Raw genomic sequence first — 144179 nt, 5'->3', positions numbered from 1 at the left:
TTTTGGATCATCGCTTCGTACATGTGGCGAGAGACCTCATCGTCTTCAATCACGCCGACCTTTTTCATGGCCTTCGTTCCAAGCTCCAATGTTCCTGCTAAAACATTCAGCTGACTCAATCTAGTGTACATTCTGTCCGTTGCAGCAGATCCTTCACACCCTAAAATTAATCAAACAACATGAACTCAAATCAACCCCCCTAATGAAAATAAATCAAACATAATAACAAAAACTTTTAACCAACCCAATAATGAAAATAAATCAAACAACGAATTTAAAAATGTATCAATCACCTTCCGATTAACTACAATCAAAGCATGCTCAGGTCCAACAGTTGCAGAGTGCACAATGTGCACCTTCAAACGCCTTCCAATAGTTGACTCCAAGTTCCTCAAAAATTTGTAGGCTCCCTGAGCACCTCTCATCTTCAAAAACAGAGAAGAAAATCAAAAATAAAGACGAGTTGTGCAGACAGAGTCTGTGTAGGGTGTAATATCTATAGAAAAGTAACTATAGTTAAAATGTGTAACATGTACAGGGAAAGTAACTATAGTTAATTTTTTTTAACTATAGTTACCTAACACATGGAGGGCAAAAAATAGTTTCTGAAGAAGATAAGGACCTCAAAAATTATATTTCAAAATTTAATTTAATTGGGTTAATCTCTTGAGACATGATTTGGGAGACGAAATTTGTATTTCAGTCTTGGTTGAAATATGAATGTGTGAGTTTATTTTAACTTTAAAAAAAATAATAATAAATAAATAAATAAATAAAGAGTCATTGGACTTGTATTTTTGACATTTATTTTTCACCTTACTTTTGTCACACTATCAAATCCAAACTTGTCAAAACATTTTACCTCTAATCATTAATCCTGCATACATATACTTTCACCATTAGTCTAATTAATTAGCTGAAAGCACGGCTTGTACAAATGCACAAGAAATCTTAGCTTCATATTTTGGCAATTAAAATGGTGACTTCTTGAATCAGCCTCTCTGATGATATTACTCTGTTGTTCTAATGGGTGAGAGTGGTGGACAAGAAGTGTAAAAAAAATGGTAATTTTATTTTTATTTTTTGGATTGGAAGAAAAGGATTGAAAGTCTCAATAGGGTTTAACAAGTGATTTTGTAAATAATTATAAGATTAAAATTAGTATTATATATTTGAATAGTAGCTTTTCAATTTTGGATGGATAAAAAACTTTCCAAACATATAGGCTTAAGAGCCCAGGAGAAATGTTTCATCCCCTTTCAAGAGCGCCCTACTTAAACATCAAATTGATCATTTGAGATTGAATAATGAAATAATAATCCTATTCGGTAATTACTCCCAACATCATTACTCTTTAAAATAAATATTTTTTTTATAACTAATTATTTTATAATTAGACAAATCTACTTTGGGCTGACATACTCTATCTCTCTCTGCGCTTTATCTCTTTAATGTAAGAGAAAAAAACATTGAAGATCATGCAATATTAGAGATGAGTATTTACAAGAGATGAAGGTAAGATAATTAATTAGTGATATTATATAAATTTTAATTATTAGCTCATATCAACCATAACCTTGTCTTAGATCGCACAAAACCAATGAAATAATGGGGCTTATGAAACTAGTTGAGGCCTGGTTTAAGTCTCTGTAAAACAGGTGCTAAACCATAAAGTATATGGACCTCTCATGGTCTCGGTGGGTTGAGTATGTGCGGATAGAATACTTAACAACAAATCGATATTGATAATATACATTCAAATTCATAATTTCTCGGTGACATGATCAAATAAAATCTCCTAAAAAAATTCGTTACAATTGTATGAAGATTTAATCAAACAAGACACACGCTGACTATATAAACTATTCAATATATTATTACATTAGAAGAAATTGTTTAGAAATAATAACCATAAGAAAAATCAAGACCAATCCAATTCATAAATCTAAGCGCGCACACACACATATGTATAATGTGTATTAGTGGAGAGAAATTATGTAGGCAAGGATCACATATTCGAGCTGATTATTATTAGAACCATCGTCAATCAAAAAATATATATATCAATAGCTTCATTTTCCTCTGTTAGAAAGAAGAACAAAGAGGAGAGAGTGTGTGTGTAAAATAGAGGGTAGAATTGTCTAATCATGAAAAAGCGTTTTGTGGAATAAATTTCAATTAGTCACTTGTTAAGCATTTTAAGTTTTAAATTTGGTCACTATTTTTTTTTTTTTTTAACTTGATGGAAGTCACTTTTAGAGCAATTATTTTATTTTTATTTTAAAGTTTTATCACTCGAATTTAATTTTTTAAAAAGAAAATCAGCAATTAGTAAAAATAATCGGACCAATGCGTGAAAAATCTCTCCCCCTCTCTCTCTCACACGTGTGCACACACATTGTGAGTAGTGATGAGCCGGACATGTGATATTTACAGACTTTGAATTATATTGCAGAGTAAATTCTAGCATGTTACAGCCATGCATGTTGGTAGGCAGACAAATTAAATCTCAGCCTCGCATAAGCTGCAGCTTCTGGGGCACTAGCTTCAAATCTTAGAAAAAACTAGTTTAAAGAAAAAATTAATTACCAAATTAATGTTTAATTTATTTATTTAATATATTTTATTTATTAATGTAATTCATGTTTAATTCGTACGTGCCACACGATACTTGTCATTTTTTGGGGCACTTAAAAATTTTTGATGGGTCCTACAACAATATTTGAACAAGTAGAATGGGGCGGGTATTCTGAGTTCATAATGGGCCCATTTGTGTTGATCTCAAACAAGGTCGATAATGGTCCTTCAGCGTACACTGGTTGTGGCAGTCGCACAACAAACACATTTGCGAGGTGGTGATAAATCTGTGACCATTTATATATTTGTGGGTGGGGAGAAATCTCAGACTAGTTCGTTATGGAGACGAAAAGTATGAAAGAGACAAAAAAAAAAAAGAAAAAAAAAAAAAAGTATGACAGGTGTCAAGCAACAGTTAATTAAGTTAAGAAACTCTCTCACACACAGTGACGCAGAATATATACACACACACATACATATACATATAAATTTTATTTAATTATATTAATGGAAATTTAAATATACCACACAGATAAACAATTTAGATAGTAGATATGTTACATTACATATATGCACGTAAATTGAGGAGTCCAATGAGATGAAAGTCTAAAAAATGTATGCCTTTAAACTAATTAGAAAATGCAGCTTTAGAACATTTCACAGTTTATTTATTTATTTATTTTCTCTTGCAAATAACTAAACAGTTTGCAAAGGGTGAGCATAATACTAAAAAGTGGTGGTATCTCATCATCATTGCCTTGATGTGTTGCATCCTTGATAAGTATTGTCCAAATTTAAATATGTATATTAAATTTTGTAGTGGCATTACAGTATATTTAACAATTGCCAATGTGTATTATAGAAGTGATATTAATAAAATTGGCCAATTTTGTGTGCTATAAATGTTTATCAATTTTTTTAATTATTATTTTTCATTAGAAATGTTTATCAACATATTTATTTTTTCCTTGTTTATCCACATATTAACCACATATTAAAAGTGGTATCTTATAATCTTACATGATTAGAATGATTTAAGGAGATATTTATTGCTGATTCAACAAAGGAGAAAAGGTTGACTTATTGACTTGTACAACAGATTTGATTCCCTAGTAAACAGGATACTCATCAGTCCACAGCAAAACATTGTATATTAAGGTGGTGTTTGGGGGAGCTTCCAAACATCAAATGGGCTTTGATAATAAGTCCTTTGTTAAAGTAATTTTATTAGAAGGAATTCAAGACAATAAAGTTGTTTGGTGAGTACATTTCTGAAATACCTCTTAACTATTATTATTATTATTATTTATTATTTATATTTATATTTATATTTTTTTTCCTGAGGTCTTTAAATTATCACCACTGTTTGCAAGTTTCAACCTAAAAGACCAAGACAGAAAAAAAGTTAAATAAATAGAAAAACTACATAACCACATAAGAAAACCTCCAACAATTACAGTGAAACATGATAGAAATGTGTAGACCCATTTCAATCTGGAACCCTTCAGTTAGTTAATTGATTATTGATTTATTATAAACACTACTGCAAATAGATCCATTTTCTTTCTAGAAATTCGCCACCTAATGAAGTTTCAGATTAGGAGCCCCCTCATACACGTTGTCTCTCTCTAACTGTTTCACTCTATATATGCATACACAGATATATACTTATAGTTTGTGTATAGCTGTTAAGATAATTGATCAAATCGAACTTCAATAATGTTAGTATTCACACTTTTTTTTTTTAATTGTGGGAATAAGAGCCTCATGATCAGCCCAGATATCAAAAAAATTGCAATGGTTTTCTAGATTTCTCCGGGGTCAAGGTAACTTGAATAGAGATAAAGGAATGATCAGAGATCCCATTAAGGTGGAAGGCCGCAGAAAAAAAGGAGTATAAGGACCAAAATTACTGTAATTTAACCTGCCTATATTTCCTATGGCGGAGAAACCCATCACTGGAGGTGGTCTTGTAACCACCCAAAAGACATCAAAATAATAATATTAAAATAAAATTAAAAAAAATTCAGCATGACCTCCGCAGAAAATGCCCTCTACAACTTGTTAAAATATCTATAAAAAAAAAATACAATGGCCTCATTGGGCCTTAAAAATAACATGTCCTATCCCAACGCACAATACAAGTATTATATCACATTCCCAAAATAATTACATACATATTAAAAATTCCCTTCCTCCATCTCATCCAAATAAGGAACAGTTCTGTTACAACATGTTACAGACCATAAATGTTAGGGCTGCAACTCGAGCTGGGCCAGCCTGAATTTACCTGAGCCCAGCCCGAAATTTTCAGGGCTTGGGCAATGTTTTTTTGTTCTAGGTCTAGGCTTGGGCTAGATAGTCTGAGCCCGAATTTAAATCAAGTTGGGCTCGAGTTGATATTATGTAAAGCCTGAATCCCAGCCCGAGCCCGAAAAAGGTATATTTATTTTAAAACTATATTATTTCACAAGTATATAATAACTTAGTTGGTAGTGTGTTTGAAATTTTTCTTAGTGTGAAGCGAAATATAAAAGAATGATGTGGATAAATGGAAGGACGAGAGAAAAAGAGAAAAAGAATATCAATGATATATGAGTCCAATAGGAATGTTGTTCGAGTGCTTGTAGCTGCACAAATTTCTTATTTTTTACATTCTGAATACAGAGGCATGGGCTCATGGGCGGGCTGGGCTTGGGTGGCTAGGATTGGGCTCTAGACGGGCTTGGGCTGGGCTTGGGCAAAAGATTTTGTATATGGGTTGAGCCCGAATTAAGTCTCTAACCCGCTCAACCCGCCCGAGTTGCAGCCCTAATAAATGTAGCTAAAGTTTTAAAGTCCATAACTTACAATATTATACTAATTAAACTAAAGTTTCTCAAAATAATTAAGATTACATTTACAAAATACTAGAGTCAAATACAAAATATAACAAAATAAAATGAGTCTCCAAGCTCGTCTAAACCTATGGTAGATCATCGTCCTCCACCCCTCTTTCGTGTCCTGAAAAATGTTTAAAAATAATGGGGTAAACATAAGCTCAGTAAGAAGTGTCTAAGACACACTTCTTATATCTCCGTGAATTTCACACAAAGAATTGGCACAAAAGGAACGGGGTCATACCATGAAGAAAACATAATAACAACCACAGCAACAAGAATCTAGTAAATGTCAACAAATTACAAAATTTTCCACAATGTTATGTAAATGTCGCTCCCCGTTTCCGAAACAATTCTATTTCAACAACCAAACCGTTAATGTAATCCGACCCAAGGCACCTCCAAGGCGTCACGAAAGGAAGGTTGGTTAAATATCCATGACCACAAGGCACCTCCAAAGTGTCGCATCCGGCCTAGTTAACTCAATTACATTCCCTTCTAGACTACACTAACATCACGAACCATTAAGCACCTCCTAGGCGTCCAGTTTCCGCAATACTTTTAGAAAATATTTTCCCTAAAATAATTTTTGTTTGTTTTAACAAATATTTTTTTTCCCTTTCTCTTTCCCAATGAATGCATGAATGTTTGTGTTTCAATTTATCAATTCAACTATAATGTTCCCACATACTTTTTCAAACAAATTAATAAATTACTAAAAATACACAACTCATATTCTCGTCCCACATTTTGATAGCAATTTAAATATACAATTTACAAATTTACTTCCATAATTATAACATAAATTATCATATCAATTGAAATCATGAAAACAAACCAACACTAAGCATGCTTCTTTACAAGTTAAAAAAAAAAAAAAAATCATCATACTAATAAGTCCAATTAACACATAACACACATTTATCACCATCAATATAAATAACCCTAACAAATATAATCACAAAAAATTAAAATTAAGCATGCTTAAAGTCAGATTAAAGGAAAAAATTCACAAGAAATCTAAGAAATAGTGGATTAGAGCACCCCTACTTCAAATGAGAGAAAAAGCCCCAAAATAAGTCTCAAATTCGAAATCCCTAGAGAGCACTAAAGCTGAAATTGTTGGTACTCACACGTAGATCTCGCCGTGCTCTTCGATTTGCCGCAAACGGCACCCCAAAATTCTAAGAATGGAAGGAGCAATCAAAGCTTGAAATTGTAAAAGAAAAAAAGAAAAGAAAAGGGAAGCTTCTAGACAGAGATACGCAGAGAGAGAGACAATTCATCTGGTTAATGGTCATTAGGCCTTACGTGGTGTTTAAAATGTTAGTGGGGCCCACTACTTTTTTTTTTTGTTTTTTTAAAAAACTAAATAACTTTAACACACACGTATATATGGTTGTTTTCGCCGTCCTACACCATCAAGCTTAACAGGGTATGCATTAAGGCGAGGGCCAAGTTTTACATTTATAAAAGCTACTATTACCTTCACTAAAAATATAGTTAGGGCGAGTAGGGATCGTCCCAAGGGATTGGAGTCGAATTTGGTTGTGGAATCGCTATTGGGGTTAGTAAGTCGAGTGATCAAACAAATGGTTGGTTGGTTGATTAAACTAGAGAGCAATTTAAACTAAATAATTGAATGCAATAAAGAGTAAGTAAGAGAGAGGGAGATCTTGGGGTTTAGAGGTCACCACCAAACAATGTTTTTTTACACCCTTAACAAGTAACTAATGAGGGAAATGTGTGTTGCAATATTGATGTGTATGTGTATTTGGTTGATTCAATTAGCAAGGGTGACCAATTAAGCATACATTGTCTAATCAACATGTGAAAAGCACAATATATCTAACAATTAAGTATATATTGTCTAAATAGCATGTGAAAAGCACAACATATCTAGCAAGTCATTAATCCTTTCATTAAGCTCACAAGCCAAATACACCACAAGGTTAGAGACATATGCTACTTGCATTCAAAAGTATGGAATATCAAACAACAAGCATAGATTGTCCTCCCATCTAACAACTGTGCTACCACTACACTACAATTAAACTAATGACATGAAATTAAACTAATTAAGCTAAGGGAGAGGCACAATCCATCAAGAAATGAGCATGAACCATTTAGAAAATTATAAGAACATTCCTTTAAGTACTATGTTTTGACAATCTCTAAATCTATAGCATTAATACACATAGACATGCATCAATAACACAAGAAATAGAGACAAACACATGAACATCTATTCTAGCATACATAGACATATGGATAGAATGAAATGATCAATTGGAAGCATTAAACCACATAAATCATTGAATAAACAAGATCTATATATATATAAGTGCCAAAACATGTATTACAACATTAATCCCTCAATAATACACAAAATCAAGATGTAGAAAGCATGCTTGGGACTAACTTTAGCCCTAAGAGGATGTCTAGCCACTCATGGTAGTGCTTCTCTAACCCTCAAGGGCTAACTCCATGGTAGAGATTTGTTCCTTGGTTGATAAAGAGTCTCCAATGGTGTCTCTAGCCTCCTCCTCCTCTAAGCTTGCTCTCCAAGAGTTCTTACGAGGTATGAAATGATATGATATGTTGTGAGGTCCTCTTGTAAAAAGCAATCCTTATCCTTATATAGGTAGATCAAATGACACACACAGTGAGTTGGGGTCGTGCACACAATATTCCCCAATGATTGGATAAAGGACAACTTTTTGTGACCTGGAGATTTAACTTTTTTGCACTGGAGGAAGTTCGATCAATCGAACTTTGGACTTGGATCGATCGAACATGGCTGAGATCTATCGAACTTAGGCTGGATCGATCTTCAATGGCGGCGCTTTTTGGATAAAGACAAATCTGTGATTTTTGAAGATATTTTTGGGAAAAGGACAAAAGTGGTTGGTAGGGTGATACAACTAGATAAGATCAATCATTTGAATAAGGACAAGGCAGTTCGATCGATCAAAGAATGATGTTGGATCGATCGAACTTTTGAGATCTCTGAAAATGTCATCATGGCTCTAATCCATCTTGAAGTGCTGAGATCGATCATGTTGGATCGATCGAACTTTAATCTGAGATCAATCGAAGATGTTGATTTTCGTATTTTTCTTCCTTTTGCTTCCACTTGGCTCATTTCTTTGATTCATTCCAGGATTGTTTCATTTCTGCTCTTATTTGGCTGAGTTAGCTTATTTTCGAGATAAGTGCTTGAAAATGGAAATAATGCGAAATCAGTCTAAAACGATAAAGTAAGATAGATAAAGGCACTAGAATGCCTAAACTTAAGGGGTTTAAATACGCACTTTCAACGCTCATCAATATGTCCGTAAAATATTACATTCTCCCTAACTTTAAAAGATTTCGTCTCCGAAATCAAGTTATACTTGAAGGAGAAAACAACTTTGGATACTTGGAGCGAACCCCCTTTTCAAGCTCCCAAGTAACCTCCTCAACTCCGTGATGCCTCCAAAGAACCTTTGCCAACGGTATCGTCTTTTTTCTCAACACTTTCTGCTGTGCGTCAATAATCTGAACTGGTCCCTCCTCGTAAGAAACATCATCATCAATATCCACATCAACCCAACTCAACATGTGAGACGGATCCGGCTCGTACTTCTGTAGCATTGATACATGGAAAACATTATGGACCCTATCCATCTGCGGTAACAATGCTAGTCTATAGGCAACCTCTCCTACACGGTCCAAGATCTCAAAAGGTCCAATGAATCATGGCAACAACTTGCCACTCTTCCAGAACTTTATCAACCTCTTCCGTGGAGAAACCCAAAGAAAAACGTGGTCTCCCACCTCAAAGGATAGCGGTCGTCTCTGTCTATCTGTATAGCTCTTCTGTCGGCTCTGAGCTGTAAGCAATCTCTGCCTGATCAGCTTAATCTTCTCGATAGTCTCAAGTACAATATCGGGTCCTAAGGCAACTGTCTCGCCCACCTCAGTCCAACAGACAGGAGACCTACAAGGTTTACCATACAACGCCTTAAATGAGGCCATCTGAATACTCGCCTGATAACTGTTGTTATAGGAAAACTCAATAAGTGGAAGGTGAGCCTCCCAATTACCACCCAAGTCAAGTACATAGGCCCGAAGCATATCCTCTAAGATCTGGATGGTACGCTCCGACTGGCCGTCCGTCTGTGGATGGAATGCCGTATTAAGGTGCAACGCTGAGCCAAACGCTGCTTGAAGTCCTTCCCAGAACTTCGAGGTGAACTTGGCATCTCTATATGAAATAATAGCTGCTGGAACTCCGTGCAATCTTACAATTTCTTTTACATAAAGCACACTAAGCGTCTCTGCATCATCTGTTGCCTTAACAGGCAAGAAGTGAGCTGTCTTGGTCAATCTATCAATAATGACCCATACGGCTTCATTTTCCTTCCGTGACCTAAGAACACCTATCACAAAATCCAATGCAATCTCTTCTCATTTCCACTGCGCTACCGGCAATGGCTGCAATAAACCAGCTGGTCTCTGGTGCTCGGCCTTCACCTGCTGACAGGTAAGGCACCTAGCCGCAAACTGTGCAACGTCCTTCATCATTCCATTCCACCAATACTGACGTCTCAGATTGTGATACATTTTGGTACCACCTGGATGAACTGCAAAGCGGGAAGTGTGAAACTCCCGTAAGATGTCTTCACGACAAACTGTGGGAACAACCAACAAACCCCTGAACCGTTGTAATACCCATAATTTTAAAAAGTATAGTCCTAGAATTTATTTAATTGTTGAATTGCGTTTTAATTTATTAATTGTGCATTATTTAAATTACTTGTGTTATGTGGTGGTTTTATTTGATTATTTTATTTAATTGTGAGTTTTTATTTAGTTATCTTATTTAATTGTGAATTTCATTTTGTGTGTGTAATTAAATGGTTTTGTAATTGTTATTTGGTTAATTATTATTTTTATTTATTTCATGGTTATATTATTTGAATTACGTTAATTATGTTTTTATTAAATTAGGTTTTAAGAAGTCACGTAAGTACCCGACGTAATTAAACATGGGCCAAGTTTTCAGTTTAGGATTTGATTGAAACTAGGGTTTTGGAGTAAGCCTATAAAACTATGTATTACGTTCGTTTTAGGGTTTTAGAACCCTATTTACGATATACAGAGAGCAGTATAGAGGAGTCTGGGAGAAAACAGAGAGGAAAAACCAAGGGATCACTGGAAAAGCTTAGGAGAAGACGTTGAGATTTTTGAACCGAATCTCACAGGCAAGTTCTATAACTAACTCTATCTCTTTGACCTGTGTTCTTTGTATCCCTAATACAGTCTCAGGATGAAATAAAGATTAAATTAATTTGTTTTGCACGTAAATTGCTTCATAACAGTATGTTTTCCTGTATGTGTGTTTTTTTCGTTTTTTAAACTGTTTGTGTTTAAATTCTTGTTTCAAATTGAATTTAATTAATGAATAATGAATTTAAATTACTCTGGAGCATCTTGGGATTTAGTTTTAAACAAGAAAGGAAGTTGGTTTGAAAGATTAAACAAATTTGAACAGTATGTGTTCTTGTATGGGTTTTAATCCACTTAGAAACTGTTTTGCGTAATTCTTGTTCCATATGGTTTTGATTAAGAAGTAATGGATTTAATCAACTTTAGAACACCCGAGGACCTAGTTTTAATCAATAATAAACTTGGTTTGGAGGATCAACATAGTCGGACACCGCCGGAGCTGGAAAAGATATCGCACAGGGAGCAGGCTCATTAAAGGGTAGAACAGGCTCTACCTTGAGTAGAGCCAGCTCTTGTGGCTAAAAAGGCACCTCCACTTTGTGTGGAGGTGGCTCTACTAAAAGGTGGAGGCGGCTCCACCTTGTGTGGAGTCTGCTCTTCCAATTTTTTTGATTTTTCGCTTTTTTCAGTGCTAGTTTTGGCTACGAGACTCAAAATTGGGTATTTTCATAAGCAATTGGGAGCTACACAGGGATGTTTTAGTAGGATCTAAGTCTTATTAAAAGTTCTGAGGGTGTGATATTACATAATAAATCACAAAGAAATCAGTAAATTAAACCGTTATCGTTTAAAGTAAACTTATGGACTGTTTTTTTTAACGTAGAGGATTTAAAGTGCATAACCTTACGGGTTGCTAATTATCTGGGAATGAAGATATTGTTTGATCATGTTTCTGTAATTCAAATGTAAGCATATTAGATTACAGAATGATTATATATTTATAATGGACAAATTGACGTATACATATGTTAAAATGTATTTTCAATTCTTGGATAATTAAGTAGTGAAATTTTTAACGTTCCAGATGGAAATAGGAGCTGTTCTAGGGGTACTCAAGAATGTATAAAACCTTGTTAAATTTTCAGAGGGCTTGGTAATTCATAATCTACCATAAGAAACTATGGTAGGAACGGTCGGGAGCACATAAGGAAATTTGTGTGACGATTTTAATACAGACTATTCAAGTTGCTTATTTTTTTAAATTTAGCAATTGAATTAGGAATTTCATGTTTAAATCATGTAACAGTGGTATGAGAGTTTGCATGTCAACTAACGTAAATTCAGTTAATGCTTAATTAGAAGCTAATAAGTGTTTACAAAAAATTGTTTTGTAACAACTTAGGGGATGTTTTGGAGTAGTTACAAGTAAATATTTAATTCTAATAATATTATTATTATGCTTATTGTAGGCTACAGAATGGTTATGTCTATTATCTGCGTTTTAAATTTGTTAGAGAATTAAATATTGGATGGAATGAACAAGCATGCTAATTATATATTCTGGTTATGCTTATATTGGATGTGTTGATATTTAATGTCAATGATATTATTAACAATTGGATGGATGGTGTTATACTTGTTATGGATTGGTTGATATTGAAATGTCTACTGTCTTTTATATTATCAACACTGGATAGATGGATCGTATGCACCGGTATGGGACGGTGTCATACTAGGAGGATTAGCTCAAAAACGCTAAGTCCTACCTACTTTGGATTAAGGGATGGACTAACTACAAAAGTTAAGTCCTACCTGTATTTTGTGTCAGATCATTAAACAGTTGAGTGACACTTTGGTTTGGAATGAAATTTAAATATATTTTTATGGTGCCACGATATGAGCCTGAGTCTCAGAGTCGTTGGCTATGGAGCGTATATGCATTGGGATGTATAGCTGGCTATGATGGTTGGATGTGTACCCTACTAGGTCTAGGTAGTCATGCCCACCTCAGGTGCGTTTTGCATGGTGCCTACTAGTCAGGTTGAGATGGGCCTGTAGTCCAGTGAGAGTCCTGTAGTGTGATTATATATATATATGTATCTACGGACTATTTAGTTATTGTTGGATTGGTTAGTATGTACATGCGTATCGGGTCTCTGCTTGGGTAGTAGTAGTATAGAACTTGCTAGTGGGCCTGACCCACTTATCATTTTTCAGGTATCGGACGTTTCCAGTCTTAAGGCTTGTTCGAGCTGAGCAGAGACGATCTTCCATTCTACCGACGACGTAGGACTTCTTTCCAGATATTAGATTTGGATTTTTATTCTCAGTTATTTACTTTTGTTTTGGTTTGGGATTTTTATTAGGGGTCCACTAGAGATGGATTCCCGAGTTGTAAACTTATGGAGGTTTTGATTTACCAGATTTAAGTTTTTATATTAAAGGATTTATGTTTTAGATTTGTTTCAGCTTTTAAATTTTATTTCTTAAATTCAATTTCGTATTCTATGTTCGCTATAACATATTAATTGTCTGATATTTCTCGGGTTCGGGCCTGGACCTGATCAACCCGTGTCTCAGATCCGAGTGGTATCACAATCATAGACCTCCATCTGCATGTAAGGTCCAATCCTTCACTGTCTCACCACTGGAAATCAAGGTGTAAATGGCATCCAAATCTGAATCTTATGTCTGTGACTCAATCACCCGTCTGACAAGAGTGGGTTGAGCCACGAGACTAAATAAGAATGTGTAATACCCCTAATTTTAAAAAGGATATTCCTGGTATTTAATGGTATTTAATTTATTATTTAAGTGCATTTTATTTGATTATGTGTCATTATTATTTTTTATTAGGTGCTTAATTGTTTTCTTTTGTGGTGATTTAATTTATTTAAATGATATTTATTTTTAGTTATTTGATTGGAATTACTTGTTAGTGTTTTAATTATTCAATTGGCATTAATGATTTAAGTGTAATTGGTTTAGTTATTTGATTGGAATTACTTGTTAGTGTTTTAATTATTTAATTGGCATTAATGGTTTAAGTGTAATTGGTTTAATTATTCTATGTGTGTCTTATTTTATGTGTGTCTTATTTGGTTTAATTGGGTTTACTAATTATTATTTTGTTCAATTAGATTATTTGTTAAGTATTTAATGGTGAATAGGATAATTAGGCAAATACATCTAACTAGGGTTTTAATTACAGTATAAATTAGGGTTTTATATTATAGCCGTCGTAGGTTTCTACGTTAATTGGATGGGCCGGTTAGGATTGTGAGTTCGACTTAAATGAACCTAGGGTTTAGAAAAACTCTATAAGCATAAGGTAGACGCCTGTGTAGGGTTTTTTTAAACAAAGAACACGTTTTGTGGAAGTGGAGAAGGAAAAACGCAGTTTTTCACATTCTGCCAAGGTTTGATCAAAGCTCCGATCCCGCTTCGTCCGTGGTCCGATCGAGCTGAATTTTGGAGGAGAGGTTCACGACTCAGTGATGCACAATCTGAACGGTGGTGATCAGAGTTTGACCTCGGGAACAGTGATTCGTACTCGTGAACAGTAACTGGGTCGCACAGGTTTTTTCCATTCTACCCAGATTTCATCAAACATCCGACCCTGCTTCGTCCGTGGTCCGATCGAGTTGGAATTTGGAGGATAGGTTCATGACTCAGTGTCGCACAATCTGAACGGTGGAGATCAGATTTTGAGTTCAGGAATAGTGTTTCGTACCCATGAACAGTAACCGGGTTTTGGAACTCGCCGGGATTTTTTTAAGAAGACGACGTTGAAACTTTGAACAAAAGTTTCTGAGGCAAGATTCTATCCTTACTCTTTCCCTTAGGCTTCATACTCTTTGCACTCTTAAATGATTCCAGGATTAATGAAGATTAAACCAAACTAAAAGATATCTGTTTTGCTATGAAACTGGTAGTTACAGTAGTGTTGTATGCTTGTTCAACCTAGACTAAGCATGTTTGTGGATGCATTGTGGTTCTGTAGTTCACGTTTTTCCTTACCACTGCTAGTATAAATTATTGGAAGGATGGGTCTAGATGATAGCTATCTTAACTTCTGTAATAGCAACTGTTGGAACTTAAATACTAGGAGGATTTGAGTTTAACACTAGATCGGTTTTGTGGAACACTATAATTTGAGCATGTCTACATACATACTGTGAATATTGTTTTGATGCTTACATTATCACAGTTAGTATCAACTGTGGAGGTTAGGATTTTGTGATACATACCCTACATATCTGTATGTCATTTGTAAGGTGTTAAATGGAAGTTTTAATTAATTCTGTCTTTATATCAGACTATAGGGAACAACTTAAATTGGGCATGTATATGTTGTTGTTGTGATCCTGTTTATCAATGCTTATTTTATCACTGCTAACATTGAATGTTGGATGTTGAAATTTAGTTGATATATACTTGATTTATTGGTATTATTAACTACTGGAGGATTGGAAAGTAGGCACCGGTATGGGACGGTGGCATACTAAGGATGGGTTTGGTTTTTAAAACAATACCATTACCCACCTACTTGGAATAAGGATGGGATTAACTAAAAGTTAAGTCCCATGGATTTGTATTGTCATGGTAACTACTTATTGAGCGGCAATACCAGGGATTTTGGATGGATTTTATATATGTACTGTTATGGTGCCTCGGTATGAGCTTGAGCCTCAGGACCGATGGCTAGGGAGCGTATATGCATCGGGATGTATAGCTAGCTACGATGGTTGGAGGTGTACCCTATTTAGGTATAGGTACATATGCCCACTTCGTGTGCGTTTTAGCATGTTACCTCTATTTAGGTTGAGACCGGCCTGTAGTCTAGTGAGAGTCTTTTAGTGTGACTATATATATATTTACGGACTATTAGCTATTGTTGAATTGTTTAGGATGTACATGCGTATCGGGCCTCTGTTTGGATTGTAGTAGTATAGAACTTGCGCGTGGGCCTGACCCACTTCTATTTTTCAGGTACACGACAGTTCCAAGCTTAGACGTGTTCGTGCTGAGCAGAGGTCTCTATTCACTCTTCCGACGATGTAGGGCTCTCTCTAAAGTTTTATTTCTGGACGTTTATTACAGTTGTTCTATCTTCCGTTTGGATGTTTAATAGGGGTCCACTAGAGATGGATTCCCAAGTTGTAAACTGATGGAGTTTTGGAGTTTGGGTTTGATGGATTTTAATAATTATAATATTTTACGGATTCTATTTTTAGTTCCTTCCAGCTTTAATTTCAATTCTTAATTTATTTTGTATTCCGTGTTCATTATAAAATATTAATTGTTTGATATTCCCTCGGGTTTGGGTCTGGGCCTGATCAACCCGTGTCTCGGATCCGAGGGGTATCACAGAATGCTGCCTCACTGCCATCATTATCATTATCAAAGCAATACAATCCCATTTCAGTCAAATCTTCAAGCATCTTCCACTTCCGAATGGCTAAACTAGCCAAAGTCCCACGAGATTTCTGGCTTAAAGCATCAACTACAACATTTGCCTTGCCAAGTTGATACTGCAAATCAAAGTTGTAGTCTTCTAAGAATTCAACTTATCGCCTCTGTCTGTTGTTCAAGTCTTTTTGGGAGAAAAGATATTTGAGACTCTTGTGATCTGAGACATCTCAAATCTCTCACCATACAAATAATGTCTCCAACACTTCAAGGCAAACACAACTGCCGCTAGCTCTAAGTCATAAGTAGGGTAGTTAAGCTCGTGAGTTTTCAATGTCGAGACCCATAAGCCACTACTCTACCATTCTGCATTAGTACATAACCTAAACCATCACGTGAGACGTCACAATAGATCACATAACCTAAGCCACGCTCAGGTATCACCAACACTGGAGCCGTAGTCAACCTTGTTTTCAACTCTTGAAATGATGACTCACATGCCTCATTCCATGCAAACTTGATCCCTTTCCGGGTCAATCTGGTCATAGGAGCTGCCAAACGGGAAAAATCATTCACAAATCTCCGATAATAACCTGCTGGGCCAAGGAAACTCCGGATCTCAAAAACATTCTTGGGTCGCTCCCAATTCAGAATTGCTTCTATTTTTTAAGGATCAACTGAAACCCCACCTTCCGAGACAACATGTCCTAAAAATTTCACCTCTTGTAGCCAAAACTCACACTAATTATATTTGTTGTACAAATGGTGCTCCCGCAGAATCTATAACACTATACTCAAATGGACCTCGTACTCCTCCCAAGTCCATGAATACACAAGAATGTCATCCACGAAAACTACCACAAACTGATCCAAGTAATCGTGGAAGACACGGTTCATTAGATCCATGAATGCAGCTGTTGCATTAGTCAAGCCAAAGGGTATAACAAGAAACTCATAATGTCCATACCATTGACATGATATGGTGCATGTGATACCCCCTAATTTCGGAACACGGGTTGATCAAGTCCGCGCACAAAATCAAGGGATATCAAAACAATTTAAGTATTTAACAAGCACAGAATACAAAGATGAATAGTAAAGAATAAATAAACCGCTGAAGAAAACTAATAAATAAATATTACTTAATGATTCTCCAACAATTACAATTCGGAAATCCCATAACTCAAGGACCCCTTAAAACATTATCCAATAATCCAATACTATTTAAAAGTACACAAGATGAATAGACGAATGACAGTCTCCCAGCTGCGGATCCTCAACCTCGAGACTGGAACCTCTAATAACCTGAAAAATAAATCGTGGGTTAAACCCTACGAGCAAGTTCACTCTACCAGGTCTCTGAAAACCAATAAGCAGATCATCTCTGATCAAAACCAAACCTAATAAAGTTTTAACTTTAATAAAGCACGATATACATGTCTATATATAATTATATATACTATACTAATCACATCCATTAATAGGTTTATTAAATTTCCATACCTATTAAATAATTATTAAAATAATATTCATACCTAGACCAATCTACCATTTCATTTTATAAAAACTCCTTTGACCTTAATCCCATCCTAGTCAGTTGTTTAATCATTTAAACAACAAATTATAATAAAAGAAATACTCTATTTAATCCCAACCCGATAATGATTTTAATTGTTTAAATCACATATCCAAAATCCAAGTTTTGACAAATCATCCACGTCTTCCCCAATATTATTTTATTAATGTAAAATAATACACTAACCAGTAAGTACTAAATTATTCTCATTTAAGAATATCTAACCCTAATCCAATCCATACATACAATAACCATAGATGATATTTTAATCATCTAACACATAACAACGTAATTATGCTTTGGCAAATCAACCATGCCATTGTAAATATTTTTATTTATATATTGGCAATTCAACCATGCCTCCATAAGTATATTTATTTATACATTGGCAATTCAACCATGCCTCCGTGTATGTATATTTATACATTGGCAATTCAACCATGCCTCCACAGGTATATTTATTCATACATTTAATTAGCAATTCATCCATACTTTCCATATATGTATTTTATTCATACAAATATTTAGGTAATATATTTAATCATTTGACAATTCATCCATGCCCACACTTTAACCATAAATTAACTTTAAAATTAACAATACGCTAAATCATACATAGCCATCACATGCATATTATACGCATATCATTAATTTAACAACCAGCCTATTAAGATATGCCAAATAAGAATGATAATATTAATCATCTTAAATGATTTATATATATATACACCTACACATATGTTATTTAATGTATATATGTGTTTAACACCTTCTTTAATAATCCTTGATTATTTAAAATCAATATACATACATACATACATATATATATATATATATATATATATATATTCATCCTTCCATACAACTCATAGACAAATTAAACTATATATACACATATATTTACTCATAGACAAATTAAACTATATATACACATATATAAATAATTATATATATATATATATATATATATATATATATATACACTTCCTTCCATAACAAATTATTAATTTATTATATTTACCCAAATTAGTGCAACTAAATATGTCAGAAATAGTTTCCTTTAAATACTCCATACCGGTTTAAATAGTTTTCCGACACCGTCTCACTAAAACGTAAATATCTCTTATTAGGATAAGAATCTGATAATGAAATTGGTACCATTGGAAAGAGGACGAAAAACCTTGAATTTGAGCTCAAGAATGACCCAATTTCGATTTCAGATGACTAAGTTATGACCGTTTTAATTTTATGTCACAAACAGACAAAATAATTGGCTAAGCTCAAACACTACTGTGAGCACGCCCACACTTAATTAGCTCACTTGAGCTCACACAAACGCACCCACACCAGATTAGCTCACTTGAGCTCACATGTATGCACCCACACCAGATCAATCTTCTGTTGACCAAACTTAATCCATGGTCCAGATTCACATGTGCACTCTTTTGTGTACACCGCAATGCACCGAGTCATTCCACTTATATCTAAACTATTCCAATGGCCCAGATTAGTGGTGTAACCTCTTACCATGCACCGTCCTACACCAGATTACTACCCTATTGTTGCGCCCACCTTACAAACGCCGCCTCCAGTGTTGTATATATATATATATATATATATATATATATACATATATATATATATATATTATAAATTATCTATATAATTTTGCCAAATTAAGATAGAAAATAATTCTTGAATAATTCCAAAAAAATATAAAACACATTCTAAAATTAATCTAAAAATTCCAGAAAATTCTCATAAATGCTAGAAACACTAATTAACCCTCTTGGGTCTAGATCCAGCCTATCGATTGATGTAAACAAAATATACAACACATATATAAAACAATAAAAATCTAAAATTTCAAAAATAAAATATAATAATTCATATTTTTAAGATTCCGTTCTAACCATCATTTAATCAATAAATTTAATCTTAAATTTTGATACTCAAGGTGAAATCCTTATGAGTTCTAAGAGGAAAGTTAGAGAAAACTCGCCTGAAGGTTTCGAAACGAAACCGACGCTTTAAGCTTTAATTATCTCTTCCAATTCCGACGTCCTCCTTTTCAGATCCGACTTCCTCCTTGTCAGCCCTTCTTCTTCCTCTCTCTCTGTCTGTTTTATTTTTCTAACGTGTAAAACCTTTAACCCTAAAGCCTTATGTGTATTTTTATACACCTTAAATTCCAAATCCTATTCCAACTAGTATTATGAATTAAAATAATAATCTTTAAATAATTTATATCTATAAACATATATATATATATAAATATATATTCCTTCCATAATTAACTCATTAGTTAATTAAATCATATATACTTATAAATATCAATAAATATATATCTATATATATATCTTTCCATAACAATTATTAATTAATTATATTTATATATAATTATATATATATATATATATATATATATAATTGATACAAAAGTGATCATTTAAATAATTAAATAACCACGGACCTTCATTAATTAACCTAATAAGGTTTCATACAAGCCCAAGACCACATCTTTTGGTCCAACTTTCCTTAAGCCCAATCCAATTAATTTAAATAAATAAGATAATTAATTAAATACAGAAATTAAAATAACTAATTACATGAAGCACATAAACAAACAAGAATTTACAACTAAGTCATATAATACCAATAAAATCAACACACCAATAATTCAATCAATAATCAACCACACAAACAATCAATCATCATACATAATCACGAAATATAACTTAATTAAAATAAGATAATTAATCTAGCACTCAATAAAATAAAATAAATCATTGAAAAATAAAATAAAATAATTAATCCTAATTAATAAATCTTTTAAAATTATCGGGGTATTACATTCTTCCCCCCTAACAAACGGAATTCCGTCCTCGGAATTCACAAATCCATGAAATAAAAACTTTGATTATTTAATTTCAAATTTCATTATTCCTTTTATCCGTGTGGAAATTAACCCATCCACACATATTCATTATTAGCAGACACATCACGTAATTAGCTAATTCCATATTTATATAATTGATAAATATAAGTACACACTAGAGACTCTCACTGGACTAAAGCAGTTTCAACCGGATAGTGGGTATCTCATGTAAAACGCACACAAAGGTGGTTATGAGTCATCCTTCTACCAGAGCCCACACATCCTTAAACCCAGCTACCCATCTCAATCGGCAATATACGCCTCCATCCTAACCACTGATCCTGAGACTCAAGCTTATATCATGGCCCATATATGTGTGTGTGTATGTATATATATATATATATATATATATATATATATAATCCATTATATCCACATAAAAGTAAACTATCCAACCATATTATTTTAATGGCATACCATCCAACTATTCCGTTGACCTGACACGAATAAGTAGGACTTAACGCTATGGTTAATACGTTCCCTTATAAATATATAGGTAGGACTTAACTTCTTTGGTTAATCCGTCCCTGAAATGCCACCGTCCCATACCGGTGTATTAAACCATACAATTCATAAATAAATAGGTAGGACTTAACTATTCCGTTAATCCGTCCCTAAAATACCTCCATATTATTTTATTGGTGCATAAATTCATAAAACCCATACTTCAAAATTAGGGGAAGACTCAACGATTTACCAATACCTTCTAAATCGGTGTCTTACCATTTTCCTGATAAGACTCAATGATTTACCATTAGGACACACTAACAGACCGAATATAGAATACAATGAATCCTAAACTTAAGCTCTAAGTAAAAGAGTACACAACGCGGAAGTCACACAACGAAAGACACCCTAGGGACACTTGAACCTGGAGTGCTCTGATACCAACTGTGATACCCCCTAATTTCGGAACACGGGTTGATCAAGTCCGCGCACAAAATCAAGGGATATCAAAACAATTTAAGTATTTAACAAGCACAGAATACAAAGATGAATAGTAAAGAATAAATAAACCGCTGAAGAAAACTAATAAATAAATATTACTTAATGATTCTCCAACAATTACAATTCGGAAATCCCATAACTCAAGGACCCCTTAAAACATTATCCAATAATCCAATACTATTTAAAAGTACACAAGATGAATAGACGAATGACAGTCTCCCAGCTGCGGATCCTCAACCTCGAGACTGGAACCTCTAATAACCTGAAAAATAAATCGTGGGTTAAACCCTACGAACAAGTTCACTCTACCAGGCCTCTGAAAACCAATAAGCAGATCATCTCTGATCAAAACCAAACCTAATAAAGTTTTAACTTTAATAAAGCACAATATACATGCCTATATATAATTATATATACTATACTAATCACATCCATTAATAGGTTTATTAAATTTTCATACCTATTAAATAATTATTAAAATAATATTCATACCTAGACCAATCTACCATTTCATTTTATAAAAACTCCTTTGACCTTAATCCCATCCTAATCAGTTGTTTAATCATTTAAACAACAAATTATAATAAAAGAAATACTCTATTTAATCCCAACCCGATAATGATTTTAATTGTTTAAATCACATATCCAAAATCCAAGTTTTGACAAATCATCCACGTCTTCCCCAATATTATTTTATTAATGTAAAATAATACACTAACCAGTAAGTACTAAATTATTCTCATTTAAGAATATCTAACCCTAATCCAATCCATACATACAATAACCATAGATGATATTTTAATCATCTAACACATAACAACGTAATTATGCTTTGGCAAATCAACCATGCCATTGTAAATATTTTTATTTATATATTGGCAATTCAACCATGCCTCCATAAGTATATTTATTTATACATTGGCAATTCAACCATGCCTCCGTGTATGTATATTTATACATTGGCAATTCAACCATGCCTCCACAGGTATATTTATTCATACATTTAATTAGCAATTCATCCATACTTTCCATATATGTATTTTATTCATACAAATATTTAGGTAATATATTTAATCATTTGACAATTCATCCATGCCCACACTTTAACCATGAATTAACTTTAAAATTAACAATACGCTAAATCATACATAGCCATCACATGCATATTATACGCATATCATTAATTTAACAACCAGCCTATTAAGATATGCCAAATAAGAATGATAATATTAATCATCTTAAATGATTTATATATATATACACCTACACATATGTTATTTAATGTATATATGTGTTTAACACCTTCTTTAATAATCCTTGATTATTTAAAATCAATATACATACATACATACATATATATATATATATATATATTCATCATTCCATACAACTCATAGACAAATTAAACTATATATACACATATATAAATAATTATATATATATATATATATATATATATATATATATATATATACACTTCCTTCCATAACAAATTATTAATTTATTATATTTACCCAAATTAGTGCAACTAAATATGTCAGAAATAGTTTCCTTTAAATACTCCATACCGGTTTAAATAGTTTTCCGACACCGTCTCACTAAAACGTAAATATCTCTTATTAGGATAAGAATCTGATAATGAAATTGGTACCATTGGAAAGAGGACGAAAAACCTTGAATTTGAGCTCAAGAATGACCCAATTTCGATTTCAGATGACTAAGTTATGACCGTTTTAATTTTATGTCACAAACAGACAAAATAATTGGCTAAGCTCAAACACTACTGTGAGCACGCCCACACTTAATTAGCTCACTTGAGCTCACACAAACGCACCCACACCAGATTAGCTCACTTGAGCTCACATGTATGCACCCACACCAGATCAATCTTCTGTTGACCAAACTTAATCCATGGTCCAGATTCACATGTGCACTCTTTTGTGTACACCGCAATGCACCGAGTCATTCCACTTATATCTAAACTATTCCAATGGCCCAGATTAGTGGTGTAACCTCTTACCATGCACCGTCCTACACCAGATTACTACCCTATTGTTGCGCCCACCTTACAAACGCCGCCTCCAGTGTTGTATATATATATATATACATATATATATATATATATATATATTATAAATTATCTATATAATTTTGCCAAATTAAGATAGAAAATAATTCTTGAATAATTCCAAAAAAATATAAAACACATTCTAAAATTAATCTAAAAATTCCAGAAAATTCTCATAAATGCTAGAAACACTAATTAACCCTCTTGGGTCTAGATCCAGCCTATCGATTGATGTAAACAAAATATACAACACATATATAAAACAATAAAAATCTAAAATTCCAAAAATAAAATATAATAATTCATATTTTTAAGATTCCGTTCTAACCATCATTTAATCAATAAATTTAATCTTAAATTTTGATACTCAAGGTGAAATCCTTATGAGTTCTAAGAGGAAAGTTAGAGAAAACTCGCCTGAAGGTTTCGAAACGAAACCGACGCTTTAAGCTTTAATTATCTCTTCCAATTCCGACGTCCTCCTTTTCAGATCCGACCTCCTCCTTGTCAGCCCTTCTTCTTCCTCTCTCTCTGTCTGTTTTATTTTTCTAACGTGTAAAACCTTTAACCCTAAAGCCTTATTTGTATTTTTATACACCTTAAATTCCAAATCCTATTCCAACTAGTATTATGAATTAAAATAATAATCTTTAAATAATTTATATCTATAAACATATATATATATATAAATATATATTCCTTCCATAATTAACTCATTAGTTAATTAAATCATATATACTTATAAATATCAATAAATATATATCTATATATATATCTTTCCATAACAATTATTAATTAATTATATTTATATATAATTATATATATATATATATATATATATATATATATATATATAATTGATACAAAAGTGATCATTTAAATAATTAAATAACCACGGACCTTCATTAATTAACCTAATAAGGTTTCATACAAGCCCAAGACCACATCTTTTGGTCCAACTTTCCTTAAGCCCAATCCAATTAATTTAAATAAATAAGATAATTAATTAAATACAGAAATTAAAATAACTAATTACATGAAGCACATAAACAAACAAGAATTTACAACTAAGTCATATAATACCAATAAAATCAACACACCAATAATTCAATCAATAATCAACCACACAAACAATCAATCATCATACATAATCACGAAATATAACTTAATTAAAATAAGATAATTAATCTAGCACTCAATAAAATAAAATAAATCATTGAAAAATAAAATAAAATAATTAATCCTAATTAATAAATCTTTTAAAATTATCGGGGTATTACAGTGCATCTCGTATAAAAGTGGTGGTTTTGTTTGCTGGTTAAGATGGTGCAACTGTTTGGGCTTAGTGGTTCAAGGACATGTTTCATCATCACTGACCACAACCTATTACGAGTACTACTACTTTATAAGGTTTAAAAAATTAAATTGAACAAGATATCTTGTAGTGTGACAAGGGGTGAAATTGCTTCCTAAAATTGATATAAGCATTTTGGTACGCTCTCATGTACTAAAAAGTGGTCACCTGCATCCTAAAAAAAGTGATTTGTATATAATTTGGGTGGTTTTGATGGCATGTTTCATTTTAGATCACCTACTTATTACTTTTAATTTATAAAAATGTAGTGGCATTACAGTTTTATTCTGCAATTATGAAGGAGAGGTATTGTGTATTGTATTAGTTAGTAATACATTAACATTAGAAAAATTGGCCGAATGTGTGTACTAGAAAGAGGTAGGAGGAGACAGGTTTGCTTATCGAAAGAAATGGCCACATATTTGGCCCAAACAAAAATTGAAGCCCAGGTGTTTGAATCAGGAGACCATTGGAGATGAGGGCTGTCCACGAAGGGCTTTCTCATTTACTTTACTTTGAGAGGAGAGAGAAATCTAAAGAGAGTGATTAAACTATTTGAGTCAGCTGGTGGCCAAGAAGCACATATAGGGATTGGGACATGATACTAAACGGACACGTTGATGTATCAAATTCTAAAATTGTATGGCTGTTATTAGAATGTGGGTATTCTACTCAAAAGGTTAACCTATTAAGTAAAGTGATCATTGTCTTATATAATTCTCAATTTCTTCATTCACTAATCAATAATGTAAGATTCATTCAAATACTTAATAGTCCCCCTCTTGATTAAGGCTCTCCCCAGTGGATAGAACATCATCGGACCCTTGAATGAGTCTCTCTCCGGTGGAAAGAACGTTACCTGCCCTTTCATCTTACTGTCAACTAAGGGATCTTAAGTTCACATATGGCCTTTTGGGACCTCTAATACCAGATGTTGGAATGTAGTTATCCAACCAAGAAAATTAACTTATTAGGTGGAGTAACCCTTGTCCCATATAAGTCCCACGACATAGACACAACTATTTTAAATAAAATATAATTTTTTATTTATATAGAGACAATCATAGAACTTTAATTAATTTATAAATTTTCTACTAAAGTTACATAAATAAGATGTGTTAGTCAAGTGTCCGAAATATTGGACAAGGCCTTGAAGTATAAGATAGGTGTCTAGGAGTATCTATGGATTGTCCGTGTCAGTGTTTGACACGGGCATGACACCTCTTACATGTTCGAGATGTGTTGCCTAAATGTTTTAAACAATAAAATTTATTTTTAAATAATGGACATGGTCATGAAATATCAAACAAATGTCTAGGATTGTCAGGGGTTTGACACGACTACGACACCTCATAAAAGTGTTCATGCTTCTTAGGTTGGGGGCAACAGGAATCTGCAATTAATGCGCAATTGATGAAGAAAATATGTGATAGGGATTAATTTATTCACCTTAGGATAAACAGAGGTAGCAGGAAAACCAAAAAAAAAAAAAAAAAAGGTTCAAGAACATGTTTAGATTGAAATTTCGGGCCAAGAAGTTCTCCACTGAATGAAATTAATTAATCAAAAGCAACCAAAAAGTAACAATGAACACGTCAAACAATTGAAAAAATATGTGAAGAGGGATTAACTTATTCACCTTAGGATAAACATTGGCCAAAAAAGGAAAAAGAAAAAGAAAAAGGGAAGGATATAATTAAGTTGAAGAACATGTTCAGATTGATATTAATCAACCAGTTTTGTATTGTTGCCATTGACTATAAAAGTTTTGGGTTGTAGGAGATGATGGGGGGCCCATCACTGAACTTCATTCCCTCCATTGATGAACAATAAAGGTTGTTTCGATCCATTTTGTACGACAGATAATTGATAAAATGCATTCTGAATATTGGGATTACCAATGAGGTTTATTAATTGGTTGTGCTTACTACAAGCAATCTATGCTGATGTATTATATATATTTTTATTAAATGATATATGATAAATTGTGATAATAGAATGCTTTGTGCATTTGATTAATGTTTGTATTCAATATGTGCAATACAAGATTGAATTTGTTAACTTGTGCTTGAGTGTGGCAGTGTCCACTGATGCAGGAAAATAATATTGGAGGGTGTGGCAGTGCCCATCATTTTGGGGAAACTTAAATGTGCCTTTTGAAGGATGTTGAGAGAGTAATCATTTTGACATTGACATTGCCTTTTGCAGCCCTCAGAAATCATTTAGCAATTTGTGGGGTGATCAAATCCTTGTGAGAGGTGATCACTTTGTATTCTTCCTCTATTTCTATGCAGATTTATTGGACTTGAGTAATAAATGCAGTCATTCATGTTTGATTATTGCCATCACTGCATTAATCTAAATTGGTGATGGTGGTGGTCAGATTTTCTATACAGGGTGTTTGATCCAAAAATAGAATTAAGAAAACGTAGATAAGTACTCAAACCTCCATGCATCATCTAATTACTGATTACATCCTTTCTTTTTTGAACACATCAAACCAAGTTGGTTTCATAAACTCCCAATTAGACATAGGACAATACTTGCCTACTCACCAGTGAGTAGGCAATTTCTACTTACTAGGTAGGTGGCACAATAAATTTATGACAAAGTGTCCTAAAATTTATAAAATATAAATATAACAAAAATAGACTTAAAACTGGGTTGACCCATTTTTAATTGGATTAACATTATCCTTTGTAATTTACACTAAATTCACATCGCTCCGTTCTTTCTCAAAGAAGAATAGAAAGAAAAAAAATTCTTACCCTTCTCTTGTCCAACTTAGGATTGTTGCAGTGAGAATGATGACTACTTTGGAAGTGGAGTTGAATGGGTATTTTAATAATATGATTTTTATTTGTTTATATATATATATATATATATATATATATATATGTATATGTATAGCTATGGTAAAACCCAAATTTTAATCTTTCGATTCCGAAGAACAAAAACAATATATTGGTTTTGGAAGATCTTGTTTTTAGAAGGTATTGTTTTAGGAAGCTTGAATCCTAATTTCTCTCTACTTTAAAAGCCAATTTTGTACCCATGTATGTACAAGTGTGTGTATAGAACGTTCTGGTTCTATTTTTGTTATATTTTATATTTTATAAAATTTGAAACACTTGTCATAATTTTATATTACCACCTATTGAGTAAGTAGAGACTTCCTACTTATCGGTGAGTAGGCAAGTATTGTCCTTACATAGAGACCCTAAACACGTCAAACCAAATTTGTTTCATAACTCCCAAAAACACATCGACTACCCTAACCACATGAATAATTTTTTTTCTTTCATATTTTTGTTATCAAATGGGTAAAAACAAAACTAGAAGGCAAAAACAAGTTTGACAACATTGGTTACATTCTGTATGGTACCACATTTGCTTCGGTAAAAAGATTCAAAATTTGGAAGCAAGAATAAAGTGTTCAATTGAATTGAGCACCCTGAACACTGGTCTTAGAGCATCAATTTTTTTTTTTTTTTTCCCACTTAGAGCAACATTATAGGAAGGCCAAAAGCTCATTTCAAATTTCTTGATCAAATGGAGCTGTGGTTTTGTACGATAGTTTGTACGGAGTAATAACCAATTGATATGATGCAATGGATTTTTGATAACTGTGTTCATGTTCAGTTTATTATATTTAATATTTTTTTCTGTATTGACCAGTTTTTTTTGCAACTTATGTTTGTGTGTGAGAAATTTAATCAAAGAAGAGAAGTGAAAAAAAAAGGAGAGTGAAATGAATGGTTTCTGGTCTTATATCAATTAGCTTCAACAAATTCTCAACCTTTTGCATTAGTTTCAGCTTCTATGGGCATTACATTTCTGGACTGATGTCTACTAGTCATGCAGTAGCTAGCCCTATAATTGATGTACAGAGGTATTACTAAGAAGGGTACCTTTTGAGCCGCAGGACATTGCATTTCTCTTCAATTAACATTATGCTTGGAGATATTAGATCCAAAAGAAAGAGAAAATTTAACAAAGTTCATGTTTAATTCGTACCAACCACAAATCCTTATCAAATTTATTTAATTTGGGACATTTGTTAAATTTTCTATAGGACTATACCTCATGGGTGGTCCAACGATAGCTTAACAAATTTAAAGTACAATGGGTTGTTGAGATTTTACCTATTGTACAGCTGTAGGATTGAATTATTTTCTCCTTAATTTATGGCTAATTGGTAGGTAATTAGTTTCCCGATTATTGTATATTTAGTTACCTATTTTAGCTAAATATTACTCTATAAATTGGATGTAACACCATCGTGAATAATATAGAATTGAGTTGTAATTCTCATATTCTTTCTCTGAATTTAAAGATGGTATCAGAGCCATCCTTGAACCATATTTTTTGAATCCCTTTGAATTTATGTTTTAAATTCATTGAACCATATACAAACCCATACATACACATTCATACAACAAACCCATACAACATAACCATATCCATACAACATACACATACACATCAATTCACAAACCCATACAGGTATACATACAGCCGCTGCCATCACAAGTCTCAGCCGTCGCCGGACCAATCTCCATAACCAAACAGCTACACCTCGACGGATCTGTATCGCCGTCGCCAGAACCGCTGCACCTTGACGTCGCATCATCGGATCTTCACCGGATTTTCGCATCGCTGCACCTCGATGTTGCATCACCGGATCTTCGCATCGCATCTCCGGATCTCGTTGCACCACTACCTGCCAGCGACTCTCTAAACGACGACGACGCTGTCGCAACGAACCGCTGCACCTCGCCTGCCGGATCTGCTCTTACGGCCATCCTAGAACTACTAGTCGTCCCCATCGCGCTGTCCACCGGCTGTTAATCAATCAATCGTGTCCCCATTGAGGCCAAACCAGCCGCTGCACCAGTTTGTCCCTACCGAATCTATTGTCGGGGGTGGGTTCTTTTCAGCTCAGATCCGCCACGGCCGTCGTTTTCTCCGGCGACGCAAGCCATAATCGTCTCTGCCACTGCCGTGTATCTCGCTGCCTTGTTTATATTTGTCTCTCTTAATAGAGAACAGCTTGATATATTTTATTAAAATATATATAAATATATATATTCAAAAAAAAAATGAGTGAAAAACATATTGAATTCTCTGGGATGAAATCAGTTCCTATTTTTGTTCAATCTGAAGGTGTTTTTAATGCAGGGATTAATCTTAGTGAATCTAATTATGATGTTTGGTCCCAACTGATGGAGATGCATATTGTTGAAAGGGAGCAATTCTCCTATATTCGTGGCAAGACTAAGCCACCTACTGAATCAGAAGATGATTATGACAAGTGGTATGCAGAAAATCAGAAAGTGAAGCGGTGGTTATTAATGTCCATGACTCTAGAAATTATGAAGTATTATTTACGCTTATCCGCTGCCCGCGAAATCTGGAGTGCTCTATCAAAGGCTTTTTATGGTGGGAATGATGAGTTGCAAGTTTTTTGCCTTGAACCAAAAGGCCTTTACCGCCAAACAAAAGGGAAAATCTCTATCTGAATATTATGGAGAGCTAACTGAAGTTTTCTGAGAAATGGACCATCGAGATAAAGTGGTCATGAAAGATCCAGATGACATTGAAGCATATCGGAAGTCTATCGAGCGATTAAGGGTTCATATCTTTCTTACCGGATTAGATGGTGATTTTGAACAAGTTCGTGGAGAAATTCTACACAACGATCTAGTTCCAGACTTGGAAGGCTGTTACTTTTTGGTTCGACGAGAAGCGGTACGTCGTGCAACTCTGAAAGGGGAATCCGAAAACTCTGAAGCTTCAGTCATGATGATTCGAAACAGGTCTAAGCAAAACTGGCAGGACTGTTCTAAATCTAATCAATCTAAAGCCACCAACGGTGTAGACAAGTCTACTTATAAATGCACCCATTGTAATCAAATTGGTCATACCAAAAGTCGTTGTTTCGAACTTGTGGGATATCCAGAATGGTGGGATCATAGTCGTTGGAAGAAGAATTCAACGAAGACCTCCACTGTAGCAATTGTTAAGATAGATGATGATGATGCTGATAAGGCCTTGGATTGGTAGTAACTGGAGATCATGGTGGTAAGGTTTTAAATATTTCTACACCTGTTGTTAATAGTGCATGGATAATTGATTCTAATGCTACAGATCATATGACATTTGATTCTAGACAAGTCTCCCCGCTTAATTCCTCCTCACAACAATTTGTTTCTATTGCTAATGGTACTTCAACCCCAGTTATTGGGGAAGGATCTTTGACACTCACTGATAATCTAAATTTAGATTCTGTTTTAGTTGTTCCATCTTTATCTTATAATCTTTTGTCAGTTTCTCAAATAATCACAGCTTTATCTTGTGTTGTAATTTTTTGGCCTGATTTTTGTGTGTTTAAGGACATCCAAACAAAGCAGACGATTGGTTATGGTATTCGGCGAGGGAAGCTGTATTACTTGGACTTGCTGTCAAAAAGTTCCGACAAGTTACGACAAGCATTGACAGTAAATGTTTCTGAGGGGAAGAAAAAAAATATAAAATATGGCTGTGGCATCGACGTCTGGGGCATGCTTCCTTTGGTTATCTGAAAAAAATATTTCTTAGTTAATTTGAAAATTTTGATGGTTCTAGCTTTCGCTGTGATGTTTGTGAACTAGCAAAGAGCCACCGTGCTTCGTTTCCATTATGTTTAAATAAAAGTCCACTTCCTTTTATAGTTATACATTCTGATGTTTGGGGTCCGTCCAAAATTACTACTTTAGGTGGATCACGTTGGTTTGTTACTTTTATTGATGACTGTACAAGGATGACTTGGTTGTGCTTGATGAAATCCAAAATTGAAGTGAACTTATTGTTTCAAAAGTTTCATAAAATGGTTGCAACTCACTACAATGCACATGTTCAAGTTCTCCGTAGTGACAATGGTGGCGTATATTAGAGTTTTGACCTTCAACAATATTTGGAAGCATATGGAACTTTTCATTAAACCACTTATTCCAATACACCCCAGCAGAACGGGGTTGCAGAGCGAAAAAATCGCCACTTGTTAGAAGTTGTTCGTGCTTCCTTGATACATGCTCATATGCCGTTATCATATTGGGGAGAAGCACTTGTCTCTGCAGCATATCTAATCAATCGAGTACTTTCTAGCTCTATTGACTTCCAGACACCTTTGCAGGCTCTCACTGACACAATTGTTGCTTCAATCATCCCAAATCTACCTCATCATGTCTTTGGTTGTGTAGCATTTGTACACCTCCGTAAACATCAACGCAACAAGCTAACTCTTTGAGCATTGCGATGTGTTTTTCTCGGATATGCTACTCATCAAAAGGGGTATCGCTTTTATCACCCTCTAACTCGACGAATGTTTATCTTCATGGATGTTGTCTTCCATGAAGACTCGATGTATTTTTTCTCTGCGTCTGAACTTCAGGGGGAGTACCAGAAAGAAATTCAGACACAAGATTATGATTATCACATTTTTAAGGACGACGATTCTAGTGGTGATCACGCACAAGTTGGACAAGCCAATCAGGAATTGGGTGAATTGGATTCAAGTGGTATAAGTTTGGATCAAAGTGGTGATGAACGTCCAGAAATGGAAAGTATGGCGCCAACTCCACCATTGTCCGAGTTTGAGTCCCTCACAACTGATATATCAAACCAATCGCCTGATGAGGATGTTCCTGATTCAGTGCCTGAGCCACTCACAAAACAATTATCACAGCGTCACACTAGAGGTATTCCTAAACCCACATATGAACCCGAACTTTCTAGTAAAGTTAAGTATCCCATGAGTCATTATGTGTTGAACCATCGTTTGTCAAAATCAAATTTATCATTTGTAAATCAATTATCTACTGTATCTATTCCTAACAGTGTGCAGGAAGCTTTAGTTGACCCTAGGTGGAAAACAGCTATGAACGAAGAGATGAAATCCTTACAAAAAAATAAAACTTGGGAACTCATTGATCCTTCACCAGGAAAGAAACCAGTAGGATGTCGTTGGATTTACACTATGAAGTATAAAGCCAATGGCACAGTTGAACACTTTAAAGCAAGATTGGTGGCAAAAGGTTACACCCAAACCTATGGAATTGATTATACAGAGACATTCACACTTGTAGCCAAAATCAACACAGTTCGTGTCTTATTGTCTTTAGCTACAAACTTGGATTGACCATTACAACAATTCGATGTGAATAATGCCTTTCTGCATGGTGAATTATCTGAATAAGTCTACATGGATCTCCCACCAGGATGCATGATAACTAAAAAGTATAGTCGAAAAGTCTGCAGGTTAAAGAAATCATTATATGGGTTGAAACAATCTTCGAGAGTATGGTTTGGAAGATTCACAAAGTCGATGATAGTCTTTGGCTACTGTTAAAGCAATTCAGACCACACATTATTCTTGAATAAATAACAGGGTAAGATCACTGCACTTATTGTATATGTAGATGACATGGTGGTTACAGGGAATGATCCTGAAGAAATGAAGGCTCTCAAGAAGTACTTGTCCAGAGAATTCGAAATGAAAGATCTAGGTCATTTGAGATATTTTCTTGGGATCGAAGAATCTCAGTCTAATAAAGGAATCTTTCCATCTCAAAGAAAATATGCCTTAGATCTATTATAAGAGACTTGTATGACAGCATGTCAACCAGCTGAGACACTAATGGAAGAAAGATTGAAGTTATGTGTTGAGTCCATTCAAGTACCTGCTAATAAAGGAATAGACCAAAGACTTGTAGGGAGATTGATGTACTTAGCACACACAAGACCGAATCTGGCTTATGCATTGAGCATTGTTAGCCAGTTTATGCATGATCCTGGAAAGCAACATATGATTGATGTACTTAGCACACACAAGACCGGATCTGGCTTATGCATTGAGCATTGTTAGCCAGTTTATGCATGATCCTGGAGAGCAACATATGATTGCAGTTATGCGCATTTTGAGGTATCTGAAATCTGCTCCTGGAAAAGGAATTTTGTTCACTAAAAATGTTGGTTATCAAAACATAGATGTATATACTGATGCTGACTGGGCTGGAGCTATAGATGATAAGCGATCTAATTCTGGTTACTTCACTTTTGTAAGAGGTAATCTTGTTACATGGAGAAGTAAAAAATAAAATGTTGTTACTCGCTCAAGTGCAGAAGTTGAATTCAGAGGTATGGCGCTTGGACTTTGTGAAACTTTGTGGTTAAGACTTTTCTTGCGGGATTTGGGTTATCTACCTGGGCAACCGATTCGACTATATTGTGATAATAAAGCAGCATGTGATATTGCCCATAATCCAGTTTAACATGATCGTACGAAGCATGTCGAAATAGGCAGATTCTTCATTAAGGAGAAGTTGGATGGAAAAAATGTGGAGTTGCCTCAGATTCGATTTGAGGATCAACTAGCCGACATTCTCACCAAAGCATTCTCAAATCAAGTGTTTTCAAAAATTTTAGACAAGTTGGGCATGTGTGACATCTATGCACTAACTTGAGGGGGAGTGTTAAGATTTTACCTATTGTACAGTTGTAGGATTAAATTATTTTCTCTTTGATTTAGGGCTAATTGGTAGGTAATTAGTTTCCCGATTATTGTATATTTAGTTACCTATTTTAGCTAAATATTACTCTATAGATTGGATGTAACACCATCGTGAATAATATAGAATTGAGTTGTAATTCTCATATTCTTTCTCTGAATTTAAAGATGGGTACCATTTCCTGAGTTCATAATAGGCCCATTTGCATAGTTGCATTTCTAGAAAAAAAATTTAAGGCCCACGTTTAGTAACACTTTGATTTTTTATTTTTTATTGTCATTTTCAAATTTTAAGAAATGACAGAAAAAAGTCATTTCGTATGTTTTTTGACAACTAAAAAAAACCAAAACTTGTTGCCATTTTCTTTAAAAATTCCATAACTTTATAATGAAGCTTTGTTTTCCTATTTTGATTTTAAGTTATAAAAAATAAAAGTTTAAGTTTTATTACCTCTATCTTAAACGACAAGGCCATAAATATGACTAAGCTCTCGATACCACTTCTCTCCCAAATATATAACTTTCTCCATCCAAACAACAAAATTTCAACTCAACTTGCCTTTAAAAAAAAACATAAGGGAGGTGATGAAAGGGTACTCAGTTTATTGTTGTCTTAGATGGGTTTTTGGGCGTCTGTCAAGTTTTAAAGGTATTAAGCAGACCAAAAACATCAAATCTGGTTAATAATACTAAGAGGGAGAGACACAATCAAATATATATATATATATATATATATATATATATATATATATAGTATGATAGTAGAATGCAAAATTATCTCAAATATCTATATAAAAACATATATTTATCTTTACAGTGTACATTGGAATGATTTGCATACTTTTATACTTCCTCTGTCTAAAAAAAAAAAAATGTCATACTTTTCTTTTTAGTCCGTCCCAAAATAATTGTCACTTTCCTTTTTCAAATCATATATTTTACATCTTTTCATATATGTCATCGGAGTTTAAATTTTAAACTTGAATATTTAAAACTTAAAAGGGCAAATTAGCAACTTTTCAGGGAGACAAGGCATGTTCCACATGTCTCCATAAAAATTTTTACTCCCCAAAAACGACATCTAAATTGGGACAGAGGGAGTAATATATTTCTAGAATTTTGTTCTTGAATTCGGGAGAATGATGAGTGCTAAATTTGTTAGCATATCGTTGTAAATAGTATGACTTGTGCAAATAGGATATGTTGTCTTAAAAATAACCTAGATGGGTGGTGAATATGTTTATTTGCTCCTTTACTCAATTTTTACTTATTTTAATTTTACCAAAATAAAACTAAAATCAAAGCAAAAATAAAGTGCAAGTAAAGTAAATAAAGTTTGAGAGATGACACCAGGATTTTTAATGGGAAAACCCCAATTGGTTGAAGAGACCAATCGTTATGGAAAAACCTCGTAAACTATGCAGTCCAGAGCAAAATGTGATACCCCGGATTTTCGGATGCGGGTTAGCCAGGCCCACGCCCGATTACCCGAGGATATCAAACCAATTAATAATAAACGAACACAAAATACAATTAAGGAAATAGGAATAAATAAAAATTTGCTGAAAAGAAACTAGAATGATAATCCAAATACTGAAACCTCATAATAAAATTATATTAATAAAGAATTATTCTGATATATCCAAATTCTCCATTTCTAATACAACTCGGGAATCCATCTGGTGGACCCCTAAAAACTCCAGTACTGAAATCATCAACTGAAGAACTCCACTGCTAAATCATGAAGAAGCTCATATGTCGTCGGAAGAATGAAAAGCCGTCTCTGCTCAGCATGAACAAGATCTAAGACCTGGAACCGTCCGTTACCTGAAAAATAATAGTGGGTTAGGCCCACGAACAAGTTCTATCCTAACTATAATCCAAACAGAGACCCGATACGCAGATACATCCTAGATGTCTCAACCATATCTATATAGTCCGTAATAGATAAATATATATCCACACTACAGGACTCTCACTAAACTATGCTGAGGGTCTCAACCTGAATAAAAGGCAACATGCAATACGCACCTGAGTGGGCATGACTACCTAAGCCTAACAGGGTATACCTCAACCAACATAGCTAGTTATGCATCCTACTGCATATACACACCCTAACCGTCGACTATGAGACTCAAGCTCAGATTGTGGTATCATAATTTATATATATAAATTCCCATCCAAACCAATGTAGTGCCGCTCAACTGTTCGTTGCCATGACACAACATAAAATTAGGATTAAATGTTTTAATTAAATCCCTATTCCAATTATATATATAAGTTCCCTCCAAGTACAATGTTATGCCCATTAACAGTTCATTGCTCAAGACACAATATGTAATTAGGATTTAAACATTTTAGTTAAAACCCTATCCTTCCTAATACAGAAATATAAACAATCATCCAGTATATCGTTCAACTGTTTTAGTTGACAGGACATGAAACCATGCAGGATTTAACTGTTTTAGTTAATCCGTTCCATATGTATGAATGGGTAGGAATTAGCGTTGTGACCTAACTCGTCCTTTCGTATGCCACCGTCCCATACCAGTGCATACATGCAAATGCTCCGTAAATGATGCAACATTTTATACAGTACATCAAACAACTCCACATAATTCAAATAGTTGATAAAACAGAATTTGAAATAGGTCACCATCTCTAATCCAAAATACCATCCCTGTAATTGCTAGAACCTTATTTTCTATTTCAGCAATTAATGTCCAAAACCATGTAATTACAAAAAGTGCATAACAATTTAATAATTTAAATTCCATTAAATCCATACCCAAATAATTTCAGAACAGAGTTTCATATTTCAACAATACAATAATCCAGACTAAAATCCATGTAAATGCAGATAAGGTTCCAAAATTTCAGCAAGTACAATCCTACCCTTAATCCATAAAATTTGCCGACAGGGTTTATTATTTCCGCAATTAAATTCTAGAGTGTGTATAGGCCAATTCTAATCATTAATTGACTCTATCATCCATCCAAAATAAGATTTATAATCATCTTATATTACACAAAAATGCTAATCATAAATTAAGCACTCAGTTTCCTTTCATCCGCTAACAGTACGAAAAATGGTTTAATTATTCTACTGTTCGTTCCATGGACTTAGAGGTATAACTTATTTAATTAGAGGTTTCAATCATACCCTAAAAAAATATTAAACCCTCCCCAGTAAGTCCCATAATGATCAGAATTATATAAGGCATCCAAACAGTGCACAAAGAAAGTAAAAACGCAGAAAACATCAACTAAAGAAGAGCCTGCTCTTTGAAAATTGAGAGTAGGCTCTAAAAAAACCTAGAGCCAGCTCTAAACCACCTTGGAGCTGGCTCTTTATAGGTGGGAGCCGGCTCTTGGTTTTCCCAGAGCCGACTCTCTTCCCTCTGTGAGCCTCGTTTCTCTTCAGTTTCGTCTCTGACCTCTGCTTCAACTCCAGCCTCTTCCTACCCCTCTGTTCTTTCTTACAACTGGTCTTAGCAGTCTAAAATATATCCAGTAGCATCCCAATGGTTTGGTTCAATAGTTGGATTTTATTACAGTGACTTAAAACCTCTACCAATTCATTATGCGTTAACATCAAACTTGACCTTTGATCTGCAGACATAACTACAGATGATACTAGAACACATACAAATAATCAAAACTGATCTTAACCGTCCTATATATATTCCATGACATCCTAATCCCTTGTTTATAACAATACAAATTAAATCATTCATTAAAATAGAACCAATCTGTAAGCTTAAAACAACCCAAACACAAGTCAATCAAATTTTTTTTTAAACAACCATATACATACTGATAATCAACTTGACATATATTTCGCATGCCAGATTAGATTAATATTCAATTAAAATCCTAGAGACATCTAGGTATGCACATAACGCAGGACAATAGAACTTGCCTTTACAGTTTTGGATTCAAAACTCTGTTGCTGTTGTTCTAAGTTTTTATGGCGATCCAATTCACTGTTAAATCTCCTATTGCTCCATCTTCCCTTCTCATACGTCCGTCCTTCAAGCCACGGCCAAACCCTCACCAAAGTGGCTCTATTTGTTTCTCAAAATCTCTCTCTGTTTTCTCTCTATAATTCTGAACGTAAATAGGGTCTGTGTTTGCTAAAACCCTAAAGTGACATACTGCTCTATATATATATAGACCTAACTGAAACCCTACTCCCTGTGGGATTAAAACAGAGCCTTAATCTAAATCCTAGTCGGCCCATAAACAAAGCATACGTTAAAAATCTATGTTGGCTACACTTAAGTGACGTCTAAAAACTCACTAAACTTAATTACAATAATTTAACCCAATAATGAAATTAACGCAACAAAATATTTTAAACTCAAAAATTACAAATAGGTCCAATTATTCAAGTAAGAAAAATTCAATTAATGCAAATGTCCCAATTAACAATTTAAGTTAAATAAACACAATTAAAGAAAATAATTCATTTAAAAAAAACAATTAATTAAAATATCACTACTCAAATAAATAATTTGACACATAAGCATATACCCACAAAAATCAATTTATAAATGCACATAGAACCGAATTTTAATTCCAATTTTATCCTTTTGAAAATTAGGGGTATTACACAAAACGACCCACTATGTTTAAAACAAAGTACACTGAACTTTGACTCAAGCTCACACCCGGCCGTTGACAATCCCTGGCTTTGCAACTCACCCGTCCAACAGCTCTCGACCTCGGGCTTACTCTTGATCTCTATAGAAGGATTTGATGGGTAGTGTGGAGCCTGATAGATACTATACACCAAGGCCCAACTTATTTAGAGGGTATTTTGGTTATTTCCGCACTTGTTCTGTTGCCCTAGTGCGAGGGTATTTATTTATTCTAAACTCTCTGTATCTGTAGCCTTTTTTTATCATCATAGTGAAATCCCTGCAACCCTTGGACATAGCCCTGGATTTTGGGTGAACCAAGTAAAATCTGTGTGTGTTCTTGTTGTGTATGTGTTTGATCTATTTCTTGTGTTTTCTGTTTAATTTCGCAACAACTGGTATTAGAGCCATTAAGTTCGAGTGGGAGCGATGGGTACAGAAGAAGGAAAGATCAAGATCGACAAGTTCAATGGTGCAGATTTTAGGTTCTAGAAGATGCAGATTGAGGATTATCTGTATCAGAAGAAGTTGTATCAGCCTCTTTCTGGAGAAAAACAAGAAGAGATGAAGGATGATTGGGCTCTTCTTGATCGGCAGGCACTAGGGGTCATTCGATTGATACTGTCGCGCAACGTTGCCTTCAACATAGCAAATGAGATGACAACAACAGGTTTGATGACTGCCCTATCAAATATGTTTGAGAAACCCACTACGTCTAACAAAATATATTTGATACGGCGATTATTCAACCTAAGAATGTTAGAAGGTGCTTCAGTGACTGACCATCTAAACAAGTTTAACATTGTTACGACTTAGTTAAGCTCTATAAAGATTAAGTTTGATGATGAGATTAAACTGCTTCTTTTATCCTCTTTACTAGAAAGCTGGAACGGTACTGTTACAGCAGTGAGTAGTTCTTCAGGAAAAAGAAAATTGAAGTTTGATGATGTTCGGGACTTGATCCTCAGCGAAGATATTCACAGAAGGGAAACAGGGGAATCATTTGGATCTATTTTCAATACCGAAGGCAGAGGAAGAATTTCTGAAAGATCAGACTCAGATTGTAGTAAATCCAAATCCGAACACAGAAGCAAGTCGAAAATTATAACCTATTGGAACTGTGGAAAGAAGGGGCATTTAAGGTTTAAGTGTCGAGCACCAAAAAAGAAGAGCGAAGGAAAACAGGAATCTGTATACGCCATCAGAGAAGAGATTGTTAATGCTCTGATTTTGAGTGTAGATAGTCCGGTTGAGTCTTGCGTTCTAGACTCGGGTGCATCATTTCACTCTGCCTCGTATCATGAAATCATGGAAAACTATGTTAGTGGTGATTTCGGAAAGGTTTATCTAACTAATGATGAGCCTTAAAATATTGTGGGTAAAGGTGATGTTCAGATCAGACAACCTAATGGGGCAGTATGGAAGATTCAGAATGTGAGGCATGTTCCTAGCTTGAAGAGAAATTTGATCTCTATGGGACAACTTAATGACGATGGGCACGCAATTAATTTTGTGGGTGGCTTGTGGAAAATCACCAAGGGATTCTTGGTCGTGGCACGTGGAAGCAAGACAGGTACTCTATACATGACAACAAACACTAAGAATGCCATTGTTGTTGTTGATGCTGGTATAGATTCAAACCTATGGCATTGTAGACTAGGTCATATGAGTGAGAAGAGGTTGAAGGTACTTCTGTCGAAAGGAAAACTATCGAGTATTAAATCAGTTGAGTTTGTGTGAGGACTGTATATTCGGGAAACAGAAGAGGGTCAGTTTTTCAAAGGTTGGAAGGACACCTAAAACATAGAAATTAGAGTTGGTTCATACAGACGTGTGGGGGCCTTCTCCAGTTTCATCTCTTAGTGGCTCATTGTATTATGTTACATTTATTGATGATTCTACGAGAAAGGTATAGATTTATTTTTTTAAAAAAAAATATGAAGTATATGATACTTTCAAGAAGCGGAAGGCCGTGGTGGAGACTGAGACAGGCTTGAAGGTGAAATGTTTGAGGTCTGATAATGGTGGTGAGTATGAAGACAGAGGCTTCAAAGAATTCTGTGCTGTTAATGGGATCAGAATGGAAAAGACTGTTCCTAAAACCCCGCAATAGAATGGGGTTGCAGAACGCATGAACAGAACCTTGAATGAGCCTGCTCGAAGTATGAGAATACATGCTGGATTGCCTAAGATGTTTTGGGCTGATGCAGTTAACACTACAGCATACTTGATCAATCAGGGACCTTCTGTTCCTTTGGATGGAGGCTTACCAGTGGAGGCTTGGAGCAAAAAAAAAGAGGTAAATCTTTCACATCTGAAAGTGTTTGGTTGTGTTTCATATGTACATATAAGTTCTGCTTGATCCAAAGTCCAAAAAAATGTACTTTTATTGGGTATGACACTGATGAGTTTGGTTATCGGTTTTGGAATGATCAAAATCGGAAGATAATTGGAAGCAGGGATGTCGTGTTCAATGAGAAAGTAATGTATAAGGATAGGTTAGTGTGATACCCCTCGGATCCGAGACATGGGTTGATCAGGCCCAGGCCCAAACCCGAAGGAATATCAAACAATTAAAGTATTTTAATACGAACACAGATGACAAAAAGAAACAATAAAAATAGAATAAAGCTGAAAGAAATAATAATAATAAAACCCTCCATGTATAACTGAAAATTGAAACTCCAATCCTCCAAAACTTCAAGGTTACAACTTGGGAATCCACTGGTGGACCCTTAACCAAAAGTTCAACTGAAACTAAAAACTGAAAATAGATAATGCTAGAAACATCGAGAGAAGTCCTACGTAATCAGATGAATGTGAGACTGTCCTCGACAAGCACGATCAAGCTCTAAGGTTGGAACCGTCCTGTACCTGAAAAGAATAATGAAGGAGTGGGTCAGACCCACGAGCAAGTTCTAATCTAACTGCAATCCATACAGTGACCCGATACGCAGATATACCGTAGACACCTCACAATATCTATCTAGTCCATACGTATAAATATATCCACACTAAGGGATATTCACTAGTCTATAATAAGGGTCTCAACCTGAATAGAAGGCAACATGCGAATACGCACCCAAAGGTGGGCATGAGTACCTAGACCTAACAGGGTACACCTCAACCTATTATAACCAGCTACGCATCCATTGCATATACGCACCCTAACCAACGAGTCTGAGACTCAAGCTCAACTCGTGGTACCATAAACATATATATAAAGTCCGTCCAAATCCAGGGTATGTAATTCAGCTATTTATTAAACTGACATACAATAAACCAACTAGTTAGTCACTCAACTTATTCAGTTGATATAACTTAACTACCATCCGTTAATCCAGGAAGTCATCCAACTTGGTTATAGCTGATCTGACTTAGTCACAATTAGGATTCGATATCTTTCAATCCATTCCATTAATCCATTAGGTTAGGTTTATGCGTTTTGAGCTAAACCGTCCCTAGTATGTCACCGTCCCATACCGGTACATACAATCCTCCATATCCATGTAAATTACAACATATATAACAGTTCAATAATTTATAGACCAAAAACCACCATCCAATAATTGCAGAAGGAATCTTAACAATCTAGTAATTAAAATCCAGTAGTAATCCATGTAATTGCATCGAAGAATAAACTATTCTAACAATTAACATCCAACACATGCATAGTTCAAATTTAATAAAACAATGACCCTAATAAAAATAAGTTTTATTAGGATACTGGATCTCCTTAAATTGATAAAATTTAATCAAGCAACTAATCCTTCCTCCATCCGTTAACAGCGTAGAAAATTTATCAATTTTATACTGTTTTTCCCATAAATCAAATTAAATCAATTCAAGGTTTTAATTACACCCTAAATTAACTATTAAATCCCTCTATGAAGTTCCGTTAAATTTCTGAAATTTAATCAAGCCATTCAGTTCCTTTCTTTTGTTAATAGCATGCACGGTTGTATATTTTTACACTGCTTCCTCCTTTAATACAGAGACTTAAACCATACAACAAGAGGTTTAATATTATTTAAAACTAACCCTTTAAGCCCTCTGTGAAGTCCCTACAACCCATCAGAACCATCAAAATACTCAAATAGTGTCAAAAGTATCAAACAGTGCCGTGAAAACAAATTTCAGAACTTACAAGAGGTTGGAGCCTGCTCTAAAATGAAAGAGCAAGCTCTTTCTCACTTGAAGCCTGCTCCACATTCCCTTGGAGCCGGCTCTTGTTGAAGGAGAGCCGGCTCTTGCTTTCCAGAGCCGGCTCTCTCCTTCTTGAGAGCCTCCCGTTTAGTCTCTGCTCTGTTTCAGCTCATTTTCTCCATCTCCGATCCAGTCTTAACCCACTATTGGTCTCTAAAACTAATTTTAGAAGTTTAATTAACACCCAGTAGCTTCCTATTAATTTAATTACAGTAACTAGAATCAATTACAAGGACTACATTTGAATTAAAATGGCTACTGAACTACATATACTTTAAAACCAAACTGAAACGGATTTACCACAACAGTTCCCTTCCAACTCATTTGTTCTTCCTCTAAATTTGAATTTAAAGGACTTAAATTACATCTGATATCCATTCAGATCTTGGTTCATCGCAGTAAGGTTCAAAACCAAAAGTAAAACAGTGGAACGTTTCATGCCAAAACAGAGACAAGGAAAACATACATGCTATAATTGTTTTGTAAATAAAATCTCACAGATAAAACGATCAAGTAAAACATATATAAAACATGCATGGTTCAGTTTAAGGCCAATTAATCTCCTAGAGACTGTCTAGGTGTACCGAACACAAGCCAAAGGGAAGGAGGAAGATAAGAACTTGCCTTTGAGTTTCAGACTTGAAACTCTAAATTTCCAGTTTCTGTATTGCCCGTTCAATTCCCCACTGCTGTTCCACAAACCCGCGTTCCTTCTACCTTGCTCCCACCTATCCTTCCTTTCCTATCTCTCTCTATTCTCCCTCTGTATCCCACGGTCTCTATTTTTTTTTTTATTACAAAAATTACGTTTAATTATTCTAAAACCCTAAACCACCGTGACACACATACTTATAGGTTTAATGATTAAACCCTAATCCATGTATAACTCGGCCCATAAAAACCTAGGTTATACTCACTGTCGGCTCATAAAGCTATCTAGGTTATAAGATACTCGGTTTAATACAGTAACTGATACTAATTTAGTCTATAATTTAATCTAATTAAAATATTTAAATAAACCAATTACACATTAGAAAGACCAAACCAATCCAAATACAGAAAACAAGAAATAATTAACAAAAAATAAAATTCATAATTAAACAATAAATGCTAGTTAAACTGTTAATTAAACAATAAATGCCAGTTAAACAATTAAAACACTTAAACAATAAATGCCAATTAAATACATGTCACATAGGTAAACAATTAAATAAAATAATTAAACCAAATAATCACGCAAAAATACAATAAAAATAATAAATAAATGCCGAAACTATCCTTTTAAAATTAGGGGTATTACAGTTAGCATCAGATTCTACTAATGCAGGTGCTTAGGCTGAAAATGATGAGTTTATTGAGTTGGAGGAAATCTCCGAGGAAGATGTGCAGGGGGGAGTTCAGAACAATCCAGAAAATATAGTTCCACAGGTGGAACAAGGCACACTTATTACTGCATTAAAACGATCCTCTAGAGTCTCCAAACCTACGTAGCGTTTTTCGCCTTCTTTACACTATTTGTTATTGTCTGATGGTGGGGAACCAGAGAGTTATGATAAAGCAGTACAGGTTGGTGATTCAACCAAGTGGGAGTCAGCTATGCAAGATGAAATGGACTCATTCATGTCAAATCAGATATAGGAGCTAACTGAACTACCAAAGGGAAAGAAGGCTTTACATAATAAGTGAGTTTACAGAATCAAGGAAGAACATGATGGCAACAAGCGTTACAAAGCCAGATTGGTTGTGAAGGGATTTCAGCAAAAGCATGGTGTTGACTACACTGAGATTTTCTCCCCTGTTGTGAAGTTGACTATAATCAGATTAGTGCTTAGAATTGTGGCTGCAGAAAATTTGCATTTAGAGTAGTTATATGTGAAGACTGCCTTTCTCCATAGTGAATTGGAGGAAGATATCTATATGAGACAACCACAGGGATTCACAGTGCCAGAAAAATAGGGTTTGGTATACAAGCTGAAAAAGAGCTTATATGGTTTGAAGCAGGCCCCCAGACAGTGGTACAAGAAGGTTGATGGATTCATGTGCAGTAATAGTTTCATGAGATACTATGCAGATCATTGTTGTTATGTTAAGAGGTTTGACAACAGCTACATTATCTTACTATTGTATGTTGATGATATGTTAGTTGCTGGGTCAAGTCTCGAGGAGATTAAAAATCTGAAGAAACAATTGTCTGTGCATTTTGCGATGAAAGATTTGGGTGAAGCAAAACAGATTCTTGGCATGAGGATTTACAGAGACAGAGTGGGTGGTACTCTGAAGCTGTCACAAACAGAGTATGTTAAAAAGGTTCTCAGCAGATTCAACATGCAAGATGCAAAACCAGTGAACACCCCATTAGCTAGTCACTTCAGACTAACTAAGGAATAGTCGCCCAAGAAAGAGGAGGAACAAGCATACATGGAAAGAGTTCCATATGCCTCAGCTATTGACAGCATAATGTATACCATGGTTTGACTAGACCGGACATAACACATGCAGTGGGAGTTATGAGCAGGTACATGAGTAATCCAGGCAAACATAATTGGGAGGCGGTAAAATGGATCTTTAGATACTTGAAAAGTACCACAGAAACATTATTGTGTTTTACTCGGAAAGGGGTTGCATTGTATGGTTATGTTGATTCAGACTTGGCTGGTGATATGGATAATAGGAAGAGTACTACGGGGTATGTGTATACTTTAGGTGGTACACCAATGAGTTGGGTCTCTCAGTTGCAGAAGATTGTAGCTTTATCGACTACGGAAGCTGAATATGTTGCAATTACAGAAGCTAGCAAGGAGATGATTTGGTTGCAGGGTTTTTTGGAAGAATTGGGTAAGAAGCAAGAGAATAGTATTTTGTACAGTGATAGTCGGAGTGCTATTCATCTTGCTAAAAATCCAGCATTCCATTCTAGAACAAATCATATACATTTGAGGTACCATTTCATACGCTTACACTTAGAAGAAGATAAAGTTTTATCACTTGAGAAGATTCATGTGAGTAAAAATCCAGCAGATATGTTAACCAAGGCAGTGACAATTGAGAAAATAAAGCTTTGTTTAGCTTCAGTTGGTGTTCAAGCTTGAGGACAAAGGAGTGAGTTGCTATAGTGTTTTGCTATGTATGAAGGCATGTGGGAGTTGATAGTTTGATGTTTATCAGTCTTCAAGTGGGAGATTGATGGGCAGTGTGGAGCCTAATAGATACTGTACACCAACGCCCAACTTATTTGAAGGGTATTTTGGTTATTTCTGCACTTGTTCTGTTGCCCTAGTGCGAGGGTATTTATTCATTCTAAAATCTCTGTATCTGTAGCTATTTTTTATCATCATAGTGAAATCCCTGCAACCCACCCTTGGACGTAGCCTTAGATTTTGGGTGAACCAAGTAAAATTTGTGTATGTTCTTGTTGTGTGTGTGTTTGATCTATTTATTGTGTTTTTCTGTTTAATTTCACAACAGGATTGTCAGTAGTTTAAACAACACACCACAAATGCTTTGACCCTATCAAAGTATGATTACGACACCCCTTTTATTCAAATCTGAATTTGGTGAAGAATTAATGAATTTTGCTTTTCGAAATCTCTGAATCTTCAATTATGTTCCAATTCAAATGAGATAGAGAACAACACTATTGAATCACTCTTGTGTTTATGTGTGTGCTTTCAAAAATAAAATCATATTGATTTTCTGAATAAAATCTCTCTCAAACAATTCTTTCAATTAGGAAAATATAAATTTTCAAGCCCTACAAATTTAAGAGGGAAAACATATATTTATAGACTTTTGAAAACCTAATTGTACTTGGAAAACAAGTAAATTTTGTGTATAATTAATATGGTAAAAGTCTATGCACGATAGAAAGCCAAAATAAATCAGAAAATAAGTTACCAAAACTGTCTGCAAATCTGAACCAATTTAGCCACATTAAACTGGTTCAAGTTGGCCAATTGCAAATTCTTTCCTAAGTGTCCTCACACACTTTCTTACCTTTCTAAAGCGTTGTTCTCATCATCCCCGAGTGTATCGAAGCATAAACACTTAAACTCCTTCAATTCCACTTTCGATCTTGAATCTTGAAAATTTGAATTGAAAATTTACAACTCGATCGTACTTGTTTTGACAACGAAATTTACCAACTACAAATTTATGTCTCACAAATTGGCATTGAATTCTATATATTTTGGTTTTAAGATGAGCTACTATTATATTTGACACAAATAAAATTTCATGAATTAGTTAAAATAGTAGTATATTTTAGCCAGCTAAATATCACTACTCATTGTAAATTTTGACTAAAACCAAAACCAAAGTAAGGTTAGTTTACTACTTGTGACTTAAAATATTTGGTCGAGACTCAAGTTGCCAACATTGTAAAATTAGTTGTCTGAATTCATAAAAATTGGAACTGGATTGCAACCTGTGATACCTCTCGGATCCGAGGCACGGGTTGATCAAGCCCAGGCCCAAACCCGAGGGATATCAAACAATTAATATGTTAAAACGAACACGTAATACAAAGTAAATTTAAGAAATAATATAATGAGCTGAAATAAACTAAAATATAAAATCCTTTAACATTAAATACTTAAAATCCCAGATAATAATAATCCAACTCCAGAACCTCCAAGGGTACAACTCGGGAATCCATTCAGTGGACCCCTAATACGAAAACCAAACTGAACTGAAAAACTAAAAGAAAACCATATGAATAGAGCTCCTACGTCATCGGAAGAATGAGTGGTCGCCTCTGCTCAACACGAACAAGCTCAAGCCTGTAATTGACGTACACCTGAAAAATAGGAGTGGGTCAGGCCCACGAATAAGTTCTATCCTACTACAATCCAAGCAGAGACTCGATACGCCTATACACTCTAACCAACTCAACAATAACTGTATAATCCGTGTCTATATATATATATATATCCACACTATGGACTCTCACTGGACTATGATACGGGTCTCAACTTGAGTAGAAGGTAACATGCAAAACGCACCTAAGTGGGCATGACTACCTAAGCCTAACAGGGTACACCTCAACCAGCATAGCCAGCTACGCGTCCTATTGTATATACGTTCCCTAACCGTCGACTCTGAAACTCAAACTCATATAACGGTACCATAATAATATATTTAAAATCCGTTCATATTTATCCATAAGAAATCCAGTAAGTCGTTTAGCTTATTCAACCGCACAGACTTATACATAAGGAGGATTCTATTTTTATAATCCATTCCCTTATTCCAAAGTAGGTAGGACTTAGCAATTTGAGCTAATCCAAACCTAGTATGTCACTGTCCCATACCTGTATATGCAATCCAATCCATCCAACAGTTGATAGAATACATAATCAATGCACATAACAACTGAACCAAAATAAGCATAAATAGAAATATAGACTAACATGCTTACTCCAGTAACTGATAAATAAAAAATATAAGATATATCAATTAATTCCATGATGAACATAAAGTAAATAGATAAACTATCATATTCATCCCATATCTCCATTACAAATTATCTTACTCTGAGCATGCAGATAATTTATTCTCCTCGTCCATAAATCCATGCCAAGTATAAAAATAACCATATTAATTATCATGCTTGTCACTATTAATAATATCATATTAATCAATTTTCCATTCACAGAGAATAAATAAATCAAGGTTCAATAATTTAACATTCCTCTGCACTGAAACAAAACAATTCCTGGCGAGACTTACCAGTGTTCAAGCTATAAACACCTACTAGTTTATTAAGCATTAATCCACTCTCTCAAGTGTTAACTAGACTTAGAACATCTCAAAACACCCAAGTATAGCTTCCTCCAGAATCTGAAAATCCCAAAATCCGAGTTCCGTAGCCCATACAGTCGCAGAAAAACGAAAAACTGAAGAGACTTTGAAGGAGCCGGCTCCAACCAAGTTGGAGCCGCCTCCAAACAAGATGAAGCCGGCTCCAACCCACTTGGAGCCGCCTCCAAGCCCATTTAGAGCCGGCTCCATGATTCCATGGAGCCGCCTCTTCCCCCTCTCCTCCTCTCTGCTTGATTTCTTCCCCTGTGTCTACCCCGGCAACGTCCAGTTCATCCGTCCTAAATTGCTAAGGCTACTACTGGTTAAAGGTATGTCCCAGTGTGATCCAAAGACAAGTTTAATGCCTTAGTTATTCACCGACAACAATCAAAACAAGAGTTATGTAACAGGAAGTTAGAACGAGCAATTTACCATTCAAGAGCACACCATGTTCTAAGTGAATAAATCATGTGAACCAGAGTAATATTAAAGCTTCCCAGAGTGTTATAAACTAATTCAATTCTTTATACATCAGTTTACATGAATTATACATCCAGTTACATAAATTATTTTATGAGTTTCTTAAACGAAGGATTATAAAACAAGCAGTAACTCATGGCTACGTTCAGTTTAAAAATAACAGAGATATGCAAACCAGTTTACTTTTAATCCTTATACATTCCTGGAGTTGCATTAGACATGCAAAAAACATAAGTCAACGGAATAGAGTTAGGATTATAACTTGCCTTTGAGACTTTTGTTCAAAATCTCTACATCGTCTTCAAAAGTTCCGGTGATTCCTACTGAAATCTCTCCTCTGTTCTTTCTCTACCTCCACAGACGTGAATAGGGTTCTAAAACCCTAGGCCTAACTTTATTATGTTTATTTATAGAGTTATACAAAACCTAAATTAATTCAAGCCCTAACAGAATCCTAATCGGCCCAGAGAAAACTTAATTAAAACCTGCGTCGGCTACATACGTGACTTCTAAAAACAAAAACCCTAATTATATTTTCATAACTAATAATTAATTAAAATATTTAATAATCAATTCAATTAAAGGAAAACAATAAATTATACTAAAGAAAACATAATGCAACAAAACAAACAATTTAATTTAATGAAACAACTAAACAAGTCATGTAACTTAAACACACAATTAAACAAGTAACAAGCAATTCAAATAAACAATTAAATAATTTAAAATTCAATTAAAACAAATCAAACAATTTACAATTAATTCACAATTAAATCAAAACAAATTCACCATTAAATAAATAAAAACGCAACTTAAACAATCAAATAAATTCCAGCTCCATCCTTTTAAATTAGGGGTATTACACAACCATATCCTTTATTATTGGGTTCTTAGACTTTACAGTAACGAGTACTGTCTTTCAAGAGAAAAACACTCATAATGTTGAAATTTTGAGCAAATATCACCTTAAGAATTTTTATTTTTATTTTTTTGGTATATAAATGCTTTAAGTTTGAAAAAATGATCAAAGAATGGCTTTAGGTGGTTACAAATTTAGTCATGTGACATTTTTAATATATAAAATTTCAAAAATATCCTTTTCTCTTCTAATGACACCCTTACATATATGAAGAAGGGACAAAAAAAAAAAAAAGAAAAAAAAAAAGAGGGATAATTTAATCATTTCACATATAATTATTTTTTACCTTTTTTTTTAATTCAGCTATAGAGAGGCAATTTAGTCTTTTTAGCATTCAGACTATTATTTACTCAAAATCTGAATGTTATGAATTTTTTAAAAGGTACATTATATACATACCATATAGGTGTGTTTCACTAGCTGCCCATTTATATTTGCCAAACATTACCAAACAATCTAATAATTTAGGGGGAAAGAAGAAAATAAAAAATTTAGGATTAATTTCATTTACACCCCTGACGTTTAACGATATTCCACTTACACTCTTTTTAGGCTTTAATATTCCACCTACACCCCTAACCTTTTCATTTAGGTAGCAAGTTACCCCTGCTGTTAAGCAACAAAAGGTTAATGCTGATGTTAGCTGAAAAATATGAGGACAAAGTCAATTTTACCCTTCTAATATATGAAATGACATTTTTAACCTCATTAACCAAGGCAGAATTACAAAACTATCCTAAACTTATTAACTCAAAAGTACAGCAATGCCATTCTCTATTCACTTTTTCTACTAACCGCCGTCATCACCATCAATGCCACCAATAACCGCCACCATTTTGCGTCACCATCACCACCACCACCATTACCATTGTGCCCACACACTCTTTGTATAACAAAAACTAATCTTCTCAAGCTCATCACAAATAGAAATAAGGACTTTAAAGCATTGAAATCCTCTAGTTTTTCTTCCATTAGGATGATAAGTGAGGGGACCCAGAAATCGATTTATTTGTTTTCCCCTCTGAAACCTTGCATATTTGATATATTTTCTAGCAAACAGTCGAGAACATGGGTATCAAGTGATGAACCCATCTTCTCTGGTGACGCCATCTTCAACACTGACGGCGAGAGCTGGAACTTCCCCGATGTTTTCCTATGGTGCATCTGTGCTATTACAAACTGATTGAATCTTTAAATTCTTACTGTTGGAGTCATTTTGGAAGGCATTTCATCATTAGAGTCCTTGATATCATTGAAAGATTGCCGACTGTCGATGGTGCACCATAATCTGCTTCATTCGCCGAGATTAGCATTGGCAGCGCTTGAAAATTTTCTTGAGCAAATCCCTGAGAAAACTTCTTGTTTTTATCTGGTCGGGGAAAAAAACATGAAAGAGAGGTGAGAAAAAGTTGTCGGAGAAGATGGCGAGAGTTGGAAGTTTTAAAGATAAGTCTCGAGTCCCGGTCGTTTTCCACTTTCCCGATGGTGTATCCATGTTATTTTTTGACGCGATTTTGTGGTCTGATGCCATGAATAAGCATCAGAACATATTCCGAATCAACTGACCGTTAACATATTTACCTCACACGATCGCTCGGTAGCGGCGAGGGTTACATGACGGCAACGGATGCGCAATTCACGATGGCAACACTGTGTTTAAGTGACGAAAACGGTAGCGTGATTCAGGGGACCGATCTTGGATAAGAAGTGCAGGGGTTTTGCTTCTACCGGTATTGATGAGCTTCTCGGTGCGATTCCGGTATCGGGATCGATCTTGCGCGCGCTACCACCCAACAGCCGAAGAGGCCCATGTCTATAACCAACCGGTTCCTATGAGTCTCACATTGAAAGAGGGTGAATGAATAAATAGAGAGAGAAATGAGGGTATTTTAGTCTTTTCATTTAATTTACAAATCTCTTTATAAATATCACTATATAATTCGTGGGCAATATCGTAAAAGCACACATTTCCAATAGTAGAGTGGACGGCCATCAATAAGAGGGGTGTAAGTGAAATATTGAAACCTAAAAAGATTGTAAGTGAGATATGATCAAAGATAAGGGGGCGAAGGTGAAATTAACCAAAAATCTACTAATAATTTCACATACCCCGCCGTATTCAAGAGAAATATTTGGCAAGTAAAAGGCCTTCCGAAAAATCTGGACAATTACCACAGGCACGTGGCGCAACATCATCTCCCTCCTCCCACAATTGTAAATCATGCCTTCAATCTCACCTGTGTGTGTTTCTGGCTGTTACAATCTGTAAATCATGTCTCGCCGAGGTAATTTGAGCCCTTTTTGTCTTAAATCATGCTTCGATCGACTATAATGTTTCCTTGCTGTTCTCTAGGGTTTGCTCTCCGTAATTCTGTTATTTATTTATTATTTTTTTGGGTTATTTTTCAACCTTTATTTTTTCGTTAGAATAGTTGTTGCAAAATTTGTAGTTTATAAGGTAATTGAGCAAAAGAAGATGCCAAGCTACTTACTCTTTTTATTTTCCCTCAAAATATGGACTTCAGATTGCTGTATGAGGAGGAATTGTTTTATTTATTTATTTATTATTATTATTTTGATTTGAAACTCTGATTTGGTATTCTTCTTTAATTTATTTAGTTTGATTAACGTCCTCCTTAATTTGTGTAGTTGCATTTTTAGGGTTTGATTTTCAGCTGTCCGGGTATTGTCTGTACGAGTTATAATTATGCGTTGATAGCATTTTAGCATGTATTCTTACAATGTTGTCTTTCTTAAATATGTGTTACATGATTGAACTGATGGTAGATCTGTTTAGGTGGACTGGTCCATAATCAAACTGTGATTTTTCATTAGTTTGTCTTCTTTGTCTCTCTCTCCACACACACACATATTAATAATCCTTGGTAATTCCCCTGTCCGTATTAAACTTGTGTGCCGCCATGTTTTGAACTAAGGATTGTGATTGCCCCAGGTCTCTGATGTTTCTTTTGATAGTGGGTGCCGTGTGTGATTCGATCTGAGACTCTGGCAACTTCACCTTGTGTTTTTAACCACTCCTTCTTTGCCAGCTTATACCCATTGTCAGCTAACAGTTGTCTCATCTAATCCTTTTGTGACCGCTCTCACCATCCGCCTTGTGTCGATCAGCTTAGACAAATTCTCAATAAACCACTGCGAGGCAGAATTGAATGTTGCCTCCCCAAGGACTCCCCACCATACAACAAAACACAAAGAGCACAAGTTTGATTGAACCTAAAATGGCCTTGTTGAGTTCCTTTCTACTTTTTTTCTCCTCAAGTTGCCTTATAGTTATAGGCGCCTCTTGAGCTGTGAACGCCCGGCAAGGTTTCCGAAGCTTAAGGTATATTGAATGCATTGATCCTTTGTGTTTTATCAAGTGCCCATATTTTCATTCCGGGGGTCTTGCTTATTGGCCTTTTGATTTGAAAGCTCTCTGGTCCAACGATGGAAGCACAACCAAGCTTGGTTCGTAAGGCTTGAAAGACATCTTTAGACAGAGCTTTGGTGAATACATTAGCATTCTGTGAGTGGGAAGGCACTCATTCTGTGACCAAAGAACCAAGCAAGCTTTCTCCCGAACAAAGTGATAATCAATCTCAATTTCTTCCCAAAACTGTTCCTGTCTTGAGTGTCGGTTAGGTATTATAGGGTAGGACGTTGAGCACATAAATAAGCCCGGGGTTGCAGATGGTGAGACAGAAAAGGAAAAGTCGTACGCGGGGGGATGTGACTGAGTCCTCTCCTGCTGCTTTGCCAGGCTCTCTAATAGGAAAGGAAAAGTAGTATGCGAGGGATGTGACTGAAGCCTCTCCTGCTATTTTGCCACCAGACTCTCTAACTGCAATTTCCCTGAAAACTCTAGAAATGTGAAGAGTAGCGGTCAGTAAGACCTGCTTATACTACTGCAACGAAAGAAACTACATAAACCCCTCCCTTACAAGTTCTCTAAGGCATTGAATGGCAAGCTAACACGACTTGTAATTAAAGAAAGTGGAAAGAAATCCCAACAGCGGCTTTACGAGCCTAAAATGGATGGTGGATGACGGGTTTTTCCATGAACCGGATTGGATCTGACCTCAGAAGGAAGGCTTGTTTTTTTGGGGGTTGGGGGGGGGGGGGGGGGGGGGTGTGGTGGGGGCGCGGTGTGGGGGTTAAGAGGAGAAGAAAATAGATGCTTTTCTTGCTATGTCTATCTCTGTAGATAACCCCTAATATTTTGAGTAAGGTTTGGTGAACTATGGTTCAATATCTGTCTTATTCATGTTACCACGTGTGCTTTATGAATGAATCTGACCACTTGGGTGGAAGGGGCGGTTGTGTGGGTGGGGTTGGCTCCTGGTGTGGTGTTATTTATGCACGCTAGGGTTTTGAAAATAGGTATTAGTTACTTTTTGTCTCGATCGTAAGAATGTAGGATATACTCATATTAGATCCCGTCCCGGCCAAAATGACATGAATTTAAAAAATAATGCCAAAAGACTAATCAGTCTGCTACTGTTCAAAAATAACAATGTGCTTTTGGATCATTTAAAAAAAACAAAAAATGTAAATATGTTATTTGACAATCATTGAGTATGAAGTCCTGAGATATTAAAATTCTGTTACTTGTTCAATCTCGTGAATTTTGAATACTTGTGAAGAGAGCTGCCTTATTTGTTTTTCTAAATCATTGCTTCTAAGATCTATGTTGACTATTTGAGGCACATGTTACATATATTTCCAGAAGAAAGGTACATATATATTAATTGTTAGATACACACGTGTTTCATTATGATATTGGCAAGCTGAGCTAAAATGTCGAAGTGTCTTATTCTGTTAACTTGTTACTATTATTATTATAGTTGATCTTGTCCTTTATTTGATTATGTTAACATTGCTACTTACGCCGTTACGTGGCATCCTGTATTATTTTGTTTCGGAAATTTACCCCCCATTTATATTATTCGTTCTCCTTTTGTCTTTCTTCAATATTAATTATATTTTTTGTTGTTCTTTACATGCAAAAAAGCTGCTACTGATATTTGATCAATTGCTTTTAGAGAGTCCTACCTCCTTGACTCCCTAGTTGTGCAATGTTTTTGGTCATTGTTTATATAGATAGAGACCCATACCTTTTTCCCCTAGCGATGAATGAACTGACAAGAGACATTCAAAAGAGATTCCATTGTGTATGTTATTTGTAAATCGCTGTGGCCAAAGGAGTTAGTGCCATATTGGAGGCTTGGAGGGGAACCTTAGAATTAAAAGAGTTGAAGACAAGTAGAAATTAAACTAGATATATGGAGTGGAACGTAAATAAAAATAGAAATACAAATGAGGATGTTGTGAAGATAGAGAATTACGAGGTACAAAAAACTAAACATTTTTGTTACTTAGGCTCAATTATCCATAATGAAGGGGAAATTAGACATGAATTTTAATCATAGAACCAAGGCAGGATGGGTTAAATGGAGTAGTGCATTTAGTGTATTGTATGATCGGCGTATTCTGTTAAGATTGAAAAGGAAGTTCTATAAAGCAACTATTAGACAACCACACTTCATAACACGGAATGTCGGGCAGTTAAGAAACAACATATGCATTGAGTGAGTGTGGTAGAAATGTGAATGTTGAGATGGATGTGTACTGATACTAGAATTGATCACATTCTTGAAATGGTTGGAGTAGCACCAAATTGGTGATAAAACGAAAGAAAATTGGTTAAGATAGTTTTGGCATTTGCACAAAAGACCTTTATGTTTGTCACTTAGGAAGAGTGACATAGTACACAATACACATTGAGTGGCATTTGCATGGTAGAAATGTGAATGTTGAAATTAAAGTGGATAGAGTTAGTAAGGAATGATATGATAACATGTGGATTGATTGCTCTTACCTTTAGCAGGGCAAAAAATGTGTTTTAACTGAGGCCATGGTCTTAGGTGAAACAGAATGGAAAAAATATGATTGATGTAGCGGACCCCCAGTAATTGGGAAAAAGGCTTTGATTGTTGTTGTTGTGTATATATATACATAGAGAGATATGTATAGATTGGTAGATATCTGATAGCATGATAAATTTGATCTTTATAATATTGGTAATATCTATATAATGCTGATTTTAATTTGATAGATGTGACTTTCTGTTTCTTCTGCTCATTTGTCATTAATAATGTAGTTGAAATTTTGTTATATATGGCTTTGACTTTGCAGGAAGAACTTTTAAGTCTCGATCTTTCTGCTTTTCCACCTTATTTGGTAAGAAATTGTTGCCGTTCTTTATTTGATTTCAAAACCTTTATTTCATGTATTTAAGGCCGCATATTTCACACAATACTTGTGACAGTGCAAAGTTTGCTTTACTTAAGTGGTGATTATATGCTGCTATCTCAGCTAAAAGATGTCAAATTCCATTTGTCTTATATCTACCACACATGCACGATTATAGTCACTAATGTTTTGGGTACTGAAATAGAAGTTTTACTTTTGTTCGGTGTTTAAAATCATATGAGAAAGAGAGAGAGAGAGCAACCATATCTGTATATTCAACACCTTAAACCTAATAAGCCTATGTAGGCTTATATAAAGGGTACAAGTCTTACTTAATAACACAAGGGCCCTATCAAATATATGTAATTACATAATGACCCAACACATGTATATATATATATATATATATATATATAACATTCTAACACTCCCCCTCAAGCTGGAGAATATATATCAAATAATCCTAACTTGGAACATATAGTTCTTAAGCGGTTATGACCCAATGCTTTGGTAAACATATCAGCTAATTAATCTTCAGACTTCATGAATGGAGTAGAGATGCTCCCACGTAATATTTTTTCTCGAATGAAGTGACAATCAACTTCCATATGTTTGGTCCTCTCATGAAACACAGGATTTGATGCAATGTAAACTACTGCTTGATTATCACCAAACAATGGAGTAAGAGCTTTAACCGTCAACTCAAGTTCTTTTAGAAAATTTTGTATCAATGTCAACTCACTACTGTTATGGGCCATTGGCCTATACTCAGCTTCAGCACTAGATCGAGCTACCACCGTTTGCTTTTTACTTCGCCATATACTAAGATTTCCTCCTACAAATGTGCAGTAGCCTGTAGTAGATCTCCTATCTGAAGGAGAACCAGCCCAGTCAGCATCTGTAAAACCTTCCACCCTGAGATGGCTATTTCATTTATATAGTAACCCAAAACCTGGAGCTTGCTTGAGATATCGGATAATCCGAAGAATAGTAATCCAATGTGGCATTCTAGGGGATCCCATGAACTGACTTACAACACTAACTGCATATGAAATATCAGCTCGAGTGATAGTGAGATAAATTAATTTCCCAACAAGGCGACGAAATCTGCTCGGGTCATTAAATAAATCACCCTCATCAGACACAAGTTTTGTATTTGAATCCATAGGAGCATCAACCGGACGACCACCCAACATACCTGTTTCTTTTAATAAGTCCAACATATATTTTCGTTGGGATAAACTTATACCCTTCTTGGATCTAGCAACTTCAATACCCAAGAAATACCTAAGTTTACCCAAGTCTTTAGTGTGGAATCGATATTGTAGAAACAACTTCAACTTAGCAACGCCTTCAGAATCATCTCCTGTTATCACAATATTATCTACATACACCACAAGAAATATTAAGCCAGCCTTAGTGCGCTGGTGAAACACCGAATGGTCGGTCTGACTTCTGTTAAGACCAAATTTTAATGCCACCTAAGAGAATTTTCCAAACCAAGCCCGTGGAGATTGTTTCAATCCATATAAAGCCTTTTTAAGGCGACAAATAGTGTAAAGATACTCCCCCTGAGCAACAAACCCAGGTGGTTGCTCCATATAAACCTCTTCTGCTAAGTCACCATGCAAAAAGGCATTTTTAACATCTAACTGAAACAGAGGCCAATTTCTATTAGTAGCAAGAGAAATCAAAACACGAATAAAAGAAATCTTAGCAACGGGGGCAAACGTCTCATCATAGTCAATACCATAAGTCTGGGTATAACCTTTGGCAACAAGACGTGCTTTTAAACGCTCAACGGACCCATTGAGAAGATACTTCACAGTATATACCCAGCGACAACCAACAGGTTTGGCACCTAGAGGTAATGGAACAAGATTCCATGTGCCATTCTCATGCAAAGCATCCATTTCATTTTGCATTGCTTTCCTCCAGCCCGAATCAGACAAAGCATCCTGCACAGTATGCAGCAAAAGAAGCATCAGTTTCCTTGAGTTTATCTTTAGTCAGATGAGTACCAGGACCTCTGCCTTTGAGAAAAATTGCAACAAATTTAGCCCACAGTATGTAATTCTTCCCATTGAGTTTAACTGAAGTCATGGGAGAATGAAGATTGGACGTGGGAGAAAGTAAATCGGAACTGGACGCCATGGTGAATGCAACAAAAACAGAGAACAAAAAAAAAATAATTGCAGAATCTGTATTCTGGATGAACCTGTCGAACAGGCCGGATCTGGCCGAATGGATCGGAACTGATCGAACGGGCCGGATCTGGTCGAACGGGCCGGATCTGGTCGAACGGGCCGGATTTGGGCTATCCTAGGTTTAGTAAACTAGGGTTGGAATAGCATAACTGTGTAGCCAAACACGGGTCTTCTTCTACACACCTTTACAAACGCCGGTGAGCAACGCAGCGGAGGCGACAGCAACTTAATCATAAGCAACGGCCGAATCAATAAGCAGCGACCGCTGCAACTTCTGGCCAAAAAAGACGAACCTCACCTCTGCAAGTCGAGACTGCAGATGTCAGCGAGCTCGCTGACAACCAAAGAGGAGCTGTCGGCAACGACGAACAAGGCAGAGACGACGACGAACAAGGTAGAGACGACGACGAACAAGCTTCAGATCTGATGACGACGACTGAGGCTGTAGATCTGACGACGACGGTGAACGATCTTTAGATCTAACGATGAACAAGAAACAGAGACCACCAACACCACAATCGCGATGCCGATCTTATACAAGAACAACCCAATTATAGACTCTCACACCCATGATCGTGTTGCTCTGATACCATGTTTAAAATCATATGAGAGAGAGAGAGAGAGAGCAACCATATCTGTATATTCAACACCTTAAACCTAATAAGCCTATGTAGGCTTATATAAAGGGTACAAGTCTTACTTAATAACACAAGGGCCCTATCAACTATATGTAATTACATAATGACCCAACACATGTATATATGTATATATATATATATATATATATATATATATATATATATATATGACATTCTAACATTCGGAAAATATCAATGTATTTTTTTTTTTGGCGGTTAACACATGGATTTCTAAAATCCCTGTTATTAATGCAATATATTGATTCCTGTAGAGCTATATAAATATGGAGAGTGCCTGATTGTTATAAAGATATTTTTGTATTGAAAAGCAAGCACACTTTTTTTTAAAGACTTGGGAGTTTGTAAAATAATTTGAGAACGTGAATCACATACTGTAACTGTAAGATGGAATGCATGAACACGAATCACATACTGTAACTGTAAGATGGAATTTTCATTATACACAAAATACAGATCATATATTGTAAAATATATTTTTTATTATTTATAGGTATAAAATTCATGTTAAAATTTGGACTTCATTTTATTTTACTATTATTATTAATATTTTGATAAAAATGGAATTTTATGCAGTATGTGTAACTTTTGAAAAGTCTTTATATTATTTAGTTTTTTTAATATATTTTGTTGATAAATGTAATGAATGCAAATAGTTCCCTCCCTCACACACCAAAAAAAAAAGTGTCTAAAACATTTTTTTTTCAATGTTATGTACAAAAGTTTTAAAAAGCAGTACATGCATAAAATAAAAATAAAAGGGGAGATGCAACTTTTGGTTCGATTATAGAAGACATAGTTATAGGATGAAAGTAACACACGACCTAGGACCTTTACGCAAAGCATGGTTAAAGAGTCATACTCAGTACATGGTGCCTGATCCAAAGACTCTGAAGAAGACGGATGAATCACAGTAGGCAGCTTGGGTCTCCGAGTGTAAACCTGTAATGGAGCAGTAGATTGGGGAGGAGCAGGGTTAGGGGATGATTTAGGAAGAGGCAATGAGACAGTTGGCAAATATAGTCTAAAAGTAGGAGTGTAACAGCAATAACCCTTCCAAGTGTGAGAATGCCCAAGAAGCACACATTTAGTTGCACGAGGATTAAGTTTGTCAAAACTAGGTCCAAGGTTATGAACATAGCATACACACCCAAACACTTGAGGAGTAAGAGTAAACAATGTTGAAGTAGGAAACCCCTAGGGGTTCGCTCAACTGGGTAATTCGATTCCTCTTGGGTGCAAATAATTCATGTTTGGGTGGAAATAAGACAGAATGGGAAAAAAAAAAATTGATGAAGGAAATAAGACAGAATGGGAGATGTCCTTTCAAGACAGAGGACAGCATACAGGATCTTTCATTAGAAACAACTAAGTCATACGAGAATGATCATCCACAAATGTTACAAAATAATGAATTCCATTACTAGAAACATGCTTTTGGACCCCATACATTTGAATGAAGTAACTGAAAAGAACTAGAGACACGGTTATTTACCCGAGATTTATAAGACACACGGTGATGCTAGCTGACAAGCTTCACATGACAGAGACAAAACACGACTAAGACTCGGGACTTGGCGCTGCAAAACAGGGTGGCCAAGACGACAATGCCACTGAGAGAGAGAAGACTGAAAGGCTTGGGGTTGATGCTCAAAATTGAAGTAATACAAGCTACCTACTTCATGCCCCAAAACAATCTTCTTCTTCGTCTTGAAAGCCTGAAAACACAACCCGAGGGATATAATGTAACATAACACTGAAGAGTTTTAGTAATCTTACTAATAGACATCAAATTAAATGGGAATTGAGGAACGTATAAAACGGAGGAGAGATACATAGTAGAACTAAGATGAGTTGTTCCTAAACCTAAACCCTTAGAAGATGATATTCATCTCATGGGATAGGAATCATATTAGACTCCACAACCTGCGGAGACCCAGTGGATGGAGCTAGTCAACCAGGAACATCATCTTTATAGAATACCTGATTCGTATAAATAGATGGTTTTGGTTTGCCATGCAGATCCCAATAATAATTAACAGGAGACCGCAGCGTTTACATTTTCGGGATTCTTTACCTCGGCCACGGCCAACGGTCACCATGTGTGGAACGATCGCCCTGGGAGACAGGTAAAGCTGCTAGGTCCACCCTGGGAGACAGTTAAATCTGAACGTTACCGGAAGCGCCACTAGATAGGATAGCTCCTTTAGAGTCAAAAATACTTCAGGAAGAGATGGAGGTGTGAGAATGCCAAAAATCTGTGCACGAGTCGGCTCATACGCCGATGACAACTCAGTGAGAACCTTCCTCAAGGCCAAAGTACTGTTACACACCTCATAATGTGTGTGATATTACCAGTTCCTGAATTTAGTTGCATTAGGCGGTTCCAAATGTCCTTGGCAATGTCCAGATACAATTAAGAGGAACTAATTTGGGGTTCAATACAGGTGAATAATAGAGACATAATCTGAGCATCCTTCTGTACCACAAACTGAAATTAGGGTCACTGTCCTTTGGTTTTTCCTTTACCAAATGACTACCAAGTCCTTCATCTTTGAGAAATATTTCCATTGATTTTGCGCACAAGGTGTAGTTTTTCCCATTAAGCTTGATTAAGGTCATTGGAGGATTAAACGAGACTGTATAAGAGAACAAGTCAGAACTAGAGGCCATGATTCTGGATAAAGTATGCAAATTCTGGTTACTAGTATAGGAGAAACCAAACGTAATAGATAAAAGAGGAACACAAAACAGCTACCGGAATATGCAAATTCTGGCTGGAATTAATCCAGTGAACTCAGTTGGGCCGGGTCCAACAAACAGGTGGCGCTGAATTCTTTCAAATCGAATCAAAACAATCTTAGTTCATTGAAAACCCTAATGTGTGATGGCTGCAACCAGATTGATGACAACAATACTTCAACAAACTGAACGATGGCCGACGAACGATGACTCAACCACAACACCATGGGCTCTACCACAATACTACACAAAGATACATTGATCGTGCGACTACCACAACAAAAAATTGACCACTATATTGGTCACGATTACATACCGATAGATGATGAGGCTTTCAACCATCGACAACTAGGCTGCAGATGATTGAGGATGAGGCTGCCGATGATTGAAGATGAGGCTTCTGTTGGCGCACGAAGAAATGGAAAATCAAACGATCTACCTAGGTTTGTGCTTTGATACCATGCAAAGTTTAGGGTTATAGAATTAGTGTTAGATCACAGATCAAGGAGAGATCATGAGAGAGAAAATTGGAGAAATGGCGTAAGAGAGAAAGAATCTATGATCCTATCTCAACCTAATCTCATATATATATATGTATATGTATAAGAATAAAGGAACAATGAAAAATACTAAAATGCCCTTGAGGGGTAAACTTATTACATATATGCTCCAATATAACTATTCTAACTGTTTTTAGTACAATTGATTCTCTATTTGGACTGTATTGGATGGTGAGTTTGCGTTAAATTGTAAAAATAAATGGAAGAGATGCTTCGTGTAATTTATTGCCTTTTTTCTTGCTTCATTAAGTTACTAGTTGGGATGCCTTCTCTCTAAATTTAACATGCATATTCTTTTGTGGTTCCGATTTGCAGGAACTGGTTCCTTGCTTCAAGCAGCTGCAGCCAGCAGGAATATTTTTTCTAGCTCCGATTCAGTGTTTGATGCTTTTGGTACTGGTACTAAGGCTATTGATGTGGAAATCGACATTCCTCGTGTATGCGATATGTATCGCAAATTCTTGCAAGCGGTGAGTGTTTCTCATCGCAAATCACACAGAATAATTGATGAATTGTATAAAACTTGCTTGAGCTTCTTCCCCATCCCCTCCCTCCCTTCTTCTTTGGCGTATTAAGCATAGTTTTGCCTTTTTTATGATACATATAATATATGTATATATATTTTGAAACCTGTTAATTGGAGTCCTATAATTCAAGAAAAAAAAAATTCTTTGTCCCGATCTTTTGAACCCTTTCCAGATTGATTATTTTCAGCTAATTCTTAGGTTATATATATAAAAAAATTCTAATAATCAGATCATACAAGTTTTGTTGTTGTACACTCTATGATGATATCATAATTGGAATTACAAGTTGAGATTTTTGTGATCCAATTTCTTTTTTCTTTTATTTTTAATGCATTTTTTTATGAGTATTCTTTTAAATGTGTTGTCACCTCATCTATGTATTTATAAGTATTGTTCTCTAGGTGTCTAGATTACTCCTGTTTCATTTCCTTTCTCTTTGATTTGGAATTCTATATTTCCATGATATGGCTTCAAACTCTAGCTCCATATTGTCTCAATTTTCAATCACTAAAGTCTTTGAATCTCTCATCAATTTGAGGCTCCTCTTTAAGTCCTACAGTAATGGATAAAGCTGTCCTATTTACCAAAGTCTTTGAATCTCATCAGAGGGGGTGATTACTCTGTTTTTTGTGGTGCTTCAGTATAGTGAACAGATTAAAGATATTTCTTGTGTCGATTCATTTGTGTTTTTTTGCTTTTATACTCTTAGGAGTTTACTTGGGTTTGTTGAGAATGCTCTGATTTTACATCTTAGGCCTGTGGAGTTCTCCTCGACATTGTATTGGTTGTTTGATGAATAAGATCTTCTCACTTACTTTATATATATGTGTGCGTGTGCGTGTGTGTGTATGAAAGAAAGAAAAAAAGGAACTCCATTAATCTGGTTCAGTGAGGCTTTAAATCAATATGATGACAATGGTGGATTATAGGGTTCTGACGTGATTTTGATCGCTAGTTGGATCGATGTTATGCTCCCAATTGTATCAGAAGAGAGAGTATGATTCCAATGAATGCAGGAGAGAGAGAGAGAAAAAAAAAAAAAAATTGGGGAAAAGGGTAACGGTTAGATATTTGGGAGAAAATTATGCAGTAATTCAATATTAAGGCACAAAGCATAATACTGTGTGTATTGGTACATATCGTTGCCTTTTTAGTTATTCCCCATGCAGCGAACCACCATATGAGTTTAATTATTTCTATGGTTTAATAAGGCATTGACATAAAATGAAACTCAACTGTTGTGACCGTTCTTAGTGTAAGTTCTCTTCTGATAATCATGCATAAATTTCTTCTTTAACTAGTTCATTGTTTTTTTTTTTTGGGTTCCCCCTAATAACTGTGTTTTCTTTTCCTAACCTATAATGCAGCAATGCATAGACAAAAAGGGGACTTACAAAGAGTGCGCGATGTACCGCAGGCGTCTTGCGAAGTACTCGTGTAAGGTTGAGGATGCTAAATGAGACTTCTGCAATAGTGTTCCCTTTGAAGGTTCATGCAAATAGTTTCTGAGAAGAATGAACTGATAAATTGCCAGAGTGTAGAAACACAGACAACCATGGGGATGGCACTTTAGAATTTAAAAGCTCAACCTTCTCCCTTTCTTTAAAAGCTCAAACTCTATGTTGTCTGATTGTTATTTTTTATGTTCTTTCTATTTAAAAAGTTAATTTTGTTTATAGATTTGAATGAAATACATATCCATAATTTTAAATAAATTGGTCCAATTATGAGTAGAAAATGGGCATCTAGTAATAAATTTTATTTGGTAGAATTGCTCAAAGCACTCGATCATCTTTTGATTAGCCTAGTAAGTTTGTTGGTTGCTTCGCAAGTGCAACATTGGAGTGAGTTTAATCCGGTGTTATTCGTGAGTATGCATTTCTAAAACAGGCCTAGTTGTGATAAGTTTTTGGCTTGCCTCCTGCAAAATGTAATCCGGTGTTATACATTTCATTAGCCATGACCCCTTTCCGTAGCCCCACCTACACCACCACCACCACCGCCACTACCTTCCCTTGCTGGTTCCCTCACATTGCCCACCGATCTCTGTCCAACCCTTCGATTGTGCCTTCTCTATGTAGGTGTGGATTGGCATCTTGCTTGGGGTTTGTAGCTTCCTGGCCATTTCAGATTGGAGTGTTACTATGTGGACTGAGAAATCAAACTCCCCAAAGGCCTTTGTTTATAGAATTTGCTTTGCTAGCTGTGACTTTTTTTTTTTTTTTTGAGGGAGAGAAATAGGCACCATTTCTCTAATAAAAGCAAGCTTCCATAGCCACAGTGAAGAAGATTTATCTACAATTGCGTTCGAAGCAGGCTGATGTCATGCAAACTTAGTGGTTGTAAGGAGGCCAGAGCCATTGCTGCTGCTTGGAGTCTCCCAAGCACAGTGCTTAATAAGTGTCTAATGATGCAGTTGTGTTTTTGTTTGTCTTTGGGCTTGTTAAATTAGGGCTTGTGGGCTGGTGGTTTGGGCTTCACTCTTTTGTATAATGATTTACTCGTAGTATATATACACACACACACACACAGTATATATAGAGAGAGAGAGAAAGAGAGAGACTATGGTGGTGCTTTGATGGTTGAAATGGCTTCAAAGGTCCGAATATGGCATTAAGGAATGTATATAAATACTAAGAAGTATATGCGGAGTACTGCAGTGATGATGATCATTAGTGGGAGACAAACACTGAGGGAGGGATTCAGTTGCGGAGTTGGAGAGAGAGAGTTGCAGAGGTGGAGAGAGAGAGGGTGCGGGGACAGGTAGTACATGTAACGCTCGTACGCTGGTTTTGCTAAAAGACAAATCCGCAGCATTACAGTTGGCGGGGAACAAATCTCCAATGGGTTATGGAAACAAAAAGCATGAAAGACAAAAATGAATTACAGGTGTCATTTATATACAGTAAAATATTAATTTATGGTTTCATGCAGTATTTTCACAATTTAGTTTTGCAAATGGTAACTCCTTCCCAAAATCTAATGTGTGTTAGCCAAAAGGGAAGAAAATAGTTGTGATATAGACTATCAAATTACTGATGCATAATAAACTTATTGTCAATGAAACATAGAAATTGAATACAATAGTATATAGTAATACTTCATAAATAATATTGATTCATAATACCCAACTTAATGGAAGAAAAGAACATTCATTTAAACATAATCTGAAAATAGAAATCAACATTAACACTAATCTTCTTTCAAACCCAACCCCCCAAAATCAGACCAAAATCAGACCGCCATTAAAACAAGTCCTTCCAATCCACTCCTCCATCCTCAACGCCATTTCCTCCATCCTCACCGCCATTTCCTCCATTTTCTGGTTTCACAGAGCTTGCGCCGTCTTCTGGATTTGCAGCACCATCCTGGCTACCATTTTCCCCTCCATTCCCCTGTTTTGGGGCACCACCAGCACCGGCGATGGGCTTCTTACCCATTGCCTCTTGGCTGAGTAACTGCTGCAGCAGAGCTTCTATGTTGTTGAGCTTCTGGTTCTGCTCATCCAGCTTCTGGTTCTGCAACTCTTGAAACTCATCGAGCTTCTTGTCCTGCAAAACTTTCATGTCGTCGATCTTTTGGTTCATCACTTCGTACAGGTGGCGAGAGACCTCATCGTCTTCAATCACGCCGACCTTTTTCATGGCCTTCGTTCCAAGCTCCAATGTTCCTGCTAAAACATTCAGCTGACTCAATCTAGTGTACATTCTGTCCGTGAAACTTTGTTGCAGCAGATCCTTCACACCCTAAAATTAATCAAACAACATGAACTCAAATCAACCCCCCTAATGAAAATAAATCAAACATAATAACAAGAACTTTTAACCAACCCAATAATGAAAATAAATCAAACAACGAATTTAAAAAATGTATTAATCACCTTCCTGTTAACTACAACCAAAGCATGCTCAGGTCCAACAGTTGCAGAGTGCACAATGTGCACCTTCAAACGCCTTCCAATAGTTGACTCCAAGTTCCTCAAAAATTTGTAGGCTCCCTGAGCACCTCTCATCTTCAAAAACAGAGAAGAAAATCAAAAATAAAGACGAGTTGTGCAGACAGAGTCTGTGTAGTGTGTAATATGTATAGAAAAGTAACTATAGTTAAAATGTGTAACATGTACAGGGAAAGTAACTATAGTTAATTTTTTTTAACCATAGTTACCTAACACATGGAGGGCAAAAAATAGTTTCTGAAGAAGATAAGGACCTAAAAAATTATATTTCAAAATTTAATTTAATTGGGTTAATCTCTTGAGACATGATTTGGGAGATGAAATTTGTATTTCAGTCTTGGTTGAAGTATGAATGTGTGAGTTTATTTTAACTTAAAAAATAAATAAATAAATAAATAAGGAGTCATTGGACTTGTATTTTTGACATTTATTTTTCACCTTACTTTTGTCACGCTATCAAATCCAAACTTGTCAAAACATTTTACCTCTAATCATTAATCCTGCATACATATACGTTCACCATTAGTCTAATTAATTAGCTGAAAGCACGGCTTGTACAAATGCACAAGAAATCTTAGCTTCATATTTTGGCAATTAAAATGGTGACTTCTTGAATCAGCCTCTCTGATGATATTACTCTGCTGTTCTAATGGGTGAGAGTGGTGGACATGAAGTGTAAAAAAAATGGTAATTTTTTTTTTTTTTATTTTTTGAGTTGGAAGAAAAGGAATGAAAGTTTCAATAGGGTTTAACAAGTGATTTTGTAAATAATTATAAGATTAAAATTAGTATTATATATTTGTATAGTAGCTTTTCAATTTTGGATGGATAAAAAACTTTCCAAACATATAGGCTTAAGAGCCCAGGAGAAATGTTTCATCCCCTTTCAAGAGCGCCCTACTTAAACATCAAATTGATCATTTGAGATTGAATAATGAATTAATAATCCTATTCGGTAATTACTCCCAACATCATTACTCTTTAAAATAAATATTTTTTTTATAACTAATTATTTTATAATTAGACAAATCTACTTTGGGCTGACATACTCTATCTCTCTCTGCGCTTTATCTCTTTAATGTAAGAGAAAAAAACATTGAAGATCATGCAATATTAGAGATGAGTATTTACAAGAGATGAAGGTAAGATAATTAATTAGTGATATTATATAAATCTTAATTATTAGCTCATATCAACCATAACCTTGTCTTAGATCGCACAAAAACAATGAAATAATGGGGCTTATGAAACTAGTTAAGGCCTGGTTTAAGTCTCTGTAAAACAGGTGCTAAACCATAAAGTATATGGACCTCTCATGGTCTTGGTGGGTTGAGTATGTGCGGATAGAATACTTAACAAAAAATCGATATTGATAATATACATTCAAATTCATAATTTCTCGGTGACATGATCAAATAAAATCTCCTAAAAAAATTCGTTACAATTGTATGAAGATTTAATCAAACAAGACACATGCTGACTATATAAACTATTCAATATATTATCACATTGGAAGAAATTGTTTAGAAATAATAACCATAAAAAAAATCAAGACTGATCCAATTCACAAATCTAAGCGCGCGCACACCCACACATATATATAATGTGTATTAGTGGAGAGAAATTATGTAGGCAAGGATCACATATTCGAGCTGATTATTATTAGAACCATCGTCAATCAAAAAATATATATATCAATAGCTTCATTTTCCTCTGTTAGATAGAAGAACAAAGAGGAGAGAGAGTGTGTGTAAAATAGAGGGTAGAATTGTCTAATCATAAAAAAGCATTTTGTGGAATAAATTTCAATTAGTCACTTGTTAAGCATTTTAAGTTTTAAATTTGGTCACTATTTTTTTTACTTGATGGGAGTCACTTTTAGAGCATTTATTTTATTTTTATTTTAAAGTTTTATCACTCAAATTTAATTTTTTCAAAAGAAAATCAGTAATTAGTAAAAATAATCTGAACAATGCGTGAAAAACCCTCTCTCTCACACGTGTGCACACACATTGTGAGTAGTGATGAGCCGGACATTTGATATTTACAGACAATTTTGAATTAAATTACAGAGTAAATTCTAGCGTGTTACAGCCGTGCATGTTGATAGGCAAAAAAAAATTAAATTTCAGCCTTGCATAAGCTTCAGCTTCTGGGGCACTAGCTTCAAATCTTAGAAAAAACTAGCTTAAACAAAAAATTTAGTAACAAATTCATGTATAATTTATTTATTTAAGATATATAAATATAAATAAATATATATATATATATATATGGGTAAAGTACAGCCACACTCTCTGAGGTTTGGTAAAAGGACACTCAGATAAAACTTACCTATTTTTTTTGGACAAAGACACCTCCTGAATATTCAAAAATGGACAAAGACGCCCCCATTTACATGAAAAATTGACCAAATTACCCTTTGACAGTTTATGAGACTTTTTTAACTTTACAATTTAATAAATTGGACCAATCTACCCTCATGAACAATCTATGCATAAAAAATAAAAAGTAACAAAAAAAAAAAAATTTGTATTGTTAATGTCCCAACTTCTTAAAAATGTAGACGTGTAAAATGATTTTTTGATCTAATACACATATTTCAAATAAATTATATTTTGTTATTACTTCTTTTCTTCTTTATTTTTTTTTCCTTTATTTTTTTTTTTTAAATTAAGATGCTTAATTCTTTCATTTAAAAAAATTAAACCAATCTATTTTCCTTAAAAATAAAAAATATGGTACCAGTATAACTTTATGCATCTTAAATTATATATCAAATATTATGTATTTCCCAACATAAAAGGGAAAAAAAAAAATAAAACAAAAGGGAAAAAAAAAAAAAAAACAAAGGCATGCTTTGTTTTTTTTTAAAAATTAAGATGCTTAATTCTTTTGTCTAAAAAAATTAAACTAATCTATTTTCCTTAAAAATAAAAAATATGGTACCAGTATAACTTTATGTATCTTAAATTATATATCAAATATTATGCATTTTCCAACATAAAAGGGGAAAAAAAAAAAAAAAAACAAAGGGGGAAAAAAAAAAAAAAAAAGGCATGCATAAAGTTAAGATGCATAAAGTTATACTGGTACCTATTTTCTTTTATGTTGGGAAATACATGATATTTGATATACAATTTAAGATGTATAAAGTTATACTGGTACCATATATTTTATTTTTAAGGAAAAGAGATTGGTTTAATTTTTTTAGATGAAAGAATTAAGCATCTTAATTTAAAAATAAATAAGAAAAAGAAAAAGAAAATAAGTAATAACAAAATATAATTTATTTAAAATATATGTATTGAATCAAAAAAATAATTTTAGACGTCTACATTTTTAAGAAGTTGAGACATTGTAAAAAAAAAAAAAAAAAAAAGTGAACAATATAAAAAAAAAATTTTATTTTATTTTTATGCATAAATTATTCATAAGGGTAAATTGGTCCAAAAATTATGTGTAAAGTTAAAAAAGTTTCATAAACGGTCAAAGGATAATTTGGTTATTTTTTCATATAAATGGATGTTTTTGTCTATTTTTAAATATTTTTGTATAAAAAAAAATAAGTAAATTTTTTTTTAAGTGTTCTTCAAGAAGAAGTGTGGTTGTCCTTGACCCTATATATTTTGAGGAAGTAATTCATGTTTAATTCGTACCTACCACGATCCTCGTCTTTTTTTGGGGGCATTTAAAAATTTTTGATGGGTCCTACAACAATAGTTGAACAAGTTTAAAGTATAATGGGGGCGGGCATCATTTCCTGAGTTCATAATGGGCCCATTTTTTACCATTTATATATTTGTGGGTGGGGAGAAATCTCTGACCAGTTCGTTATGGAGACGAAAAGTATGAAAGAGACAAAAAAATATGACAGGTGTCAAGCAAAAGTTAATTAAGTTGAGAAACTCTCTCACAGTCACGCAGAATATATATATACACACATACATATAAATTTTTTTAAACTATATTAATGGAAATTTAAATATACAAATACAACACAGATAAACAATTTAGATAGTAGATATGTTACATTGCATATATGGACGTAAAGTCCAATGAGATGAAAATCTAAAAAATGTGTATCTTTAAACTAATTAGAAAATGCAGCTTTAGAACATTTAACAGTTTATTTATTTATTTATTTATTTTCTCTTGCAAATGACTAAACAGTTTGCAAAGGGTGAGCATAATACTAAAAAGTGGTGGTATCTCATCATCATTGCCTTGATGTGTTGCATCCTCGATAAGTGTTGTCCAAATTTAAAATATATATTAAATTTTGTAGTGGCATTACATTATATTTAACAATTGCCAATGTGAACCATAGAAGCGATACTATTAAAATTGGCCAATTTTGTGTGCTATAAATGTTTATTAATTTTTTTCATTAGAAGTGTTTATCCACATATTTATTTTTTCCTTGTTTATTCACGTATTAACCACATATTAAAAGTGGTATCTTATAATCTTACATGATTAAAATGATTTAAGGAGATATTTATTGATGATTCAACAAGGAGAAAAGGTTGACTTGTTGACTTGTACAACAAATTTGATTCCCTAGTAAAAAGGATACCCATCAGTTCACGGCAAAACATCGTATATTAAGCCTATGTTTGGTACTATAGAAAAGAAAAGAAATGGTAAGATTAGTGAGCAGAGAAAAGAAAAGAAAAGAAATGATAAGATTAGTCAGAAAAGAAAAGAAATAAAAGAAGAGGACATTGTCAACCACTTAGTGGTTCATTAGTAAAGAGAAAGAAAAGAAATTATAGTAATCATATTGAAAAAAAATATATATATTATTTAAAAAAATTTATTATCATATCATTTTTCATAAATTTTGTCTTTTATAAAAGTAAGGACAAATTCGGTATTAATAAAATTTTATTAATAAAATCAACACTTCATGCCTAATTTGTATCCTTCCAAACCTCTCAGTTTCCTTTCTTTTCCTTCCTTTACCCCTCAGTTTCCTTTAAAAGCAAGGGTGCATACGATTCGGTTTGGTACGGTTTTTAATGGAATCGGAATCGAACTATTCTCAACGGTTCTTAAAAAATTGAAACCAGAACTATTTGGTCCGGTTCGGTTCGGTTCTACGGTTTTTATTATAAAAATTAAAAAAGAAAATTGTTTACTTTTTTTTTAAAAAAAATTACACTTTTGATATGTTATTTAAATTAATGCATAAACGCTTATCGAAGATCACATTCATTCCATAATTCCATTAATTAGTAGTAAGTGTAACTCACTTTAACAAACATTCTTTTAAATTGAAAAAGACAATCATCAAACCACTCTATATTTGATCCAAACAATTATAATATATATTATCTTTATATTATATAATTTAAAAATAATATATATTATATACACAATATATAACCGGTTCGGTTCAATCTAAGGGGTCTGAAACCATAATTGAACCAAAACTCAACAGTTCTAAAATTTTGGAATCGGAATCCATACCAAACCTCTGGTTCAATTCGATTTGATTCTCCGATTTTTTGTGCAATCTTACCTAAAAGTACTTGCTGGGGCTGATTCAAGAGTGTATTATACAAACTTAAATAATTATTAGACAAAAACAACCTTCATTGTTTTAAAAATATATATATGTATATAATAAATAAAAATAATAATAAAACAGTAGTTTATCAGGAGACAATTACTGGTTACTAGTATTGCGAATAAAATCAAAATGATAACATTTGGAAAAAGAGAATCAGAAGGACATGATATTCAATCATCCTATATTTGGGATCACCTAATTGGCTCAATCTATTTAGAATTTGAATAAATTTAAAGTGTATTGGGCTGTATGTTGGAATTGGCAGAATTTGATATAAATAGGTAAGAAATTTGAACCAAATTTCTTTTTTTTTTTAAATTTCACTAATTTTAATTATAAGATTTTAATTCCATGCAGCTGAATACACCCTTAGTTAATTTCTGTTCTAATTCCAAATCCATTGCTGATTCAGTGCTTCTAAATCGAACATTTTGTTCAAAATCTAGTTGATTCAATGTTCTCAAATGCAATATCTTGTTCCAATTTCAAATCCAACGCCTATTTATCACGTACTATTTATCACAAAACTAAAATATAATTCTAATGGATAAATATAAATGTAATGTTCAATGCTAAATAAAATAAAGTAAATAAATGTATTCAACAATGAAAGGGATATGAATTACACGTACTATATTATTTTTTTTTGAAAGTTTAAAGTAAACACACGCGTACCCTTTATCCACATGTCAAGATGTTAGAAAGAGATAAGAGCTAAACTACATAATTATTCCCAACGAGTTTTGCTCTTGCTCCCATTTTCACTTTGTTTGATATAAATTTTGATGCTTTGGTGCTTCCACGCTCAAATTTGCTCTGCTGACTCTCTGTAACTTGGGAAAGGAGAGGCCGGGCGTAGAAAAATTAAAAAAAGGACAGGCCTTGCTTTACAAAGAAATGCCTACATATTGAGCCCAATCCAAACGTTAGATAAAAAGGGTTAGAAGTTCTCCAGTGAATCAGCATAATTTTTGCACAAAGAGCTTAACATGTTTAAACTTCAGTTTAGATTGCCCTCTAAAACCCATCTTTAAAATACTGTGCGTTTAGCAGGAAAAAAATATTTTTAAACCAAAATTTCGTGTTTAGGAGGAAAAAAAAATTTTGAACAAAAATTTGACAAATTTGCTATCAATTACATTTATTATGTCGAGAGATAAATGCATCGTATGTACGACACAATTCACTCAGCTAACTATATAATTAATCTCTCCAAAAACAATAATAATATTCAAATTTAATCAATCAAAAGGCAGCAAAAAATAACAGTGAATTTACTTATCAAAAAAAAAAAAAAATAACAGTGAATATTTCAGAGAGGTTTTATTTAATTATATATATATATATATGAAGAAAAAATACTACTAGAAATGTTCTGGAGGACATGGATTCCTTAGTTTGAACAGATTATATGAGGCAAATTTCTATATTTGTTCTGAAAATTTTAATTAGTAAAAAACAGTATCGCCGTGCATTGAAGTTGAAACCTATGTTCTTCTTTCATCATTAATGTATATCAAATGATCAACAGGCCTATGGCCTAGCGGTACAAGGCTCTTACTTCTCAAAGGGAGGTTAGGGGTTCGAATCTCACTGGAAACAGTGTGTGTGTCCCGACTAGGGAAAAAAAAAATGTATATCAGATGACTAAACTTTAACTCATGTTTAAGCTGAACATTTTTCTGCCCCAGGCTACAAAAAGAAAGTCACCTCTGTTGGACCAGTCTTGGAGGGCTCAAGATCTTCCAAGAGCTCAGTGCCATCAACGATTATGAATGAGTAAGATATATAGAAGTCTCTTAATTATCTGTTTGGTTTACATATTTCATTTTGTACAATTATCATTAAGCTAACATTTCCAACCTTTTTTCTTTAGGTCTCCATCGGAAAATGAAAGAAAGCTGCATGTGGTTCTGAGGTAATTTCCCCTTTCTAGATTTTAACACAGCTATATATGTTCAGTTAAATTAGAAGAAATTACTTTGAATCCATTTAAAGCACCTGATTAGTATATACCATTTAAATTTCTTTGGCGGTAATAAGGAATGCTCAAGAAATAAGATTTCTCCTACTACAGCTATATATTGTAAGAGTTGAGTTAAAAAAATATGGATCAACCACTTGATTTTGTACGTATTAGTAAAATTCCATTAGGCTAGCTAGATTTGGACCATTTGATTTGAACATTTTTTCCCTTTTTTGCAGCAATTTTTTTTTTTCCTTGTTTTTGGTAGGTGCCCCAAAATCCAATGAGAATTCCAAAATACCTAGAAGAATCAATTCCAATATTACTTAAGAGGGGAATTCACATGCTTAAGAAAAGGCCTTGGGAATGTTCAAGGCTGTTGAAGCCTACCTCTTGGCAAATCCTGATGCCTACAACTAATGCTGCTAAGAGTGTATATTGAGATATATATGGTCTGATGATTAAAGTGCCTTTTCTTTTTTCTTTTTTATTGCTTTCAATATGTGTTTTCACCCTGTAAAAATTGCTTTTGGCTTTTGATTGTCTGGTTGCTTGTACGGTCGGATTTGATAAAAGAGTACTATTTCAATAAATACAAATGTTTTTTTTTTTTTTTTTCACCTGGCAATGGTTAGTAGGGTTAAGAGTTAATAGTTAGTGGGGAAGGGAAAAGAGTCAGTAGTTAGTAGTACGGATGGCTCGAACACGGGTACTCACACCAATCCGTGAGGCTCGCCCACCACCTGTGCTACAAGGCACATCCAATAAATACAAATGTTTATGGTTAATGAGCTATTTGTTTTGGAATATGGAGGCGCTGTAAATGAATCTGCAAGCTTCTAATTGAGTCTTCCTATCATTTATATCCACATCAATAAAACAAAATAAAAAAATTTGGGCCAGGGGCAGTTGAAATCTTGGCATGAGCACTTGTTTGGGCCGCAACTAAATTCAGTCCTGCCAATTCATTTTGCAGCATTAAGAAGGTCAAATCACTAGTAACTAATCAGTTGAAATCAGATTGAAAATTCTGATACCAGGAATGTTGTACACTTTTCAATCAGTTACTCTTAGGCAGTTGGTGATGAGTGGAACTCCGGGTGCTTTATAAGGAGAGTACCTAAGCCAATTCCTAGTAGTTTTTAATGTACTTTTATTATAATGTTTGATTTGCGTGGTTTAATTTCAATAACTTTACAATTTGTTTTACATTTTATTACTTTAACTATTACATTTTTGTAGGTCAAAGTTAGAATTACGGGATTGCGGTTGCCATTACCTTTTTTGTTGCTACTATATTTTTTGTATGGCTCATGAAGAAGTTGCTTATATAGAAGAGAAAGCCTTTACAGAGCAAGAAGATGCGAATAATTTTTGTTTTATTTTGATTAAGTAAAGATGTAAGGTATGGATCATGTACTTCTTTAAAATTTGTATATAGTTAATTTTTGTATAAAATCATGATTTAGAATTGGTTATATATATATATATATATATATATATATATATATATATATATATTATATTATTGGCCAATTGTAAGTTATGACGCTATTTTTTTTTATTTATTTAGGGTTTGCTTATGGGGTCCTTGCAAGGCTATAGTAAAAAAAAAAAAAAAAAAAAAAAAAAACAAAGCCCTCATAAGGGCTATATACTATTTTTTTTTTTTAAATTATATAACACTTTCTACCACTAATCTGCACTGTGATAGAATGTTATTTTTTCTATCACGGTTATGCACCGTGTCTATCACGGTTCTGAACCATGGTGGAAAGTCTTCTTTTTACCACGGTTCTGCACCGTGATAGAAAGTTTCCACTTACTACTACAGCCGTTTCCATCACTGTTCAAAATCGTGGTAGAAAGTGTTTTCCACCGTGATAAAAAACTGTTTTTCTTGTAATGTGGGTAACAAGCACGGCTAAAAATCATAGATCGTCAATTGGGTGAACCAAAAAATAATAATAAAAAAGAAGAAGATTGATATCAATTAGTTCCTTTTATCCTTTTTGAAAAAAACATGGAAACTGAGTACATTATTGCACAGTTGAAGGAGTTATTTGCATGTTTTTTTTTTTTTTTTTTACATATTTACCAATATTTCAAGGGAGTTTATTGCACTTTTTCCTAAAATTAATGAACAATTAAGTTCTCTAAAGACCAATCAATTGCTTGATCTAAAATTTATTAGAAACTTAAAACCCCAAGGGGTTGGCTTAGTGGAAAAGGCTTGGGCCATAGAGACTCATTAAATTTCAAGTCTCAAGTTCAATTCTTTTTAGGTACGAGCAATTTTTTGAGGTCACGATCGCGGACATAATCCGAGTTTTACCCGATTTGTGTGGGGAGGGGGTCGCTTTACACGGGTTCTGTGAATTAGTCGGGGCAAAGTCTTGACACCCCGATTATCGAATTTTTTTATTTATTAAAAACTTAATTTTTAGAGGAAAATTTAGCAGGAAAAAAACTCAAAAACATCTTTTTTAAACCAAAATTTGGCAAATTTGCTATCAATTTGAGAGAGAAATGCATCCTATCCCCATTATTGACGCATTACCACACAATTCACTCAGCTAACCATAAATCTCTCCCAAAAAAAAAATAACAATATTCAAATTTAATCAATCAAAAGGCAACAAAAAAATATCAGTGAATATTTCAAAGAGGTTTTTTATTATTTATTATTTATTATTTTATACATTAGATGTAGCAATATATAATAATGGGTCAAATTAACAAGCAGGACTAAAAATCATGAATTGTGAATTGTGTGAAAAAAATAATAATGAAGAAGAAGATTGATATCTATCAGTTCCTTTTATACATTTTGAAAAAACATGGAAACTGAATACATTATTATCAATGAAAAACAATATTGATCCCTAATTAACAACTGGATTGAAGAAAAGAATTGCTCCAAAAATCTTGACACGAGATGAAAATTTAATCCATTTATTAAAATTACATTTTTGCAAACAATTTGCAAAGACATGTTTCTCTTCAAAATTTGCCACTTTTCATTGTCCACCAGTATATGATCTGGCACCAAAATGCATGTAAATTAAAATTTTCACAACTTGGAAATTAAAGGGAACCAAAAAAAAATTGCATGCTACTGTTGAGTTCATGACTATTATTGACTAACAATTACAATATAATTAATCAAGAAAACCATAAATGCCTTGATGTTGAAGTCAATTTTTTAACAGTTCATTTTAATCACATGATGGTGCAACTAGGTGGGTCTGGATCACGAACCACTTCATAGATTTGAAACTGAGTAGTGTAATTTGGTGTCCATAGGGTTAGGATTGGTTCAATGCCTTGACCACCACCATTTTCAATCTTAATATCTTTTATTTCTTCGACTTTCTTCTTGACTTGTTCTACTTCCTTGACGCTTTCTAAGCTTGCTTTTCCGATCTTCTTCCTCAATGACTTTGTCAAGCTAGTTGCATCCACACCCTCTCCAATCACTACTATGTTGTTTCTCTCTTCCCCTTCCAATCCCACTGAGATAACACCTACGACATTATATAAGAAACTCAAAATTATCTTCATTTCACTCAAATCTAGATTAAATTGTGTAAAAAAATCTCTTGAGACATGGTTTGGAAGATGAAATTCGACACTGGCTTAACTTAATTTTTTACATACCGGATGCCATGGCAGCAATGGACAAAGCATTGGACCGGCATTTATCGCATGTCATTTGCACCTTAATAATTATCTTTTGCTGCACAATCAAATCAAACATGTCAAAACCATTAATCTTAATTGGAGACGTCGTACATGCTTGTACGACAAATCTTACCTTCATATTTTGGCTGGCTAGCTAGCTAGCTTCACCAGATGAATGGTGAATTCTTGGAATAGCCTCTTTGATGGATGATCTGATTCTGCTGTTATATATAATGGGTGTTGACTAGCGGACAACAAGAGTGAGAACAAGCTCGCTCTCTCTCTCTCTCTCTCTATATATATATCTATCTATGTATAACATTATATATAACACCGCTTCATTCTCAAAAAGTCCTGATTTAAAAAACTCTTACAAGTTGGTATCCTTAACTTTGATTTGCATCACATTAAAAAAATAAACTGAAGATTGAGTCACGTTTGCTTCTGACTTTTGAAGGTTGCACCACTTCATTCTCGAAAGTCCTGATTCAAAAAACTCTTACAAGTTGGTATCCTTAACTTTGACTTGCATCACATTAAACAAATAAACTGAAGATTGAGGCACGTTTGCTCCTGACTTTTGAAGGTTGCAATGTAAAATCACATGACAAACTGTACCACTGTTACGTAAATCGCCCAGTGATCTATTCCGTTGATTATATGTTAAGTTCACAAAAATCAAACCTGCTTAATTCAAAGTTGTTTTTCTTTTTTTGGTAATTAGCTTAATTGGAAATTGTTTCTTCTCCGTTGGCTAAAAATCCACTGATGAGCGAAATTTGTGAATTTTTTTTTTTTTTTTTTTACTAAATAAAAATTAACATTTATTGACTTATATATATAGGCTATATAGTTGACTGTCACCATTTAATGGTTCGCAAATTTTCCTTTAACCGCGTTCTAGTATTTTTTTGGTAGTCAATTGCTAAACAAATAAGTCAACTATAAATAACATAGTAGTAATAGTTGAGTGGAAGCCAATCTATTAAAGCACATGAGCTATTAGTAAAATAATCCGGCCATTTGCATGGACAATGCTTCCTCTCTCTTTGGTCACACATTGGGACTTTATGAGGATGATGAACTGCACATGTGACAATTACAGACTATTTTGAATTAAATTACAAAGTAAATTTTAGCATATTGCATACATGAATGTAGACAAAATGAGAATTTTTATGAAAAATTATTATATGGTCTTAGTCAATTATGACAATCCTAATACATAAATAAATGTATTAATTTTATTTTACTTTTTGTTTGTGTGTCTGAATTATGATTGGCTAACATTATATAATTTTGGATCATGTAATAATTTTTAGCTTTTCTTTTCGACTTATATCATGATGGAGATAATTAGATCGAAAAAGAAAAAAGGGAGAGAATTTACCAAATTTCAAGTTTAATTTTTACCTACTATAATCCATCTCATTTCCGGGGATTTAAAAAAACAGAAAATATCTATTACCATTTTAAAAATTAATAATTATAATTTCTATGGGCCTAACACCTCATGGATCCTTCAACAATAGTTCAACAAGTTATTGTAAAGTACAATATTCATTTCGGATATGATTTAGCCAGTTTTTCACTGGACTTAGGTGTTTACTAAGCCTTAGGCCTGGGGTTTGAATCCCTGCTGGGTGTTTTTGGTAACTAGTCTCCATTGCTCCTACATTGACTTGTCTAGACCGGGCGGAGAGGCACCTTTTCGAATTTTCGAAAATTAATCAAATTATTAAGTGATCGTCGAGTTCGTGCCTTTCCGGATACCTGAGTTAATTTAATAAAAAAAAAAAAAAAAAAAAGGGTTTAAGTACAATGGGTATCATTCCCCGAGTCCATAATTGGCCCATTTGGGTTGGTTGATCATAGATCTCAAATCATAATTCTCATCGGAAGCTCACCGGGTCACTTCGCATTCCTAGGAAATGCACTTTAGTCAACTCAAACCATGTGGGATCCACTAAAGATGGGTCAGTCAGAGACGGCTATTACTAGGTGCCACAGGGGTGCTTGGATGCGCAGTTTCAACCCTCTAACACTTGGCCGAGATCTTTGCCGCGTGAAAATCATGGCCAATATGATAGATTTATAAGTAATTTTGGCCCCTTAAAATTTTTATATTGTAAGAAAATATATATATATATATATATATATATATATTTCTTTAGTCTCAAAATAGGGACCCAGCTTTCGGAAGGAGTATTATTGTATAGTATAGTTTCAAATCTTTTTATTTGGATATATACATACATCATACATACACACACACACACATATATATATATATATAGAGAGAGAGAGAGAGAGATTGAATTTAGAGTATTTTTTTATTGCTCTTCGTGGTCCTATGTTCTTCAACATAATATAGTAATTTTTATTTAATTTTAATTTTTTTGCATATCAAAAATAATGTAAGAATAATGGATTTTGTATAAAAATTATAGGTTACTTTCTTTTTTTCCTTTTTTTGAAACAATAGTTATTATTGAGCTAAGGAGTCAATGTTCTGATAATTTATCGTTTTGAGTTTGAATAAAAATTTGTTGTCTATGCTCTATATGCATATTATTTATTTATATATGTCTGACTGATTTGTATGCTAACAAAGAAAAAGAAAAAACAAAGACTAATTTGGTGCTTGTTTGATTTATTTAATTACTACTATAATCTATCAACAATAAAAAGGACTGAAAAATAATATACAAATTTAACACACCCTTTAGGTGTCTAATCCACACTTAACCTTTGAACATTCTTTCACTTCTTCATGTATTTATACTAGAGTGCAAATAAAAAAATATGTATTTATACTTGCAACTGGAACGATCGGAAGCATACATGAAATGCTCCAGCTTGGCTTGATGTTACGCTCTACCAACTCCAAATCAAATTATATAGTAATTTGTTTGGTTTAATATTCAAACTTTTGGATAACAAAAACACAAAAATGGGTCCCAAAACATGTAAGCAATTCAGGAAAAAAAAAATTATGCACATGATATGAGATGATGACATCTTCTGGGAAATTCTCATCTCCTCACAATCCTGATTCTTTGCTTCACGGAATGATCAAATGAGTGCGTGAACCAAATTGAGTCTTAAATCTCTGCAATCAAATGAGTCTTCAAGTGCTCATGATCATATCAATGTGGAAAAGCAGACCATGTTGATATTGGGCGGAGTCAAACGCAGGGTTGTTCTTTATCTTTTCTGATTTAAATCAAATTGAGTATGGAGTCAGAGTCTCCTCCTAGGCCGATCTGTTGCTTTTGGTACTCCTCAAGAAGTAACAATGGAAAGAAGAAGAGCCAGGGAGGAAGAGATGTGGAAAACAATGGGGATTGGGGAAAGACTGATGAGATTCTATCTGATATGAGCACGTTTTCGGTGAAAGAACAAGATCGAAGGCTAAAGAAGGCGATGAAGGAAGAGGACAGAGTCAGCAGACAGGCAGAGAGGGTGGTGGAATGGGTGAAACAAGAATCAGCCAGGATGGATGTTTCTGTAGTTAATTCTGTTTTAAGAGAGGATAATGAACTCATCAAAAATAATGGGTCGTGATTTTACATTTTCTTTCAAAGTGTTTTCTTGATTTATGTAGCAACATCATGATGTTCAAATCCTCTATTTTTATTATAATCAAATTTCTCCAATTGTAATTGCAATTGAGTTGTATTCCTAGTTTTCTTTGTTCCACATATAAAAAGCTCAAGAAAAATGTGTTGTAAAAATGTATTGCTAGATCAAAAATAAAGTCAACATATTGGTGTAAACGAAACATACACCAATTTATTCCGCTATCAAAATCATATATTTCTAGATTCTAATAGTGCACTGCACTACAACAGCGTTTTATACGGAACAAACTGCACCTATGACTTTGCATTTCTATGTCACACCAATCTTAAAATGAACATCCCAGTTAAGAAAAACTAGTTTGTACGTAAGAGTAAAAGGGAGATAGTAACCACTGCCTAATTTCGTCATCATCGTGTAAATTCATGCCTAATGAAGGCCCTGCAACCAAATGTTTGTAACTATTCAAAATTAGAATTTGACCTTGTACTGTACTCTGCTACGAGCTTTGCAAAGGAAGATGACTTGTTATCCAGCAACTTTGTTGGAGAATCATACTCTTCGATAACTCCTGCGCAGAAGTAAATAAAATTTGAAAATCAAGATGATTGTACACAAACAGTCTTAAAGATAATGAGAGACTAATGAGGAGACACAAACCACTATTTAAAAGTAGGACCATGTCACTATCTAGTACAGAAGTTATTCGATGTGCAATGGTTATCACGGTGCAATCAGTGAAGTGTTGCCTCAGGGTCTGCTGAATCAGATTATCAGTTGCAGTATCAACAGATGCAGTAGCTTCATCAAGCACCAAGACCTTGCTTTTCTTGAGTAGCACACGGCCAAGACATACCAGCTGCCTTTCACCCATACTCCAATTCTCTCCATTCTCACCAACTGCAACCATCATAGGAACATTTGGGAAATAAGATTCTATGGTTATATGGGTTTAAGAAATTCACATACAACTTCCATGTATAATGGTGGATGAAAAAACCTGCTGAATCAAGTTTGCCTTCCTTCTTTCGAACTTCATCTCCAAGTTGGCACTTGTCAAGAGCCTAAGCATTCAAATCCCAACAACAGGTGTACATTACAGAGTATCATTAATCAATGCGAGAAAAAAAAATTCCTCCTGTACCAAATTAGCGTACTAATCAACATGAAACCAAACTCACCTCCCAAATTTGTTCATCTGTGTACTCTTCAAGTGGATCCAAGTTGCTTCGTATTGTCCCCTCAAACATGGTAGGATCCTGAGGAATGATGCTCAATCTAGACCGTAAATCATGCAGTCCAATTGAGGAAATGTTGATACTATCTATCAAAATTTGTCCAGCTGTTGGTTCAACAATGCGGAAGAGTGTCTGTATGAGAGTTGATTTACCACTGCCAGTTCTCCCCACTATTCCAGTCTTCATTCCTCCATGAAAAGTGCATGTCAGGCCTCGTAATACAATTGGCAGATGAGGAGCATATCGGACCTATATTCATGCCCAAAACCATTAAATATGCGGGCATAAAGTAAATGGGAACTATTTTTGCATTAAAAAAGAATACACAAATAGCATGGAAGTGGAAATTACCTGCAGATCTTGAATATCAACTGCTCCAAGTGATGGCCAGTTACGATCTGGCCTACTTGCTTCTATCACAAGAGGAGGCTCACTTGGGATAGAAGTGTATTGAAGTATCCTTTCAACTGATATAATTTTATTCTCCATATTGCACAGGTTCCATATGACCCAAGTTTGTAACACGTTCAGATTAAGCCCGTATGTCACTGCCAATCCCGCGATGCCTTCAATTCATGAAGAAAAAGAGAGAGAGTGTAATGCATTCCTTGTACACCATTTTCCATGGAGCAAGAAACAATAGTCAATGAAGTTGACAAACAAGAACCACTTACTTGGATCAATTGCTCCCTCTGGCATAGAGATCAAGAAAACCAAAGAGAAGACGAATACAATACAAGACAACATATCCACACGGAAGCGTAGCCACTCCATTGTACCAGCACTGTGAAAGTTGGGCCGAGAATTCCCATCTATCAATTTCATACTTGTGTCCTGGAATCTCAATTCCTGGTCAAAGCTCCTAATGGTAGTTGATCCCGACAATGTTTCAGCAAAATGTTGTATAACTGGAGCTTTGCATACTCCAATTAACCGTGCCAATTCTCGTGCTGAAGGGATGTAATATTGCTGCAATTCAAAAGATCAATAGAACAATTCTCATTATACATATAAGTACCAATATAGTTTTTAAATTAAAATGAATTTTTCTTTCAAGTTGGGATTTAGGTTGAGTAAGAAATTTAGGCATAGAATTGTTAAATATTTCCTTACACATATTTTTTTTTTTTAAAAAAAAACATCTTGAATTTGTTTTGTTTTGTTTTTTTTTTTTAAATTCGCGTACTAGGTGAATCGAACCAGCCCAAACCCTAAGTTTAGGAAATCAAATCGAGTTTGGGAATGAGTTTTATATCACAAGAAGGGTTTGGAATAAGGGTCCTCTATCCCAAATCAGCCATGTTGTCATCTCTGATCAGAAGCTTCCTCTCATTCTTGAGATTTTAAAACTATGCATATATATAATTCAAGAGGAAATATATGAATCTTATTAACAAGGCTTTAACATCCAAATTCAAATAAAACAAACATGACAAGGTGCAACAGTCCCGCTTCCTCGAGTAGGATTTATGGTACAATACAGGGAAGAAGCAGAAAACACTGCCATGAATTTTCCCATCAAATGCTTTGGAATAATACCAATTTTTACCAAGGAAGGTCGTAAAGCTACAGGTACTTTAGCTTAGACATTAAATTATAAGATTCTAACAACTAAAAAAAATTAAAAGCAGAGATAAGGTTAGTCTACCTGTAGCCAGACACAGACTGCAAGCACAGGAATGAAAACAATGAAGACCTGCCATGCAACCTGCGACATTACTGCAATAATTCCAAGGAGTTGTATCATTGCGAAAGCAAACTTCCCAATTTGAAATGGAATGTTCAAGTCCACTGTGCTTTGGTCCGTGGATACCTGTCAGAGAAAACAACTTGATCGAGTAAGATTATGAACTTCTGTTCTCCTTTTTGGTAACAACAAACAAACAAATACTTGCGTGATAACTGCTAAGAAACAAATAAAAAGTCACTTACTCTATTCAGGATTCGGCCACTAGGGGTGGCATCAAAGAAAGACATAGGGGCTCGTAAAATGCACAAGTGCATTTTATTGAATAGTACCACGGCTGTCTTATACCCAGCCGTAAACAGAAGCAAGGACCTCATAAGGACACAAAAAGAACTTCCAATAGCCAGAGACACATAGACAATTATGAGCGTAGATCCGCTAACTGCAGGTGCCACGTCCTTTGACACTGGGGTTGCCCAAGCCATCCAGTAATTGCTCCCAATTTGAAGTAGCTGAAAGAAAACTTGTGCCAACAACATGAAGGGCACAAGAACTCCTCCATAGGCTGTTGTGAGATATTTCCAGTAGACAGAAAAGCCAACTCTACCTTTCTCTCTTTCTTCTTCTTGAACAAGCTGTCCTTTTGGCCCCAAATTATCATCTGCTTTATCAATATGACCATTACTAGTATCCTCTTTCTTGACAACCTTCTCAGCACTCTCCATGCCTTCCTTCCTGATAGTTGAATTTTCAACTGACCTTGCCTCGATGGAATCAAGTGCCAATAAAGCTTTCTCATGTGCACCTACAAGTTCCATGAAGTCGCTTCCTGAATTGAGAATTTCACTGTATTTTCCAGATTGCGTAATGCGCCCATCTTTCATAACCTGAAGATAAAGTAATTAGATCCCATGAGTTGCAGCCATGGATACAAAGCCATGGAAGAAAGAAAACACGAATAGCTCACCAAAATGAGATCTGCAGCAGGTAAGAACTCTACTTGATGAGTAACATAAATCACTGTTTTTGACCCCAGAAATTGAAGTAAACATTCCTGTCATACAAAGATCAAAAGAACCATTGGTGACTGACTTGTATATTGTTTGAATAAAGAAATAAAAAAAGAAGAAATAAAGGCAACAAATCAGAGTAGAAGAAAATGGAATTCCAAGAGTTATAGAGTTAAGTCAAACTATGTTACTTATGACAACATGAGTGTATGAACATAAATAGTTACAAACAGAATTTGGAGAAAACTAAATGTTTACTAAGTAATGTTTTTTTTCCCATAAATAAGTTTTTACTGAATTAATGACGTCACACTTGAAAAAAAGAAATGAATTTATTATACAAAGATGTGAAAACACATTCCTCAAACTGAGAAATATTTAGGAGTGGAAATGTAGAGAAAGTTACCTTAAAAAGATGAGTCCCTGTATGAGCATCCACAGCACTAAACGGATCATCAAATAGATAAATATCAGCATCTTGGTACAAAGCCCGTGCAATCTGTATTCTCTGCTTCTGTCCGCCACTCAAATTTATTCCCCTCTCGCCTATAACCGTCTGATCACCAAAGGATAGAATTTCCAGGTCCATCTTTAAGGAACATGCATCAAGAACCTGCTCATACTTGTCTCTATCCATCTCCTTACCAAACAGTATATTATCTTCTATCTTTCCACTCTGTATCCAGGGTGACTGAGCAACATAGGCCTTTGTCCCACTGAGCTTCAGGCTCCCTGATATTTTGGGCACTTCTCCCAGAATACATGACAGTAAGCTCGACTTGCCTGACCCAACAGTACCACAAACAGCAACTCTCATGCCATGGGACACACTTAAATTTATATCCTTCAATGTTGGATTTGAGGAAGATACATCCCAAGAGAAATTCCCGTCAACTATTTCAAATGCTGTATCAGAACTACCTCTTGGAAGCTTTTCTATAACATCAGGTTGCAGGTCCTCCAGGCGAAGGAATGACGCAATTCGGTCTAGGGAAACTTTAACCTGAGCTATCATGGAGATTGCGTCAGGAAGAGCATAAATAGGCTCTTGAAGTATTCTAAATGTTGCAAGTGCAGATAATATCTTCCCTGATTCAAGTGGGATCCCCATAAGTATACAAGCACCAAAAGTGACCACGGACACAAATATAGGGAAACTCCAGAAGACAAAAGTGGTCATCGCTAAAGTGTATACATATCTTTTCAACCATCGAGCCTCAATATTCCGGAGCTCGATAATTTTAGACAAGAACTTCATCTCCCACCCTTGAAGCTTGAGAATTCTCATGTTCCTCAAGATTTCAGAGGTTGACTTCATCCTTCTATCTTTAGATGACATCAACTTAGTCTGGAACTTCTCCTGCAACCTCACTAGTGGAATATTCACCAACATCACAATTACAATAGTGACAAATGCAGCAATTGAAGCAAGTCCAAGATTTTTATACAAGATCCCCAATGCTAGAGAAATTTGCAAGAGCACCATCCATGGATCATGCATATACCAACCAAAGTCACCAATCCTCTCAGCATCAATCATCATGAAATTGATGATCTCACCACTAGTGTGGTCCTGTTTCGATTGGCAAGATAGGGTCAAACCCTTATTGTAGATCATGGCAACCAGTGTGGCCCTGGCTCTAATTCCAGCCTGCTGCAACCTAAAGAACCATTGCCTCATCACCAAGCACTCGACTAGCTTTGCAACGAAGAATGCAGAAACCAAAATGTAGCCTTCATTTTTGAACACTTGACTTCCATTAAGGTATTGAACAAAGGTGTCAATGAGGTATGGGCCGACATAGGAAGCCAGTGTGTATAGCAGTGCAAAGAAAGCTGTTAATAGAACTTCCCTCCATACCACGAAAATCAATGCCTTCGCCAGCTTAAGCGTGGTGACTCCAGTATTACTACCACTAGACTCTATCTTATTTCTAAAAATTGGAAAGGCCTCTCTGACAGTATCAAGACCGGCAAGCTGAGGCACATCTTCAAGGTCTAATGCTTTCTTGTTACCAATTGTAATCAAAGGACCAATCCAGGAGAAAGTAACAATACTTAAAAAACTAGCACTGAAATAACGGGTTACAGTTTGATCCCCTTTGGACTTGTTAGATACTGTACCATTACTCAAACTAGTGCCACCATTCAAGAGGGGTTCTTGAAGAAGGGTGTCTTCATACTTCTTACCAAAAAACCCCAAAAAACAGAAGAATAACCCCGAAAGGCCGGACACAACATCCAAAAGCAGGAATTGAGGTGGTAAAGACTCGTGATTTTTGTAATTAACATAGTCTATAACAAGGGAAATGCAAGAAATTGAAAAGTAAAAACCCCACCAAACTCTTAATAGAAATGGGAACTTGGGTTCACCTGATTTCAAGAATAGGGTGTGCAAGTAAACAGAGACTGCTAACCAAGCAAGAGTTCTGAGGGCTAAATCCAGAAGGGTTACAATCTTTTCCTCAGACCAAACGTTTTTATACCAATAAAAGCAAGTCAATAAAGACAAAACAAGATTAAAAAGACACAAACCCAAACAACAAAACAGAGTGTGTTTGTAATACAGAAACCTAGTATTATTAGTACTTCGTTTTGGGCCCTCATTTCTACTCATTCTACTACTCTTGCAGACCCAAGAAATAGATAGAACGAACAACAAAATTAGATGTAAAGAACCAGAAAACCAACGTACAAACATGGGTTTAAGGAGGAAATCAGAGACTGTGTGCATGGATGGAGAAGAGTGAGAGAAGAAAACTGACATACCCTGCTTTGATGCTTCAATAATTTCCATCTTTCTTTGAGTCGATGAGATGGGTATGTTCTGATTCTTGCAGCACGTTTTGAAGTCGGAGAGTAGTAGTGTGATACTCCTAATATCTTATCCTGGGTGCGTATAGATTGAGTCAAAGGTGGGACCTTGCTCACAGGGTTACGTGGTATGTAAGACTAGGGAAGTAGGGAGCAATAGTAGCCTTGTTTTTTCCTCTTAAAATGATGGGACTGACATGGACTTAATGCGAGTATGGTTATGTATGTCATTTAACGAACTCTCTCAATGCTGTCCAGAATATCTTCTTCAATATAATTAAATAATAGGATTAATTTCACTTAATTTGGTTAAATATTACGTTAAATCATCTTTTAAAAATAAATTAAATAATTATTACTTAAATTCAAATATTTGGTCCATTTTTTATTTAAATTCCAAAAGGTAATTTTCAAGTATGCCATATATATTTTTGCATGTAAAATGACATTGTTACTTTTCAAACTAATTGTTAACTTAAATAAATGGTTGAAATGACTTGAATACCCTTTGATCTTCATTATATAAATTTAAAATTATTCTTTATATATATATAAATTACACCAACCAAATTATAATTATAAATTTATAATTATTTTTTAAAATTATTCTTTATATATATATATATATATCTCAAAATGTACACAAAAAAATATATATTTTAGAGAAAAGAGAGATGAAGAGTTTTGGGGTGGAAACAGTAATAAATGAGGGCAATTTGGTTATTTCAGGATTTTGATATTTTGGATTAAAATAAATTTAAAAAAACCATTTTAACGGAAAAGTAACGAAAAAAAAAAAATTGGGGCCTAAATGATAGTTAATTTCGAAAGATATTTGAGGGTGATATTTGACTAAACCTAAAGGGGTGTCAATAAAATTAACTCTAAATAAATACTACTACTATATATATTCATGATGTGTTTAATTACGTCATCTCGTCATCTCATCATCAATTTTCATCAGTTTTTCAGGTGTATTATTATTATTTTTCATTTTGAAATACTTTCTTTTTTTCTTTTCCTTTTTTTTTTTTTTTTCATTTTCTAGGAAATTCAAACTAATTACCACCTACAACACTTATAAAATAGTAATTTTTTTTTTTTTTTCATTTTGAAATACTTTTTTTTTCTTTTATATTTTTTTAATTTTTTAGGAAATTCATACTAATTACCACCTACAACACTTATAAAATAGTAATTTTAAATTACTATTTTATTCAAAGTATTAATTTGGCTTTAAAGTCAAGCGTTGGCCAGACAGTCTGCAAGCAATACTTACCTGTGTATGAAGAAATTTTTTATTTTTATTTTTATTTTTATTTTTAATGGTCACATACAAAAAAGAGTAAATTTATGGTAAAGTTGTAGTGAATGCTATACAGACTGAGTGTGTGTTTACTTAAACTTTTTTTAAGTATTTATTTTAATATAATATAAAATGATACACAAGTTTCACCAACTCAGAAGCAAATTAGTATGTGATTAGTACGTTTGGTTTAATATTTCAAATTTTTGGATTACAAACACAAAAATGGGTCCCAAAATATGCAACCTTCTTAGAAAAAATAATGCTAATCATGAGATGATGACAACTTGAACTAGGAAATTCTCACCGACATTCAATTGGTTGAGTGAAACCAATTGATTGAAAATTGAAAATATTGTTGATTTGTGAATTATAACTCAAATCAATCTGCTTGAACTCTTGGAATTTATCAATATCACCATTAGGTTGATTATTACTCCAAGTTGATTATGAAGATGATTTCTGAGTGCATCAACGATGAACCAAAATATTTGTAGTCAGTAACCATAAAGTGCTAAGTTAGCCCGATAAACTAGAGAAGGATTGAAGGTCAAGTTAAATAAAATGAGAGATTTTTTGAAAATAGGAGGATTAAAAGTCAAGTCAAATAAAACAAGCGAGTTTTAAAGGATACAAGGCTCTGTATCACCTACATGTCGCCTATTCAACCCACGGGTGAGAGAATTCTAGAATAGGGTAACAATTAAGGACTTACTTAGTTTGTAACTTTGAAAACACTTCTTAAGAATTCAAAGAATATAAAACCGTTCTCAGAGAACAATTTTCTTATAATTATCTGAAAGCAGGCATAACTAAATTTTTAAAAAATAATTTTCTAAAAACTGAACCAATAAGAACTTTATTTACCGTTTTCTGTTTTTCAAAAAATTGTTTTCATAATTACATATCTCTAATACTGTATTATGTATACAACTCTCTACACAAGTGTACTAGGATGTCTTGCTGTTGTAGTGCAGTACACTAATACAACTGCTGCTCCTGTTTGGTACTCGTGATAAAATGTGTATTTTATTTTTCAACATATAGATGCTTAAGAAAATTTGTGGTAAAAAAAATGTATTGCTAGATCAAAAATGAAGTCCACGTACAGTTCGTTCCATTGTAAACAAAACATACTTGAATTTATTACACGGAATCATATATTACTAGATTATAATAGTGTACTACACTACAACAGCATTTTACATGGAATTTACGTACACCTATGATTTTGCTATTTTATTTCCCTCTAATATTCAAATAATAGAACAAGAAACTATTCTGTCCAAAAGAGTAAAATTGAGATAGTGACCCGTGCCTAGTTTCGTCATCATCGCGCAAATTTGTGAGCTATTCAAAATTAGAATTTGACCTTGCACTATACTCTGCTACGATCTTTGCAAATGAAAAGGATGACTTGTGTGGGTGTCACTTATCAAACGCTGAAGTGGCACGTTGACAAGTCAAAACAACCCTAGCCAAACCCTTCGTGGCAAGTTGAAAAGTCAAAAGCCTCGAAAAATCAAATCTCGAGCACTTTAAGCCCTGGCATCGCTCCAGGCCCTGAAGTCTCGAAAGATTAAATCTCGAGCACTCTAAGCCCTGGCATCGCTCCAGGCCCCCAAGCCTCGAAAGATCAAATTTCAAGCACTCTAAGCCCTGGCATCGTTCTAGGCCCTCAAGTCTCGAAAGATCAAATCACGAGCACTCTAAACCCTGGCATCACTCCAGGCTCAGTAAGCCTCGAGAAGTCGATCTTCGAGCATTCCAAATCCTTGTGTTACGCCAAACGATACTGTCCTAAAAGATCGGAGCTCCTTAGCACGAGATGAGGTAGGATCTTTGTGTTATAGGAGTCCATGTTTGGGAAACTTATGAGGATCTTGGATTGGCGGATGAGAAATCAAGAAGTGCCTTCGCTCTCGGCAAGGCCCAATTAACAAGATGATAGGATTATACACGTTGTGACAGCAAATCTCAAAATCACAATTAATGCTGTGTCAGGCTTGACCAATCGACGGCCAAGCAACATTTGATGCCCCTGATTAAGGGAGAAGTGACATGGCAACATGGGGCAAGGTTCAAGGAAAGGATTAGACCCTTCAGCCCTTTAAGTCTTCAAGATTATTCACATAATCCGGATTGGGGGTGATGCATGCAAGGAGCCATGCATAGAGGGGACCATTGGATAATGACCAATGGAATCTTGATCTATAAATGGCATTATCCTATGAAGAAAGGAGCAACCCTTCCGAACTAAAGAAAAACTGTCACATTGTATATTCGCCCTACCACCATCTGGATCTAGTTAATTGGTCTTCTTCTCCTCTTCCTACACTAAGCATCTCCTTTGTTTTCCTTCGTATTTGTATTCCTGATATCTCTTTTTATTACTATTTTATTACTTAGCAAAAAAGAACCCCTACATTTTGGCGACTCCGCTGGGGATATCAGTGTAGCAGATGGAATCACAGGATATGCCGACTCACCATTCAGAGCCCTCTGTTGGGGGTGGCGGTGGCGTTCCTTTTCAATCCCAGGTACCGTCACATGCTTCCAATGCCCGTGCACCACATGTCACAATGCCGGAAAGTTCAGCGGCCCCCTCTGTTCATGAGGAGTTGTTGCAGTCCAACCGTGATCTTAACGACCGCCTTGATAGGTTGGAAGCCTTGATCATGCAGAGTGCACGAGCCAAAACTGTTTCTCCCACTAGAGTGGCCCTTCCTGAGCATGACTAGCCAGGCAGTTCATCTACTTACGTGCCACCGCTATGGTATGCACCGACGCAAGCCCAACCCACCCCAGTTCAACTAGTTCCACCGGCAAACCCCTCCTCGGAATATGTCACTGAATCCATGCTACGTGATTTTTTCATGAAGCATGCCCCATCGACTGCACGTGCGTTAGTTTTGCGTACGGAGCCTCCATACCCAAAAAGCCTGGCTCAGACACTGTACCCACAGGGGTACATAATCCCAAAGTTTCCCAGGTATGATGGCGTCAAAGGGGATGCCAATGAGCACTTGCAAAGATTCGTGGAATCTCTAGGCCAGCATAGCCATGACGACATCTTACGCCTGTGAGAATTCTCCAAGTCTCTCACCGGGCTCGCTTACAGATGGTTTCGTAGTCTCGAGCCAGACTCGGTCACCACTTGGCAACAACTTTCCCAGAAGTTCCACGACAAGTTTGGTCAAGCCATCGAGAGGGTCACCACTCTCTTTCTCACCAAAGAAACGCAAGAATCTTATGAGGAGCCCCTTAAGTTCATTTCTCGTTTCCAGACCGGTGCGAGGGAATGGTTTGAGGGTGGCAGTGAAAGGGATCTGGTTGATATTTGCATACAAGGCATGACTAAAACCTACATGATTCACTTGGTCAATCTGGGTCTCAACAGCTTCAGTGATCTCACCACGGCTGTACGAAACATTTGTAAAGATCTTACACCTCCCAAGGCAGAGGTCGCTGGACAGGTCACTCGCAAGGACATGCCAGTTGCTCCTCGCAATGACAGGGCCAAAAAACGTCGCGAGACAGATGTCAGGGCCAAGGGATCTCGAGCTGAGCGAGCAAATGAGCCTCCCCCATTCCCGGTATATATGGAAGAAGTTGCCAGTACTCTCGAGCAGTGGGTCAAGCATGGTGTAGTCGTGCTACCCGTCCCTCACAAAGAGCCGACCGCGTAGGATCATGCGAGTCCAAACTTTTGTATCTTCTACCAAGCCACTTCACATCCAACAAGCGCATGCAGGACTCTCAGGCGAATTTTTTAGCAACGGCTCGAAGGTGGTGATCTCGAGTTGACCGCGCCAAAGGATGTGCGGTGCAATCCATACCCCCGTCATCGCGGTGTGGCTGTGGTCACGTATTATGACGAGCTGGAAGAAACCAACCCCGCCCAATCAAAGGTTCAAACGCAACACAGCGAAGAATAGTGCTGTGCAGCCGCTTCATCAAGTTAACCCTCCTCCCACCAGGCTCTATCGACCATTTCTTTCTCTGAATCTGACAAAAGGGTATCTACTCCTCAGAATCGTCCACTCTATGTCACTGCGCAACTCAATGGTAGGGAGTTCCGGTGCGCTTTTCTCGATAACGGGTCTTCCGTCAACATCATGCCATGGGCCACCTTTCAAAAAGCTGGTTTGCCCCAAGATCGCCTTGTCAAAGAAGCCATCGAGGTCTATGGTTTTGGCAATGAATCCCACCAGACCCTTGGCTATGTAAATGTTGATCTCGCGGTTGGTAGATTTCGAGCTCCCATCAAATTCCATGTTATCAAAGCTGATACATCCTATCATGTACTCCTCGGACGGGTGTGGATGCACCGTTTCAGCATTGTAGCTTCTACCTACCATCAATGTTTTAAAGGCATCTTGGGTAATAAGGTCGTCACAGTTCCATGCTCTGATAGGCCTTTTGCCAAGCATGAGGCACACTTTACTGAGGCTCTTTTCTTTGATGAGTTAGATGATGAGGATGAAAAAGCAGAGACGCATATAATTCGTACTCCGCTACCCAAGTGGGAGGATGTACAGCAGGGCATTTTTTACCCGCCACAGCCGTATATTCCTCGTCGCGGTGCAGAGGCCGTTACCTCGCGGGAGTGCAAACGAGTAAGGCTGCCGGATGGGCTATACGTCTATCGTTTATGAGTTGAGTCTACGAGTGTAAAAGAGGAGCCACTGCAATTGTCAGATCTCGAGGAAGTCAATCTTGCCCCTGCAGGATGAGAACCACGGGCAACTTTCATTTCCTCGCAATTGGACCCATCGTTGCATGATGGCCTTATTTGTCTCCTGAAGGAATTCTCGGACGTCTTCGGATGGACCTATAGCGAGATGCCAGGACTTGATCCCCAACTCATGACACATCATCTCAGTACCATCCCAGGCTCGCACCCTGTCAAACAAGCACCTCGCGTCTATAGACCTGACAGAGGTCGAAAATTTGCTCCTTGCAGGATTCATTAGGCTAATCTTATATCCCACTTGGCTGGCAAATATTGTTCCTGTGAAAAAGAAGAACAGACAAATTTGGATCTGCGTTGATTTTCGCGATCTCAACAAGGCATGCCCAAAGGATGATTTCCCTCTTCCTATCATTGACATGCTGGTTGATGCAACGGCTGGGCATTCACTTTTTTCCTTCATGGACGGGTACAGCGGCTACAATCAGATACGGATGGCCGAAGGAGATGCCCACAAAACTGCGTTCCGGACATCACTTGGTAATTTCCATTACACTGTCATGCCCTTCGGGTTAAAAAATGCTGGAGCCACATATTAAAGAGCCATGACTGCCATCTTTCACAATATACTACATCATACAATGGAAGATTATGTCGATGACTTGGTTGTGAAATCCAAGCGGCGAGAGGATCATCTCCACAATTTGCGTCGCGTCTTTGAGCGATGCCGTATGTACAATCTACGCATGAATCCCCTTAAGTGCGCGTTTGGGGTACGTCGCGGCAATTTTTTGGGCTTTTCGGTGCATCGCCAGGGAATCGACCTCGATCCCACCAAAGCTCGTGCAATCACAGATATGCCCCGCCCTTGCTCTTTCAAACAGCTAAAAAGCTTTTCGGGCAAAGTTTCGTATTTGCGTAGGTTCATACCAGCTCTAGTAGAAGTCTCTCATCCTTTTAGCACTTTGATCAAAGGCAATGCCAAATTCCTTTGGACAGCGGCTCATCAAGCAACCTTTGAGAAGATCAAGACCATTCTTGCCTCCTCAACCACCATGCACCCACATGTTAGGGAGCAGCCTCTGCTTCTCTATCTCACTTCAACTGACAAGTCTATTGGGGCCCTTCTCGCACAAACAGTCGACGGGCAAGAACGGCCAGTCTATTATCTCAGTCGCCTTGTACGCGAGGCTGAGGCTCGTTATTCAGCTATCGAGCGTCACTGCCTTGCCCTTGTTTTCGCTGCACAGAAATTTAGGCATTACTTCATGGCTCATTGCATCCATTTGATCACAAAATGTGACCCGTATCGGCACCTCCTCTCTAAGCCAATCATTTCAGGGAAGGCGTCGCGATGGCTTTTAGCTCTTTCGAAGTTTGACATTACCTGTTATGCACCGCAGGGTATTAAGAGCCAGGCTTTAGTGGATTTGCTCGCGCAGTTCCCCAAACAGAGGCATGAGCCTCTCGACGAAGCATTGCCCCTCGACAAGCTCCAGGTGGCTGCCATCGTAGATTGTCACGGTGAATGGAAACTAGCTTTTGATGGGTCTTCCACTAGCACGGGTGGCGGGGCAGACATTGTTCTTACCTCGCCAACTCAGCAGGTCACTACGGCTTTCAAGCTAGCCTTTCGTTGTTCTAACAATGAAACTGAGTATAAAGCGCTCATTCTTGGCTTCCTCGCAGCCCTCGACAAAGGTATCTCGCATTTATGTGTATGCGGGGATTCCAAGTTGGTTGTTAAACAGGTAACGGGTGAGTATGCTATACACGAGCCTTCCCTCGCATCTTATCGTACCATTATTTAAAAGCTCCTTGCGAGATTCTCTTCCGTTCGTTTCTTGCATGTACCTCGTTCCAATAACAGGTACCCAGATGCCTTCGCCATGTTAGCTTCAAAGCTGACCATTACAGATGACATGATTGAGATCCGCATCACAAAACGCATTGGTCCAGCTATCATCGCCGAGCTCTTCCAGGCCCAAACTGTTCCAGACAATGATTGGCGAGCCCCAATCATTAGCCAGCTCAAACAGCGGACAGGGTCGCTACCTCTCACACAATTGAAATCATTCCAGCTCATAGCGACTCACGAGCAGCACTGTGCCACACCTTTAGCGTTGTACCAATGCCTCCAGCGTCAGGGTTATTTTTTGCTAGATATAGCAGCTCAGGCCAATTCCTTGCAACGTACCTGCCCGCGATGTCAGGCTGTAATAGACGAGTCCAAATCTTGTATTCTCGAGATGGTTGATTGGCGTCACCCGTTCATTGATTTCCTCGCACATGGTACCCTTCCAGAGGATAAACAAGCTGCTGCAAAGCTCAAAAGGAAGTCCGCACGATTCGAGGTTAGGGAAGGTGAACTTTTTCGGCGAACCCTCAATGGTACATATCTGCGATGTTTATCTCGCAATAACGCCATGGAAACTCTCAAGGAGGCTCACCAGTTGGAACATTAAGGCTCACGCAAGCTTTTCGCGTATTTGTTACAAAAAGGAATTTATTGGCCTACTATGGAGCGCGATGCCAAGTCTCATGTACAGAAATGTTGACATTGTCAACATCATCATCACCAGATCCATACACCAGCTACACCCCTCCATCCTGTCGAAGTCCCTTGGCCATTCCACACATGGGGGCTGGATCTTATTGGGCCAATCCATCCACCGGTGCGAGGCCACATGTGGATTCTTGTTACAACAGAGTACTTCACTAAATGGATCGAGGCGATCCCCCTTAAGCATGCCATTAGCGAGGCCGTCGCGGCTTTCATACAAGAGAATATCATTTGCCGCTTCAGGATCCCTCATTACCTTATCACCACCAATGGTACTCCTTTCATTAATCACAAAGTCAAGTAATTGCTTAAGCAGTACAATGTCCACCATAAGCGTTCATCGCCATATTACCCGCAGGGTAATGGCCAAGCAGAGGCTTCAAACAAAAATCTCATTCGCATCTTAAGTAGAACGCTCGAAAAAAAGCCTGGCACTTGGGTAGAGCATTTGCCTCTAGCACTCTGGGCTTATCGCACTTCCACCAAGCATTCCACAGGTTAAACTCCGTTTTCTCTCGTCTACGGAACGGAAGTTGTTTTGCCCATTGATATTGCAGTCCTCGCGGCGCAGTTCGCCTCGCGCAGCGGCGTTCCTTTGTCACGGGATATTGAGTTGGAGGCCCTTGATGAGTGACGCGAGCTAGCCCTGCAGCACCTCCAACAGTACCAACGCAACATAGCGCGAGCATATAACAAGCATGTTCAACCTCGACAGTTCCAACCTGGCCAGCTCGTTCTTAAAGCTGCTCCACACATTATGCGCGGCCTCTCAACTCCCAAGTTCTCGCCTAATTGGGAAGGCCCTTATATTGTCAAGTCAGCTAGTGATAGTGGCTATTGCATACTCGAGGGCTCTGATTATAACCCCATTAATAATGTTTGGCTCAAGCCATACTTTTGTTAAACTTGGCTATCCTGAATGACAGTTACTGTTTTTATTCAATGTTGTTCAATTACAATTGTGGAGTCCTTGACTCATTTACATAATCAAAAGAGTAGTCTACAAGTCTAGTCCCTATATGATGACAGTAGCGAGTAATCATCATCGAGCTCTCGTGAATATGCTGTCAATACTTCTAGGCTCTCTCACTCTTGTGTGAGCTCCCCCTCTAATTTGCCAATACGAGCCTGCACTTCTCAAAGGCACAGTGTGAGCAGTCGCTGCCGCAAACACTTCTCAACCACAGACAATCGTCTTCGTAGCCATGAAACCGGAACCTCGAGCCTCTGAACATCATGCAAAAGGAGTGTAGCCTCTTGGATAAGGTTTTCATTGGTTGCGCCCTGCTCGATTTCTGCAAAAATCTCCAAAATTTTCCCAAGGCATAGGTACATCGAGTGCCACACATATGCATGGCACGATGAAAAAAATTGCACAACCTTGGGATGATGTGCAAGGGCCGCCTCGAGGAATTGTACGTAGGCGCGAGGGAATGGCATACCCATCCACTCCGTCTCCGCATTTGCAGCTTGTGGCCCTGTGTCACTCCCAGCGCATTGCTCAACCCCCGAGGTTGGCTCGCCAAGAGGGCTAGGAGTCCTCTCTGTTGTAGTTTGCTCAACGGTGGGAGCTGTGGACTACCTCACTGGGGTAGCTGTGGCATCCCTCGCAGTAGTCTGCGGCTGTGGCACCAAGAGGACTGGTGAAGATTGTAACTCCATTAAATGAGAGGTTTGAACCCTTTCCCTCTTGCAACACATCCTCGTTTACCAAAGGGGCCTGTTCTGTCTCCTGTGTCTCTAAAGGTGAGACTTGGAGGTCTCGCTCATAGGCCTCCCCCATCCCGGAAGAGAGGTGCTCTCCCATCTGTTCATCTCTCAAGGGAGAAGGCTCTCGTACCTCTATAGGCGAGCTCGACATTGTATTTGTATTGCCTCGCGGGGCCTCTTCTACAATTTCGCCCCTGGGTGACCCAACCTCAGCATCGCCTGAATTACTTGTCACCTCAGGATTTAGGAATTCTGACCCATTCTTAGCCCCCATCGGGGTAGCATCTTTAGATATATTTTCCCCCTGTTGTGGAAGTACCGTGCCCTCGGCGTTAGTGGCGCTCGCTTGAGGTGGCGCTGTAGCACGCACATATCCTCACATCATCTCTGCTACCTCAGCGGCATGTGTGCGCACAGGTACGTCTCGAATATTGATGAGAGGCGAGAAATCCGTCGCGAGCTCTTCCATTTCCTCCTCTCTCACACCCATTGAAGTGTCCTCCTAACCATCACAATACAGGGCACGCTCACCTAAAGTTTTCATAAAATCAAAAGTAGGTAAATTTGGAAATTCACTGTCAGAAGCAAGTACATTACCTGAACTTATATCATGGACAGTGGTGTCAATTCCACCATCGCGTACCCGGTGAAGCCTGTGCGATTCCCCTTGCCCTGGCCCAAAGGCTGCAGCCATCAAGCCATACTCTCCAACGAGAGGCTATTCGCCATCATCTTCGGAAGTAGTGGTATCCTCATTCTCGGTTTGTTCATCCACGAGTGGGATTCTGCTCGCGGAGGCCATGGGTCTAGATGTACTTGGCGCTGCAGGCCTTGCCCATTCCTCCCCCACGCTAGCAGTAGGTGGCTCTGCAACACTTACAGCTGCGCGTTTGTTGGGGGGGGCAAGGTTCGCGCGTGAAGTTGCCCTCGTCTTGCGCCTATGGACAGGCGCTGGGGCTGTCTCCGTGGTAGGGTTAGCGGTGGCCGCGGCAGGTTGGGAAGATTCCCCTTGTTGCGTCGCAATGGGTGCAGGATTAGGCGCGAAGCTGCAGAGCTCCCCCTTGTTAAATGCTATTGGAGGCTTCAGTGAGTAGTCCCCCGAATAGATCACCAGTGCCTTTGCGCGATGGGCCGGACTCTGACAAAAATCTTTTCAGCTCGCTAACTCTATTGCCCATAGCGAGCGAGCCGTCTCTGTACACCTCGGGACCCTGCCTCTTCCTGGCAAGAAGACGCCGCCAATTCCTTTGTAGAGTAGCCCAATATGATCTGCTACAAACCTCGCGAAGCTGCTCTCGTAAGAGTCCTCGTCCTCCACAAAAATGTATTGCAAAAGTACTCCCTATCGTAACCAAATTGCAGAGGAACTCTGCGAGGGTTATATGTCTTTGCTATTTGACCCCCTTCCCAACAAGAACAAGAACACCAACACTTTGCTCGCATTCAAGCGATAAGCACCCACTGGAATGTGTTCGTTATCATCAAAGTACATGGACAGAGTTTTAGCCCTAGGCAGGTCCATCACATAAGGGCGACTTATGAATTGGAAGCTTTGGTCCAAGGCATATCCTAGCCGTCCTCGTGGCGACCGACCATGCCATCTCATGCCTCGCACCACCTCCTCGTCTACAGCTAGGTCTGCGGGGATGGGAGCATAAGATTGGAACCTCTCGTATAAGAACATTTGTAGATATATGGTAGACGCGTACGAGCAATGGACATAGCGCCCCACAGACTGGCCCATGTCTTCCCACACCATGTTGAGTCGTTGGTATAATGTTCTAAAAAAAGAGAGGTGCGAGGGCCACCTTCACATCACTCGCCAGCTTCACCGCCAGATCCACAAGTCGTGGCTGTGGAGCATCCTCCGAAGTCCCCTCGAACAGATATCTCGATAGCCAACATAGTAGGTAAGCCGCGAGACTGGACGAATGATCAGCCCAAGGACCTGGAATTCCTTTTCTCCCCTCATCTGTGAGATTCTTTTTTGTCATGGGGAAATCCTTAAAATAATATCGCACCAACGCCCCCAGAGTGGCCTTGCGTGTACCCTTACCTCGCTCAGCATGGCGAACACCCTGTGCGCCCCACAGCGATTTAAAGTCTTTAGTTTTCTCCAGTGCTGTCTCGAGATCATGAGCAAGAGTCTCTTCAGCTTGCACGAACTCCCAAGAACTAGGATTTTCCACCCCTTGAAAAGGTAAGCCTAACAACTAGCTCATATCCTCAATCGTGGGAGTGAACTCTCCCCACGCAGTAATGAAAGTATGCGAGCTTGAGCTCCATCGCGAGGTTAAATCCCATAAACCTGCAGTGTCGCGAGGGATGTGTATTTGGCGAAACAGCTTAATCGAGGGTGTTAAGCTTGTTGCATCCAAGATTGCCTCGTACTCCGGATTTGCAAGGATCGCGTCCGTCCATTTTTCCCAACTATGGACTGGACTTATGTGATTGTTGAAGTTCACATAGGACCACGGATATTGCCCTTGCGCAATGCCAAATAGCAAGGTTGTATCCGCAGGGATGCGAGGAGCCAGGTTCATTTCAACTTCCTCCTCCATTAATTCAACCACTTCAAGTGGTTCGCCGGCGACCACAGCTTTGTTTGCCCGGTGCCAAAACAGGTCACTTTTTCCAAAAAAATGGCGCCCGTCGCCATTCCGAATCTGCTGGTACCTTTGGCGGAGGGCAATCTTTCTTGCATAACTCTTGTTTCTTGCTAACCATGATGGCAGTTCCTTTTCACTAAGCAAACAATGCACCAAAGAGCTCTAAACTTTCGTGAGATCTCTTCTCCGGCGACGATGGAGGTTCAGGTAATCTCTGTATTTTTTAAGTTTGTTTCACAAGTAACCCTTCACTTCTTCACTATCTCCCTTTTAATAACCTTCTTGCCTCGGGAACTCCCAAAAATCAAATCGGCAACAGACGGCGCATTAATAACTGGAGGCGACCTTTCATGCTCGCGTCTCTTCCGCCCCCTCGAAACAATAAATGCCCTAGAAGCCTAGTCTTGCACGCGCAATAATTCATTTTGAATCATCGCACGTGCAGGGGGGCAAAATGTGGGTGTCACTTATCAGACGCTGAGGTGGCACGTTGACAAGTCAAAACAACCCTAGCCAAACCCTCCGTGGCAAGTTAAAAAGTCAAAAGCCTCGAAAGATCAAATCTCGAGCACTTTAAGCCCTAGTATCGCTCCAAGCCTTCAAGCCTCGAAAGATTAAATCTCGAGCACTTTAAGCCCTGGCATCGCTCCAGGCCCCCAAGCCTCGAAGAATCAAATCTCGAGCACTCTAAGCCCTGGCATCGCTCCAGGCTCCCAAGTCTCGAAAGATCAAATCTCGAGCACTCTAAGCCATGGCATCGTTCCAGGCCCCTAAGCCTCGAAAGATCAAATCTCGAGCACTCTAAGCCCTGGCATCGCTCCAGGCCCAGTAAACCTCGAGAAGTCGATCTTCGAGCATTCCAAATCCCGATGTTACGCCAGACGATACTGTCCTAAAAGATCGGAGCTCCATAGCACAAGATGAGGTAGGATCTTTGTGTTATAGGAGTCCATGTTTAGGAAACTTAGGAGGATCTTGGATTGGCGGATGAGAAGTCAAGAAGTGCCTTTGCTCTCAGTAAGGCCCAACTAACAAAATGATGGGATTATACACGTTGTGACAGCAAACCTTAAAATCACAATTAATGTTGTGTCAAGCTTGACCAATCGACGGCCAAACAACATTTAATGCCCCTGATTAAGGGAGAAGTGACATGGCAACATGGGCCAAGGCTCGAGGAAAGGATTAGACCATTCAGCCCCTTAAGTCTTCAGGATTATTCACGCAATTTGGATTGGGGATGATGCATGCGAGAAACCATGCATAGAGGGGACCATTGGATAATGACCAATGGAATCTTGATTTATAAATGGCACTGTCTTATGAAGAAAGAAGCAACCCTTCCGAACTAAAGAAAAGTTATCACATTGTATATTCGCCATACCACCATCTAGATCTAGTTAATTGGTCTTCTTCTCCTCCTCCTACACTAAGCATCTCCTCTGTTTTCCTTCGTATTTGTATTCCTGATATCTCTTTTTATTACTATTTTATTACTTAGCAAAAAAGAACCCCTACAACTTGTTATCCAGCAACTTTGTTGAAGAATCATACTCCTCAATAACTCCTGCACAAATCAAGAAGATTATACCCAAATAGTCTACTATAAGAGACTAATGAGGAGACAAACCATTATTTAAAAGTAGAACCATGTCACTATTAAGTACAGAAGTTATTCGATGTGCAATGGTTATGACGGTGGAATCAGTAAAGTGTTGCCTAAGGGTCTTCTGAATCAGATTATCAGTTGCAGTATCAACTGATGCAGTAGCTTCTTCAATCACTAGGACCTTGCTTTTCTTGAGTATCACACGGCCAAGACAGACCAACTGCCTTTGACCTATACTCCAATTATCTCCATCCTCGCTAGCTGCAACCATCATACAAACACTCGAGGAAATAAGAATTTATGGATTTAAGAAATTCTCAAAAAACTTCAATATATAATGGTGCAGGAACAAACCTGCTGAATCAAGCTTGCCTTCCTTCTTTCTAACTTCATTTCCAAGTTGGCACTTGTCGAGAGCTTAAGCAATTGAAATAGATGTTAGTTAACTAAGCCGTCCCAACTACACGTGTACATTACAGAGTATCTTAAATCAATTCGAGAAAAGAACTTCCAAACTCACTCCCAAATTTGTTCATCTGTGTACATTGCAAGTGGATCCATGTTGGTTCGTAGTACATTACAGAGTATCTTAAATCAATTCGAGAAAAGAACTTCCAAACTTACCTCCCAAATTTGTTCATCTGTGTACGTTGCAAATGGATCCATGTTGGTTCGTACCGTCCCCTCAAACATGGTAGGATCTTGAGAAATGATGCTCAATCTAGATCGCAAATCATGCAGTCCAATTGAGCAAATGTTGATACTATCTATCAAAATTTGTCCAGCTGTTGGATCAATAATGCGGAAGAGTGTCTGTATGAGAGTTGATTTACCACTGCCTATTCTCCCCACTATTCCAGTCTTCATTCCTTCATGAAAATTGCATGTCAAGCCTCGTAATACAATTGGCAGATGAGGAGCATATTGGACCTATATTCATGCCCAAAACCATTAAATATGCAGGCATAAATTATATGGAACTATTTTTGCATTAAAAAAGAATAAACAAACAGCGTGGAAGTAGAAATTACCTGCAGATCTTGAATATCAACAGCTCCATGTGATGGCCAGTTCCGATCTGGCCTATTTGCTTCTATCACAAGAGGAGGCTCATTTGAGATAGAAGTGTATTGAAGTATCTTTTCAACTGATACAATTTTATTCTCCATATTGCACAACTTCAATATGGTCCAAGCTTGTAACGTGTTCAGACTAAGCCCGTATATCACTGCCAATCCCGCAACGTCTTCAATTTATGAAGAAAAAAAGAATTAGTAATGCATTCTTTGTACACCATTTGGCATGAAGCAAGAAACAATAGTTGAAGTTCACAAACAAGAACCACTTACACGGATCAATTGCTCCCTCTGGAATAGAGATCAAGAAAACCAAAGTGAAGACGAATACAATACAAGACAACATATCCAGACGGAAGCATAGCCACTCCATTGGGTTCACCTTCTCTCTAACCAACCTAGCAGGGTTCCCAACTGCAATGGTCCTTGATGGCACTTCCTTTAACACCACTGAACCCGCACCAATTTTTTGATGCCTATCCCCACGTCTTACCAGTCCCACCCAATGTCACATTATGAAAAATTAACACATTATCTCCTATGACAGCCGTCTCTCCGACGACAATGGTGGCGTGATTGAGCAATATCCCCGTCCGATCCTCACCCTGGGATGGATGTCCACGGCACACCCCTCAAACACCCTGTTCTATATGAGCAGAGCCAATGTTCTACCTTGTGACCACAGCTTATGTGCCGTCCTAGAGATTGGCATGGCAATAAAGTCCTTGAAATTTAAGAAAAAGCGGACATAACTAATACAGGCAAGGTCTCTCTTTTTCTCTCTCTCATAGCCCTCATTTCATCTCTGATTCTCAAGATTTTTTTATTCTCTGTAAAAACACCCAGGAAAAGAGAGCATTTTCTAGAATGCCATATGTTACAAAGGTGCTCCCAGTTTTTCTCATAATGTGTATACACAATTAAGGGTGTCCAAACTTCTCCTCTCTAGGCCATGTGGAATTGCTGATTGTGAGTGTGTTTGTAGCCTGGTTTTCTTATACGATGTTTTTTATTGCAACAATTAAAAAAAAAAAAGCTTTGAAATGGATTATAATGCGGAATAGTGTATGTATGAGAGTTGATTTACCACTGCCTGTTCTGCCCACTATTCCAGTCTTCATTCCTCCAGGAAAAGTGCGTGTCAGGCCTCGTAATACAAGTGGCAGATGAGGAGCATATCGGACCTATATTCATGCTGAAAACCATTACATATACGGTCATAAAGTATAGGGGAACTATTTTTGCATTAAGAAAAAATAGACAAATAGCATGGAAGTGAAAATTACCTGCAGATCTTGAATATCAATTGCTCTATGTGATGGCCAACTATGATTTGGCCCATTTGCTTCTATCACGAAAGGCGGCTCACTTGGGATAAAAGTGTATTGAAGTATCCTTTCAACTGATATAATTTTATTCTCCATATTGCACATGTTCTATATGACCCAAGCTTGTAACATGTTCACATTAAGTCTGTATGTCACTGCCAATCCCGCAATGCCTTTAATTTATGAAGAAAAAAAAGAGTGAGAAATGCATTCCTTGTGCACCATTTGCTATGGAGCAAGAAACAATAGTCAATGAAGTTGACAAACAAGAACCACTTACTCGGATCAATTGTTTCCTCTGGAATAGAGATCAAGAAAACCAAAGAGAAGACGAATACAATACAAGACAACATATCCAAACGAAAGCATAGCCACTCCATTACACCAGCACTATGAAACTTGGGCCTAGAATTCCCATCTATCAATTTCATACTTGTGTCCCGGAATCTCGATTCCTGGTCAAAGCTCTTAATGGTAGTTGATCCTGACAATGTTTCAGTAAAATGTTGTATAACTGGAGCTTTGCATACTGCAATTAACTATGCCAATTCTCATGCTGAAGGGATGTAATATTACTGCAATTGATAAGATCATTAGAACAATTCTCATTACACATATACTGATATACGTACCTACTAAGAAACATGGACACTTCTATGAGGTGTCGTGTCCGTGTTTGACACCGACACTTCATCGACACTCTTAAATACATCTCTAATACTTCATGATTGTGTCCATAATTTAAGGACACAATTTTAAAATCATTTTTATTATTTCGGACACTTAATCGACACATCTCAGGCATTTGGCGACAAATCTTGGACATTTGGTCAAGACATTCTAGACACTCATACAATAAATCCCACACTTTGTCTAATATAAAACTAACATATTGTATTTTATATATCAATGTAGCTTTAGTATGGAAATTATAATGTAATGAAAGTTTTGTAATTATTGTAATCAATAGATATATAAATGAAAGTTTATATTTATATATTAATAATGTCCACGCCATGTCCATGTCCTATTTTTTGAGAATTTGACATGTCGGCATAAACATGTTGTATCTTAGCAGTACCTATGTTGTGTAGAAAGTAAAATGAAATCTTCTTTCAAGTTGGGAATTAGGGGGTTGAGTAAGAAATTTGGGCATACTATTGTTAAATATTTCTTTACATATATATATTAATTTTTAACAAAAAAATATTATCTTTTTTTTTTTAATAAAAAATAAAATAAATGCATAGCTAAGTGAACCAAACCAGCCCAAGCCCCAAGTTAAGGAGATCAAATTGAGTTTGGGAAGGAGTTTCATATCACAAGAAGAGTTTGGGATAAGAGTGTTATATACCAAATCTACCACATTGTCATCACTGATCAGAAGCTTCCTCTGATTCTTTAGATTTAGAAATTACGAATAGGAAATATATGAATCTTATTAACAAGGATTCAACATCTGAATTCAAATATAAACAAACATGAATATATTGAAGTTTACGATAAAATGATGTTCAACCTTCATACAACCACAACATAGAGAAGAAAAGAAAACACTGCCCTGATTTTTCCCATCAAACGCTGCGGAATAATACTACTTCTTACCCCGAAAGGTCATAAATCTACAGGTACTTTCAGCTTAGGCATTAAATTATAAGATTCTAACAACTAAAAATAAAATAAAAGCAGAGATAAGGTTAGTCTACCTGTAGCCAGACACAGACTGCAAGCATAGGAATGAAAACAAGGAAGACCTGCCACGCAACCTGCGACATTACTACAATAATTCCCAGGAGTTGTATCATTGTGAAAGCAAAGGCGCCAACTTGAAATGGAATGTTCAAGTCCACAGTGATTTGGTCGGTGGCCTGTCATAGAAAACAACTCGATCAAGTAAAGATACTGCACTTCTGATTTACTTTTTGGTGAGTGTAAAAATTCCACCATTTATAATGTCATTATGACTAAAACATGAAATAATAATAACAATAAACAAATAAATACATGCTTACTAAGAAGCAAATACAAAGTCACTTACTCTATTCAGGATTCGGCCACTAGGGGTGGAATCAAAGAAAGACATGGGGGCACGGAAAATGCACAAATTCATTCTATTGAATAGTAGAGTCGCTGTCTTATACCCAGTCGTAACTAGAAGCACAGCTCTCATAAGGATACAGAAAGAACTTCCAATAGCCAGTGAAACATAGACAATTATGAGAGTAGAACCACTAACTAGAGCTGCCACATCCTTTGACACAGGGGTTGCCCAAGCCATCCAATAATTGCCCCCAATTTGAAGTAGCTGAAAGAGAACTTGTGACAACAATATGAAGGGCACAAGAACTCCTCCATAGGCTGTTGTGATATATTTCCAGTATATAGAAAGGCCAACTCTACCTTTATCTCTTTCTTCTTCTTGAACAAGCTGTCCTTTTGGCCCCAAATTATCATCTCCTTTATCAATATGACCATTAACAGTATCCTCTTTCTTAACAACCTTCTCACCACTCTCCATACCATCCTTGCTGATAGTTGAATTTTCAGAGACTGACCCTTCCTCTATGGAATCGAGCGCCAATAAAGCTTTCTCATGTGCACCAACAAGTTCCATAAAGTTGCTTCCTGAATTGAGAATTTCTTTGTATTTTCCAGCTTGTGTAATTTTCCCATCTTTCATAACCTGAAGATACAGTAATTAGTTACATACCATGAGTTGCATCCATGGATAAAAAGGCATGGAAATTATAAAATATGAGTAGCTCACCAGAATGAGATCTGCAGCAGGTAAGAACTCTACTTGATGAGTAACGTAAATAACTGTTTTTGACCCCAGAAATCGAAGTAAACATTCCTGTCATATCAAGATTAGAAAAGAAACCGTGGTGATTGACCAAAATATTGTTGAAATCCAAAAAAAATTTAAAATTAAAAAAGATGAAATAAAAGCCACAAATCAGAGTAAGAAAATGGAATTCCAAGAGACACAGAATTACCTCAAACTATGTTTACATTCTATAAGGACAACATGAATCAAATTGTATGAACAAAAATTGTTACAAATAGAATTTGGAAAAAACTAAAAGTTTTTACTAAAGTAAATTTTTTTTTTTTTCCCCGGTAAAGAAGCTGTCATTGAATTAATTTTGCAATAATTGAATAAAAACAGTGACTTTCTTCAACAAAGATGTGAACATATATAGCTCAAACAGAGAAATAGTTAAGAGTGTAGATGCAAAGAATAGTTACCTTAAAAAGATGAGTCCCTGTATGAGCATCCACAGCACTAAACGGATCATCAAATAGATAAATATCAGCATCTTGGTACAAAGCACGGGCGATCTGCATTCTCTGCTTCTGCCCGCCACTCAAATTTATTCCCCTCTCACTTATAACTGCCTGATCACCAAAGGACAGAATTTCCAGGTCCTTCTTTAAGCAACATGCATCAAGAACCTGCTCATACTTTTCCCTATCCATCTCCTTACCAAATAGTATATTATCTTCTATCTTTCCACTCTGTATCCAGGGTGACTGAGCAACATAGGCCTTTGTCCCACTGAGCTTCACGCTCCCAGATACTTTGGGCATTTCTCCAAGAATACATGAGAGTAAGCTCGACTTGCCAGACCCAACAGTACCACAAACAGCAACTATCATGCCATGAGACACACTTAAATTTATATCTTTCAGTGTTGGATTAGGGGAAGATACATCCCAAGAGAAATTCCCGTCAACAATTTCAAATGCTGTGTCAGAACTACCTCTCGGAAGCTTTTCTATAACATCAGGTTGCAGGTCTTCCAGACGAAGGAATGATGCAATTCGGTCGAGGGAAACTTTAACCTGAGCTATCATGGAGATTGTGTCAGGAAGATTATATATAGACTCTTGAAGTATTCTAAATGTCGCAAGTGCAGATAGTATCTTCCCTGATTCAAGTGGGATCCCCATAAGCATACAAGCACCAAAAGTGACCACGGACACAAATGTAGGCGCAACCCAGAAGACAAAAGTGGTCATCGCTAAAGTATATAAATATTTTCTCAACCATCCAGTCTCAATATTCCGGTGCTCGATAATTTTAGACAAGAACTTCATCTCCCACCCCTGAAGCTTGAGAATTCTCATGTTCCTCAAGATTTCAGAGGTTGACTTCATCCTTTTATCTTTAGATGCCATCAACTTAGTTTGGAAATTCTTCTGCATCATTCCTAGTGGAATATTCGCCAACATCACAAGTACAGTAGCCACAAATGCAGCAATTGAAGCAAGCCCAAGATTTTTATACAAGATCCCCAATGCCAGAGAAACTTGCAAGATCACCATCCACGGATAGTGCATGTACCAACTAAAGTCACCAATCCTCTCAGCATCAACCGTCATGAAATTGATGATCTCCCCACTAGCGTGGCCCTGCTTCAATTGGCAAGATAGGGTCAAGCCCTTATTGTAGATCATGGCAACAAGTGCTGCCCTGGCCCTAATTCCAGCCTGCTGCAACCTAAAGAACCAATGCCTCATCGCCAAGCACTCGACAAGCTTTGCCACGAAGAATGCAGAAACCAAATAGTAGCCTTCATTTTTGAACACTTGACTTCCATTAAGGTATTAAACAAAGGTGTCGATGAGGTATGGTCCGACATAGGAAGCCAATGTGTATAACAGCACAAAGAACGCTGTCAATAGAATCTCCCTCCACACTGTGCAAATCAATGCCTTGGCCAGCTTAAGCGTGGTGACTCCAGTATTACTACCACTAGATTCTAGCTTATTTCTATAAATTGGAAAGGCCTCTCTGACATTATCAACACCAGCAAGCTGAGGCACATCCTCAAGGTCTAATGTTTTCTTCTTACCAATGGCAATCAAAGGACCAATCCAGGAGAATGTAAGGATACTAAAAAAACTAGCATTCAAATAAGGGGTTACAGTTTGATTACTAATTTTAAAAAGGATATTCCTGGTATTTAATGGTATTTAATTTATTATTTAAGTGCATTTTATTTGATTATGTGTCATTATTTTTTTTATTAGGTACTTAATTGTTTTCTTTTGTGGTGATTTAATTTATTTAAATGATATTTGTTTTTAGTTATTTGATTTGAATTACTTGTTAGTGTTTTAATTATTTAGTTGGCATTAATGGTTTAAGTGTAATTGGTTTAGTTATTTGATTGGAATTACTTGTTAGTATTTTAATTATTTAATTGGCATTAATGGTTTAAGTGTAATTGGTTTAATTATTCTATGTGTGTCTTATTTTATGTGTATCTTATTTGGTTTAATTAGGTTTACTAATTATTATTTTATTCGATTAGACTATTTATTAAGTATTTAATGGTGAATAGGGTAATTAGGTAAATATATCTCACTAGGGTTTTAATTACAGTATAAATTAGGGGTTTTATATTATAGCCATCGTAGGTTTCTACGTTAATTAGATGGACCGGTTAAGATTGTGAGTTAGACTTAAATGAACCTAGGGTTTAGGAAACTCTATAAGTATAAGGTAGACGTCTGTGTAGGGTTTTTTTAAACAAAACACACGTTTTGTGGAAGTGGAGAAGGAAAAACGCAGTTTTTCACATTCTGCCAAGGTTTGATCAAAGCTCCGATCCCGCTTCGTCCGTGGTCCGATCGAGCTGAATTTTGGAGGAGAGGTTCACGACTCAGTGACGCACAATCTGAACGGTGGAGATCAGAGTTTGACCTCGGGAACAGTGATTCATACTCGGGAACAGTAACTGGGTCGCACAGGTTTTTTTCCATTCTGCCCAGATTTCATCAAGCATCCGATCCCGCTTCGTCCGTGGTCCGTTCGAGCTGAAATTTGGAGGATAGGTTCATGACTCAGTGTCGCACAATCTGAACGGTGGAGATCAGATTTTGAGTTCGGGAATAGTGTTTCGTACCCGTGAACAGTAACCGGGTTTTGGAACTCGCCGGGATTTTTTTAAGAAGACGACGTTGAAACTTTGAACAAAAGTTTCTAAGGCAAGATTCTATCCTTACTCTTTCCCTTAGGCTTCATACTCTTTGCACTCTTAAATGATTTCAGGATTAATGAAGATTAAACCAAACTAAAATGATATCTGTTTTGCTATGAAACTGGTAGTTACAGTAGTGTTGTATGCTTGTTCAACCTAGACTAAGCATGTTTGTGGATGCATTGTGGTTCTATGGTTCACGTTTTTCCTTACCACTGCTAGTATAAATTATTGGAAGGATGGGTCTAGATGATAGCTATCTTAACTTCTGTAATAGCAACTGTTGGAACTTAAATATTAGGAGGATTTGAGTTTAACACTAGATCGGTTTTGTGAAACACTATAATTTGAGCATGTCTACATACATACTGTGAATATTGTTTTGATGCTTACATTATCACAGTTAGTATCAACTGTGGAGGTTAGGATTTTATGATACATACCCTACATATCTGTATGTCATTTGTAAGGTGTTAAATGGAAGTTTTAATTAATTCTGTCTTTATATCAGACTAAAGGGAACAACTTAAATTGGGCATGTATATGTTGTTGTTGTGACCTTGTTTATCAATGCTTATTTTATCACTGCTAACATTGAATGTTGGATGTTGGAATTTAGTTGATATATACTTGATTTATTGGTATTATTGACTACTAGAGGATTGGAAAGTAGGCACCGATATGGGACGGTGGCATACTAAGGATGGGTTTGGTTTTTAAAACAATACCATTACCCACCTACTTGGAATAAGGATGGGATTAACTAAAAGTTAAGTCCCGTGGATTTGTATTGTCATGGCAACTACTTGTTGAGCGGCAATACCAGGGATTTTGGATGGGTTTTATATATGTACTGTTATGGTGCCTCGGTATGAGCTTGAGCCTCAGGACCGATGGCTAGGGAACGTATATGCATCGGGATGTGTAGCTGGCTACGATGGTTGGAGGTGTACCCTGTTTAGGTATAGGTACATATGCCCACTTCGTGTGCGTTTTAGCATGTTACCACTATTCAGGTTGAGATCGGCCTGTAGTCCAGTGAGAGTCCTTTAGTGTGACTATATATATATTTACGGACTATTAGCTATTGTTGAATTGTTTATGATGTACATGCGTATCGGGCCTCTGTTTGGATTGTAATAGTATAGAACTTGCGCGTGGGCCTGATCCACTTCTATTTTTCAGGTACACGACAGTTCCAGGCTTAGACGTGTTCGTGCTGAGCAGAGGTCTCTATTCATTCTTCCGACGATGTAAGGCTCTCTCTATAGTTTTATTTCTGGACGTTTATTACAGTTGTTCTATCTTCCGTTTGGATGTTTAATAGGGGTCCACTAGAGATGGATTCCCAAGTTGTAAACTGATGGAGTTTTGGAGTTTGGGTTTGATGGATTTTAATAATTATAATATTTTGCGGATTCTATTTTTAGTTCCTTTCAGCTTTAATTTCATTTCTTAATTTATTTTGTATTCCGTGTTCATTATAAAATATTAATTATTTGATATTCCCTCAGGTTTTGGCCTGGGCCTGATCAACCCGTGTCTCAGATCCGAGGGGTATCTCAACTTTTCTCTCTTTCTTCTTCTTGAACAAGCTGTCCTTTTCGCCCCAAATTATGACCATTAACAGTATCCTGTTTCTTAACAACCTTCTCAGCACTCTCCATACCTTCCTTGCTGATGGTTGAATTTTCAGAGACTGACCCTTCCTCTATGGAATCGGGCGCCAATAAAGTTTTCTCATGTGCACCTACAAGTTCCATAAAGCCGATTCCTAAATTGAGAATTTCATTGTATTTTCCAGCTTGTGTAATTTTCCCATCTTTCATAATCTGAAGATGCAGTAATTAGTTACATACCATGAGTTGCATCTACGGATAAAAAGCCATGGGAAAAATAAAATATGAATAGCTCACCAGAATGAGATCTGCAGCAGGTTGAGTAACGTAAATAGCTGTTTTTGACCCCAGAAATCAAAGTAAACATTCCTGTCCTACAAAGATTAGAAAAGAAACCGTGGTGATTGACCAGTATATTGTTGAAATCCAAAAAAAAATAAAAAATAAAAAAAGATGAAATAAAGGCCACAAATCAGAGTAATAGAAAATGGAATTTCAAGAGAGAGATAGAATTACCTCAAAGTATGTTTACATTCTATAAGGACAACATGAACCCAATTGTATGAGCATATATAGTTACAAATAGAATTTGGAAAAAACTAAAAGTTTTTACGGAAGTAATTTTTTTGTTTTTTTTTTTTTTGCTTCTTTTTTTTTTTTTTTTTTTTTGGTCCCGGTAAAGAAGCTGTCATTGAATTAATTTTGCTATAATTGAATAAAAACAATGAATTTCTTCTACAAAGATGTGAACATATGTAGCTCAAACAGAGAAATAGTTACGAGTGTAAATGTAAAAGAATAGTTACTTTAAAAAGATGAGTCCCTGTATGAGCATCCACAGCACTAAACGGATCATCAAATAGATAAATATCAGCATCGTGGTACAAAGCGCGGGTGATATGTATTCTCTGCTTCTGCCCGCCACTCAAATTTATTCCCCTTTCACCTATAACTGTCTGATCACCAAAGGACAGAATTTCCAGGTCCTCCTTTAAGCAACATGCATCAAGAACCTGCTCATACTTTTCCCTATTCATCTCCTTACCAAACAGTTTCTTATCTTCTATCTTTCCACCCTGTGTCCAGGTTGACTGAGCAACATAGGCCTTTGTCCCACTGAGCTTCAGGCTCCCAGATACTTTGGGCATTTCTCCAAGAATACAAGAGAGTAAGCTCGACTTGACAGACCCAACAGTACCACAAACAGCAACTCTCATGCCATGAGACACACTTAAATTTATATCTTTCAGTGTTGGATTTGGGGAAGATACATCCCAAGAGAAATTCCCGTCAACAATTTCAAATGCTGTGTCAGAACTACCTCTCGGAAGCTTTCTATAACATCAGGTTGCAGGTCCTCTAGACGAAGGAATGATGCAATTCGGTCAAGGGAAACTTTAACCTGAGCTATCATGAAGATTGTGTCACGAAGATTATATATAGACTCCTGAAGTATTCTAAATGTTGCAAGTGCAGATAGTATCTTCCCTGATTCAAGTGGGATCCCCATAAGCATACAAGCACCAAAAGTGACCACAGACACAAATGTAGGGGCAAACCAGAAGACAAAAGTGGTCATCACTAAAGTATATAAATATTTTCTCAACCATCCAGTCTCAATATTCCGGTGCTCGATAATTTTAGGCAAGAACTTCATCTCCCACCCCTGAAGCTTGAGAATTCTTATGTTCCTCAAGATTTCAGAGGTTGACCTCATCCTTTTATCTTTAGATGCCATCAACTTAGTCTGGAAATTCTCCTGCATCCTTCCTAGTGGAATATTTGCCAACATCACAAGTATAGTAGCTACAAATGCAGCAATTGAAGCAAGACCAAGATTTTTATACAAGATCCCCAACGCCAGAAAAACTTGCAAGATCACCATCCACGGATCGTGCATGTACCAACTAAAGTCACCAATCCTCTCAGCATCAACCGTCATGAAATTGATGATCTCCCCACTAGTGTGTCCCTGCTTTGATTGGCAAGATAGGGTCAAACCCTTATTGTAGATCATGGCAACAAGTGCTGCCCTAGCCCTAATTCCAGCCTGCTGCAACCTAAAGAAACAATGCCTCATCGCTAAGCACTCGACAAGCTTTGCCACGAAGAATGCAGAAACCAAATAGTAGCCTTCATTTTTGGACACTTGACTTCCATTAAGGTATTGAACAAAGGTGTCAATTAGGTGTGGTCCGACATAGGAAGCCAATGTGTATAACAGTGCAAAGAACACTGTTAATAGAATTTTCCTACCAACAGGCTTGTGGCCTAGCGGTATAAGGCTCCTACTTCCCAAAGGGAGGTCAGGGGTTCGAACCTCAGTGGAGACAGTGTATGTGAGTCCCAACTAGGAAACTAATAATAATAATAGAATCTCCCTCCATACTGTGAAAATCAATGCCTTGGCCAGCTTAAGCGTGGTGACTCCAGTATTACTACCACCAGATCTAGCTTATTTCTAAAAATTGGAAAGGCCTCTCTAACAGTATCAACACCAGCAAGCTGAGGCACATCCTCGAGGTCTAATATTTTCTTCTTACCAATGGCAATCGAAGGACCAATCCAGGAGAAAGTAAGGATACTAAAAAAACTAGCATTCAAATAAAGGGTTACGGTTTGATCCCCATTGGACTTGTTAGATGCTGTACCATTACTCAAATTGGTACCACCATTTAAAAGGGGTTCTTGAAAAAGAGTGTCTTCACCCTCTTTCTTACCAAAAACCCCCACAAAACAGAAGAATAATCCCAAAAGGACAGAAACAACATCCAACACCACGAATTGAAGTGGTAAAGAGTCTCGATTTTTGTAATTAACATAGTCTATAACAAGGCAAATACAACAAATTGAAAATTAAGAACCCCACCAAAGTCTTAATGGAAATGGGAACTTGGGTTCACTTGATTTCAAGAATTGGGTGTGCAAGTAAACAGAGACTGCTAACCAAGCAAGAGTTCTGAGTGCAAAATCAAGAATGGTTAAAATCTTTTCTTGAGACCAAACGTGTTGTTATACTAATAAAAGCAGGTCAATAAAGACAGAACAAGATTGAAAAGACACAAACCCAAACAAGAAAACAGAGTATGCTTGTAATACAGAAACCTAGTATTACCAATACTTCGTTTTGGGGTCTCATTTCGACCCTTCCTGAAACTCTTGCAAACCCAAGAAATAGATAGAACGATCAACAAAATTAGATGTAAAGAACCAGAAAACTCACATACGAAGATGTCGCCCATCCAACAGTTGGGAGAATTCTAGAATAGGATAATATTTAAGGGCTTGCTTGGTTTGTAACTTTAAAAACACTTCTTAAGAATTCAGCAACATAAAACTGTTCTCAAAAAACAATCTTTTATAATTATCTGAAAACATGCATTTTTATAACTGAGTTTTCAGAAAACAATTTTCTGAAAACTAAACTAACGATTTTTGTACTGTTTTTTGTTTTTCAGAAAACTGTTTTCATAGGTACATATCTTTAATGTTATGTATACAACTCTCTACACAAGTGTACTAGGATGTCTTGCTGTTGTAGTGCAGTACATTAATACAACTGCTGCTCTTGTTTGGTACGTACTCGTGACAAAATGCGTATTTTATTTTTCAACATATAGATGCTTAAGAAAATTTGTCGTAAAAAAAACGTATTGTTAGATAAAAAATGAAGTCCACGTACAGTTGGTTTCATTGTAAACAAAACATACTTGAATTTATTACACGGAATCATATATTACTAGATTATAATAGTGTACTACACTACAACAGCATTTTACATGGAATTTACTACACCTATGATTTTGCTATTCCATTTCCCTCTAATCTTCAAATGATAGAACATGAAACTATTCTGTCCATAAGAGTAAAATTGAGAAAGTGACCAGTGCCTAATTTCGTCATCATCGCGCAAATTTGTGAACTATTCAAAATTAGAATTTGACCTTGCACTGTACTCTGCTACGAGCTTTGCAAATGAAGATGACTTGTTATCCAGCAGCTTTGTCGGAGAATCATACTCCTCAATAACTCCTGCACCCAAGGAAATAAAATGTAAAAATCAAGAAGATTATACGCAAATAGTCTAAAAGACAATGAGAGACTAATGAGGAGACAAACCATTATTTAAAAGTAGAACCATGTCACTATCAAGTACAGAAGTTATTCGATGTGCAATGGTTATGATGGTGGAATCAGTAAAGTGTTGCCCAAGGGTCTCCTGAATCAGATTATCAGTTGCAGTATCAACTGATGCAGTAGCTTCATCAAGCACCAGGACCTTGCTTTTCTTAAGTAGCACACGGCCAAGACAGACCAGCTGCCTTTGACCCATACTCCAGTTCTCTCCATCCTCACTAACTGCAGCCATCATACAAACACCTGAGGAAATAAGAATCTGTGGATTTAAGAAATTCTCAAAAAACTTCAATATATAATGGTGCATGAACAAACCTGCTGAATCAAGCTTGCCTTCCTTCTTTCTAACTTCATTTCCAAGTTGGCACTTGTCAAGAGCCTAAGCAATTGAAATACATGTTAATTAACTAAGCCGTCCCAACTACACGTGTGCATTACAGAGTATCTTAAATCAATTCGAGAAAAGAACTTCCAAACTCAAGTTCCAAATTTGTTCATCTGTGTACTCTGCAAGTGGATCCATGTTGGTTCGTACCGTCCCCTCAAACATGGTAGGATCTTGAGGAATGATGCTCAATCTAGATCGCAAATCATGCAGTCCAATTGAGGAAATGTTGATACTATCTATCAAAATTTGTCCAGCTGTTGGTTCAACAATGCGGAAGAGTGTCTGTATGAGAGTTAATTTACCACTGCCTGTTCTCCCCACTATTCCAGTCTTCATTCCTCCATGAAAAGTGCATGTCAGGCCTCGTAATACAATTGGCAGATGAGGAGCATATCGGACCTATATTCATGCCCAAAACCATTAAATATGCAGGCATAAAGTATATGGGAACTGTTTTTGCATTAAAAAAGAATAAACAAATAGCATGGAAGTAGAAATTACTTGCAGATCTTGTATATCAACAGCTCCATGTGATGGCCAGTTCTGATCTGGCCTATTTGCTTCTATCACGAGAGGAGGCGCATTTGGGATAGAAGTGTATTGAAGTATCCTTTCAACTGATACAATTTTATTCTCCATATTGCACAACTTCAATATGGTCCAAGCTTGTAACGTGTTCAGACTAAGCCCGTATGTCACTGCCAATCCCGCAACGCCTTCAATTTATGAAGAAAAAAAGAGTGAGTAATGCATTCTTTGTACACCATTTGGCACGGAGCAAGAAACAATAGTCGATGAAGTTCACAAACAAGAACCACTTACTCGGATCAATTGCTCCCTCTGGAATAGAGATCAAGAAAACCAAAGTGAAGACGAATACAATACAAGACAACATATCCAGACGGAAGCATAGCCACTCCATTGTACCAGCACTGTGAAACTTAGGCCGAGAAAACCCATCTATCAATTTCATACTTGTGTCCTGGAATCTCGATTCCCGGTCAAAGCTCCTAATGGTAATTGATCCTGATAATGTTTCAGCAAAATGCTGTATAACTGGAGCTTTACATACTCCAATTAACCGCGCCAATTCTCGTGCTGAAGGAAAGTAAATTTGCTGCAATTGGTACGATCATTATAACTACTCTCATTACAGATATGTATGTTTTGTGTAAAAAAAAAATTTATAAGGAAAATCAAAATATTAATAAAAATTAAAAATAAAGAAATAAAACTACCTAATGTTCAAATTTCTTGAATCAAAATAGACAAGAACAAGCGTTCAGAAGTACATATGAAAATTTTACACATCTTAGCCACTCTCTGCCCTCCCCCACCTTGACCCTATTGGAGCAGGATGGCTGTGTGCTATAAAGAATATGTGTAGATTTGGGAGGGGAGTTTTTTTTTTTTTTTTTTTTTTTTGTTAAGTACATCACATGAGCGCACTCACAGCTATCAGTAAATATTCTTTTTAATTATTAATTTTTTATTTTCACTCTTTACTATGACCTTCTAAATTTCTAACAACAGAATTACGAAATTTAGGCATGCAATTGTTAAATATTTGATTAAACATTTAATTTTTAGAAAAATTTACTGAATTTGTTTATTGTTTTCTTTTTCAAATTTGCATAACGCAGTGAACTGAACTCGCCCAAGCCCTAAGTTTAGGAGATCAAATCGAGTTTGGGAATGAGTTTTCTATCACAAGAAGGATTTCGGATAAGAGTGCTCTGTCCCAAATCTGCCACTTTATCATCACAGTTCAGAAGCTCTTCCTCTCATTCTTGATATTTAGAAAATATTTATATACATTATTCAAAAGGAAATATATGAATCTTATTAACAAGGCTTTAACATCCGAATTCAAATATAAACAAAGGTGACAAGATGCAATAGTCCTGTTTCCTTAAGTTGGATATATTTATGATAAAATGATGCTCAACCTTCATATGAGTATAATATAGAGAAGAAGCTGAAAACACTGCCATGACTTTTTCCATAAAAAACAGTGGAATACTACTATTTTTTACCCAGAAAGGTCATAAGTTTACAGGTACTTTAGCTTAGACATTAAATTATAAGATGAGGTTATGAAAGTCTACCTGTAGCCAGACACAGACGGCAAGCACAGGAATGAAAACAATGAAGACCTGCCAAGCAACCTGCGACATTACTGCAATAATTCCCAGGAGTTGTATCGCTGTGAAAGCAAAGGCCCCAACTTGAAATGCAATGTTCAAGTCCATTATGCTTTGGTCCGTGGATGCCTATTAGAGAAAACAACTCAATGAAGTAAGATTATGATGAACTTCTGTTTTCCTTTTTGGTAGGTGTTGGAATTCTACCATTTATAATGTCATTATGACTAAAACATGAAATAATTATAACAATAAATGAAAAAACACATGACTACTAAGAAACAAATACAAAGTCACTTACTCTATTCAGGATTCGGCCACTAGGGGTGGCATCAAAGAAAGACATGGGGGCACGGAAAATGCACAAATGCATTTTATTGAATAGCAGTGTGGCTGTCTTAAACCCAGCTGTAAACAGAAGCAAGGCCCTCACAAGGACACAAAAAGAACTTACAATAGCCAGAGATACATAGACAATTATGAGAGTAGAGCCGCTAACTGCAGGTGCCACATCCTTTGACATAGGGGTTGCCCAAGCCATCCAATAATTGCTCCCAATTTGAAGTATCTGAAAGAGAACGTGTGCCAACAATATGAAGGGCACAAGAACTCCTCCGTAGGCTGTTGTGATACATTTCCAGTAGACAGAAAAGCCAACTCTACCTTTCTCTCTTTGTTCTTCTTTAACAAGCTGTCCTTTTGGCCCCAAATTATCATCAGCTTTATCAATATTACCATTGGTAGTATCCTCTTTCTTGACAACCTTCTCAGCACTCTCCATACCTTCCTTGGTGATAGTTGAATTTTCAGAGACTGGCCCTGCCTCTATGGAACCGAGTGCCAATAAAGCTTTCTCATGTGCACCTACGAGCTCCATAAAGTCGCTTCCTAAATTGAGAATTTCATTGTATTTTCCAGCTTGTGTAATTCGCCCATCTTTCATAACCTGAAGATAAAGTAATTACATCCGGGGAGTTGCATCCATGGAATATGGATACAAAGCCATGGAAGAAAGAAATTACGAATAGCTCACCAGAATGAGATCTGCAGCAGGTAAGAACTCTACTTGATGAGTAACATAAATCACAGTTTTTGACGCCAGAAATCGATGTAAACATTCCTGTCATACAAAGATTAGAAAACAACCATTGGTGATTGACTTATATATTGTTCAAATAAAAAAATAAATAAATAAATAAAAACAGAAGAAATAAAGGCAACAAATCAGAGTAGAAGAAAATGGAATTCCAAGAGTTATAGAATTATCTCAAACTATGTTTACCTTTTATAAGGACAACATGAACCCAATTGTATGAACATAAAATAGTTACAAATAGAAACTGGAGAAAACTAAGTTTTTACTTAAGTATGTCTTCTTTTTCCCCGGAAAATAAGTTTTTACTGAATTAATGTTGTGACAACAAAATCAATGAATTTCTTCTACAAAGATGTGAAAACATGTTGCTCAAACAGAGAACTATTTCACAGTGGAAATGTAAGAGAACAGTCACCTTAAAAAGATGAGTCCCTGTATCAGCATCCACAGCACTAAATGGATCATCAAATAGATAAATATCAGTATCTTGGTACAAAGCACGCGCAATCTGTATTCTCTGCTTCTGTCCGCCACTTAAATTTATTCCCCTCTCACCTATAACCGTCTGATCACCAAAGGATAGAATTTCCAGGTCCTTTTTCAAAGAACATGCATCGAGAACCTGCTCATACTTTTCCCTATCCATCTCCTTACCAAACAGTATACTATCTTCTATCTTTCCACTCTGTATCCAGGGTGACTGAGCAACATAGGACTTTGTCCCACTGAGCTTCAGGCTCCCTGATATTTTGGGCACTTCTCCCAGAATACATGACAGTAAGCTCGACTTGCCAGACCCAACAGTACCACAAACAGCAACTCTCATGCCATGAGACACTCTTAAATTTATATCTTTCAGTGTTGGATTTAGGGAAGATGCATACCAAGAGAAATTGCCGTCAACTATTTCAAATGCTGTGTCAGAACTACCTCTCGGAAGCTTTTCTATTACATCAGGTTGCATGTCCTCGAGGCAAAGGAATGAGGCAATCCGGTCTAGGGAAACTTTAGCCTGAGCTATCATGGAGATTGTGTCAGGAAGATTATAAATAGGCTCTTGAAGTATTCTAAATGTTGCAAGTGCAGATAGTATCTTCCCCGATTCAAGTGGGATCTCCATAAGCATACAAGCACCAAAAGTGACCACAGATACAAATGTAGGGGCAACCCAGAAGACAAAAGTGATTATCGCTACAGTGTATACATATCCTCTCAACCATCCAGCCTCAATATTTCGGAGCTTGACAATTGTGGACAAGAACTTCATCTCCCACCCTTGAAGCTTGAGGATTCTCATGTTCCTCAAGATTTCAGAGGTTGACTTCATTCTTCTATCTTTAGATGCCATCAACATAGTCTGGAACTTCTCCTGTTAGCTTCCTAGTGGAATATTCACTAACATCACGATTACAGTAGAGACAAAGGCAGCAATTGAAGCGAGCCCAAGATTTTTATACAAGATTCCCAATGCCAGAGAAACTTGCAAGAACACCAACCAGGGATCATGCATGCGCCAACCAAAGTCACCAATCCTCTCAGCATCAACCGTCACGAAATTGATGATCTCCCCAATAGTATGGTCCTGCTTTGATTGGCATGATAGGGTCAAACCCTTATTGTAGATCATGGCTATCAGTGCTGCCCTGGCCCTAATTCCAGCCTGCTGCAACCTAAAGACCCATTGCCTCCTCGCCAAGCATTCGACAAGCTTTGCAACGAAGAATGCAGAAACCAAAATGTAGCTTTCATTTTTGAAGGCTCGACTTCCATTAAGGTATTGAACAAAGGTGTCAATGAGGTATGGACCGACATATGAAGCCAGCATGTACAGCAGCGCAAAGAAAGCTGTTAATAGAACTTCCCTCCATACCGTGAAAATCAATGCTTTGGCCAGCTTAAGCGTGGTGACTCCAGTATTACTACCACTAGACTCTAGATTATTTTTCAAAATCGGAAAGGCCTCTTTGACACTATCAACACCAGCAAGCTGAGGCACATCCTCGAGGTCTAATGTTTTCTTCCTACCAATGGCAATCAAAGGACCAATCCAGGAGAAAGTAACAATACTAAAAATACTAGCATTAAAATAAGGGGTTACAGTTTCATCCCCATTGGACTTATTAGAGACTGTACCATTTCTCAAATTAGTACCACCATTCAAAAGGGGTTCTTGAAGAAGAGTATCTTCACCCTCTTTCTTACCAAAAACACCCACAAAACAGAAGAATAACCCCGAAAGGACGGAAATAACATCGGAGACCAGGAATTGAACTGGCAAAGAGTCATGATTTTTGTAATTAACATAGTCTATAACGAGGCAAATACAAGAGATTGAAAAGTAAGAACCCCACCAAAGTCTTAATAGAAATGGGAACTTGGATTCACCTGATTTAAAGAATTGGGTGTGCAAGTAAACAGAGACTGATAACCAAGCAAGAGTTCTGAATGTTAAATCCAGAAGGGTTACAATCTTTTCCTCAGACCAAACATTTTTATACCAATAAAAACATGTGAATAAACACAGAACAAGATTAAAAAGAGACAGACCCAAACAACAAAACATAGTGTGTTTGTAATACAGAAACCTAGTATTATTAAAACTTCCTTTTGGGCCCTCATTTCTACCCATTCTAAAACTCTTGCAAACCCAAGAAATTGATAGAACAAACAACAAAATTAGATGTAAAGAAATACAAAACCAGCGTACGAAGAAGGGTCTGAGCAGGAAATCAGATACTGTGTCTGTGTGCATTAATGAATATGAGTGAGAGAAGAAAGCCGACATACCCTGCTTTGATGCTTCAATAATTTCCATTTTTGTGAGTTAGAGAGTAGTGTAAGAATATCTTATACTAGGTGTGTCATGTGTGTATTATGATTAGGAGCGTGGAGAGAGAGAGAGAGAGAGAGAGAGAGAGAGTCGAAGGTGGGAATCTTGAGCGGTTTTACGTGGTGCTCAAGACTAAGCTGACCGGAGGGAGTGAAGAATGGGAAAAATGAGACCACAAAAAGTAATAATTTTTATATTTTTATAAAATAGTAAATTTTTATATTTTTCTAGGTTATGAAAAATTATTGAAATCGATATTATCAAACACGACCCTATAAATTTAAAAAATTTAGGACATGTTTGGTGGATGTTCTGTGCTATTCTGTTTTGTTCCCAACAGTGCTACAGTAGCACTATTGAGGAACAAAACATGTTTGGCATAGGCCCCCGGGGGCCTAACAGTGATGGTAAGGTGTTGGCTTGGGTCATCACTCGGCCCAGGTTCGAGCCTTCCCCCTGCTAAGATTCTCTCGACTCACCTGGTGTATGGTGGGGGTAGCCCTATACCTCCAGTTTGGTGCCACATTTTGGGTCCGTAAGGGCCGCATAGGTTGTGCTGGTTTGAACAGTATCAAAACACTTTGCAGTGTTTGGGCCAAATGTTGGAACAAAAAAAACTTGTTCCAAGTGTTCCGCCTCCATCTCTATTCTCGTCTCAACTCTGAACTTGCCAGTCTCTCTCTTTCTCTCTCTCTCTCTCTCTCTCTCTCCAATTGCAAACCTGTAGGGGTTTTGTTTTAATTTTTTTTTTAGGGCAAATCATTCAGCCTCCCAAACGCCTTCATCTCTATTCTCTCTCTCCCTTTTCGCCAGCGCCGAACCAATCGTCTCCACTGGATCCTCACAGCCTGTGGCCGGATCTGGATTCTCAACTCTGAACTTGCCCTAGTCTCTCTTTCGATCTCTTTCTGCAACTGCAAACTTTTGGTACCCAACACCATATGTAGCAAATTGAGTTATTTCGAAAACCTTTTTGGGCATTTTCCTTTGAGAGACGGGATGTAGGGCACGATTTTTGCCATTTTCAATCTCTTCAACCCTAACCAAACAGGGAATGGAAATTGGAGTGTTTGATTTGGGGTTTTGTTGATTGGGCGGTTGGAGGAGGTAGATGGTGGTTTCGGTGAGAAAGAAGAAAGCGTCGCGTTTGGCTTTTCGACCTAGGACAAAATGGTTGCAATTGGTGGGGGAAGGAGCAAGGAGAGGCAGAGGAGACGGTTGCCATTTTTGTTCTCTGATACGAAATTTTTTTGAAGATGAAGCCAACTCTAGGGTTTCTTTGACTAATTAATGATCAACGCTAGACTTCCCCCTTTTTTTAGGGCAAAATCATTTCAGCCTCCCAAACGCCTCCATCTCTATTCTTGTTCTCAACTCTGCAAATCCATTTTTAGGGCAAATCATTTCAACCTCCCAATTGCCCTAGTCTCTCTCTGTCTCTGCAACTGCAATTTTGTGTGGTGTATGGTTTTTGTTTTAATTTTTTTTTCTAAATCAACTAATCAAGCTCTGTAATTCTTATTTTGCAAACTAATCAAGTGAAGTAATTAATTTATTTTAATCATTAAAAAAAATTATAATAATTTCTATTTCAAAATTCTCAGAACAAATTTTTGTCGCCAAACATGTTTTGTTCTCCTTTCAGAACACTATACCACACAACACTTATTCTGCTCTAGGCTAGAACACTACACTACATTACACTACAAACTCCAAACTCCAAACAGGCCCTTAAGTACAGTTCAAAAATGACATGCACCCTGACAATTTCACCCTCTAAGTTCAATCCAAATTCAAAATATAGTGGGATGTGGTGGTCACAGACCATCATGGACCATTTTGACCAAAAAAAAAAAACAAAAAAGGTATCTGTTCTTGCGAAAGGTACCTCTGCAAATAAGACGTTGTTATCGTTTTCCTTTTGACATCAAGTTTCAATAAATTTTCCACCTTCTCTTTGTTCTGGCTAGTGTGCTGTGCAAGAACGTAACAAATTGGGGATATAATTGTTTATTGGGGTAAAATGGAGAAAACATTTGGTGAAACTGCTGAATGACTTGATGAAAATTATCTATCCATCAACCAACCATATGTTAAAGTGGAGGTTGTAGCGATGTACAGAGCGTTGTGTCACTGTCATTGTTAGTCCATCCATTTTATATTATAAATTTAATTGTACTAAAGTAAAGTTTACAAAAGTTCAGCCTGGGGCCCTGGACATACTAGCGCCCCAAACCTTAGAAGCTAAAAGAAAAGTATCAGTTTGAAGTTGTAGGTCTTATTTTCAGTATCGGTTTACGGTGTAATTTTTAGTTGAAGAGATAAATTACCTAACTGTTTAAAAATAAATTAAATAAGCTTAATTTCATGGATTGGGGTTACCTAAAAATATAATGATGTTAGCCTAAATAAGAACCTATTGCTATCAACCCCAAAAAAGCTGCTATGAGTTCTGCCAAACAACAAAAAAAGTATGTATTTATTTCACACCTATAATAAAATTATGATCTTGGCAACATGTTTAAATAGTAAAACCACAAAATTCCAAGATCATAGAGCTTCCTTAGCATTTACAACAGACAATGAACAACTTGCCCAAATTACAATAAACTAAAGAAGGTACAAAGTTGTGAATGGGTCTCTAAACATAGTCTGAATTCTCTGTAGTACAGATATTGCATCTGATTGTCACAACCTCAAATTTTTCTAATAAAATTTTCAATTTATTAAAATTCAAATACATCAAAATATACTCAAGATTACAAAAAATATCCTTTTTTTATACAAAATTAATTTTCTCAAATACACAAAAAAATTTCCAAATAAATAAAATAAATCTTGTAACACCAACTCTTCAGCCTAAGCCCAAAACTAGCGATTTCTGTTCATCTTCGGTACCTGAAACTGGAGGGTAATAAGATAAAAAGTCCCACTAGAAAAAATCATAACAAGAATTTCATAAAAATTTAACAAATAACTTCACAAAACATATATATTTATGTGAGTATATAAACAAAATAAATATACATTTAATAAAAACATTTAATCAAAACCACCCATGCCATTCAAGGTATAGAAAACCCTACACTGAATAAGATATATTTCCGCACTGAATCGTCAAAATCTCAAGCTCCGGCTTCTCTGCAACTCTCGACTCCTCTGTTTCTCTCTCTCTCTGTCTCGGCTCTCTCCTATCTTCTTTAATTTTTTTCTCTTACTTTCTTTCTGTGTCTTTGTATTTTATCAGTGCACGCAACACTCAAATATATAAGGCAATCCACCGACTCAACCCATCAACTCCATACACACATCAATACTGCTCACCACACTCTCAAAAAAAAAAAAATATCAGACAATATCACATTCCATCCATATCATATATTCACTTTCTGACATACACACAAAACAAAAAGGCCAAACCCACCACATTCCATCCTTATCATATCTTCACTTTCTGACATACACACAAAACAAAAAGACCAAACCCACGTGAAGGAAATTCAAAGTTATAAAAATTTGACCCAAAAAGTGTTCAGTGGGCCCCGCAAGTCACAACCACCGTCGTCACAATTCAACCTGCCTTTTTTCCCTCAGCATTTCGGTCAGGTGCTTTCTTTTATCTCCAACAAGCAAGATATAATATATATATATATAACATATATATAAATAAAAACTTAAATCAAACCCATAATATCTTCCTAAACCCACAATTCACAAAACCCATTTTTCTTTCCCAACATTTCGTATACATGTTGCCAGCTTTTTTCATGTGACAAAATATATAAATATATATGATAAAAATTAAATCCATTATCATTATGAAGTAAACCCGCAAATACTATCACCATTCTATCGTCTCTTTATTCTTTCATTTAGCCGACCTGCTCTCTTTTTTCTCCATCAAAAATACAATACATACACATATAAACTATATAAAATAACAACTGCTACACCACCTCTACTACAATAAACTCAAAATAATAATAATAATAATAATAATAATAAAAATCTAAAAAAATTCGGTTATCACACTGATGGTCCACATCACTCACACGCTTGACACTAATGATGGCACAAGTGCTATATCATATCTTATCAAGCCTAGTAGGGTTCACCTTCCCTCCAACCAACCTAGCAGGGTTCCCAACTGCAGTGGTCCTTGATGGCACTTTCTTAAACACCACTGAACCCGCACCAATTTTTGGATGCCTATCCCCACGTCTTACTAGTCCCACCCAATGTCACATTATGAAAAATTAACACACTGTCTCCTATGACAGCCGTCTCTCCGACGACAACGGTGGCATGATCGAGCAATATCCCCGTCCGATCCTCACCCCGGGATGGATGTCCGCGGCACACCCCTCAAACACCCTGTTCTGTATGAGCAGAGCCAACGTTCTACCTTGTGACCACAGCTTATGTGCCGTCCTATGAGATTGGCATGGCAATAAAGTCCTTGAAATTCAAGAAAGAGCGGACATAACTAATACAGGCAAGGTCTCTCTCTCTCTCATAGCCCTCATTTCATCTTTGATTCTCAAGATTTTTTGATCCTCTGTAAAAACACCCATGAAAAGAGAGCACTTTCTAGATTGCCATATGTTACAGAGGTGCTCCCGGTTTTTCTCATAATGTGTATACACTGTACACAAGCAGGGGCGGAGCTAGGAATTTGCTTCAGGAGGGCGCCATATTATATTTTTTTCAAGCAAATAGTGTAAACATTGAGTTAAAAAATAGAACTGTAATAACGGTAGAATAATAGTATTTAATAATTTAATTATTTTTTAAAAAAAAAAATATAAAAAACCAATCTTAAGAGTCCGTTTAGTAACAAATTTAATTACCAAATTTTGAAGAGAAAAAAAAAATAGTTTGAATACAGGAATGCAACTTTTTTGTTTTTTTAAAAAAATATAAAAAAAAAGAAGAAAAAACAAAAGAAGAATATAAAAAAGAAGAAGAAGAAGAAGAGGAGGAGGAGTAAGAATAAAAAGAAAGGAAAAATTAAATATATTTTTTAAAAATAATTATTTTAGTGGGCATTTTTGTAAATTTTTATAAATTATAGGCCTATTTATAATAAAAATCAATTAGCACAAGGGTAAATAATTATCTCAGGGGGCATTTTTCACTTTTTTATAAATTATTGGCCTATGTGTAATAAAAATTAATGGCTATTTTTTAAAAAAAATTTATTTCAGGGGAGCATTTTGAAAACTTTTTATAAATCATAGGCCATTTTGTAATTAAAACTAATAGGCCAACATGGGCCCGGGGAATGGCCCCCCCGGGCCTATGCTGGCTCCGCCCCTGTACACAAGTAAAGGTGTCCACGAATACAAGTCTCAAAACCTTTTCCTCTCTAGGCCTAGGCCATGTGGAACTGCTGATTGTGAGTGTGTTTGTAGCCTGGTTTTCTTATGCGATGTTTTTTATTGCAACAATTTAAAAAAAAAAAAAAAAAAAAGGGGCAGCTTTGAAATGTTTTGCAATCACAAGGAAAAATTAAAAGCATGTGTAAATGTACTGCCAAAGGTATAACTCAAGCAATAACTGTTGTTTTCAAGTCAGCTCATACAATTGCTCTTGAAACGGATCAAGACATGTCACTCCTTATTTTCTACCCACATTTGGCCACTCGTGACAAAATGTTATTGTATTGTTCCGCATACAAACGCTTAAGAAAATATGTTGTACAAATGTATTGCTAGATAAAAAATAAAGTCCAAATACAGTTGGTTTTGTTGTAAACAAAACATACACGAATTTATTACACTATCAGAATCATATATTACTAGATTCTAATATGGTACTGCACTACAACATTTTACAAGGAACTAACTACACCTATGATTTTGGTATTCCATGTCTCTCTAATCTCAAAACACTTGAACAACCCAAATAATAGAAACTATTCTGCCCATAAGAGTAAAATTGAGATAGTAACCACTGCCTAATTTTGTCATCATCGTCGTGCAAATACATGAATTATTCAAAATTAGAATTTGACCTTGCACTGTACTCTGCTACGAGCTTTGCAAATGAAGATGACTTGTTATCCAGCAGCTTTGTCGGAGTATCGTACTCCTCAATAACTCCTGCACCCAAGGAAATAAAATGTTAAAATCAAGAAGATTATACGCAAATAGTCTAAAAGATAAATGAGAGACTAATGAGGAGACACAAACCATTATTTAAAAGTAGGACCATGTCACTATCAAGTACAGATGTTATTCGATGTGCAATGGTTATGACGGTGGAATCAGTGAAGTATTGCCTAAGGGTCTCCTGAATCAGATTATCAGTTGCAGTATCAACTGATGCAGTAGCTTCATCAAGCACCAGGACCTTGCTTTTCTTGAGTAGCACACGACCTAGACAGACCAGCTGCCGTTGACCCATACTCCAGTTCTCTCCATTCTCGCTAACTGCAACCATCATAGGAACACTAGAAATAAGAATCCGCAGTTATATGGATTTAAGAAATTTTCATAAAATTTTAATATATAATGGTGGATGAAGACCTGCTGAATCAAGCTTGCCTTCCTTCTTTCTGACTTCATCTCCAAGTTGGCACTTGTCAAGAGCCTAAGCAATTCAAATACATGTTAATTAACTAAGCCGTCCAAACTACACGTTTACATTTCAGAGTATCTTAAATCAATTCGAGAAAAGAACTTCCAAACTCACCTCCCAAATTTGTTCATCTGTGTACTCTTCAAGTGGATCCAGGTTACTTCGTACTGTCCCCTCAAACATGGTAGGATCCTGAGGAATGATGCTCAATCTAGATCGTAAATCATGCAGTCCAATTGAGGAAATGTTGATACTGTCTATCAAAATTTGCCCGACTGTTGGTTCAACAATGCGGAAGAATGTCTGTATGAGAGTTGTTTTACCACTGCCTGTTCTCCCCACTATTCCAGTCTTCATTCCTCCAGGTAAAGTGCATGTCAGGCCTCGTAATACAAGTGGCAGATGAGGAGCATATCGAACCTATATTCATGCCCAAAACCATTACATATACAGTCATAAAGTATAGGGGAACTATTTTGCATTCAGAAAAAATAAACAAATAGCATGGAAGTAGAAACTACCCGCAGATCTTGAATATCAACTGCTCCATCTGATGGCCAACTATGATCTGGCCTATTTGCTTCTATCACGAGAGGCGGCTCACTTGGGATAGAAGTGTATTGAAGTATCCTTTCAACTGATATAATTTTATTCTCCATATTGCACATGTCCCATATGACCCAAACTTGTAACATGTTCAGATTAAGCCCGTATGTCACTGCCAATCCCGCAATGCCTTTAATTTATGAAGAAAAAAAAAAGAGTGAGAAATGCAGTCCTTGTACACCATTTGCCATGGAGCAAGAAACAATAGTCAATGAAGTTGACAAACAAGAACCACTTACTCGGATCAATTGTTCCCTCTGGAATAGAGATCAAGAAAACCAAAAAGAAGACGAATACAATACAAGACAACATATCCAGACGGAAGCATAGCCACTCCACTGTACCAGCACTATGAAACTTGGGCCTAGAATTCCCATCTATCAATTTCATACTTGTGTCCTGAAATCTCGATTCCTGATCAAAGCTCCTAATGGTAGTTGATCCTGACAATGTTTCAGCAAAATGTTGTATAACCTGAGCTTTGCATACTCCATTTAACCGGGCCAATTCTCGTGCTGAAGGGATGTAATATTGCTGCAATTGATAAGATCATTAGAACAACTCTCATTACACATATACTGATACATGTACCTACTAAGAAACACCATACTTCTATGAGGTGCCGTGTCCGTATTTGATACTGACACTTCATTGACACTCTTAAACACGTCTCTGATACTTCATGATTGTGTCCATAATTTAAAAATCATTTTTATTATTTCGGATACTTAATCGACACATCTCAAGCACTTGGCGACAAATCTCGGACATTGGTCAACACATTCTAGACACTCATACAATATATCCCACACTTTGTCTTATATAAAACAAACATATGACAGTCCTAAATATAACATTATGAACATATATCAAAAAGTCCAGCTTGTTTTTCTTTATAAAGTTAACATTAAAAAAAATGTCACACTATGTAATATGAACAAAAACTAAACTACAATGACAAGATAGAATACTAATATAATATATTCCCTTTTATATTCAAATAGTGTCACCTTCTAACTTATGTAACTTTAGTATAAAAATTAAAATGTAATTAAAGTTTTATAATTCATGTAATCAAGAGATATACAAATGAAAGTTTATATTTATATATTAATCATGTCCATGTCAAACTTTTTTAGAATTTGACATGTCGGCGTAAATGTGTGGTATCTTAGCAGTACTTATGTTGTGTGGAAAGTAAAATGAAACCTTCTTTCATGTTGGGAATTAGGGGGTTGAGTAAGAAATTTAGGCATACTATTGTTAAATATTTCTTTATACATATATTATTTTTTTAAAAAAAATATCTTAGTTTTTTTAATTAAAAAAAACAATGCATAGCTAAGTGAACCAAACCAGCCCAAGCCCCAACTTAAGGAGATCAAATTGAGTTTGGGAAGGAGTTTCATATCACAAGAAGAGTTTGGGATAATGGTGCTGTATACCAAATCTGCCACATTGTCATCACTGATCAGAAGCTTCCTCAAATTGTTGAGATTTAGAAACTATGCATATATATAATTCAAGGGGAAATATATGAATCTTATTAACAAGGATTTAACATCTGAATTCAAATATAAACAAGCGTGAATATATTGAAGTTTACGATAAAATGATGCTCAACCTTCATACAACCACAATATACAGAAGAAAAAGAAAACACTGCCCTGAATTTTCCTATCAAATGCTACAGAATAATACTACTTCTTACCCAGAAAGGTCGTAAAGCTACAGTTACTTTTAGCTTAGGCATTAAATTATAAGATTCTAACTACTAAAAAAATAAAATAAAAGCAGAGGTAAGGTTAGTCTACCTGTAGCCAGACACAGACTGCAAGCACAGGAATGAAAACAATGAAGACCTGCCATGCAACCTGCGACATTACTGCAATAATTCCCAGGAGTCGTATCATTGTGAAAGCAAAGTTGCCAACTTGAAATGCAATGTTCAAGTCCACTGTGCTTTGGTCGGTCGATGCCTGTCAGAGAAACCAACTCGATCAAGTAAGATATTTAACTTCTGATTTAGTAGGTGTAAAAATTCCACCATTTATAATGTCTTTATGACTAATCCATGAAATAATAATAACAATAAACAAATAAATACAGGAGTACCAAGAAACAAATGCAAAGTCACTTACTCTATTCAGGATTCGGCCACTAGGAGTGGAATCAAAGAAAGACATGGGGGCACGGAAAATGCACAAATGCATTCTATTGAATAGTAGAGTCGCTGTCTTATACCCAGCCGTAACTAGAAGCACAGCCCTCATAAGGATACAAAAAGAACTTCCAATAGCCAGAGAAACATAGACAATTATGAGAGTAGAACCACTAACTAGAGCTGCCACATCCTTTGACACAGGGGTTGCCCAAGCCATCCAGTAATTGCTCCCAATTTGAAGTAGCTGACAGAGAACTTGTGACAACAATATGAAGGGCACAAGAACTCCTCCATAGGCTGTTGTGATGTATCTCCAGTATACAGAAAGGCCAACTCTACCTTTCTCTCTTTCTTCTTCTTGAACAAGCTGTCCTTTTGGCCCCAAATTATCATCTCCTTTATCAATATGACCATTATAAGTATCCTCTTTCTTAACAACCTTCTCATCACTCTCCATGCCTTCCTTGCTGATAGTTGAATTTTCAGAGACTGACCCTTCCTCTATGGAATCTAGCGCCAATAAAGCTTTCTCATGTGCACCTACAAGTTCCATAAAGTCACTTCCTGAATTGAGAATTTCATTGTATTTTCCAGCTTGTGTAATTTTCCCATCTTTCATAACCTGAAGATACAATAATTACATACCATGAGTTGCATCCATGGATAAAAAGCCATGGAAAAAATAAAATATGAATAGCTCACCAGAATGAGATCTGCAGCAGATAAGAACTCTACTTGATGAGTAACGTAAATAACTGTTTTTGACCCCAGAAATTGAAGTAAACATTCCTGTCATGCAAAGATTAGGAAAGAAACCATGGTGATTAAAGGTCACAAATCAGAGTAGAAGGAAATGGAATTCCAAGAGATATAGAATTACCTCAAACAATGTTTACATTCTATAAGGACAACATGAACCCAATTGTATGAACATAAATAGTTACAAATAGAATTTGGAAAAAACTAAAAGTTTTTCCTGAAGTAAATTTTTTTTTTTTTTTTTTTTTTTTTTTTTTTTCCCCGTAAAGAAGCTGTTTTTGAATTAATTTTGCTATAATTGAATAAAAATAATGAATTTCTTCCACAAAGATGTGAACATATATAGCTCAAACAGAGAAATAGTTAAGAGTGTAGATGTAAAAGAATAGTTACCTTAAAAAGATGAGTCCCTGTATGAGCATCCACAGCACTAAACGGATCATCAAATAGATAAATATCAGCAGCTTGGTACAAAGCACGGGCGATCTGTATTCTCTGCTTCTGCCCGCCACTCAAATTTATTCCCCTCTCACCTATAACTGTCTGATCACCAAAGGACAGAATTTCCAGGTCCTTCTTTAAGCAACATGCATCAAGAACCTGCTCATATTTTTCCCTATCCATCTCCTTACCAAACAGTATATTATCTTCTATCTTTCCACTCTGTATCCAGGGTGACTGAGCAACATAGGCCTTTGTCCCACTGAGCTTCACGCTCCCAGATACTTTGGGCATTTCTCCAAGAATACATGAGAGTAAGCTCGACTTGCCAGACCCAACAGTACCACAAACAGCAACTCTCATGCCATGAGACACGCTTAAATTTATATCTTTCAGTGTTGGATTTGGGGAAGATACATCCCAAGAGAAATTCCCGTCAACAACTTCAAATGCTGTGTCAGAACTACCTCTCGGAAGCTTTTCTATAACATCAGGTCGCAGTTCCTCCAGACGAAGGAATGATGCAATTCGGCAGAGGGAAACTTTAACCTGAGCTATCACGGAGATTGTGTCAGGAAGATTATAAATAGCCTGTTGAAGTATTCTAAATGTTGCAAGTGCAGATAGTATCTTCCCTGATTCAAGTGGGATCCCCATAAGCATACAAGCACCAAAAGTGACCACGGACACAAATGTATGGGCACAAAAGAAGACAAATGTGGTCATCGCTGAAGTGTAAAAATATTTTCTCAACCATCCAGTCTCAATATTCCGGTGCTCGCTAATTTTAGACAAGAATTTCATCTCCCACCCCTGAAGCTTGAGAATTCTCATGTTCCTCAAGACTTCAGAGGTTGACTTCATCCTTTTATCTTTAGATGCCATCAACTTAGTCTGGAAATTCTCCTGCAACCTTCCTAGTGGAATATTCGCCAACATCACAAGTACAGTAGCCACAAATGCAGCAATTGAAGCAAGCCCAAGATTTTTATACAAGATCCCCAGTGCCAGAGAAACTTGCAAGATCACTGTCCACGGATCATGCATGTGCCAACTAAAGTCACCAATCCTCTGAGCATCAACCGTCATGAAATTGATGATCTCCCCACTAGTGTGGCCCTGCTTCGATTGGGAAGATAGGGTCAAGCCCTTATTGTAGATCATGGCAACAAGTGCTGCCCTGGCCCTAATTCCAGCCTGCTGCAACCTAAAGAACCAATGCCTCATCGCCAAGCACTCGACAAGCTTTGCCACGAAGAATGCAGAAACCAAATAGTAGCCTTCATTTTTGAACACTTGACTTCCATTAAGGTATTGAACAAAGGTGTCAATGAGGTATGGACTGACATAGGAAGCCAGTGTGTATAACAGTGCAAAGAACGCTGTTAATAGAATTTCCCTCCATACTGTGAAAATCAATGCCTTGGCCAGCTTTAGCGTGGTGACTCCAGTATTACTACCACTAGACTCTAGCTTATTTCTAAAAATTGGAAAGGCCTCTCTGACACTATCAACACCAGCAAGCTGAGGCACATCCTCGAGGTCTAATGTTTTCTTCTTACCAATGGTAATCAAAGGACCAATCCAGGAGAAAGTAACGATACTAAAAAAACTAGCATTCGAATAAGGGGTTACAGTTTGATCCCCTTTGGACTTGTTAGACGCTGTACCATTACTCAAATTGGTACCACCATTCAAAAGGGGTTCTTGAAAAAGAGTGTCTTCACCCTCTTTCTTACCAAAAACCCCCACAAAACAGAAGAATGACCCCGAAAGGACAGAAACAACATCCGACACCCCGAATTGAAGTGGTAAAGAGTCATGATTTTTGTAATTAACATAGTCTATAACAAGGCAAATACAAGAAATTGAAAAATAAGAACCCCACCAAAGTCTTAATAGAAATGGGAACTTGGGTTCACCTGATTTCAAGAATTGGGTGTGCAAGTAAACAGAGACTGCTAACCAAGCAAGAGTTCTGAGTGCAAAATCAAGAATGGTTACAATCTTTTCCTCAGACCAAACATTTTTATACCAATAAAAGCAGGTCAGTAAAGACAGAACAAGGTTGAAAAGACACAAACCCAAACAAGAAAACAGAGTATGCTTGTAATACAGAAACCTAGTTTTACCAATACTTCGTTTTGGGGCCTCATTTCGACCGATCCTGAAACTCTTGCAAACCCAAGAAATAGACAGAACGATCAACAAAATTAGATGTAAAGAACCAGAAAACTCACGTACGAAGATGGGTTTGAAGAGAAAATCAGATGCTTTGTACACTGATGAATCATAGTGAGAGAAGAAAACTGACATACCCTGCTTTGATGCTTCAATAAATTCCATCTTTTTGTGAGTGAGGGGAGATGGGTATGTCAGAATTCTTGGAGAGGGTTTTGAAGTTAGAGAGTAGTGTGATATTATATCTTATACTGATTGTTTATATATAGACGTGTATATGCGATTTTGTGGCTTGGAGAGTGTAGGTGAAAGTAGAGAGAGAGTCAAAGTTTGAAGCTTGAGCACAGTATAACGTGGTGCGCAAGATTTAGCTGACGGAGGGAGACAAGAAATGGGAAGACAAGTGGACGAAAGTTACTTTTTCTCAGAAATGATGGGGCACATACGACATGGACATACAGTGGGGGTAGGGTTTTTCATCTCATTTGACGAACTACCAATACGGTCCTCAACAGCTTCTTCAATAATTTAAAATTAACAAAACTATATATTATATATTCATGATGAATCTAATACGACGTCATCTAATCATCACTCTTTGTTGTTTTTTTTGTTTTTCATTTTATTTTATTTTATTTTTTACTTGTAGAACCCCAATTGGAAAAAGGGAGGCCATATTGACACTTTAATTTTTTTTTAAATTTTTCTCCACCCTTTCTCTCTTTTTAAGATTTGATATTTACCTTTGTAATTAATCATGGAAGACAAAAGCAGATCGAAAAATTGTTAATGAGATTGGTTAATACTAGTAATATATATATATTTTTTTTGCCCCTTTCATATTGTGTGCTTTGAGTTTAATTTGAATTTTTTTTCCTTCATCTGATTTTTAAAAATTATTTTAGAATGTCTTTAAATTTCAAAGTATACTTTTTTGATGAGAAAAGTCGTAATTATTTTTATAATAAAATCTCAACAACAGTGATTTTGCGAAAAGAGAAAGCAAGAGATGGGTATTATGTACAATTATGTTTGTCTTTTATCGTATTATAATGTTTGAGTTTTCTATAATTCTAATTTAATCTTTATGTTATATTGTATTTTAATACTCAGTAATAAACTAAACGGCATTCCAAAAAAAATTAAGAACTAGGCAGAGATTAAATTCAGTTGGATAAATTCCCTTTTCACGAAAAAAAAAAAAAATTTATTGTGGCTTAGAATCAGATAGCAAATTATTGTAGGTTGGTGGTCACATACCATCAAAAAATGGCATCTGTTATTCTGAAAGCCATCTCTGCATATAAAGACATTGTTGTTATCGTTTTCCTTTTGACCTCCATATTCAAACAACTTGACATGTCTTTTTCTGGCTAGTGTGCGTGCTGAGCAAGAAAGTTACAAATTGGGAATATAATTGTTTCTTAGGGGTAAAAATGATAAAACAGTTGGTGATGTGACTACAAAGTTGGAATGCCATAAAAGTCTATAAAATAACGAATCATTTTGTGGGAATTTTCTTCTATCCACTCAACCATATCATAAAGTGCAACTCTACACTATACAGAGATTTGTATCATTATTCATTATTGATCATCCATTTCATAGTCTCAATTTACTATATATATATATAATAAAAAATAATCCCTCCATCTTAAATTAAAATTTTTTTTTTTAAGAATATAATTTTTTAAGAAGATGAATTTTAATATTTTTGTACTTTATTGATAATAATTCACTATAAATTGACCATAATTTGTTTTTTATAAATTTAATTTATTAAGTTTAAATCAGTAATATTAAAAAAAAAAAAAATTAATTATAGTACTTTAACTTTTCAACTATGACATTTGTTTTGAAATAATCAAAAATAAAAAGACAAACATTTTATTTAAAATTTATTACATTCCATATTCATATCATATGTACTCATATATATTCATATCCATACTTCTCGTAGCAATCAACCAATGGGATACAGGTCTTCAAATGGACATGGGACCCACCACCATGATCCATTACTCATTTTGTTCCAGAATCTAAGGTGCCCTTTTATCATGCTTTATGGTTCAATTATTTAACTAAAATATCCTTGCCAGTGCTAGACAAATTAATTCATTGAGAAAAAGATAAGGACACGACAAGCTTAATTTCTTGGGACAACCTACAAAAGGTGACCTATATGGAATACATTTGATTATTCTGCAACAATTTCTAATCACGTGTTTGACGAATTGGCCACTTGTCTAGACAGAGTACGACGTGTCCGCATCACAAGCTTCAGCTCTTGGGGATAGGAGGATCTTCCATCAAATGGGCCGACTCCATTTTTCGGAAGGCCCATTCTTGTCTTGGGCTCTGTTATTTTAGTACGGATTACTTCTGTTTAATAACATAATTAATATTATCCTGATTGAATGCTTCTATGAATTATTCTCTAGTTTGTATAAATCCCAATTTATTTTGAGATTCTAATCTCTGGTTTATGTAAACGAATATTATACCCAAAATGTTACGCCACGTGAGCAGTGCCTATTTTTTTTTTTTTACAAGTCAAAAAGTGTTAGAAATTAAATCAGTAGATGTAAAGAGTCAAAATTTGACACTCTAAAGTCCATCGGAGACCCTAATCTACCGAGCTTTCGAGGCATCTGCAACAGCCACTTATACACATAGCTTCAAAAGACAAATGATATCCAGGCTTACTTATTAGATCTACTTAATAAAGGGGTATTTTTACTTTTACTATGACCCGAAATAGAAGTAGTATTTCTATTTTAGGGTGTGTTTAACACTAATTTGAAATTCATTTGATAGAGTAAATTTGTTGTAAGATTTTGGAAGGAAAGCATGTTTGGTAAAAAGTGTTGTAAATTAAAAAAATTGAATGGCTAGCTAAAATTTTCATTTTAGAAAGAAAAATAAAATAAAATAAAATATGAACAATATGGAAGAAACCAAAAAACATCATTTTTATCCTCTGATTTTGGCCTCTTTTTCGGAAGCGCTTCGATACTATTCAAATGACAGTAAATATTACCAAACATGTTTTGTATTTTTGTTTCGCTACGATACACTAATAAAAACAAAAAATATGAAACAAAAGCATTAGCCCAACGGTCCAGAGTGAAACAACTAAGAACATTTATGACCTGGAGTGATTTGGACTATTGAAGTGGACCTTTTTATGCAAAGTTAAGATATTTATTCCAATCTATATGTGTTCATGAACAACTCAAATTCGGTTCCAGCTCGTTCATTAATTAAATGAGTTGAGCTCGAATTCAATTTCTAAGCTCTTTTAATAAACGAGCCGATCCAGAATAGTGATGTGCGCGGCTCGTGTAAGCTCGTGAACATGAGCTCGTGTAGGCTCGTTTATGTTCATAAACATGAGCTCATGTAAGTTCGTTTATGTTCGTTAATTGTAGACTCGTTATAAGGTTCTTTAACATTTATTTCTATTTTTTAATGTAATTCTTTAATTTTTGAAAGTATAAGATAAATATACAATAATTTATTAAACTAGCTGGCAAGTTCGAAAGCAAGTCTAAACAAATTTTAACTATGAACTCAATTTATTTTCTTAAATGAGCTGAGACTGAACCAAGCCTGAACTTTTTAACACCATGACGAGCCCTAGCTTAGTTTTTTGACCTCATCACGACCCCGAGTAGCCTAAGACTCGGCTTGGCTCGGCTCAGTTCATTTGTAGCCCTAATAAGAAACACCGAAAAAGCAATTTCAGGTTATAGCATTACCTTAATGCTATGATTGGAAGCACCAAATAGTGATTTTGAGATTGGAATCGGAGGATATCTAGTTTAAAATGAAATTTATTCAATCTTTAAACTAAATATTCTCTAATTTCAATCCCAAGACGATTGTTTCAATGCTCCCAAATTATTGTGGGTTATTAATTTCCCGTAAAAAAAAAAAAAAAAAAAAAAAAAAAAAAAAAAAAAAAACGTTATTGTGGGTTGGTGGTCACATCCCATCACGGACCCATTTGACCAAACAAAAAACATGGTATCTATTATTCTGAAAGCCATCTCTGCATATAAAGACATTGTTGTTGTCGTTTCCTTTTTACCTCAATATTCAAAGAACTTGACATGTCTTGTTCTGGGCACGAATAAAATAGGATGAAGTGAAATTGGAATGACCATTTTAATTTTATTATTTAATTATAAATATAAAATATATAGAATGGAATGATAATAATTATTCAAGTGTTTGATTGGATTAATTTAAAATTTAGAATGAAATAAATTTTAAATTAATCCAATCAAAATATTTCTATTAGTAACAAAAATATTAAATTAACAAAATGACATTTTTTTATGATTTTTTTAAAAATAAATAGTGACAGTGGCGGTGGTGACAATGGTCGTGGTGGTGGTGGAAAGCTGTAGTGATGTTAGAAGGCGGCAGTGGTGGCAATGGTGGAATGCAGTGTTGGTGGAAAATGGTGGCAGTAGTGGTAGTGAAAGAAGATAGTGGTGTAGATGGAGGTGGTGGAAGCTAATGGAGGTGAATGCAGTAAAGGTGGCGGTGGTGATGGTGGGGGTGGTAAAAAGCAATAGCAGTGGTAGAAGGCAATGGCGGTGGTGGTGGAAGGCGGTGGCATTGGTGAAAGGCGGTGGCGAAAGGAGGTAGCGATGGTGGTGGCAGTGGTAAAAGGTGGTGGCAGTGGTGGTGGTAGAAGGTAATGACAGTGGCGGTGGTGGTGAAAGGCGATGATGGTGGTTAAAGGCAGTGGCGGTGGCGGTGGCGGTGGCGGTGGCGGTGGTTGCAGCAAAGTAAGGCAGTGTTGGTGGTTAAAGGCGGTGAAAGTGGTAGAAAGCGGTGAAGGTAGTGAAAGTTGGTGGCGGTGGTAGTGGTGGTGGCAATGGTGAAAGCTGCAGGTGGTTATGGTGGAAGGTAGTTGTAGTTTTTTGACTTGGAACATGAGGGTATTTTAGGAAGTTGATTTTTTTATAAAAAAAAATTAATTAGGAATGGAATGGCCATTCTATTGGTACTTTAGTTGTGGATAGGATTTTCATTATAATAAAATGGTTTCCCACTTTAAATTGCATACTAAATAAAGAAATGGTTAGAATGGCATCCCATTCCTATACACCAAACCCAACATTATGGGAATTATCTTCTATCCAATCAAACATATCATAAAAGTGCAAGTCTACAAATTAAAAGTTTTGTTTTAAGAATTTAACTTTTTAAGAAGGTGGGTTTTAATATTTTTATATTATATTAATGGTGAATGAATTATTAAATATGTCTAAATGGATCCAAGATAACTTACTTTTTATAAGTTTAATTCAAGAAAGTTAAAATGATAACAGTACAAAAATAGTACTTCAACTTTTTAAATGTGATATTTATTTTAGAACAGTCAAAAATAAAAAGACAAATATTTTATTTTGAAATTTATTATATTCCGTATTCATATTGTATCATACTCATGTCTGTGTTTTTATTCATATCCATACTTGATAACAGTCAACCAATGGGATACAGGTCTTCAAATGGACGTGCGACCCACCACCATGATCCATTACTCATTTTGTGTAAGAATCTATGGTGCCCTTTTATCATGCTCATGGTTCAATTATTCCACTAAAATTTCTATGCAAGTGCTAGACAAATTAATTCATTGAGAAAAAGTTAAGGACCCGACAAGCATAATTTCTTGGGACCTACAAAAGATGACCTTTATGGCATATATTTGATTATTCAGCAACAATTTTTATGCACGTGTTTGACGAATTGGCCACTTATTTAGACAAAGTACTACCTGTCCGCATCACAAGCTGATAGGAGGTTGTTCCACTCTTGTCTTGGATTCTGTTTTTTATTGGGAAAATTACATATAAATGGAGTTAAAGTTCCATATTTACTTAGAGGCTGAGTCAAAGTTTCATATTTCTCTAAAATGGATTGCTGAGGTGACACATGGTTTTTTACTGTTTAGAAAATTGTGGTGCCTAAAATGCCCTTCCCTAACAAAAAAGTAGTACCTTCAGTTCAAAAAAGTAGTACCTTCAGTTCAAAAAAGTAGTACCTTCGCGGGTGTTTAAAAAACATGGTACCTGGACACCAAAAAGTAGTACCTTCAGTTCAAAAAAGTAGTACCTTCGAAGAAAAAGTAGTACCTTCGCGGAAGGGTATTTTAGGCACCACAATTTCTAAACAGTAAAAAACCATGTGCCACCTCAGCAATCCATTTTAGAGAAATATGGAACTTTGACTCAGCCTCTAAGTAAATATGGAACTTTGGCTCCATTTATATGTAATTTTCCCTTTTTTATTTCTGTTTTATAACATAAATAATTAATATTATTATGATTGAATGTTGAATCACTTCATGTTGCCATTGGTTTTGTGTGCATGAATGGGAACTGAATGACCCTTCTTATTCTATTGCTCATATATAAACATAAAATGTATAAAAATAGAATGATTATAATTATTTTAATATTTAGTTGGATTAATTTAAAATTTAAAATAGAATAAATTTCAAATTAAGTTCTATAAAATATTTTTATTAATGACAAATAAATTAAATTAACAAAATAACATTTTCTATAATTTTTTTAAAAATAATTGGCGACAATGGCAGTGGTAGATGGTGATAACGATGGTAATGGTGGTGGTGGTGGTGGAAAGCTGTAGTGGTGTTAGAAGGCGGTAGTGGTGGCAATGGTGGAAGGTAGTAGTGGCGGTGTTGGTAAAAAGTGATGGCAATAGTGGTGGTGAAAAGAGATAATGGTGTATATGGCGGTGGTGGAAGCTAATGGAGGTAACTGTGGTGTTGATAGAAGGCAGTAAAGGTGGTGGTGGTAAAAGGCGATAGCGCTGGTGGTAATGGAAGGTGGTGGTGGTGATGGTGGCGGTAAAGGAAGGCGGTGTCGGTGGTTAAAGGTGGTGAAGGTGGTGGAAAGCAGTGGGCGGTGGTGAAAGTTGGTGGCAGTGGCGGTGGCAATTGTGATGGTGGTGGTGAAAGGTGAAGGTGGTTGTGGTAGAAGGTGGTTGTGGTTTTTTGACTTAGAACATAAGGATTTTTGAGAAGTTGATTTTTTTTAAAAAAATTACTTGGGAGTGAATTGGCCATTCCATAAGTTTAATTGTGGATATGATTTTCATTCCAGTAGAATAGTCATTCCCTCTCTAAATTGCATACCAAACAAATGAATAATTAGAATAGGCATTTTATTCCATTCCTACACACCAAACACGACATTATGATAATTGTCTTCTATCCGCTCAACCATATCATAGAGTGCAACTCTACACTGCTGAGAGATTTGTATCATTGTTAATCATC

General features: G+C 36.2%; 4 protein-coding genes, 1 long non-coding RNA gene and 4 pseudogenes across 6 annotated transcripts; 2 read left to right on the top strand and 7 right to left on the bottom strand.

Annotated features, from left to right (window-relative positions):
• The first annotated feature begins 52686 nt into the window (after positions 1 to 52686).
• LOC132308369 (uncharacterized) lies at positions 52687 to 65242 on the top strand. Of its 2 annotated transcripts, XM_059806431.1 has the most exons (4): positions 52687 to 52845; positions 56756 to 56800; positions 63293 to 63447; positions 64872 to 65242. In XM_059806431.1, exons 1-4 carry the CDS (start codon positions 52833 to 52835, stop codon positions 64962 to 64964), a joined length of 306 nt encoding a protein of 101 aa, XP_059662414.1. In that variant the 5' UTR covers positions 52687 to 52832; the 3' UTR covers positions 64965 to 65242. The 2 variants fall into 2 exon arrangements, with proteins under 2 accessions (XP_059662414.1, XP_059662415.1); XM_059806432.1 differs by lacking the exon at positions 56756 to 56800.
• Positions 65243 to 81631: 16389 nt separating this feature from the next.
• Positions 81632 to 82374, top strand: LOC132308368 (uncharacterized). Its single transcript, XM_059806430.1, has one exon. The coding sequence runs from the start codon at positions 81925 to 81927 to the stop codon at positions 82252 to 82254; it is 330 nt and encodes a 109-aa protein (XP_059662413.1). The 5' UTR covers positions 81632 to 81924; the 3' UTR covers positions 82255 to 82374.
• A 69-nt stretch (positions 82375 to 82443) lies between these two features.
• On the bottom strand, positions 82444 to 89083 carry LOC132308367 (ABC transporter C family member 3-like). Its single transcript, XM_059806429.1, has 10 exons — positions 86611 to 89083; positions 86162 to 86248; positions 85440 to 86081; positions 85156 to 85320; positions 84182 to 84476; positions 83859 to 84073; positions 83451 to 83756; positions 83270 to 83333; positions 82930 to 83169; positions 82444 to 82840 (listed from the first exon to the last, which is right to left on the bottom strand). Exons 1-10 carry the CDS (start codon positions 88999 to 89001, stop codon positions 82731 to 82733), a joined length of 4515 nt encoding a protein of 1504 aa, XP_059662412.1. The 5' UTR covers positions 89002 to 89083; the 3' UTR covers positions 82444 to 82730.
• A 2391-nt stretch (positions 89084 to 91474) lies between these two features.
• LOC132309925 (ABC transporter C family member 3-like) lies at positions 91475 to 113731 on the bottom strand (annotated as a pseudogene).
• LOC132309924 (ABC transporter C family member 3-like) lies at positions 111077 to 116763 on the bottom strand (annotated as a pseudogene).
• A 201-nt stretch (positions 116764 to 116964) lies between these two features.
• On the bottom strand, positions 116965 to 124248 carry LOC132308366 (ABC transporter C family member 3-like; annotated as a pseudogene).
• A 2318-nt stretch (positions 124249 to 126566) lies between these two features.
• Positions 126567 to 127751, bottom strand: LOC132310463 (uncharacterized). The gene is made up of 2 exons (XR_009482608.1): positions 127203 to 127751; positions 126567 to 127020 (listed from the first exon to the last, which is right to left on the bottom strand). It is a non-coding gene; the product is annotated as an uncharacterized LOC132310463 (long non-coding RNA).
• Positions 127752 to 127892: 141 nt separating this feature from the next.
• On the bottom strand, positions 127893 to 130107 carry LOC132309923 (serine acetyltransferase 1, chloroplastic-like; annotated as a pseudogene).
• LOC132308365 (ABC transporter C family member 3-like) lies at positions 129801 to 137211 on the bottom strand. The gene is made up of 10 exons (XM_059806428.1): positions 134621 to 137211; positions 134171 to 134257; positions 133446 to 134090; positions 133119 to 133283; positions 131544 to 131838; positions 131220 to 131434; positions 130813 to 131118; positions 130647 to 130710; positions 130311 to 130550; positions 129801 to 130220 (listed from the first exon to the last, which is right to left on the bottom strand). Exons 1-10 carry the CDS (start codon positions 137012 to 137014, stop codon positions 130111 to 130113), a joined length of 4521 nt encoding a protein of 1506 aa, XP_059662411.1. The 5' UTR covers positions 137015 to 137211; the 3' UTR covers positions 129801 to 130110.
• Positions 137212 to 144179: the final 6968 nt, after the last annotated feature.

This window comes from Cornus florida, unplaced genomic scaffold (assembly GCF_030987335.1).
Source record: "Cornus florida cultivar Cherokee Brave unplaced genomic scaffold, ASM3098733v1 CherokeeBrave_3.0.0_Hap2_Chr05, whole genome shotgun sequence".
Lineage (NCBI taxonomy): Eukaryota > Viridiplantae > Streptophyta > Magnoliopsida > Cornales > Cornaceae > Cornus > Cornus florida.
Note: the sequence above shows the minus strand (reverse complement) of the source record. Positions and strands in the feature narration are given on the sequence as shown.

Excerpts from the sequence above, each read along its gene's own strand:
- LOC132308367 (XM_059806429.1), bottom strand. The coding sequence starts at position 89,001 with ATGGAAATTATTGAAGCATCAAAGCAGGGTATGTCAGTTTTCTTCTCT. Across the intron at positions 86,249-86,610 it reads CAGGGACTCATCTTTTTAAG|GAATGTTTACTTCAATTTCT; the intron begins GTAACTTTCTCT and ends TTTGTATGACAG. Across the intron at positions 83,170-83,269 it reads AGGCAAACTTGATTCAGCAG|TTGGTGAGAATGGAGAGAAT; the intron begins GTTTTTTCATCC and ends TGATGGTTGCAG.
- LOC132308365 (XM_059806428.1), bottom strand. The coding sequence starts at position 137,014 with ATGGAATTTATTGAAGCATCAAAGCAGGGTATGTCAGTTTTCTTCTCT. Across the intron at positions 131,435-131,543 it reads AGAGGGAACAATTGATCCGA|GCATTGCGGGATTGGCAGTG; the intron begins GTAAGTGGTTCT and ends CATAAATTAAAG. Across the intron at positions 130,711-130,812 it reads CAGATGAACAAATTTGGGAG|GCTCTTGACAAGTGCCAACT; the intron begins GTGAGTTTGGAA and ends TGAATTGCTTAG.
- LOC132308368 (XM_059806430.1), top strand. The coding sequence starts at position 81,925 with ATGGAGTCAGAGTCTCCTCCTAGGCCGATCTGTTGCTTTTGGTACTCC.
- LOC132308369 (XM_059806431.1), top strand. Across the intron at positions 56,801-63,292 it reads CTGCTTTTCCACCTTATTTG|GAACTGGTTCCTTGCTTCAA; the intron begins GTAAGAAATTGT and ends TCCGATTTGCAG. Across the intron at positions 63,448-64,871 it reads ATCGCAAATTCTTGCAAGCG|CAATGCATAGACAAAAAGGG; the intron begins GTGAGTGTTTCT and ends CCTATAATGCAG.